Below are 121896 nucleotides of genomic sequence, written 5' to 3' on the forward strand. Positions count from 1 at the left end.
GACGCCTATACGTACGCCCGGTCTTTCGGAGTAGTTACTGCGCCGTTATTTTGGCCCCTACAAAGTACTTCGCCGGTTAAGTCCCTTAAACTACGAGGTAACTCCTGAAGGCCAAGTCTGCTCCACCCGACGCAGGACTCGCCCAGAGGTCCTACATGTAGTACGAATTAAGCCATAATATGAAAGGCATTGATTAACAGAAGTTGCACATACGATCAAGCGTAGCACCGGTCATCCTCTGACCACTGTCCTTTTAAAGCAGTTGGCCTCTATAGGCCTTTCCTGCGCATCGGGACGATGCTTCTTCGGAGGGAGCTAATGCCGCAAGCATTGCGAGAAGAAAAAGACGATCGACATATCCCAACTGCGTAGCCGCCACACCGTGAGTGTCAAGCAAAGCACCGCAAGGCGACGCTCGGCCGGTGCTGACAGGCCGGCGGCTCGTGCGCGAGAATCGGACGATTGGCACGCGACAGGAGGCCACAAAGAGGAGAACGACGTTGGAAGAAACGCCGCTCGAGAAGCGTTTTGTTGTTGCTGTTGAGTATTCAATCGGGTTTTCTTTACGGGTACAGGTTTGCCCAGAATAAATTAGTATACCTAGAAACGGCTGTTGTAAGTGTTGGTTACACTATATATATAGATATATATATATATATATTAATGTGGATGAAAAAATTAAAGTGGCGAAATGCGAAGGCTGTGGGTTCGGTTCCCACCTGCGGCAAGTTGTTTTTTCACCCACTTTAATTTGCATTAATTTATCGTTTCTTCATTTCATTTATTAGGCGCAAGTAATTTCCCCTAAGTTGAGCTTGGTGTAAGTGTTTGTTGGCTTCTTATGATATGACCAATAAAAATCGGGTCCCTCGGTTAACCCCCTCTCTTCTCGTTCATATATATATATATATATATATATATACACGCATGCATTTATGTATGTGTTTGCGTGTGTGTATACAGCGTTCCCAACAGTGTGTGTATATATATATATATATATATATATATATATATATATATATATATATATATATATACTTTAGTGATACTGGTGGATTTGTTGAAGGATGGTGGTCAGATTGTTCTAGAGACACTGGCCATCCTGTATACGCAATGCCTCATAACCTCGAGCGTACCGGAATCTTGGAAGAACGCTAACCTAATCCTAATCCTTAGGAAGGGGACGCCAAAGACTTCAAAGATTATAGACCGATCAGCTTACTGTCCGTTGCCTGCAAAGTATTTACTAAGGTAATCACAAATAGAATCGGGAACAACTTCTGTCAACCCAAATATCAGGCAGGATTCCGTAAAGGCTTCTCAACAATAGACCATATTCACACTATCAATCAAGTGATTGAGAAATGTGCAGAATATAACCAACCCTTATATATAGCTTTCATTGATTACTAGAAAGCGTTTGATTCAGTCGAAACCTCAGCAGTCATGGAGGCCTTACGGAATCAGGGTGTAGATGAGCCATATGTAAAAATACTGGAAGATAGCGGCTCGACAGCCACCGTAGTCCTCCACAAAGAAAGCAATAAAATCCCAATAAAGAAAGGCGTCAGACAGGGAGATACGATCTCTCCAATGCTATTCACAGCATGTTTACAGGAGGTATTCAGAGTCCTGGAGTGGGAAGAATTGGGGATAAAAGTTGATGGAGAATACCTTAGCAACTTCCGATTCGCTGATGGTATTGCCTTGCTTAGTAACTCAGGAGACCAATTGCAATGCATGCTCACTGACCTAGAGAGGCAAAGCAGAAGGGTGAGTCTGAAAATTAATCTGCAGAAAACTAAAGTAATGTTTAACAGTCTCGAAAGAGAACAGCAGTTTACGATAGGTAGCGAGGCACTGGAAGTAGTAAGGGAATACATCTACTTAGGGCAGGTAGTGACCACGGATCCGGATCATGAGACTGAAATAACCAGATGAATAAGAATGGGCTGGGTGCGTTTGGCAGGCAGTCTCAAATCATGAACAGCATGTTGCCACTATCCCCCAAAAGGAAAGTGTATAACAGCTGTGTGTTACCAGTACTCACATATGGGGGCAGAAACCTGGAGGATTATGAAAAGGGTTCTGCTGAAATTGAGGACGACGCAACGAGCTATGGAAAGAAGAATGATGGGTGTAACGTTAAGGGATAAGAAAAGAGCAGATTGGGTGAGACAACAAACGCGGGTAAATGACATCTTAGTTGAAATCAAGAAAAAGAAATGGGCATGGGCCGGACATGTAATGAGGAGGGAAGATAACCGATGGTCATTAAGGGTTACGGACTGGATTGCAAGGGAAGGGAAGCGTAGCAGGGGGCGGCAGAAAGTTAGGTGGGCGGATGACATTAAGACGTTTGCAGGGACAACATGGCCACAATTAGTACATGACCGGGATAGTTGGAGAAGTATGGGAGAGGCCTTTGCCCTGCAGTGGGCGTAACTAGGCTGATGATGATGATGATGGTGGTGATGATGATGATGATACTGTAGTGAACGACCAAAGGCACAGATACCAAAGGCACGGAGAAGAAGAAAGAAGAGAAGACGAAGAGAACGAGGAGTTCGAGAGGCCGGGCTACGCTACGACCACGCTACGATCATCGTCCATCTCCTGTAAATAAAACCATTTCTTCGCAACTCTTCTTAACAGTTGTGGTGGATGGTGCAGGGCAATGGCCACGTGAAGACGGAGGCTGAACGAGAAGTTCTTCGACGGAGCCGTCGCCTTGCAGGACTGCCGCCGAATCTACCGGAGTTGAATATGTCCCACTACGCAGACGAACAACGGCCGATTCCAACTGCTGCGCCGTCAAGTTCCGTTCTACAACGGAGAGATGCGCGTCCCTTCGCCGGAAGATCGGACGAAGACGTCGAGGAATGGCTCATCCATTCTCACCGGCTGAGTGCCGCCAAGTGGAACAGCGCTTCTCAGCTTTCGAACGTATCTAACGTTCTCTTCTTTCTAACGGATACTGCGTTGTTGTGGTTAGAAAATCACGAGGAAACGTTCCCAACATGGGGAAGATTTGTTTCGGAAATGAAAAAGCGATTCGGCGACTCCGCGGCGAAAAAGAAAAGGGCAGAACAGGCGCTACTGCAATTTGCGCAAGTGCCAGGCGAAACCTGCGCGACGTACATTCAGGTGGTAATAAAACTGTGTAGGATGGTGGAGTCTGGAGTGTCTGAGGAAGACAAAGTCGGGCCCATCCTGAACGAAATTGCCGAAGATGTTTAAAATTTCCTCGTCCCAAAAGACAACCTGGCTTCCGTCGCTGACATAATTTTGCACTGTCGTACTTTTGAGCAACTGAAGACGAGGCGCATCACGCCGAAGTTTTGCAGGCTAGCCAATGTGACGACATTTGCAAGCGTGGACAGCAACCTGCCCCTGGATCTTGCATGAGCGATCCGACAAATAGTTCGGGAAGAGCTCAGCCTGCACGCGCAAGTGACACATCCAGGCACTCATAGATTCCCCCTACCACCATATTTCGAGCCAAACGTGGCATCCTTCTCCCCGTATCCTGCAGCGAGGTGCGCTGAGGATTATGAACTCGCGCCCCGACAGCAGCCACGTCTCTACGACAGAGGCCCTACTTATGAAGCTCGGCCACAACGAGAGCAGCCGCGTTTTTCCCTCGAGGCCCTGTGGCTTCTGTCAGACTTATGAACGATATAACGGATTTCAGCGAGCAGCAGAGACACGTTATCCACATGACAACGAACTTTCTCGCCGCCCGCAGCAGCCTAGCGTTCGTTTCGAGGAAGATGCTGTGAACCGCGAACCTCCCGTGTGCTACAACTGCGGTTCCACAGGCCATATAGCACGCTATTGTCGCCAAGGCCGTCAGTCACGAAGGACACCACCGATGTTCTCGCCACCCAAAACCCGTGCTTCATATGACTTGCGGACGACCGATTTGCTTCCAATTGACCACTTCTCACACGAGACCAGACGCAGCGATTCGCCAGCTTCGCCAGTTTGACGCCAACAAATAACCGTCCCCCTCGCTCTCCGTCCCCTCAGCGCCATTCTTCTTCACCGCCTCCGGGAAACTAGCATCCGCTGCCAAGGAGGTGAGGTCGCCGGATGGTCTTTGCAAGAAATACCTCTGCCTGTTTTGGTGCTCAAACACAAAGTGAATGCCTTGATTGACGAAATACCGAGCATGGCGTTAGTTGATGCTGGGGCGACTGTGTCTGTGATGAGCCTCGCTTTCAAAAACTGCCTAGGTCACCAAGTTATGTTTTCTTGGAATGACGGTATTACCTTTCGAGAAGTAGGCGGCGAGTGGCTTCATCCCCTTGGTGTTTGTGCTGTGAGTGTTTTGTTGGCTGAGAAAGTTTTTGTGTCGGAATTCCTTGTTCTTTCTCGTTGTTCGCATGATGTTATTCTTGGTATCGGTTTTGTTGAACAGTGCGGCGCTTCCGTGGAGTGTGGTTGTGGCGAAATAGCATTGAACAAGCTAATTATACCAGCGCATTCCGAACAAAGCTCGCGTGGCGAAGCCGGGACACAGTCACACTCAGTGTTCTTGATGAAGTGATGGCACCATCGTGGTGCCTGACGCACGTTCGTGTTTTTGCAATTACTGTTGACATTGATTGTGTTGACCTTGTGGTTAGGCCTCTCCGCATAAAGTGTGCTAAAAAGATGCACTTGTGCCCTGCTCTGTCGTGTGCATGACGAAAGGAGTCGCCACATTGTGGGCGCTCAACTTTTCCGCCGCGCCAGTTGTTCTTCCTCGTGGTATGAAAATCGCTCTTTTCGATAAAGTCGCCTGTAGCCCGATAGCGGCACTAATTACGGAGGTCTCTACAGCTTGCTCTCCTTGCGATAATCGCCATTCTGAAAATCTAATGCTTGGCATGGGGGTCAGCAAGGCTCTCGGTACATCGGAAGGGCAAGCACTGGTACATGTCCTTGCCAGGCATGAGGCTACATTAGAATTCACCCATGGAGATGCGCCCCTTCATTTACCGTCGTCCCGCGCTCGTCACAGAATAGATACCGGCTCCGCACATCCCATCCGCCAGAAGCCCTACCGAGAGTGATCCTGCGAGTGCAAATTTATTGCAGAGCAAATTAGGGAGATGATGAACAAAGGTGTAGTTCTAGAGTCGTCTAGTCCATGGGCAGCCCCAGCAATCCTCGTCCGTAAAAAAAAAGGGCTCCTGGAGATTCTGCATGGAGAACAGACATCTAAACGCAGTGACGAAGAAGGATGTCTATCCACTACCGCGAATCGATGATGGCATTGATTGCTTAAACACTGCTTCTTACTTCTCAACACTTGATTTGCGATCGGGGTATTGGCAAATACCTATGAACCCTGCCGACAAGGAAAAACCGCTATTGTGACTCCAGGTGGCGTATTCGAATTTAATGTTATGCCTTTTGGCCTTTGCAATGCTCCTGCCACCTTCGAAAGATTCGTGGACACAATACTACATGGTCTAAAGTGGGAGATATGCATGTGTTACCTCGATTATGTTGTAATCTTTGGCCGCACGTTTCAAGAAGATAACGAACGCCTCAGCCTTGTTCTCGACGGCATCGTAAAAGCTGGACTAGTTCTAAACTAAAAAATGTCGGTTTGACGAACGTCAAACACTGCTCCTGGGACACTTCGTCGGCAAGGATGGCGTCAGACCCGATCCTCGTAAGATTGAAGCGGTGAGCTCCTTCAAGCCACCGCTATCAGCACGAGAACTTCACTCATTCATCGGCCTATGTTCGTATTTTCGTCATTTTCTCCCCGGATTGCCGACATCGTTTACCCGTTGACAAGTATTTTGCGACAAAATGCATCCTTCATTTGGACACCAAAGTGTGACGCATCATTCTGTCAACTGCAATTGATAATAACATCAGCACCACTCTTGTGTCACTTTTAACCTTCTTTCCCGACTGAAGTTCACACTGATGCTAGTGCAATTGGGATAAGAGCGATGCTTGTACAAGGTCTCAGTGCCGCAGAACATGTGGCATATGCCAGCCGTTGCCTGAGCAAATCTAAACGCAATTATACGGTTACGGAGCAGGAATGCCTCGCAGCTGTTTTCACCATACAGAGGTTTCGGTGTTATCTCTATGTTAGACCATTCAAGATTATCACCAGCCATCATTCTTTATGCTGGATAGTCGGTTTGTGTGATCCCTCTGGCCGCCTCGCACGTTGGGCGCTGCGCCTCCAGGAATACGACTTTGTGGTGTCGTACAAGAGTGGCCGTCGTCACGCTGACGCAGACTGCCTCTCTCGGATTCCTCTTGCGGCTACCGACTGCGATGCTGAGAATTTTGACGACTGCCTCGCTGCTCTTAATTCTACGTTCCCTGACGCGGCAGACTTTCAGCGACAACAACGGAGTTATGTTAACATTGATCCGCTTTTTGTCGCCGCCCGTACTTCTCAAAGCAGCGGGCGCTTTACTGTCCGTGATAAATTGCTCTACGAAACTAATTACTCCGGGTACGGAGCACGTTTTCGGCTTGTTGTCCCCATAAGTCTCCGCTACGCGCCATGCATGACGATGTGACATCCGGCCGATTCGGCTTCGTGCGAATGCTACACCGCACGCAGGAGCGCTTTTACTGGCCCAAGATGTACGAAACAACCAAGCGCTATGTCACTAGTTGTGAAACGTGCCAACGTCACAAGCGACCGACTACCGCAGCCCCGGGTCCCCTTCAGCCATTGACAGCGCCCAGTACACCGTTCGAGCAAGTAGGCATTGACCTTTTGGGTCCATTCCCGTTATCTAACAAGAACCGTTGGATAAGTGTATGCGTGGACCATCTTACACGGTATGCAGAAACTGCAGCAATACCGTCTTCCACCGCTGCTTGCGTGGCTGTCTTCCTCCTGCGTGCCGTGGTCCTTCGTCATGGCCCCCCACGTGTCATCATCAGCGACCGTGGTCGCCACTTCATGGCTGATGCTATTGAAGAGTTACTTCGTTTGTTCACTTCACAGTTCCGTCATTCCACACCGTATCATCCACACACCAATTGCCTGGTTTACTGGACAAATAGAACGCTGACCCACATGCTTGCCATGTACGTCTCCTCCAATCATAAGAGCTGGGACGACGTGCTGCCCTTCATCACTTACGCATACAACACGGCGAAACACGAGATCACGAACTATAGCCCATTTAATCTCATGTATACAAGGTTACCGCAATGCCCTCGGGACACTTTCTTACCCTTCGTTCTGCACAGTGACGATTCTGTATCGAAGACTTTGTGTGTCTCCGAAGAAGCCCGTAGAATAGCTCGTCTTCCTACTCTGGCCTCGCAAAGTCGTTCGAAATAGTGATACGACGACCATCACGTACAAGTATCGTTGGAAAGGTGACTTGGTCCTTCTTTGGACACCGCAACGCAAGCGTGGATTGTGCCAAAAGTTCTTGTCACAATATTCAGGCCCATCTGTAGTTGTGGACCGCCTGAGCGAACTCACTCACGTCATAGCTCGCCAACTGTGCAATGGTCGGCGATCAAGCAGAAATCAGCTGACTCATATTGCTCGCCTGAAGCCTTTCTACCCTGCTTGTCCATCCTGACTCGCCCCACGGGCTTCGTCTACTTCCGGGGAAATGTAACAGATACGAAAGGCACGGACAAGAAGAAAGAAGAGAAGACGAAGAGAACGAGAAGTTTGAGAGGCCGGGCAGCGCTACGATCAGGCTACGACCATCGTCCATCTCCGGTAAATAAAACCGTTTCTTCGCAACTCTTCGTAACAATCTATATATCGATCACCTCCTTTGACTCGACCTCTTATCCTCCGTGTCCCTCCTCTTTTCGCTTTTTTTCCATACGCAACTTCTTTCTACTTAGACTGTAGAGGTCTAATTGCTTTATTAAAATTGTATAATCAATGAACAATTCATTCTTTTGTTCGTTCACTACAGTGCAGATTGCTACTTGCCTGCTGAAAATTTACGTTTTGTTACACATGAATGAGTACGTTTGAGACATAAGCATATTAATGCAGCGTATCCTTTTTCGAATGTTTCGTTGGTTTTGATAACATCCTCGAAAACCTTATCTTCTTCCATTATACAAGTACATGTATGCTTACCGTACAACTACACCCCATTATATTACGTTACTTTATGTTCGATGTAAATGCTAATATATTCATCACTTGGATACACTTCTTCTTGGCTCGGTTTGAAACCGGTTCGGAAATTTCGCATTGGCAGTGGCGGGGCAAGCACAACATCTAATCCAGCGTATGCGGAATGCATGCAATGGACGGTATTCCAGCATTTTCCTCTTCAAGGAGCCTTCATCGCTGGCGCATAGACTGGGCTGGGCAGTAGGCTGGGCTAAGACTCGCTTTCCTGGGAGCGACTTAGGATTACCCTACTTTTCCTGCTTTGATTTCGCCAGGACCAACGGCGCTGGGACCGCCATCTATCCAACTGCGTTGCAACCGCGGACTTCTTACCAGTTCCATCACGGGATTGCGTTTTTCTCGGACAGCTGTTGGCACATTCGCACTCTGCGATTGGCAGTGGCATCGTAAGCACATCTTCAAATGATGCTTATGTAGAATTTTCGCAGGTCGGTGGATCTTTGTACATTATCTTGAGTACAAGGGGTGCCATTATTTTAATTACCGCTCCTGTTGCTGGCATGAGTGCCGTTGGGCGATGAACGTTGTGCTGTGAGTGTATGGCCGTTAGGCAACTGTGCACACTGAAATTGTGGGAGTTCATCGTATCCACTGGTACATTAGGTATGCCTAAAGATTGGCGTAAACTCTTTGAGGAATTCAATCGCGACATAAAGCAGGAGGCCCGAGAAATGCGTGAAACTTTGGAAAGAGACCCCAGGAAATAAATATTATGAATATATGAAGTGAAGTGAGGTTTATTTTCCCTTTCGCACAAAGGAGAAAGCCGGGGCTGAATGCTGGAATGTCTGACGAAGGCCTCGGCTCCCCTGTACAGTCTGATATCAGCTATACACAAACACATAACTGAAAATATAACACTATAAATGCAAAATCACCTGCACTTGCAAGTGTCACATGAGGCAGTTATTCAAGCATACGACAGTAAAAACGGTGTTATACAAAACCAAAACCAGAATCGATATTTCTTTGTTTCCTTTTTAAACACTTTTAATGAAACATCAAAATCAACATTTGCCAACGTTTTATTAATAGGCGGTGTTTTTGATAATTTCAGTTTTGTTTGCTGTAGTTTGTCTTCGGGACCCGGTGTATTTGTTTTCGAAAATTGTATGCGTCATTAAATAAAGCATTCTTTTGGGTGCATAATTCGTTGTCTTCACTATACTGCAGCAAACGGAAAAGCTAGACTTGGTTGGCATCAAGCAATTTGTAACTGGAAAACAACGGTGACAGAACAATCTGGTGGTCTTCCATAGCAACAATGAAAGCATGGCAAAGCTCTCTTTTGAAGTGCTAGTAGTGACTGATAGTTAGTGGTCGTAGTTGTTCCCCATACGAGAAAGCAGTAGGTTAACTTAGAAAATACAAGCTTATGATACATCTGCTAGCTGATCAAAAGGGGTACCAGATTAGCTACTTCTGCAAAGACTGCCAACACTTTTACTTATTTCAGATGCTAATTTTGATACATGTGTGCTTCATGAAAGAGTGGTGGAAGCAGACATCGAGAAATTTTATACAATCAATCTTGTGTATTATTACGTGTCCAAATTGGATGTTTACCTCATAGAAATGGAGAATACTTATTTATTTATTTATGCAATGCTGTCAATCCCGTCAGGGGTCGCAACAGAAAGCGCATTAAAAAAGTACATTGCCATACAAGCATGACAATGAAAAACGGCTCAGAAATTCACATTATTGCATGGAATATACTTATACATCAGCAGGAGTAAAAAATATACAATGAGTTTCATGCTGCAAAATTTGGGTTGGACAGATAATTCTTCCACGAAATGCCAAATAAAGGTAGTAAGAAACAAAGTGATACTGACAATAAACAAAATAATTACTTAGTTGTAAGTAGATCGCTTTCAACAAGCGTGATAAAAGCAGTTACTGATGAACTATTAACAGACCTCACGTTCAAAGCGTTCCACTCACGTATAGTCTCCTGAAAGAATGAATACCTGAAAGCGTCAGTATAGAATGCATACTCGTTTAGTGTGTGGGGTGGTTAGGACGTGTTTTCCTAATTTGAGATTTCGTTATGTATCGTGGGGTATCCATATTTATTGATTGTTTATGAGTTGGTAAATGGTTTTAAGGCGGGCTAGTATAGCTCTGTTTTGAAAGGTCAGCATCCCGGCTTGTTCCAGTAGTTCTGTTGGTTAGTCTGCTGGCCTATGTTTGTTAAAAGTGTATCTGAGTGCCTTCCTCTGAACACCTTCAAGTTTTTTAATCAGCTTGTTAGTGAGAGGAAATCAAACGACATTTGCACACTCTAGTACGGGTATGACAAATGTTTTATATGGTAGTATCTTTATGACATATAATGCTAGTCTGAGGCGTGTAATAATCAAAAATAACTGTTTTGGCGCGGTTACGTGATTTTGTGAATTTAGCATCCCATCTGAGGTGAGAGGTTAGTAATTTTCCAAATACTTGTATTCACAGACCGAAGGAAGAGGATTGCTGTTTAGTGTGTAATGAAAGAGTGATCTATGTTTCTTCCTTATTACATATAATAGAACAGATATGTCAACGTTAATAGTCATCGGCCATTCTTCGCACCAATTGGTTACTGGTCCTATGGCGTTATTTAAAGCTATATTGTCGGTGACATAGTTAATTTTCTGATACAGTACGCAGTCAACGGCAAAACATCTAATGTTGTTAAAAAAGCTAGCAGGAAGGTTGTTTATAAAAATTAGTTATAACACTGGCACTAAGACGCTTCCTTGTGGTACACCTGAGGTGACATCATCTGTTGAGGATTTCTCATTGTTAATTTCGACAAACTGAGTACGGTTAGTGAGGTAATCAATAATCTACTCTAAAATTGGGCCAGTCCCTAAAGTTAGTTCAAGCTTCCTAATAAGTTTAAGGTGTGACACAGTCGAAGGCTTTCGAAAAATCCAAGAAAATGAAATGAATTTGTTTCTGGTGATCAATAGAGGTGGTTACGTCATGCACGAGTTCAATTGGTTGAGTAATGGTGGAATGTCCCTATTGAAAGCCATGCGGGAAAGCTGTTAGAATTTGGTTATCTTTTAGATAGGCTGTTATGTGCTCTAAGATGATGTGCTCTAGTAGCTTTCATATTGTGCTGGTTAGTGAGATTGGTCTGAAGTTTGAGGAATCTGATTTGCATCCTGATTTATGCATTGGTGTTATTTTAGCTGTTTTGCATTCCTTAGGAAGGGTGCAGGATGACAGAGATTTCTTAAAGACTATTACTAAAAACTTCGCAATCCACTCAGCATATATATGTTAGAAAGTATATGTTAGAAATGTTATCAGGCCCTGGTCATTTTTTAGTGTCTAAATTTAGTAGAGGGCTTAAGACTTCAGCTTCGGTCACAGTAAGGGGTCCTAGTTGCTTGCCGGTGCAGGAGCTATTGCGAGGTGCATTTCCACCGTCTGTAGTGAGAATGGAACAAAATTAGTTATTCAGTGTGGTTGTAGTTTTTCAGCTTTCCTCCTAGGAAGGATGACTTCCATTATGTACTTTAGAATTTAAGTAACGCCAGAAGTTTTGAGGAGAATCTTTCAGGAAACTTGTTTGCGCATTCGAAAAATAGAAAGTTTTAGCTATATTAAGTTTAGAATATAAAGTTTAATGGCTAATGTTAATTTTTCAGCTGCTCCTTCTGGTGGGTGGCGTCGTTGCGTTTTTTTTTTTCAGTTGTCCGACCTTCTGTTTGGCATGAATTACAGTTCGAGTAATCCATGGATTATTCCTTCGCGTTATTTTAGTTTTGGTAGGAACGAAATTGGTAATACAATACGATAGAATATTTTTAAACCTACTCCATAGGATTTCCATATTGGTATTAGTGTCATCTGACAGTTGACGGAACAATGATAGCTCTTCAGATAATGTGCCAAGTATGTTAATGTCATCAGCTCGGCTGTAGTCAGGATATGTTATTGTTGATCTTGAAGAGGGTGTAGTGCAATGAAACGGGACAGGAGACATTAGATTGTGGTCAGACAGGCCTTCTAGTATTTCTACGTTCGCGTCAACATAAGGGAAATGATTGCTCAGGAACAATAAATCTAAAGCGTTAGGGCTATTTCCTTGTACCCGGGTAGGTTCTGTTACGATCTACGTGAGGTTGAAAGAAAGCATTATATCAAAAACAACTTCCGCGCAAGGGGAATGATGTTGCAGTGTACTCCAGTTGATGTCAGAAAGATTGAAGTGCCGTAGCAGTATTAGTCTGGTGCCCTTAGCATTACATTGCATGTAAGTACACAATGATTGAAATATGTCTGAATCAGAACAAGGGCCGAGATAAACGCATCCAACAATTATAGCGCAACTAGGAAAACCGAGTTTGCACTGATTCGCTTCCTCCCCTCAACTTCAGGCATTGTAACGAAAGGGACTTCATCTTTTGTTACCAAGCCACGCTTCCGCCACGTGTCGGTCAGTCCTTACTAACTAGAGCGTAGTACGGGGGAATTATTTCAAAATTGTTAATGTCTTTTGTTAGCCAGGTTTACGTAATGGCTAGGAAGTCCGGCTCGAAACCTACTAGTAACGATTCAAGGTGACCGAGTTGTTGACAATGCAACACGCATTTATGTTCATGAAAGTTATTTGGGACGGTGCTGGTGGCGCGGGCGTAGGGTTCGTGCTTCCATGTCCTGGTTTTGTGTTTGGTTTCAAACTCGTGTAACGGGGCACACGTCTTTTTTTACATCGTCCCAAAAATATAGCTCCCGTTTACCTTCAGTTTGTCGTAAACCAGAGAGACTTTATCGATGGAATTTTTTACTTTGGTGTGCAGTATTTCGATAAGTTTATTCTAATGTCGCGAACGCGGGGTGAAAAATCTTCAGTGATGATAAACGCAGTCCCCTTTAGTTTGTGACAATTTCACAAAATTTTCTCTTTGTCCCTGAAATCTAGCAGTGGTCGATAGCTCAATTGGTAGAGCGGTGGACTGTATATGCGTTAAAATCTAGAAGTTTCAGTATTATTGGCCTTGTTTTGTTTTCTTCCGGTCTACTTAATCTGTGGATGCGTTCGATCGCGACTTCATCCAATTGCAAGGAATCTTTGACAAACTTTTTATTCACAGAGCGCTGCAGCGATTCGTTTTCTTCACCTTCTTCATCTGACATACCATAGACTATGCGATTCGACCTTGTGGAGCAATTCTCGAGGTCGTCTAGCCTTGTTCCAAGGCTGACGCCACCTGCTGTAAATTAGTGACCTGTTCCGTACACGAGGAAAGCTTGTCTTCAAGGAAAGTTAAGCGCTCTAATTTGTTGTGGGTTGTTGCTAATCGTTCTTTTTTATTACTTTTATGTACTCTGCAATTTGTTTTTGCTGACGTGAAAGTTCCGCCCTATCGTGTCCGGGATTAGTTTCAACATCGCCGGCAAGCAATCGCCACTTTGTTATGTACACTACGTCAGACACTGTATCGAGAAACACCGCAAGGCATGGCCGCACGACAAGACAATGCTCGCTAGAACGAAAGAATTTTCCAAAACGCTTTCTTAGCTGTACGAGAAAGACAAGCAGATTATTCATCTGTTCGCAAGCCCAGCTGCCGTGCCCTTTGGGTTCTGATGCGTCGTCGACAGCTTTTATAGTCCAGTTGGCCCGCAGCGCCGCTACGCACGGCTGGAAGACTGCACTGTTGCTGCCGCTAGGAGTTGACGATGGTACGTCACTGAAGCCATCCGAAGATTACAGTATCGGAGGCGCCGTGTAACTGTCATTCTGGCGACGAAGCACATAGGCGACTCGGAAGTGCTGACACGGTTGTTGCTTTCCGGCCAATATCACCAGCAGGCTGGCCATGAACTGCACAAGGAAGACAAGCGGATTATTCGTCTGTGCGCAAGCCCAGCTGCCGTGCCTTATTAATTGGAATAGATATTACAGCTGGTATTGGATAAATTTCAGGAAAACATATATTCTAAGTTACCTAAATACTTGTTTACCATAGCCTCAGCGTGGATAATAGATTTCGTTGTAAACAATATGTTTGTGTCATCAACATATATAATTATGTCATGAGAACCTGGTAGTTTGGCAACGTCATTGATATATATTAAAATCAATATTGGTCTTAATGTAGAGGCCGGAGGGACTCCGTAGGTGACAGTCAGTCAGTTAGATGAAACGTCGTTCACCCATGCGTAATGTATCCTGTGATGTAAATAATTTTGCACCAACATAGGTGTAATACCACGTACACCATAGCAATTTACCTTATGTAAGAGAATACCGCGCAGTACGCAATCAAACGCCTTTCGGAATTCCAAGAATAGATGAAGTGTGTAGTGCTTCTGCTCTATATGTTCAAGTATTTTATCGTTAATAAAGAGTAGTGCTTGCTCTGTTGATTTTTTCTTCAGAAAATCGTACTGGGAAACCGAAATCAGGTTTTGTCTAATAAAAAAAAAGAATTCTAGCCTGGAATTGATGACTCCTTAATATACTTTAGAAAATGCTGGTAACACAGAGATTGGTGGGTAATTCGACATTTACATTTATCACCACATTTGTATATTGGACAGACCTTGGCTATCTTTAGGTCATCGGGAAACATGTGAGTGGTAAACATTAGATTAGCAAGGTAACGCAATACGTCTGATATTAAAAGTGCTACGTGATTGACGGGAACAGACCTTATATCATCATGGCCTGCAGATACATTATTTTTTTAACTTGTTAATTAAAGTAAATATCTCCTGATAGGAAGTGGGTGAAAAAAGCACAAGACTCCGTTATCCGTTGCACCAAAGGAAACTGTAGGATTCAAAGCAGTGGTGAAAGTGTTACATGATGAACGTGATGTTATTCGTGCTGGTGTTAAGGAACACGAGAGCACACATGTTCAAACTGAGCAGTACGCATAACTTTCGCCATCACTATCGCCTCTAGTCTAACCAACGAGCACGTCACAAATATTACTGACTCCCAGGCAGCTTGTCGTAGCAGCGTGAGAGGCAGAATATATTGCATCACCCACCGACTCCTCAAACAAGCGTCCCAATCCCCGGACGTTGAAATGGACTCCATGACACGACTCCCTCCTTGCCAATGAGCGTGCGCACGCTGTAGCCCGAGAAAAAGCCTCCCGAGTGCCACAAGAGACGGATGCAGCCGCATCAATGGAGCCCGTACCTTTACAACACAACGCCATACACCACAACAAATTGAAGACGACAATACCGACCTCCACACAAGACCCTCTCACGCGAAGACGCCGTAGCATGGCGACAATTACAAACCAACACAAACCAACACATACCCCTGTTTAAGCGGACTACAGGCAATACACCCTACATTATACTCATACAAATGTGCCGTTTCTAACGACTACACTTCTCTATATCACATCACATGGGCGTGCCCCAACGTGAAGGCAGCCCCACATATATCCTACCCCACACCCGAGTAGTAGAAGGCCGTGTTGACTAGCTGCGACCCTTGTAATAAGCAGCAACTGGTGCGGTGGGCCCGAGAGACAGCAAGAGTCGCAGGAGCCCAGGACTGAGGGCACCTCCCCTCACAAGCAGAAAGACACCTGCTTGTCCTTCCTTTTTTAATTAATTTTTCCTCCTCCTCCTCAGGCGATTCAATGTGTAAGTAAAGGGCTTTCTGCAGTCCCCGAACAAAGGTCTGCTAAAAATAACTAAGAAATATCCAATAGATATTGGAGCATCCCTTGTGGACAGTGAAATTGAGACCGGTCATTGTGTCCGATCCCAGGGCGGAAATCAAGCAAAGCCTATAATCGTGCAGTTGGCGCGCCTTGAAAAACCTGCCAGTTTTCTACGGAGAGCAAGAAAACAAAGAGTTACATCAGCCGATCTCGCGTTTGATTCTCATATTTCAGTATATGTTAACCAGCACTTTTGCCCAGCACTGAAACGTCTATTCGGTATGGCGAATGCCAACAGACACAATGTATTTAGAATGACATCTGCTCGTTCAATGGGAATATTTCTGCACGGAAGTATGGCAAAAATTGTCAATTTTTGCCCACTATAAAGACTTGTGTAGAATAGTTTAGTTCTTTTCTTAATATATAGTCGATTGCGCTCGCACTCAGCTTGAATTCACCCAACTCTGACCTCGCCTTCATTGACCCTCATTCTTCTGCTACACTTCTCGTCAAGGAAGACACCAATATATCTCCCTGCTCATCATTACTTGTGCCAGTCTAGCTTATAGCTCCGATGGAACGCTCTTCACGTCGTCTGACCTCTTCGTTGCCCGAAAAGCCCGTCCTCTGACGTTTGCTACGCTTGACCTCCCCACCGGTTTCAACACAATGCCCGTTTATGACCCTCTTTCATCCCCACTCAGATTGCTTCGTCACAAATGCCTTGGCCACGTCGATACCATTGTTTCTGTGCGAATTGTTTCCGTCCCCGACGAGACGTCCTCTGCGTCCGTCCTTGACCTGAGCGCACACTATGCACGTGACTCCAACGTCTACGGATGTCTTCGGCTAATTGGTCGCCGCGGATCTGACCCCTTCGCAGCGATGTCAGATTCTTACCATTCTGCAGCCCTTCCAGATTTCTCCCGACTTCGCAACAGTATCTTTTGGCCGACATCAACAGTCGAGCACCACATCGGCTACGGCTCCCACGCACTCGCTGCGCCAACATCCGTATCGCGTATCCGCGACAGAACGCCACGTCATTGTCGACCTTCACAGAGCCAACGTGTTTCTCCCGTCGGGCTTGTCACAAAGAAAGACAGTTCCATACACTTCTGCATAGATTTCTGGCACTTAAATGAGATCACTCTGAAAGGTGTCAACCACTGCCGCGCAATCGTGATTCTCTGCACTTATTACAAGCCGCTAAGTTCTTTTCATTGGACTGGCGGTCATGCTACTGGCAGGTCCAAATGGCTGAGGCCAATCGCCCAGAAACTTACTTCGTTAAAACAGATGGGCTTTATCATTTCAGCGTCATGCCCTTCAGATTTTGCTACGCACTTGCTACATTTGAAAGGATGATGGACAGCGTTTTGCGGGGCCTTAAGGGTAAGATCTGTCTGTGTGACCTTGAGGACATTGTTTTGTTCGCCAATAATTTCGCAACATACCTGCGCCACCTTCATCACGTTGTGGGTTCCTTGCCCAGCGCCGGTCCGCAGCCTAATCTCACAAATGCCGCTTTGCCGCACGCGAGTTGACAATCCACGGCCGCGTTTTCTCCATGGCTGGCTTCCGTCCGAATCCCGAGAGACTACTGGCCACCTCTGCGTTTTCTAAGCACACTACAATGAAAGAACATGTCTGTTTTATCGTCTTGTGCGCTCATTTCCTGTGCTTTGTTCGAAATTTTACATCTGCCCTATCACCCCTCATGCAAATACTTTTTGGCGCCAAAGAATTCTCATCGTGGTCCCCTGCCTGCGACCATGCGACCATGAAGCTCCTACTAAAGTCTCCTACTGAAGTACGTACGTACGAACGCAAGTGGTGTAGGCCTTACTATTGTGCTTGCACAACGTCATCCTGGCCACGCAGATTACGTCGTGGCTTCTGTGAGCCGAACGCTGACCAAGGCGGAGAGTAATTACAGTGGTACGGAAAGGGAGTGCTTGGCTATCGTCTGGGCGCTTTACATGCCTCACCCTTATTTAAACGGTCGATTTTTTGACGTAGCGACAGGCCACCATGCGCTTTGTCGAATTTGAACGACCCACCTGGCCGCCTCGCCCACTCGGCCCTGCGAATCCAGGAGTGCGACATACGCGCGGTCCTATTGTTCTAGGCGGAAGCATTCCGATGCTGATGCTCTTACCCGCTCACCACTTTCACCAGAGGTCACTCGTAAGTCCTCCTATGAGCCCACGTTGTCTACTCTTCACTGTGTCAGTATTGCTGCCGAACAACACAATGACACCTGGACTGCATCCTTTTTCCACCTTATTTCACATACCTCATCAATTCCGGCCCCTCGAAAGTTTCGGCCCCAACTTTCCCATTTGACGATCAGTGATAAGTGATACGGTACTGTAGTGTATTGTACTGTACTGACGTAACTATGCCCCAGAGTTGTAGTTGCTCGTCATGCCGAAAGCCTTGCGATCATACATATGTTACTCCTTCCACTCGTACGCCGCGTGTGGCCACGCCGGCGTTTTCAAGATGCACGAAAGATTTCGGCACCGGTACTACTTGCGGGCAATGTACACCTTCGTTCGGAAGTTGGTCTGCTCTTGCCGTGAATGTCCGCAACGCAAATCTCCACCGCACCTCAACCCGGTGAACTCCTACCCCTGCCATGTCCATCTCATCCCTTTCGTCGTGTTGGTGTCGAGCTATATGAGCCACGTCCCCTGACTACGTCCGGCAACCGGTAGATTATGATTGCCGTTGACCACTTGACACGCTATGCAAAGACTGCTGCCCCGCCAGCTGCTACAGCGCAGCAAATCGCAACTTCTAGGCGGACGAGGCCGCGCCTTCCCGTCTGAGGTCGTTGAAATATTGCTTGCTGTGTGCGCTAGTGTTTATCGCACATTCATCGCCTATCACCGGCAGACCAATGGTACGACGGAACGGTTTAATCGCACCCTTGTTGACATACTTGCTATCTACATCGCATCCGACCGCACAAATTTGCACCTAGTTGCTTTATTTGTCACCTACGCCTACAATACCACTACGCAAGCCACTACCGGTTCCTCCCAGATCATCCATCTTTTCTTTCTTTATTCATTTATTAAAGCCAAACCTTACAGCAATGCCTTAGGAGATGCGAGAGAAGGCAGTGAATCTTCTTTACGGCTGTCATTCTTCTTATCCGGTCTATACTATTCTGCCCTACCTACCGAACACAGCAGAATGTCTGCCATGCTCAGTTGCCGGCAAACAAGAGGAATAATGTCGTTATTTGGCCCGCCGCTTCGCTTCGGATGATCAGAATCGCCAAAAATCAAAAGACGATGTCCGCAACTCGGCTCCAACTTTCCTACCCGGAACCATTGTTTGACTGTCCCTATCGAACCGCACACCAGGACTCGCTTCGAAACTTCTTTCTAAATACGCGTTCTGCAGCGAACTTCTCCCGTCAACTACCTCATAGAGCCTCTCACACCGCCGTCTGACATGCGTTGTTGTAAGTGCGAAATTGTCCACGTCCAGCGGCTGAAGCCGTATCATGATTCTGCGGTCTAGTCGCCAGGATCGCTCCCTTGTCTAATGAGGCCATTGTAATGAAAAAGAATACCTGTAATTAGGCACCAGGATTGTTAACAGCATCACGTGCCGCAGAGCCTCGGGCTTTTAGACTGTGCTCGGTTTGAAGTGCTGTACCATTCACCGGTCATTCGCCGGGCAAACCTACTTCGTAACTGAATATTGTTTAACTGCGCGAACAAACAGTCCACAGAGACAGCATGGGAAAAGGACGGGCGCCGTCCTTGTCCCATGCTGTCTGTGTGGTCCGTTTGTTCGCGTAGTTAAACAAGGTTCGCTAATATGTACCAACTCTCCCAACAACAAATTCTTCTAAACTTCATCACTGAAATATAAGAAACCTACAGTCCAGCTTTGGCATTGCCACTTTGCTATAAAGATGCAGTAAGAGTCATACGCAGGCACTTCAATAGTCCTAAGATATCTAAGTGCACCTTCAACCACCGGTAAGCTTCTAGAGACGCAAATAAAGAGAGAATGCTCTTTTATATGTAAAATTAAATGATTCTGAAAAATATTCAAAAAATGTATTGTGCTTTTACGATATTTTTGGATTTCTGGACGTTATTTCACAGCGTTAAATGCGATATCTTTCCAGCAAAGGAGACTTGCGTGACTGTGAATGTGTTGCACTTCCTTTTTGTGGTAATTTTGAGGCATGGCTTCCAATCATGTTTTTCTACCACTCCAAGAATACTTCGCATCATTTTCGGCATATATTGTTGCCAAACAATATTCGCTTTTTCCGGGATTTTCTAGTCTTTAGCGCGGTGCGCCGAGCACTTCCTGGTCACGAACCTCACAGGCGTATCTACGTTACGCAGCATTGTTCCTGGCAGCAAAACATGGCGCGTCGAATTTTAAATGAAGGTATCTTAAATTAGATAACTTGAGCAGGACAAAAGACGGTTGCTGTTTGGGGACAATTTAAGCCGAAAGGGGGTAAATAATTTTACTCTATATTTCAAAGAATGAAAGCACAACCACCAAATACCGAGTACCAGCGACGCTCGATATTTGGGCAGTTGCTTTATGTAATACAAGAAACCAGTTGCAAAGGCTCTAGTACAGAACAAAATAAGTTGCATTAACATGATGCCTACGCTTCTTTTCTTGGGGGAGGGGGTGGGGAGGCGAATTTTAATGCGCTAGACCAAAGCACAACAATATGGCCAAAATATATTATTTATTGTCATCATACAACAAACTAGAAAATATAGTTTGAATGCATAGCGATGTTGATGTTGTTCGAGCCTAAAAACAAGCAAACATTATATGACATGAAAGTATGCTATATGAACGCAGAGCTACAACATTTTCACAATGAGTTTATTGTTTGTTATTATTGTTCAGAAAACATTAAGCTAGTATAAGCATGCCGGCAACAAGCACGCCAAAGTTTTGAAAGCAGTTGGAATATTTGGCCACTTGCGAAGTTTCTCCCTCAGTAGATCAACAGGCAACTACATCTTTCCATTCCTTGTTCTCTATTGGTCGAAGTTGCGCGCAAGAGTACGGAAATCTATTTACATTCCTTGGTAAAGCCCTGTCCTTCACGGCTATTTAAACGCCCATGCCAAGAAATAAGTGCTCTGTAACTGGCGATTAAAAATATTTCGCCATTATAAGTGTTTGATTCAATTTATAGTGTTGTCACATAATAATAAAAAAATGTAGAGACATTTAGTGAAATAAGAAGAAAATATGCGGAGCCTCAACACCAATAGAAAGGTCATTAGTTAATCTTAACACTTTTTGCATCAAATGATGATAGTGTTATGTACCCATATAAATCTCATTTCCATAAATGCGCCTAGAAGAATTTACATCGTCAAGCGTGCTTGGCCGGATTCATCTTTTTCAACACCTATGCATAAATTATACTGCTTAATAAAACTAGCGCCTGCAAATTTACCTATTTCATCAATTCACTAAATTTTCTTACTTCCTCGAATGCGCTTGCCTTCTCTTGACTCCCATGCTGTGAATATATTAGTCCACCAGTAATCTGCCCGTTTCATACCATGGCTTTCCCAGTTCTATTTTTTTTTCTAATATTGTCGACTAGTATGTCGACAATTTGATTTTGCTTTCTGGTCAACACCGTTGCCTTCCCGCTCCATAATGTTACGCCTCATACATTTCGTTCCGTCGCTTTTTGAGCGGTTACTAACTTGTTCCCGAGCTTGTTTGCTAAACTCCAATTTTTTGTTCCATATGTCAGCACCGGTATGGCGCAATGATTTTACAGTTTAGTTTTCAATGACAGTGGTAAGCTTCGAGTAAGCCTTTTATAATTGTCACCGTATGTGTCTTAACTCTTTTTCTTTTTCTGTAAGTTTCCTTCTCGTGATCGTGATTGCCTGTTGGCAATTAAGCCAGATAATCGTACTCTTCCTCACACTCTAGAGGCTCACTGACAATCATGAATCCTCGTTTTCTTGCCTGGATATTTAACATTGCCATTGTCTTCTGCAAATTAATCTTCAACCCTACTCTTGCACTTTCTTGGTTAAGGGGCTCAATAATTTGAGATATCCTCCGCTGTGCTGCTGAGGTATCCTCCGCTCAACCTCACTTCTAAGTCGTCACTCCTAAGTTAAATACTTCTAAGCACTCAGTGTATATACATAGGCGAAAGTGTGCCTCCTTGTCTGACCTATTTCCTGTTACGTAATTTTAGACATTTGTTGTGGACAAAATAGGTAGTTGAACCCTTCATATGTATTTCACAGGATATTCACGAATGCCTTCTGTAATTCTTAATTACGCAATGCCTTCATGAGAGCTCCTATCTCTTCCGAATGACATGTGTTTTCATAATCCATTCAAATAGTGTAGAGAAGCTCGTTGTACTCAACATATTTTTCAAATACCGAAATATTGACATGAATTTGGTCCATTGTAGAACACTTTTTTTTAGCAAGCTTGCACTTTTGGTTGACTGAAATCAAGTGAGTCAGTAATTTCGGAAATTAGGTTGGCAATAACTTTACACAATACCGAAAGGAAGCTGGTGGCATACAATTCCACACTTCATTACGGTCTCTCTTCTCACGGAACAGTATAATGTTCCCTTTCTGCCTACTTTATGTGTACCTGAAGTCATGAGCATTGGGTGCAAAGGGTTCGACGATTTTCAATATCCCCTTAAGCTTTGATAAAATCGACTGTTATTCCTCCTTTTTGTTCCACTTTTCCTTGGCACAATTTTGTAATGTCTGGTTACCCTCAGCATCCTGATTGCCACTTTTTCTAATCAAGCTACACGCGCATGGGAACCGTTATTTCATTCGTTCTCCGCTATTTCGCTATAGCATTAGAACTATTCAGGAAAGTCCTACTTTTTGCTACCCGCCGTGGTTGCTCAGTGGCTATGGTGTTGGGCTGCTCAGCACGAGGCCGCGGGATCGAATCGCGGCCACGGCGGCCGCATTTTGATGGGGGCGAAATGCGAAAACACCCGTGGTACATAGATTTAGGCAGACGATAAAGAACCCCAGGTGGTCGAAATTTCCGGAGTCCTCCACTACGGCGTGCCTCAGAATCAGAAAATGGTTCTGGCACGTAAAACCCCATAATTTAATTTCACTTTTTGCTTCGCTGTACTGTGTCTGGAGGTTCAAATAGTGCGTATCGTATGTTATCGTGGTTCTCCACTAAATTTGAATCTAGTTGTAGTCGTATTTCGGTGAGCTTCAAATGTTTCTAGCATCGGTCATTTAAGATTGAAAATCTCCTCACATTGGCATACATATCAGGTCAGTAATGCGTGTCATAAACAGCGGAAGTAGATTACTCATCATGTACGTTGTAAATTCTCTGCTACATCTGAGAACGCTGCTCGAACGTAGCAGTACATGTGAGTATGCTTTAAGGTCTGCGTCGTGATGCATTGGTTCACTCATGCTTGTCTTCCTGTCATGTTTGTGTCCTGACAGTTAGCTATCTGCCTTGTGGTGGGGGGGGAGCCTTTTTTACCTACTTTGTCGCTTTGGGTACTTCTTTCTAAAGAGGATGGGCAATCGTAGTTGTTTTATTCTAAGGAAGTGACGCAATTTTATACACAACGTTCATTTACAAAAGATTATGTGCCGAAGAACCGTTGTGGGACGGATAAGACTCCGCATAGCTGAAGGTGTAGATCATAGCTCCTGCGTCTAAAACGCTGGTAAGGGGTCTGGATCTCGGTTTTAAAACCACGGTCTGTCTTCCCGAATGACACCACAATGAATCTGAACCCGCTAGCGACCTTTCAGTAGCCGCATTGTCTATCACGATACTAGAAAAAGGAGAAGGCTGGCTGAAATGTTCCCACTTGCGCCATGCCTTATGGACGACCTTAGAGGACCAATGACGTATTTAGATCAAAGCGTGAATACTATTTTGTTCCTGTACGCTTGCCATATTTTCCAAGAAACATGCGCAGGCATGGCGGCAACACGCACTGTAAAATGCGAAGTGCAGGAGCGAATTACTGTGACCTACTTTTGACCAATGCAGCGCCACCATGGCGCAGCGCTGCATGCTGCTGGCGAGGATTCCGCATTGATGTCTCCGGGTTGCCTTAAAAACCATGTATCGGCAAGACCCAAGAGAACGTTTGTTTTCGCTTTCGCAGCAAGGTCTGAAGCAATAATTTTCTTTTTGTCCATTGCTGTTCCCCTTAGGCTAAACGCATAAAAAACATGACTAGTAAGAGAGACTTAGCTATTGATTTGTCGTAATTATGCGTATTGGGTAAAGGGCGCAACATAAGGTACCTGGACTGATGAATTTTAATGACATAACGTTGTTACTGTAAAACACAAGTGTTGTACAGAGATATTCGAATACGCGTTGCGTGGAAGCGACACATCGGGGGATTTATTTTAACACATTGGAATCAGACCTGATGGTCTGTAATGAAGAGACGAGAAGTGTTGTGGTATGAATTCAATAGCAGTCATGTTCATAGTCAAAAATTTTAGATAATATGGAGGAAGATGAACAACGGAAAGACCTACTCAGATATCCACCAAGGTAATAAGGAGAAAGCAGAAGCGCAATGCTAAAAAATGGGAAGCTTACAAGAAATTTGCGGCTAAAGTGCACAAATACGTCTACGTCGAAAGCGTGAACATCAAATGGAGCACGATGCCAAAAATAATCCAAGAACTCCCTAGTGGAATTTGTCGGTACTGCGCAAACATTCTTTCCAGTCAGTCATTTTGCACACATATGTCTATGAGCTACGCTTCTGGTCGTATGATGGGGACATTTGTTTGGTTTCTATTTTTTGCATTTTTGTTTTACATACCTTAAACGAATGGAAAGAAAGGCATCACACCATCCTACAAGTTACGCAAATGTGGCTCAATGTGTCGAGGATTATGCAATGTACTGCAATTATTGCAACGAGCTGTTGCAATTACCTTATTGGTGAAGTTAATTAGCCGGAATTATTCGTATTGAGTGAAATAATGTAAGTGTAATAAACCAGAACTATTGTTAGGTAATGGTGCATCATTTGCGCTAGGCATATAATTCTTCATTGGGCTTAAGAAATAAGCGCCTAGCAGACCTGCTTGACGGACCTGCGCAGAGACGACAGCCAGGAAGGCCACCAGGGAACCGTCAGGAATATACCGCTACCACAGCGTGTCTATCGCTCAATTCGGCAGCGGTGCTTCGAAAGATGCACACCTTTAAGGATTTCGCTTTGCCTTACAAGTGAGACATTTGTTTCACAAAAATCTGTCCTTTAGTGCTATTTGTTTTCTGCGCACTGCTGCCGAACTTAGCGCAAAGTGTTTGTAAAAGTGTTTGTGACGGCAAATAGAGTTGCAAAAAAACGCCGACGGCGATCTTGAAAAAGATGCATTGAATATAAAAGACCTACAGTAATTAGTGAGAGCATTTGACATTTTCAAGCTAGACTACAGATCAGATATGAGGGAACTGAAACACAGCGTACCATTCTGTACGGACATTTGCAATGGTGTAAAGGGCGTGGGAGATTGCATAAAACTGCACAGGAAGGAAATGCATGACAGTGTAAACCAGAATAGCGCACTCAACGCGGGAAACAAAAGGCTCGTTCAAAAGTGTGAAGAATTCGAGCAATACCAGCACCTGAATAATGTCGAAATAAAAGGAGCGCTGCCAGGAGATGATCCGGTGAACACAATGAAAAAAATTGGGGAAAGCCTGGGTGAGATTGTCGAAGAAGCCGATATTGACACGTGTAACTGGGTACGTGGCTTGCAGCAGGGTGTGCACAACATTTTTGCTCGTTGCGTGCGACGGAGCAAGCTCAATGCATTCTTGTATAAATGCAGAAAACAAAGAATAGACAGTTCAATACTTGGAACTAAGACGACCACGCCCGTTTACGTAAACGAGAACCTCACGCAAGCTAATAAGGCGCTGGTTTCAGCCGCAATCCAAAAAAAATAAAGCTGCAAACTGGAATTTTGTCTGGACAAACGGCGGGAAAATTTGGGCAAGAAAAGAAGAAGGCGTGCCCGTTATCCGTGTCACCACACCAGCAGATCTGAGTAAGATATGTGCTGATGCGGCTGCGCATTCATATTGGCATACTTTCGTGCGTAACATCTTCTGAATATTTTTGGCCCTCATTTTGTTATGGCCGAGCTAGAACATGAGATAAATTATTACACGATTGATGCGTTTAATTCTAAATTCTCTCTATCCGCTAAGAAGTTTTGCTTTCTGCATATAAATATCAGAAGCATCAGCAACAAAGCTCAGGACATTACCCACTTTCTTGGCTCCTGTACCGTGTCATTTGACGTGATAATGTTCTCAGAAACTTGGATTCACGGAAATGAAGGACCATGTCTACCTTGGCACCATTCTAAGCATTTGTGCCGTAGCGTGAGGAAGGGAGGGGCATTGCTATATATTTTAAGGACACACTTACATGCGAGAAGCTGCCTCACCTATCCGTCATGAATGATGATGTCGAATGCTTAGCCTTGCGCGTTGGCAAGATACTAACAGTAGTTGTCTATAGGCGACCCCTAGGAAAAAATAACATTTCCTTCGTTTGTATGAGACGCTGTTATGTGACAATGCTTTCAATAGGGGCACATTTGTCATTATAGGCGACATAAATATTGACCTGAAATACTCAGACCCGTACTATAGAGAATGTACGACCCTGTTGTCAACGTACGCCCGTTCGAATTACATAGATATGCCCACTATAATCACAGCACGCAGTGCTAAGGTATTAGATGTCTGCATAACGAAGCTCAGTGCACATTATATAAAATCGCGTGTTTTTTCTTCCGATATTAGTGACCATCTGCCAGTCTTTCTACTGGCTACTCGATATGAAAATAAGGCTGATGAGCAGGTAACTTTTCTACGAAACTGAAAGGATAGATCACGCGAGGTATTCGTTAACTTAGTTCACGGGAATGAATGAAGCGTTATACTAGAGCAGAGCGATGATGACATTGCACATGATATGTTTTGTCGCATGGTCTATAGCTGTTTTGACAATGCATTTCCACTCAAGTAACTCATGGAGCGTAGAAATAAAAAAATACAGAAAGCCTTGGAGAAAAGTCGTTATCAACGTAGAAAGGATAAGAATAAGTTATACCACAAATTCCTCAGTTGTCTGGATCCTGAAGGGTTTTGTAAATACGAAAAAATTCCCAAATGCTCTCAACAATGATTTAAGAAAAGCTAAAAATAATTACTACGCAGCAAAATTTGGGAACATTTACGACAACCCTAGGAAGGTGTGGGAAATGGTAAATGCATTAAAAATATAAAGAAACAGTTTGGTTATATAGAAGAAATGACTATAATTCGTAGAGCAATTTGTGATGAGTATATGGTTACCTTAATAAACGCCCATTTGATAAATGCAGGATGTTATGAAGGCCTAATGCCACTGATTGTGAGACTAATATTACAGCTATACGCATGTTAGAAAAAACAATATCCATGCAACCAACATCTCCTACCGAAGTGGGAGCGTCTATAAGGCTGCTGAAAAGTAATGTTACCCCTGGAATTAACGAAATTGCCTCTAAAGAATTAAAACAAATATATCACCTTGTTTCTGGGACAATTGCTCACACTATTCATCTCATGCTAAGAACCGGTGTCTTCCCACATAAACTTAAGATAGAACGAGTAAGAGTATTTTGAGGAGGCGGTAGAAGTAATTTATCGAATTACCCACCGTTATCTGTGCTCCCCATTTGTCGATAATCCTACAAAGTGTGATTAACCAAAGCTTGATTTCTTTTTTTTTTGAGACACACAACCTCTTGTCTAGTAGCCAATATGGATTTCAAAAGGAAAAAGAAAGATCATTTGAAGAAGCGTTGTGCAGTAATAAAGATAGCATACTTACAGACACTGACTGTAATAAGTTAACACTTGGTTTATTTCTGGACCTAAAGAAAGCATTTGACTCAGTAAAATACGATATTCTAGTGCACAAACTGTCTATATATGGTGTGCGAGGAGTTGTACTAGAACTCGATAAAACTACTTGATTTACCGCTATCAAATCGTGCAAATAATAGACGACATCATCACAGCTAAAGTTAACACAAGGAGTTCCACAGGGGTCAATATTAGGACCGTTTTATTTCTTGTTTAGATTAATGACATTGTAACTATACCCAACTGTCCTGAACTTGCTATGTATGCCAAAGATACTAACATCTTTTTTAAGTCCACGGATCTAACAGATTTAGGAAGAAGGGCCAACACCTACCTTGTGTCCCTCGCGGCCTGGCTTCGGGAAAGTAGGCTGCAGCTTAACATAGCGAAAACAACGTACATAATATTTCGCGCACTTAACAAACTACTAAGTAGGAAAATAGTTCTAGCTTTTGAATCGCAACAGATAAACAGGGTTAAGGAGCAAAAGTTTCTTGTTGTTCGTTTCCAAAAGTACCTTTCATGTAATGTACGCATTAATAATTTAGCTATCGATCTCTCCCGCTCTGTTGGATGTTTTATAAAATTGCACAATTAATACCTATCTAGCTGAAACAAAACTTATATACTTCCCTTTTCTGCTCCAGATTATCGTACCGCATAGTGGTATGGGGTACCACAACAAAAACTAACTACCACTGGCTCATTATTCTACAAAAGAAGATATTGCGCATTTATGAAAACTATCGGGGAGCATGTTATGAACTAAGCAGATTACCGATATTCGAAATAGCTAATGCTTAAAGCAAACGACGTTTATCATATTAAGCTCTAAACACTAAAGAAGTTCCTTACGATATGAGACTAACAAGAAAACGGACACTAAGCACAACGACCCATTATGGTAAACAAACAACAAGGTACCAAGTAGTAACAATCCCAAATAAGCTAGAAGATCGCATTGATTTCAGTGTGACTAGACCACGGAGTAAGACATTTAAGAGGTGAAGCTCCCGTCAGCGCGAGCGAGCGCGAGCGACCAGATAAGATCACAATTATTGTATGCGCCGACGGGGCCGTATACAGTGGCGGCGCCATGCGGCGCTGTCGTAGAAGCCGCAGCTAAAAAAAATGCAGCGCCCGGGCAGGCGGCTCCGGCGCGCTCTCAACGGCGGTAATTTCTTTCCAGGCCGCCAGGCACCGCCAGCGCGATAACGGCTCCACGGGCTTTTGACCTTTTCTGGTCGCCGCAAACAGCGGAGTTTGCACTCCTAAATGTTTCTTGCTCCGTGGACTAGACACACCTTCAAAAACTATGTCAAGGAATTGTTACCAACACAGTGTTTGAGAGAGTGATTATTGCAACATAAGTGTATTATAGCCCGCTTTTATCTTCTTCTTTTCTGTTTCACGTGCATACGTACATGTTCATGGACCTATGCTGCATTTTAGTGTACTATGGTAATTTACATGTAGAACCTGTACTTTACTGCTTGTGGACAGGGAGAGGAAAGGGGAAGAGGGGAAGAAGGGAAACATTTTATTATTTCACCCTCTGTAATAGTATACAAACTCTAACCAACTAATTTGTCAATTCTGTTCTCTGTTTAGGTGTGAACTCGTGTACAATGTGTGAAAATATGTAAGTTTATGTGTGTTCGCTCACTAGCAATCAATTACCACTAAATAACGTATAATAAAAGCGTATTTTGAGCGTACAAGGGCCCCTATCAGGCCCTTGTACTTTTGCCCCTGCACCTTGCTTGAAATTGTACTCAAGATGAAATAAACATTCATTCATTCATATACACAAATATACATAAATGGCCTTAGGTAATCTTCATTACGCTAATCATTCCTAAGTTACTTCATCAAGGTAACGTTTATAAATGAAATGATGCCTAATCGTTCATCAGTACGTAAGAAATCGTGATTAGGCCCATTACCGTTACCGTAGTTGCTCTTCATTACACTACAGAATTTGCCATAAATGGTTTTAATTTCCGTAACTATTCCTAATGGTCCTCCATTATTCGCCATTACGTCTAAGTAATTTCCAATTAAGTAAGCTGCACTAGGCTTCCTTACGCTTCATTAGTTTTATAGAGTGCAATCTAGGACTAAACACTTTCATCGAAATTACTCTTATCAGTCTCTCATTAGCCTTCATTACTACAACCATCTCTTAAATGCTCACTGTTATAGTCGTAAGTGTTAGTGGCAGTAAGCAACGTAGTCCTTATTCATTTTCACTTACTGCCATAGGACCCCATGTGTAGCTACGGAGTGCATCGTGTCATGTTTTACATACAAATTGGCGGATTCATAGATTTCTGAGGGATGTAGCCTTCGAATGGCTGACCCAACTAAAAGATGGCAATTACATGCCAGGCAAATAAAAGAATAGACAACTCCGAGTCATAAAACACGCGCCTCCATCCCACCACCTAGAAGTTAACGAACAGCGAAGCTTGTCTGGACGTTAGACAACTGCCACCACCATAACTGCCATTAGGTGTTATACAAGCGTTACCACCACACCGGAATTTCGTCACGCGCGCACGCACGTTTCCGGAAGTGCAACAAGCATCCTCATTGTGATAAGCCATCCGCTAAGTTCAAGTGATTTATTGAACTAAATTTTAGTTTATAAATGCGCCATTGAAGGCGTATAGGTACGACTTATGCAAAATCTGCAGACCTGACAGCTTGGCATTGTAATATGAACATGTGCGAAAACAATTCTATTAGGCGGAAACTGAAAGACAATGGCCTTTTCCAGCTGCTGTTTGACGTCCGTGCCCATTCTTGTAGACTGACCGCCTGGCACAATTACGGTATCTTACTGATTGAATTACGCAAACGAAAATGTTTCAAGAAATTTGTAAATTACGACTTTCACACTAGGTACAGACATGATAGAATCGGATTGGAATTTGCACATACGAGAAAACCTTATTTTGTAACCTGGAAACTATAACGGAAAAAAAAATTTCCAGCTGCCGTGGCGGTACTGTTGTTGGACAGTGCCATATTGTCGATTACGGTCGCAGCACACAATGGGCGACAGATGCAATGAGCAGGGCACACACGTATCGAAGACAGATACAATCTTTACGCACTCATGCACGTATGCATACGTGCAGCATGCATCCTCACTCCTGTAGGCTCTTCGCGCAGTGGAAGTGTGTTATTGAATTATCGAACTTCGCTAAGGAAACTGTGTCATAAATTTTCTATAATGAGACTTACACATGAGATACAGACACGATTGCATCGGATTACAGTTCGAATACATGGAAAAAAACATAATTCTGTTACTCGGGAGCTCAAACACAGACCCCTTTTCCAGCTGCTATTCTTGGGTGAGCACACAAGGAAAAATTTCGACAAATTAGAGGCTAACAGCCTTGCTGTAAAAAAGATGTTTGGTACCAAGTCGGTAAATTGAATACTAAGCATGGAAACATAATGACGTATTGGTTTAGAAATTCAGGAATAAGAAAATGACTATCCACAAATAATTGGCCATCTGTCGACATAAGCATGCTACTGCTAACGCATTTGTGCAAATATTGCAGGGAAGTAATTCGCAGAGTAGTAATTACTGATCGCATAGGTCTCTGCAAAGTAGAGAGATTGAGCTTTTATGAAGACAAAAAATTGAGGAGGGAGGTGCATGTAGTACGCAAGACCCCGCAAGGTGTACAAAAGACGTCATTAAGTAAAGCAGGCTAGACGAGTATATTTCGGAGCACTATTTCCAACCACATGCCACAAAAAAAAAGAAAATTGGTGTCGTTGTCATTGTGATAGTCCATTTTCATGTCAGGCTGCTTTTAAATTCTACGACTCGCGTCGTCATTTTCTGCAGATACTTCTTGCCTTCGTGCTTTGCCGACGACCTCTTGTTGCACCTGGAGGAGGCTCGAGATGCCAGAATGGCAGGACAACGGTTCCACACCCTTCGCGCTGGCACTCTTTTACTCGTTAGTTTGATCGCGATTATGCGGATGGTGCTGGAGAGCACATGTCACAGTCACCGCTGTAAATGTTCTGGCAGGCAGTCATGCAAGTGCAGCGGTAACAAGGTACAACGGGCAGCTGTTGCACACTGGCGTTTCGCAAGTCCAATCAATCGCCGTTCCGCCGGCTTAATTCAGAGAGCGATTGCGAGGCAGCAGTGCATCGCCGCAATTACTTGGAATCCAGACACAGCAAACGCCGCTTTGTGGAGTACACTTATCAGGTCGGTACGCTACGTTTTTCAAGCGCAATGAAGTCCCAACTATTTCCGTAGCTGTCATCATTACTTATCTGCATTCAAATACAGTTTTCCCTTATTTAAGGGTAGTGTATTTCCTTTAATTCGTATGGTCCTACAAGAAAAAACAGTATTCCAACTTTATGAGAGGTCGTACCCAAGATGAAGCAGAACAGAAGTTCTGAAGGACAATGAAGTGCTGCAATTTAGAAGGGGATGGGGCAGCAACGAAGATATTTGCTGTGTGATTTACGCCAATGAGTGTTTTCCTTACGGCGGTTCATAAAAGCTGAGAAGCAGGCCGAGCAGTACACTGGGATAACTGCTGTGTTCGTTTATATGTGAAACGCTTGCAACAATGCAAGCATGAGGAGCCAGCGCCTATGTTGCCTGTTGTTTTTTCTCATAATTTGTAGGCTTTCTTTAGGGCGCAGAAATGGGGGATTACATAAAAGTAGGCATACTAAATCAGCTGTGCTGGGTGTGTGCTGGAACGCTACGCGACATCTTTATGAGCAGTTCTGCCACAAAGTTAATGGTTTCTAATCTAATTAATGTTGTATAACTGGGGAAATACAACAAATAAAGAAATAGTGTCTTGCTCCACACAATCTCCAACATGCATTTTGCTCTAATCATCCCATAGTGCTTTAGTTAGTCATAAACCTTTGCGAAATTTACCTTTGACACCCCGTAAATTATAAGTGACGACCACACCCGTTCTATAACTTGTACATTCTCGCCTTGTGTGAATTGACCTTTGTAACTGCAATTAGAAAGGGAAAAATATGCTGAATGGTCTATCGTTGCCATAATAGCCACATAAAATTTCAAGCTACGATTGGTAAATCACACGAGAGAAATACTGAAGTACAAAAAGATTTGTACAATATTGTTACAGTGACAAAAGAGAACAAGGTCGCCGACGTCGAAAACGACGAGGTGACGACAACCTTTCGAAATCCTCGGCTGCTGTCTATATACACCCTGTAAATACACCATGTAAATATTTTTATACCTGTGACATTTTGGTGGACGTGCGGGGTATGCGTATTCGCCACGGAGCTCCACAGCGGACGTCTCACCCAGCCTGCGACCATGCTTCCAGTGGAAGGCGCCGCATCTGCAGCAGCAACGCCAACAGCACATACCCAGTACGTTGCTATACCTCAGCCGCAAGACCCCGGCAAGTTCGGCGGCCTTGATGGTGTTAACGTGGAAGAATGGTTGAGGATATATGAGCGCATCAGCAAGGTGAGCAGGTGGTATCCGACCATAATGCTGGCCGTTGTCGTCTTCTACCTCGACGGAACACCGCGAACGTGGTTTTATACACACAAGGAATATCTAACCAGCTGGGACTTGTTCAAAGAGAAGCTGTCCGACATTTTGGTAGTCCGACCGGTCGACAACAAGCTGCGAGGCAACAACTTGCCACGCGTGTCCAAACTGCTCCCGAGTCGTATGTCTCCTACATTCATGACGTCCTAGACCTCTGTCATAAAATCGACACGTCCATGCCAGAGGCGGACAAGGCTGGACATATAATCAAAGGGATTGCGGACGACGCGTTCAACCTTCTGGTCTTCAGAAACTTATCGACTGTCGACGCCATCATAAAGTAATGCCGCCGTTTCGAGCAGGCGAAGAGTCGCCGCATATACAATCATTTTACACGGCTTCCAAATGCTGCAGCGACCTCTTCCTGTACCGACCCCACCAAACAATCTAGCTCGCCACTATCAAGGTGAAAACGTGACCCGAATTGTACGCCGCGAACTCGAAGCAGCGTTTCCTGCCTCGCCTCAACAGACGTCTTGGAACAACACTGCTGAGACAATATCGCTGATCCAGTCCGTCGTTCTCTAGGAAATCGCTAATATGGGTCTTCCCGACGCCTGCTCCTTGAATCGTCCTGACACCCGACCTGCTCCTAGGGCGCGGTCCTATCGTAGTCCACCTCACAGTGTCCGTTATCCCTACGCTAACAGGAATCCCTCGGACTGGCGTACACTTGGCGACAGGCCGATCTGTTTCTGCTGCGGCCGATCAGTCACGTTTCCCATGACAGCATGATTGGCCGTCCCCTGCTCGAAACACCTTCAGGAATTCTAGTTCGCCCCGAAGTCCCTCATCCCGTCGCTTCTACGACGCTTCCGACGCTGCTACCTCCACTCGCCGCTACGCTCGCTCGCCGTCGCCACAACGTCGCCAGTTGCCGGTTGCCATCGGCGGTTGACGGCCCGCTGAGCGGGCTGGCTGGCACTACACGCCGCTTGTACTCGTCTGTTGTAATCGCAGGAATCTCAACGGCACGCTTACAATCGCCGCCATCGTGACACCTATTTTTCACCAGGCTCTCTCGTTCTACTTTGGTCCCCTTGCCTCCGAGTGGGGCTCTACGAGAAACTCCTTCCGTGCTACAAAGGCGCTTACCGTGTTCTACGTCAAGTGACCAATGTCACTTACGAGATAATCCCCGAGACCTCCGTCATGCCACCCAGTTCTACATCACCTGACGTCGTACATGTGTCTCGGCTTAAGCCTTACTATGCCTTCACCGGCGGCCCCATCTGAAGCACCGGGACAGTGCTTTTTCTGCCAGGGGTCGTGGTACGGTGGCAAAAGAGAACAAGGTCGTCGACGTCGAAGACGACGAGGTGGCAACAACCTCTCGGGATCCTTGGCTGATGTCCATATACACCCTGTAAATACACCGTATAAATAGTTTCATACATGTGACAATACAATGGGAAACAATTGTCGTCAGTCTATTTGCAACAACATAGTTCATCATCATCATTATCATCATCAACATTATCATCCAGTTTTATGGGCACTGCAGGACAAAGGCCTCTCCCTGCGGTCTCCAATTACCCCTGTCCTGCGCCAACCGATTCCAACTAGCTCATGCGAATTTGCTAATGTCATCGCTACACCTAGTCTTCTGTCGTCGTAGATTGCGTTTCCCTTCTCTTGGCACCCATTCTGTAACACTAATGGTCCAACGGTTATCTAACCGGTGCATTACATGACCTGCGCAGCTCCATTTTTTTTATCTTGATTTCAATTAGAAGATCGTCTATACGCCTTTACTCTCTGATCCAAACCGCTCTTTCTGTCTCTTAACGTTATGCCTAGCAATCTTCGTTAACTCTTCGGTCCTGAACTTGTTTTCAAGCTTCTTTGTCAGTCTACAAGTCCCCGCCCCGTATGTCAGCTCTGGTAAAATGCACCTATTTTACACCGTCCTTTGCCATGATAATGGTAAGCTTTCAGTCAGGAGCTGCCGATGTCTGCCGTATGCAATCCAACCCATTTGTATTCTGTGAATTTCCTTCTTATGATCCCTGTGATTAACTGACCTAGGCTAACGTACTCCTTCACATACTCTAGAGGCCGACTGGCGATCCTGAACTCTTGTTGCTTTGCCCGGTTATTTATTATTATCTTTGTCTACTGCATATTATTCTTCAACCCCATTATACACTCCCTCTGTTAAAGTCCTCCATCATTTGTTGTAACTCATCTGCATAGTTGCTGAATTGAACAATGTCATCGGCAAACGGAAGGTTGCTGAGATATTCGCCGTCGAACTTTACTCCTAAGCCTTCCCAGTTTATTACCTTCAATAGTTCTTCCAAGCACGCAGTGAATAACATTGCAGAGATTGTGTCTCCCTGTCTGACCCCTTTCTTTACATGGTGTCTTCCTGCTTTTTTGTGTAGAGTTAAGGTAGCTGTAGAACCGCTGTTGGTATTTTCCAAGGTATTTACGCAAGCGTTCTGTACTCCTTGATTACGTAATGTCACTATGATTGTTGGTATCACTATACTTAATCAAATGCCTTTTCCTAATCTATGCAAGCCAAATACGGAGGCTCGTTGTACACTGTCGATTTCTCGATAAACTGATTAACGACAGGGATGTGATCCATTGTAGAGTATCTCTTCTTGAAGCCAGCCTGTTCCCTTGGCTGACTATACTCCAGTGTTTACCTTATTCTATTGGAGAATATTTTGGTATATATTTTATATTATACTGGGGAATAAGCATATGGACCGATAATTTTTCAATTCTTTAACGTCTCCCTTTTTGTGAATTAGTGTAATGTTTGCATTCTTCCAGTTTTTCTGGGACCCTTGCAGCCGACAGACACTTCGCATAGGGGCCGCCAGTTTCTCTAGCATTATGTCTCCTTCACCTTTGATTAAATTAACTCTTATTCTATCTTCTCCTGCCGCTCTTCCAATTTTAATGTCTTGCAAGGCCCTTACCTCATATCTATTTATAGAAGGAGTGGAGCAGACGCGCATCGCATGGGCTGGTGCTTTTATCGCGGGTTCTTGCGGTTAACCATAACCAAACTTCACGATTTTGTGTCATTGAACCCAACAAGGCAATCGGCATCGAAAGTTGCCAGAATTACCGCGGTGAGTGGATTTGTTTACCTTTGCACACCGTGCAAAGAGCACCTCGACATATTGGAACCCCGTTCTCCGAACGCCGCACGCGCCCCAGGAGCGGGCCTGCGTGGCCTCGCGAGCACCGAGAATGGCAGGGGAAATGAACGGCAGTGCTCACGAAATTAAATTATAGAACAATAGCCAAGACTCCACAGCGGCCCAAAGCAACATGGAATTCGATGAGAACAGCGGCAAGACGCTGAGTCAAGCTGGCCCATGGTTCCAAGCAATCAAGGCAAGAAAAAACAAGAAGCCGCCGAACGAGGACCGCATACAAGAGGCAGGGAAGCAAGGAAACCCCCGGAACCAGCAAGGAGGACTGAGTGCGAGGAGCAACCCGAGAGTGGAAGCAAGCATGCAAGCCAACAGCAACCACCAACGGCAGCAAGATCAGGGAAGCCGAACCAACGGCAAGCCGCCGCCGCTGCCAGAGATTGATTACAAGGTGGTATACCGACCAGGAACCGACATGAAGCTGTCCAGCTGGCCGGACGAGATCACCGAAGGACTTGCAAGGGCGAGTGGTTCCCCTTTCAAAGAATTTTGCACGAACGTAACCATGCAAACGCAGTGGAAGCAGAACCTGGTAATTGCCAGCACCGCAGACGAGGACTACGCACTGAAGCTCGGTTCCATCAGCGGCATCGAACTTGGGGCGGCCACATACGAGATGACGATGTACATCAAACCGCTCCCAGGAACAGTACGTGGAGTAGTGCACGGTACCACTGCGTGTACGACGGAGAAACGACTTGGGGAACTACTGGCAGCCAACAACTGTAGCATCCTGCATGCGAGGATGCTGGGCAAATCCACCTGAGCAGTTATCACCTTCAAAGGTCCGCACATCCCTTTCTATGTGTAGGTGGCCGACTCGTACACACGTTGCCGCCCATACCGCAGATCGGTACAGTATTGCAAGGCCTGCGGAGAAATCGGCACCGGCAGGACATATGCCCAACCGAGACAAACATATCTGCAACCGGTGCGGGGTGCAGAGCCCACAAGCAGACCATGATTGCCAGTTGCAGTGCGAACTATGCGGTCTACCTCACGAGGCGCGAAACAAGGAGTGCGAGAAAAGGCTCAAGCCAAGACCCCCACCCCTGTACGTGAGGGGGAGAAGTGAATCAAGAGGCCGACAACCATCTATAACAAGGGAGACAAGTTCAAGCTCCTCGGAATATGAAACAAGTAAGCCACAGCAAGAACAGCAGAAGATCATCTGGGCGGAAGTGATAGCCAGTTCCAAGTCGACAACCGACCCATTTCCCTCACTGCCGACACAAGAGGGAAATTCGAGATACGAGGAAACCATCTCCTCCCTCAGAAAGCAAAACGACGACCTGATGAAGCGGAATGAAGTGCTCAGGAAGCGTCTAGAAGAGCAAGAAGGAAGTCAGGAGGAACGGGACAGAAAAGCTCAGGCCAGGCAACAAGCCCTGGAGAGGAAGCTCCAACATCTAATTGACCAATTGCAAAAACAGCAGAAAAGGACAACACCAACGCCGCCGAGGGAACATACTCCCCGATAGTGGACCTAGAATCGGGAGTAGAGTATAAGGTGAACAAGGCCCGAACCGAAGACAAGGCTGAACTGGCTTAGGTCGTCGACACCATAAACAAATCTTTGGCAGCCACGCGTCCAAGCAGCCGTACAAACGCTCCGCCAGGAGATCACCCAGATGGGCAACTAGCTCAGCCAACGCATATCCATCCTAGAAAGGGACAAAGAGCAGGCAAAGAAAAAGCCAAAATACTCCATCAGACAAGCCCAGATGAGCGAGACTCTGGGAAGCCAAGATGGCGAATAAGATAGCAACGAAGAAAGAAGCGACCGAAACCCTCAAAATTTGGCAGTGGAATTGCAGAGGAATAAATCGGAAACGGCAAAATTTACTTCACCTAAGCACCATACACCAACCTGACGTCATCGCGTTACAGTAAACAAATAATATTACGATGCGCGGCTACGAAACACGCATTGCCCAACGACGGACCCGGACCACCGTCCTCATCAAGAAGCATTACACGACGCAGAAGCACCAAATCAACCACAGAATCGAACACACTCTGATTGAGCTGGTTCCTCACAAGAAAACCCTGCAGACCCTCTACATCCTGAATGTGCACTGTCCTCCCCGTGACACACTAACGGACTTGGACAAGTTCCTGAGGGAAGTGAAGAAAGTCAGCAACGGTCAAAAACTTCTCGTGGTGGGTGATGTTAACGCTCCACACGTGGCTTGGGGCTACCCATCAACCAACAAGAACGGTATAGACGTGCACAACGCGGCACAACCCCACTAGCCGACGTTGTGGACCGATCCTCTAATACCAACTAGAATCGGCAACATTGTCTCCAGAGGCACCAGCCCAGACCTGACCTTCTCCACTGGCTTAAGGCAAGTCGAGTGGTCAAGACTGGACGAGACTCTGGGCAGCGGCCATCATATCATCCAGACCGAAATCATGCACCACAAAACCCCCGTGAGATTAGGTCAGGCCAAAATTACGGACTGGCCTGCTTCCCGGAAAGATGAACACCCCAGAAGCCTAGAGGACATCGAGGAGTGGACGAAGAACGTGATAGACTTGATTACCAAGTACACAAAGACCATCCAACTCACTCACCGCGGACAATCCCGAAGTCGACCCACACCTACTTCACCTCTGGGAGGCCAGGTGGGGACTTTTGAAAAGATGGAAGAAGCAGAAGAGAAACCGCAAACTCAAGATCCGCATTGACGCAGTCTCGCGGCAGACGGAGGAGTATGCTGAAAAACACGGACGTCAGAACTGGAATCAAGTGTGCGACCAGTTACAGGGAACGCTCAGACACCGAAAGACCTCGGTCATTCTAAGGACCCTTCTGGCTAAGACGGAATCAAAAACTTTCACGGGGCAACACATATAAAGACTTATACACAACTTTGAGGAAACCGAAGAAGAAGTGCTCGAAGCCATCACCGGGAAATACATCGGGGACGAGCAACAACGGAAGACGCAACCAGTCATTCACCCGGAGTACGAGGGGGAACCCAATCCGGATTTAGACCAACCTTTCACCAAGTCGGAGATCCTGGCAGCCTTAAGAAATCTCACAAGAAACACGATGCCCGGCAGGGATAAAATTAACAACAAGACCCTCCGTAACCTGGATGACGGGGCGACGGAGAGTTTACTAAATTATATCAATGAAAGCTGGGAGACCGGCAGCATACCGGCTTCCTTGAAGCACGCGGACGTAACGATGATCCCGAAACCCGGCAAGCCCATCAACCTACAGAACCTGCGTCCGATCTCTCTCATGTCATGCGCGGGAAAACTCTTCGAGCACACGGTCCACAATCCTCTCTCGCCCTACCTGGAAGAAGGTGGGCACCTGCCGAACACTATGTTCGGTTTTCGGCCTAGCCTCTCCACCCAGGACATTCTTAAAGAAGAGGTCATCGACGGCCTCAGCACATGCCACAAGAGTGCCATCCTGGGCCTCGACGTGAAGGGATCCTGCGACGACGTCTCACACGAAGCAGTGCTAAACAGTCTACAACATACCAACTGCGGACGGCGGACATACAACTACGTCCGGGACTTTCTGACGGGTAGAACGCCGACCATAGGCCTCGGGAACCTCAGGACGGAGAAGTTCAGTATACCGCAGATAGAAACCCCCCAGGGGTCGGTGATCTCGCCGTTGCTGTTCAATATACCGATGAGAGGATGGCCGAACCTCTTGAAAAACATCAGGGGTATCCGTCACGCAATGTATGCAGACGACCTGACCATGTGGACATGCACGGGATTGGTGGGCGAACAACAAGACGCCCTGCAGGAAGCCATCGACCGGACCGAGCATTATCTACACAGCTGCGGTCTTTCATGCGCGCTGGAAAAGTCGGAGCTCCTGATCCTCAAAAAGAGGACAAGAGGGCGGCCTCCGCCGGAGACGCATGACCCAACGTTGACACTACATGGAGTCAACATATCCAAGGTGGACACGCTCTGCATTTTGGGCCTCGCTTTCCACAAGGACGGTGCCGGTCTCGCCGCCATCAAAAAACTGCAAGCGACAGTTACCCAAGTCGCGCACTGGTGCGAAGAGTGACAAACAAGAAACACAGCCTGAAACAGCAGGACACAATCAGATTACTACAAGCCCTGATAATCAGCAGAGTCACTTACGGCACCCCGTACCTGGGTCTCAAGAACAGCGAGAGGGACAAATTGAACACACTAATACGAAAGACCTAGAAGATGGCACTGGGGCTTCCATCGACAACGTCGACGGAGAAGCTACTCAGCCTGGGCATACCCAATACTTGGGAGGAACTAGTACAGGCCCACAAGACAAGCCATATAGAGCAACTCTAGCTCACCAGAACGGGTAGGGACACGGTAATGAGGCTTTGGCTACCCAGTCGTATATGAGTCCGCAAAAGAGCGGGTTCCTCTACCCCTGAGGGAGAAGATCACGGTGGGCCAGCATCCCGAGAAACATGCACCCTGAATTCCACAGAGAAAGGAGGCGAGCGAGAGTGAAAGCTCTACGTAATGCCTTCGAAGGACCAAAACAAGGATATGTCCGATATACCGACGCGGCAAAGTACAAGAGCAGAGCGGCCCACGCTATCAGCGTGATCAACGGCCAAGGACAAGAAGTAGCAGCGGCCTCGGTAAGCACTCCGGACATCGACTGCGCGGAAGAAACGGCGATAGCCCTGGCGGCCACTACGGGCCAGCGAGAGGAAGATCGAATCAAAATCATCACCGACTCACAAACAGCATGTAGAAATTACCAAAAGGGCCGCATTTCCAAACAAGCCCTGAGCATCCTTGAAAAACGATACAATTTTCCAGAGCTGTACATTGTCTGGGCCACCGCACACGAGTTCCTGGCGTGTAATGTAGCGGCTAATGCCGCTGCCCGAGATCACATTCTCCGGCTATCCCACCAGGTTCACGAGCACCGGTAGACCAACAAGATAGCGCCCCGAAAAGATACGCTACGCTGTTTTCCTGAGCCACTACCGACTGGGTAGGAGGATCAATCCACCCCCGCATCCCAAGCTGACAAGAGAAGAGGCGGTTATGTTCCGAAAACTACAGACCGGCACATTCCCGCATGGCACCCTGCTACACGCCATGTATCCTACGAGCTATACTCACAAATGCGCCTTCTGCTCTACGCCCAATACCCTCTACCACATGGTATGGGAATTTCAACAAAACCCATCGACACCGGCCATCACCGGACCAACCGTCGAGCAGTGGCAGACCCAGCTGACAAGCTTGACCCCTGAAGACCAGCATCGCCTGGTGAGCAAGGCCAAGCTATTGGCTCAGGCCCCCGGCATCCTGGACTGGGGACGCCGCACACTTCGGACGATTTTACCGTCGGCTCATTTCTGCTAATAAATTTTATTTCTCCTCTTCCTCTGTATCCTGCTCATTGGTTTTTCTAATTGAGGTATCGTGACTCCTCTGGGTGCTTTGGTGGTGAATATAGAATTCTTCCGCTACATTTGCTATATATTAGAGAATGCTGATGATATTGCCCTGCTTATCTTTCAGTGCATGCATCTTGGTTTGTCCTACGCTGTTTTTTTCTCACTGATTTCAGGCGGCGTCCATTATTTACGGTTTCTTCACTCTCTTTCACGTTATAGCTTCGAAGATAACTTATTTGCACGTTGTTGATCAGTTTTGACGGTTCCGAGAATTCTACGTTGTTTCTTGTGTTGGGCCCTTTCATTTTTTGTCAATTCTTTATTATGTCCTTTGTTACTTGGGAAAGCTTGCCTACTGGTTGCCCTGGTTCCTTGCCTCCCACAGCAATTGCTGCCTCTGAAGCAAACCTCGTAACGGTTTCATTCATTAGCTCTATGTCATCATCATCTCTCGGTTCTAAGACTGTGTATTTCTTTGCAAGTACCAGCTTGAATTTGTCTGCTTCTACCCTTAGTGCCACTAGGTTGACCTGTTTCTTTTTGACCAATTTTGCTCTTAGTCTCTTCAAATTGGGGTGAATCCTAGCCCTCACTAACCTATGATCACTGCACTTTACTCTACCTATCACTTCTACATGCTGCACTATAATGGGATTAGCAGAAAATATTAAGTCAATTTCATTTCTTGTTTCACCATTAGGGCACTTCAAGGTCCACTTTCTGTTGCTACGCTTCCTGATAAAGGTGTTCGTTATTCTAAGGTGCTAAATTATTCTGAATCTACCAGCATCTCCCCTCTTGCATTCTTGGAACTGAGGCCGTAGTTGCCAATTGCTTGTTCACCAGCCTGTTTTTTCCCCACTTTTGCGTTGAAGTCACCCATTACTAAATTATACTTAGTTTGCACTTCACTCATCTCTAATTCAACATCTTCGTAAAACCGATCTACTTCCTCATCATCGTGACTGCATGTTGGAGCGTAGGCTTGTACTACTTTTATTCTATACCTCCTATAAGCTTTAGTACGACTACTGCTACCCTCTCATTAACACTGCAGAATTCGTCAATGTTGCCCGCTATGTCCTTATGGAATAGGAATCCTACCCCGTGTTGCTTTATACCTAGGAGACCTCTATACCAGAGAACATGTCCGTTATTCAGCAATGTATGAGCATCACCTGTTCTAATCTCACTAAGGCCGATGATATCCCAAACAATGTCTGATAATTCCTCAAAGAGTCCTGCTAAGCTAGCCTCACTCGAGAGGGTTGGGCTGGTAAACGTGTTGCAAGGGTCAGTTTCCATCGGCGGCCTGTCCGGACCATAGTTACAGCCTGAAAATCGTGATAAAGAGAAAATTGTAGGTGAGTTCCAAGCCAATTTAAGAGTAGCAGGACAGTCATTAGGCTAACGTCGCAGTGTAATGAAGCCGTGACTGAGCCACGGGCGGCGTATTTTATAATATGAGAAAGTGAACATGCCATAGAGACAGCTATCTTTCACATCGCAGAATGGCTTTGAGGCTCACGTAAGATGTTTCGTGCTATCGCTCGCGTTGGGGTACCTGCAAATCATTGGTGTTTTTGTGCGTAGCTAGAAAGCACATGCGAGTTCACGAAAAGAAAATTCTCGCAGCAACAGCATAAAGACGAAATATCAGTACTGGTACGTGTGGCTCTTACGAGCAATATGCTTTAGAAGCTATTCTGGTGCAGTACAGATCAGTGAAGGAGGCATTGGCGATAAAATTGAGTCAAGTAAACATTTTGTGCGGGAAACCGGTCTTGCTTGCTTTTTCCTGAAAGAAGCTTTTGTCTCTGGTATGCCTGCCCGTCTTCTTTATGGAGGGCTGCATTCAGGGAGTTGCGACTGCCCCTTAAGCAAAATTATACATCACTTAAGAAAATATAATTAGCTCCATTTCTTCCCTCATCATATGTACCCAGCACATATGGTGCTTGGCTATGCTAGTTTCTATGTCTAAGCAATGCATAATAGATAATTATGATTGATAACAATGTGATCACAAAGTCGAAGCCAATCTTGACACTAAGGTGGAAAATCAGCATGCAGCATTTGACTGATCGGCCACCCACGAAATCCTCAATTTGAGAGAGAGAATATTTACATGTATTATGGTGACGCATCCTCCTCGTAAGTGTAGCCTTTAGTGTAGGGCCCCATTCAGTCTCACCACTCTGTGTACCCACTGCGTCAGCCTTCTGCGGGTCTGAGCTGGTTAGCGCAGCCACTCTGTAGAAATGTGGGGGTGAAGACATGAGGGGAGTAGTGAGGAGAGTGGGGGTATTTCCTGGAGCAGCGACACGACTGGTGTGTTTTTGGCGGATATCGTGTGGGCGTAAAAGGTTAGTCAGCGCTAGTATTCGTCTCAATTTGAAGCGGGAAAGAGTAAAATTGGTCAGAAAGAAACTGGCCATCCTAGATGCAGTAAGGGTAAAGGCACACCAATTAAGCTTGGTACGTGTAAAATAATATACAGCGTTAGAACAGAGAGATGAAGATGACATAGAGGCAATGAATCAAACCATAACTATGCTGGCTTCAGAAGGAGCAATTACATGGGCAGGCAAGGCACCAATACAACCAGTAGGTAAGCTGTCCCAAGTAACTAAGGACCTAATAAACAAATGACAAATAATGAAAGTGTCCAACTGAAGAGATCAGATAGAATTCATGCAACTGTCAAAACTGATAAACAAGGAGAAAGAAAAGGATATTCGAAAATATAACGTTAGGCAGACTGAGGAAGCAGTAAAGAAATGGACGCAGCAGGAAATCAGTGAGAATAAAAAAAGATAAAATTTGAGAGATAAGGAGGGTAATATCATCAGCAATTTTGAAGGTGTTGTAAACGCAGCGGTAGAATTCTATACTGATCTTTACAGTACTCAGAGCAGCCATGATACTTCCATTCGAATAAGTCATGAACAGGTTACAGAGGTTCTTCGAATAACTATAGATCTAGTTAGAAGGGCCGTGCAAGGCCTGAAACGGAGAAAAGCTGCAGGCGATCATACAATAAGAGTCGATTTAATAAAAGATAAAGGAGACATCATGCTTGAAAAGCTTGCGACCCTTTATACCAAAGGTCTCCGACTCCAAGGACCACAGACAACTGGAATAATGCCAACTCTGTACGAATCCACAGAAAGGGAAACGTTAAACAATTGAAAACTTATTGACACATCAGCCTATTTCGAGTATTGTTTAAATTATTCCCCAAGATAAGTTCCAATAGAATAAGGGCAACACTTCACTTCGGTCAAGCAAGAGAACAGGCCGGCTTCAGGAAGGCATACTCTACAATTAATCATATCCATGTAATCAATCATTGAATCGAGAAATCTGCAGAACACAATGAAGCTCTCTATATGGCTTTCATATGTTGCGAAAATGCATTTGATTTAATAGAAATATCAGAAGTCATCGAGGCGTTGCGTAACCAAGGAGTACAGGATCCACCGGAAATATCCTGGAAAATATCTCCAGATTCCGTAGCTACCTTGATTGTCCACAAGAAAAGTAAGAAGATACCTATAAACTAAATGGTCCGACAAGTAGACACAATCACTCCAATGCTACTTACTGCATGCTTGGAAGGAGTATTCAAGCTAATAAACAGGGAAGACTTAGGAGTGAGAATCAATGGTGAATATAACAGCAACCTTCGGTTTGTGTATGATATTGTCCTGTTCAGGAATATATTGGACGAATTACAACAAATTATTAAGGTTCTTAACAGAGAGAGCGTAACATTAATGCTAGAGAATATATGATGAAGACAAACATAACGGTCAACAGCCTGGCAAGGAAACATGAGTTCAGCATCGCCAATCAGTCTCTAGAGTCAGTGAAAAGATACGTTTACTTAGATCAATTGCTCACAGAGAAGCCTTTCATGAGAAGGAAACTTACAGAATAAAAATGGGTTGGAGCGCGTACGGCAGACACTGTCAGTTTCTTACTGTAAACTTACCACTATCACTGAAAAGGAAAGTGTAGGAAAGTGTACACTGAATGCATTCTACCTGTGCTTAAATATAGGGGAAAAACTTGGAGATTGCCAAAGAAGTTCGAGAAAAAGGAAAGGACCACGCTAAGGGTGACGGAACTCAGAAGGTTAGGCGTAATGTTAAGAGACAGGAAGAGAGCGGTGTGGATCAGAGAGAAAGCGGGAATAGCCGATTTCCTAACTGACATTAAGGTAAAAAAATGAAGCTGGGCAGGCCATGGAATGCGTAAGTAAGTTCGATTACAGATGGACCATTAGGGTAACATAATGGGTGCCAAGATAAGGCAAGCGCAGTGGAGGATGGTAGAAGGCTAGGTGAGGTGGTAAAATTAGGAAATTCCTCGGCGCAAGTTGGAATCCGTTGGTGCAGGACAGAGGTAATTGGAGATCTTAGGGAGAGGCCTCCGTCATGCAATGGACTTCAAATAAGCTGATGATGATGATTACGATGGTGTCAGTATTCGTTTTGCCAATACCCTGTAGGTGGTCGATGAATTTGTGGCCACTGCGCTCTGTTCATGTGGTGCTGGTATGGTTGATGCTTGCATGATGCGCAGCGTGATTGCACCCTCCTCTACCATTCCACTGGACAAGGCTTAAATCCTCAGAGTACCTCTGTTACCTAATACGGCTAGACACATAACACCTCTCTTTGGGTTCCGGGACACGTTGATGTACAGGAGCGGTTTTAGCGACGTTCCGTTGAGAAAGAGTCAAGCCAAGACTTCTTCTCTCGCCCTTCTTCAATCTTTGCCATGGCGGTGGTGCATATTCAGGAAAACTGGGGCTAGCGGAACTTTTTGTTCTACGTTAAGCGGAGTAGACGTGTGTTCTACTCAATGAGGTTTCAGTGCTGTTGAGTATCTCAGTATAGATACAACGAGGCATGCCTTCTTTGGGCTTTGGAGGAACAGAGTTTGGTTAATGTGGTCTTGCACTATTTCGCTGATGGTTTTGTGCATCCGGAGTTGTAGAAGAAACAGCATGGGTGCATTACTAGGTAGGCCTTGCACTACCTTTACTGCCGTGCTAAAGGGGATGTTCATCTAGTTCGTCTGCTGATAGAGAGTTTAGTACGAGTCGTTGCACATATTTTTTCTCGAGTCCATGTCACCGGTTTCAAATTAAATTTATCAAGTGTTACTTGAGCGCTTTATTGGCGCAGTAGGCTCAGTGAATGCGTGGTTGTGCTACTGTATAGTATTTGTACCGCTAATACGCGAAGTCTGTATACCTTTCCAATGTGGTTGCCATTCCGAAGCAAGCTGATGTTTGATATCTGGCCTGTCCTACGTTTTTTTAACACAAGGAGTCCCTGCTTCTCAACTGTGCTAGTGCGTCTTTCGGCTGGGGCGTACTCTTGCACTTTGTTTACAGCTTCCTGTAGTGTCTCCTGAACTGCGCTGTCCGACCATGTATTCACCCAGATTGTAAAATAATTAGTATACAGGAAGCTTTGTACGTTTGGAAGTTTTTCTAGGAGTGGGGGTATATTTGAGGCGGTCACTTTGAACAAGGTTCGTAAGGGAAAATAACCTTGTGGAATGCTCGGCTAAAGGTGGATGAGCGCTGGGGAACACTAACTAGTACATTAGAAGGCACACAGGACGCACAAGCACCTATGCATCTTACACGCCTTCCTTTGTTCTGGGATTTTCGTGCGCTCAACTTCAATTTGTCAAGGTGTCCCACCAATCCCATATCGCCACTGTTGCCTCTCGAATGCGCCTCTTTAGTAATGTTTTCTATCTTACCGAGTCTCGCGTAGGTCTATGATTACCTTATGGTGGGATCATAATATTCTGATGTATTTGTAGATTAGTTTTATGCAAATAATTAACTCGCCACTCTGATGAATAAAGTTGTCTTTGTCTCTGCAATGGAAGCAAGCATGGATGCTTAAAATTGAATGATATAGGACATTGTCGAGACCCCCTTTCAGGTTGGGCGTCTAATGTTCTCCAGTCTCAGCAGTTCTGATGTGATCCACAACATCGTCCTTAAGTTGTAGCTGTTTGCTTTGTGTAGACAGACTTGACTTACAACCTAATAGGGCACTGAAGAACAATCCGGTAGCCTCGAGCTGATGGTTCAGCCGCCTAGGAACTGCTTGTTTGAAGGCTGAAATTTTCGGGGCTAAGTGGCTTGCCTGGCTTTGGAATTAACGTGATGTCCGCATCTCCGCATTGGTAAGGAAGGGATCCGTTCTTCGAAGGTTCGTTGCCATTTACAGTCAGTTCTCATGGCCTTCTATCAAGGTTGCGCATTAGTGTGCAATCGATGCCGTCTACTTCGGGCCTCGTTTTCAGTGTTACGCTATGTAGGGATGCCCTTACTTATGTGTCTGTAATATCGTCGCCCAAGGGCGTGTTTTCCTCATGTGCGTACTCATCCGCCAGGGGCCTGTAGCTATGTATCTTTCTTGCAGTGTTCGGAGAAAGAAATCGTGATTTTTTTGTGCGGAGAATAGTGCGAATGGTGTTGGTTGTGTGCGCTTTGGTGTGCGTGAGGTTGAAGTGTAGGAGGGAGCACTGCTCGACGGTACATGGCGTGCCGTTGTGTGGTCGTACAGGTTGTACCCTTTTGCTTAATGAATGTGTTGGCGTATTTTTCCGCTGCTGCGGTGATCCATGCGGTATTTTCGTTTTCAGCCTGCTGTTGGGGCGCTGACTTGAATATTTTTCATTTATTTAGGCTAGCTATACATTCCTTGATCCTCCAAATTCCAACACTGGCAAGCAGCAATATACAATACGCAATAAAAATTAATCTACCTTTCGATTGGCGTCTTTATGACGCCTGACTGGGCCTCGCAACCAATCAAAACATGCGGCACTACAGACAATATACAGTGTATGCGGAGTCATACAGCGTCATATACTATAAGGCTTGCGTAACTTGCACCAAGAACAGGATGCAAAAAGTTGTAAGTACTCTGCTAGATGTACGCCCAAAGAATAATAAACTAGAAATTACAAAATCAGTTTATGGAGAAAACACACAATAATAATAAAACATTTCGAACGCACGCTCAGGTTTTGAACAGTTCGAACGCAGTTCATTCTCCGAAAAAAAAACATCCAACCTACCGTTTGAACAAGAACAATACTTTAGATGTTAATACGATGTTAAATAATTGTTGGCCAGCATTCCAAAGCTTAGGTATCTGGTAATTTATCAACTGGCACCCACTAGATGTCTTATCCATTTTTCTAAGGTATCCTACACCTCTTAAAGTATACAAACAGCCTGCACGGCGAGAAGACGCAAGAATGGCTGTTCCATTTAAGTTAATACCATTTTACATACTGTTTGCAAGATTTTGGAGAGTTAGCTCAATTTGAAGAGGATACCAAACTTTTTGAAGAAGGGTAATGTGCGCTCAAAGCTGAAGAGATTTCCAGTAAACCATATTGCGTTTTTCTGTAGCACACTAGCCTGTTTAAATGCCTCTTTTGTTTGTAACACCAGAAACTAGACTGCAATAGTGCGGCCTAATCAATGCATATTTCATGCCTGAAGCAGATTTCTATGTTATACCTTAATTTGTTTAGAATATCCAAAGTCTTTAATATTTCCTAGCACAATATCCTACCAACACCAAAGGAGTTGTTCGAAACAAGATCTATTTCTTCCTCGTAAAAGCCTGATTTTACTTCAGTGTTAATAGTTTTATTATTGCGATTAGCATTTTTTGCTTACTTCAGGTGTTTTGAACCTTTCTATCTTTATCTATCCAGCCTATCCAACCTACACAGTGACACAATCAGTCGACAAGCTTGGGTCACTAGCTAAGTACTTACGATCGTGATTACGTCCTGGTCGTTTCATGGTCGCCATTCTAGCATTGTCACCTGATTTTGCTCGTGCCATCGTCACCATGTCTTGTACTCTGACCCAGAGGGCGAAGTGGTCCAATAGCTCTGTCCACTAGGTATGTGCTCGTGGCGATGATGTCGTCGCAGTCGGTGCGAAATCTTCATTCAAGCTTCGCCAGTCGCCTGTCGTCAGGATGCCGTTCTCAAGCCTTCTACGCTGGCCCAGGGGGAGTTTGAACCACAATGCATATGCTCATGGTCGTGATACTGTCGTGGTTTTGCAGCAACGTCGTCAATCCAGCACGGCCAATCGCTTCGCATCATGCAGTCATCGTCACCCCATCGTCGTCAAGCAGGCTTCGCGCACACGAAGCCTGTATGATGAATTCACGTCGTCATATGATTATCTTCATACCATTGTCACGTCATCGTCGTCATTGTCGTCCACATATAGTCATCGCCTTGCATTCAACGTCCTGCCGTGGCCGTGATCCCGTCGACATTCTAACTTTGTCATGCCGTCATGGTGCAAGCTGTTGTCTTCATGTCGTCGTCGTCACGCTGCCCTTTTATCATTGTAACACTTCAGTAATATCAACCCATTGTCATCATGCCATTGTCCATATACTGCCTTCCTAATTCCATCGACGTCAATCCTTCATCATCATTCTTTCGAAGATATGATGTCAATAGCCAATAGCTATAATTCCGCCTTTGTCACGCCATCATCATGGAGGCGTAGTCTTCAGACAGTCTCCATCATGCATGCGTTGTCATACCGCCGACGCCATGTGATCCTTGTCGTATCATCATCGTCATTGCGACTTAATAATCTTGCCTTCGCCGGCATCCCATTGTCCAAGAGAACGGACTGATGCGCTAGTTCGTACTACAGAAATAGAGGCAAAGCGCAAAATAGCACGTAGGACAACAGAAGGGAACGAGGCACAGTGCTGTTTCTTCGATCCCTTCTGCTGTCCTACGTGCTATATTGCGATTTCCCTTGAGTTATACCATTGTGCTGAGAAATGACCATTTAAGGAACTGCAAGAATTTGTGCAAACAACAACGGCATAGGCCCTGCGAAGCCTTTACGGGCCAGCCCATACACGGCAATAGCTGCGGCCTGCTCAAATACCTTCGTGATGAGGACAGCACCAGGTCCAGCCAGAGACGATTCCTCGCACGAGCCATCGACTTCGTCACCGACTCTACCCCGGACGAGTTGATTGTCGACAGGCTCAAAGACAAGTACCCGCCAGTCGCGGATAGCTCTGCCCCCGCGCAAGTTCCCCTACTACGCGGGCTGTGAGATATCGGAGTTCCTTCTTCAACAGCGAATCCGCCCCTTGCCTGGATGACATCACTAAGAGGATGCTCAAGAATCTCGATGATGAGTCAATTGACTTCCCCACCGAAAGGATTAATGAACTCTGCCGCAGTGGACTGCTCCTTACACAAGTGAAGACGGCCTCCATGGTCCTCGTCCCCAAACCTGGCAAAGCACCAGCAATAAACAATCAAAACCAATTTAGCTGACGTCCTGTGTCGGGGAGGTCGCAGAGAATGCCTTGCGTAAACGGCTCAACGTGCACGTCGACACCAATGACATGAACAGCCACAATATGATTGGTTTCAGATTCGGTCCCTCGACACAGGACGCCATGAAGCTGATAAAGCATCAAATCACCGACCGGAGTACAGAAGATACCGGAGCCATCCTTGGATTAGACCTGCAGAAAGACTTCGACAATATCTCACATGGTTTTATTCTACAGTCTATTGCCGGCCTGGGGCTCGTGAAGAGGGTCTACGCCTTCATCCGATCCTTCCTTAGCCAGATAACTGCCAAGCTCAAGGTCGAAGTACACCTCTCGCAAGAGATCACCTTCAGGGCTCAGTCATCTCGCCAACATTATTCAACATTACAATGATCGGGCTTTCCAAGCAGTTCGAGAAGATTCCAGGAATCAAACACGCCATCTACGCAGACGACATCACCATTGGTGTGTTGGCGTGATCAACGCGAAGTTGAGGCCGCCATGCAGAGCCATCGATGCGACCGAGCGCGTCATTCGTCCTATTGGGCTCAGATGTTCTCAACCCAAGTATGAATTACTTCTCTAAAAGAAAAGATCTAGAGGTGGCGTCCATCGTGATTGGAAACCGGTGTCCGAAAGTGAAATACGGATTTTCACTAGTTACGGGTCCCCAGTGCCCGGAGTGGACTCGCTCTGAATATTGGGGATGTGTATCGAATCTAACGGCGTCAATGGAACCGCACTAAGAAAGATCACCGCCGAGGCGGAGGGTGCTCTCGGCCTCATTCGGAGGATTGCCAACAAGCACCGGTGAATAACAGAATGCAATGTCATCCGCATTATGCATGCTTTTCTGCTCTGCCACTTGTCGTACTCGGCGGCCATGCATAATTGTCATTAGTTCAGAGCAACATTCATTTGCTCTAGATGGTGCATACATGAAATAGGAAGGAACCGCGCCAATTAAGAGTCATGGTCTTAGTTGACGCTGTTCCATCCTATTTCAAACATAATTGTCATATTGCAGAGAGAAACAATCTCAATTCCCTCATAAGAAACATCTTTAACCACTCCCTCGTCTTACCTCCAAGCCAGAGAGCACAACACGCTGTGAAGCGCGTGTTGTGGTCGTGATAGCTGCCCGTGGTAGCTGGTCAAGCTATCCGGCACCCCCGCGGGCTACAAGATATTCTACGAGATGGGCCTCAGCCCTATCGACCAGTGCCCGACGCCATGCAGATTCCCAGCGACATCAGGTCTCAATTGCACACCGTGCACATTCCCCGCAATAGGCTGCCCGCAGATAACGATGGCAGACGTTGGGCCAGGGGTAGGGCTCTACTGGAGCATGACCGTTGCAACGAAATTGAGGCAAGTGATGTTCGCCGTCTCCATCGTCCACTCTAATTACAGGCTCCCTTACTGCGCTAAACTACGCACTTCGAAGCCGATACTAGCCGAACAGGTTGTGATCGCGCGTGCTGTGCTCGATGTCAGCAGGGAGGCAATATATAACGATTCAAACGCAGCCATTAAGGCCTATCAAAGCGGAATTATCTCCCCTCACGCCGTCCGAATCCTCCAAAGTGCCAAAACTATCTCTCTCCATTCTCTCACTTGGTTTCCCGCTCACTTGGGGTCGACCGAGGGCTCTCCCTCTAACCTTAACGAGGGCGTACACCAGGCCGGGAGAGGACTCACTGACCGCGCCTCCTCCGCAGTCCCCCTTCCCCGCGAGGAACCATGGCTCGCATTAAATGTGATCACCATATACAGCTAGCTATCTCTCAAGACGGGTATTCTCCATCCCGCACTCTGCCTTATGATGCGCGCGGGCGGTGACCCTTCGAGTTTTCGAACCTTGCGGTTCTTCATTCAATATACCCTGAAAGGTATCAAAGTGCGTACTGCCTTGCCTGTGGAGTAACAACATTGGATCATCTGTTGTGGGAGTGTGAAGCCATCGGCTCCTTCAGCAATGATGGGTGGGCTGCGCTTTTGGGCAGCCCCGAACTCAACGACCAAACCCTCGACAGCCAGACTGCCCGCGACCGGGTCGTCAAGCTCGACTTGGCTGTTCCTACATGGGACTAGCCGGGTGGCGCGGGGTCTCCCCTGTCTCTTCTCTGAACCAAATAAAGTTCTTTCGCTCACTCATTCACCAGTTAAAGAATGGTCATCTCTTCATCTTTCGTGCAGTTTTCCCCATATTGCGTTTGTCTTTACAATGGCGTCATTAGTTCCTTCTCCATGCATTGTCGTTAGTGCGTCGATGTCACGGAGTCGGCGTCATGGCGCCATGCTCATATACTATTATGACAAGCGAGTGCAATAGCAACATAGGAAGGCGCCGGATTGTGCCCCAATGTGTCGAAAGGAACGGAAGTCTCAGATTCAAAAATACAGATGTTAAGCTAGACTTCAGAAATAATGTGTCTAGCTACATTGCTCCCACCTCTTATCGCATTACCAGCGATCGTAATCATGAAATGAGTTAAAGGGTAATTGAACATCAGTGGTATTAGCTTTACCGCTTAATATAAATGTAATGTACAAGGCTGTTCCAAAAATAAATTTTGTCATTTTTTGAAACAGAATATTGTATACCAGGTGATACATACAATCGCAACAAGAATTCACGCCCGTTGCAGGTTCAAGGACTGAAAAACCAGCACAGGAGGAGGAAGGTCGCATGCGCAGAGCGTCGAAAAAGAGAGAGCAGCAGTCGACTGGTGTGGCCGAGGCTATTCGAGTGCAGATTACGATAGCAGACAGACCTGTGCTGACAACTGAGTCGCTAATGGAATTGCATGCTGTTATTTGGAATAAATGGGCATGTGAGATTAGTCTGCCGCTCATCCATCAACGCCTACAGATCGGTTATTGTGGATAGGTCATGTCTCAGGCCTTGCATCGCACGGAACTGAGTTATTACCAGGGTGGATTCTTCAAACTATCTGCACGCTACGATAAATGTCTCAATGTCAGTGGGAACTACGTGGAAAAATAGGCCAAGGTGCATAGCTCATTATGCCATGGCGTATTTTTTGCAATAACTTTTCCGTGTAAAAATAAAAGATAACACTTACTTTAGGAACGTCCCTCGTAGTTTGTTTTTGTCGGCATCATCATCATCATCTTCTTCTTCATCAACCTGGTTACGCCCACTGCAGGGCAAAGGCCTCTCCCATACTTCTCCAAGAGCCCCGGTCGTGTGTTAACTGTATTCATGTCGTCCCTGCAAACTTCTTAATCTCATCCTACCACCTAACTTTCTGCCGCCCCCTGCTACGCTTCCCTTCCCTTGGTATCCCGTCCGTAACCCTTAATGACCATCGGTTATCTTCCTTCCTCATTACATGTTCTGCCCATGCCCCCCCCCCCAATTCTTTTTCTTGATTTCAACTAAGATGTCATTACCTCGCGTTTGTTCCCTAACCCAATCTGCTCTTTTCTTATCCCTTAACGTTACACCCATCATTCTTCTTTCCATAGGTTGTTGCGTCGTCGTCAATTTAAGTAGAACCCTTTTCGTAAGCCTCCAGGATTCTGCCCCGTAGGTGAGTACTAGTAAGACACAACTATTATACACTGTCCTCTTGAGGGATAATGGCAACCTGCTGTTCGTGATCTCAGAATGCCTGCCAAACGAACCCCAGCCCATTCTTAGTCTTCTGATTATTTCCGTCTCACGATCTGGATCCGCCGTCACTACCTGCCCTAAGTAGCTGTAGTCCCTTACCACTTCCAGTGACTCGCTACATATTCTAAATTGCTGTTCTCTTCCGAGACTGTTAAACATAACTTTAGTTTTCTGCAGATTATTTTTGAGGCCCACTCTTCTGAGTTGCCTCTCCAGGTCAGTGAGCATGCATTGGAATTGGTCTCCTTAGTTACTAAGCAAGGCAATATCATCAGCGAATCGCAAGTTGATAAGGTAATCTCCATTAAATTTTATCCCCAATTCTTCCCAACTCAGGTCTCTGCCTACCTCCTGTAAACACGCGGTGAATAGCACTGGAGAGATCGCATCTCCCTGCATGACGCCTTTCTTTATTGGGGTTTTGTTGCTTTCTTTATGAAGGACTACGGTGGCTGTGGAGCCGCTATATATATCTTTCAGTATTTTTACATCCGGCTCGTCTACACCCTGATTCCGTGAGGCCTCCATGACTGCTGAGGTTTGGACAGAATCAAACGCTTTCTCGTAATCAATGAAAGCTATATATAAGGGTTAGTTATATTCCGCACATTTCTCTATCACATGATTGATAGTGTGAATGTGGTCTATTGTTGAGTAGCCTTTACGGAATTCGGCCTGGTCCTTTGCTTGACAGAAGTCTAAGGGGTTCCTGATTCTATTTGCGATTACCTTAATAAATAATTTGTAGGCAACTGACTGTAAGCTAATCGGTCTATATTTTTTCATATCTTTGGCCTCCCCTTTCTTATACATTAGGAAGATTTTAACGTTCTTCAATGATTCCGGTACGCTCGAGGTCATGAGGCATTGCGTATACAGGGTGGCCAGTTTCTATAGGACAATCTGCCCACCATCCTTCAACAAATCTACTGTTACCTGATCCTCCCCAGCTGCCTTCCCCATTTAGATTGTTCCCAAGGCTTTCTTTTCTTCTCCCGGCGTTACCTTTGGGATTTCGAATTCCTCTAGACTATTACTCTTCCATTATCGTCGTGGGTGCCACTGGTACTGTAAAGATATCTATAGAACTCCTCAGCCACTTGAACTATCTCATCCATATTAGTAATGATGTTGCCGGCTTAGTCTCTTAACGCATACATCTGATTCTTGCCAATTCCTAGTTTCTTCGTCACGGATTTTAGACTTTCTCTGTTCCTCTGTGTTCCATTCTATCCATATTATACTTCCTTATGTCAGCTGTCTTGCGCTTGTTGATTAACTTCGAAAGTTCTGCCAGTTCTATTCTAGCTGTAGGGTTAGAGACTTTCATACATTGGTGTTTCTTGATCAGATCTTTCATCTCCTGCGATAGCTTTCTGGAATCCTGTCTAAGGGAGTTGCCACCGACTTCTATTGCACACTTCTTAATGATGGCCACAAGATTATCGTTCATTGCTTCAACACTAAGGTCCTCTTCCTGAGTTAAAACCTGTTCTGTAGCTTGAACTGGAATTCCTCTATTTTTCCTCTTACCACTAACTCATTGATCGGCTTCTTATGTACGAGTTTCGTCCGTTCGCTCTTCAGGTCTAGGCTAATTCCAGTTCTTACCATCTTATGGGGACTTCAGCGCACCTTGCCGAGCACGTCCGCATCTTGTCTACACCTTGAGAGGATTCAGTTTTAAATGTTTTGAAGATATGCATGAGGATAGCGCTTGGACGTCAGGTTGTTGAGGTCAAGGTTATTAAAAAAATTGTTAGCGTTGTTGCCATCGAGAACATATGAGTTGTCTCGGGTATGAGAACAAAATCATTTTGTAAACAAGTAAAAGGCAGGGACCCCCGATCCACCCACGCGGCATTGCATAATTTACTATTTCGAGTCTTGAAGGGGCGTTTCCGATACCGACATACTGGAGCCTATTGCATAAATAGCTTCTGATTATTTCTAGTGCACTTCTCGCACGCCGTATATTTCCAATTCTTCGAATATCATGGCTGATGGAGTCAAACGCTTTTTTGAAAAAAGAAAATTATTCCAACAGTGTACACCTTATCTTTATTGTTCTCAGTTATTTCTTCTTTAATAAATAAGGAAACCTTTTGTACGGATTCATTATTTTGAAGCCCATAGTTTGGTTAACTATGACTTGCTTTTTAATAAGAACCTGCGTTAGTTTAATATTTAAGATATATATCTTACAAACCATGGGTAAAATATAGATGACCCGGTACTTTCAAAGAAAATTCTTGCTGCCCCATTTGTATGCAACGCAAACACGTGCAATTTTCATTTTATCATAAAACACGCCATCAAGCAGGAAGCAGTTGCAAATGTGAGCAAACGGTACACGCAGCAGAGCGACGGTCCTTTGAAAGGACGTACTCCTATATGATCAAAGCCATTCGCACAAGCGTCCTTTAGCTTTCTTAAAAAGATTCAATGTCATGTGGTGTAGTAGAATAGTAATAGGCAGACTGTTGGGGGCAGTCTTGGAACGGCACTGTATGAGGAAACAAAAGTGTGTCGTGAACAAAGTAAACAAACAGGCGCTGTGGACGTCTTTACACGCTTGTCTGTAGAATATCTTTCGATGTACGCACGTAACTTGGCATTTTTAACGTGTTTTCTAATGTCCGCGTAGGTGCTCGTTTTCTCAGTTTAGGACGGAAGCTCAAAAGCACTGTATCCCCTCCCGAAATATAATATTGGAGCGGCCTTTGCTGAAGCCGTTGCGATGGTATTGCTGTGGTGCGTGGCCTGCGTCGTGCTGACAGTCTTGGCTCTCGCGACGTTTGTGAAGATATACAGCCTGGTCACAGTGGGCAAGTGCAGATCAACGCGGGACATGTCGGGAAAGACGGTGATCATCACTGGAGCTAACAGGGGTAAGACTATTGCCTGTTTCGTCATCAAGTATTGGTGATTCTCGAACGAGAATTTTTGACTAGAGTAGAATGGTTGATCTGTAGCCTAAACTGAATGACTGAGGGTTTCTAGCGCATTGAAGTACACGTTTTGTGAAAGACATTCTGACGGCAGGCTCCACTTTAAGAAAGGGGATGTTGTAGGCTGTAGGCTGATCTGGACTTGTGAGACAAGCCGGCAACTGCTCCGACCGAGCATCTCCTTCTAGAAAAGTTCGGCGCTGTTCAGGTAACGCGAGACGGGTGAACAAGACGACGTGCACAGCGAGGCGGCACAGGACGCGAGCCCGTCTCGCCCAATACCTCCCGACACAACACCCGACACGGCGCCCGACACAACGACCCGAAATGAATCTGTCAATGATTATCGATTAGTGCACAAGACAACAAACCATAAAAACCTCAGGAGAAGTCGGGTCACCTTCTTCCAAGATATCCGTAATTTTATCCTCTGGGGTTGGCCGAGAGCATTCCATGTGATTTTCTCAGAATTCCAGGAAAGCGGGTCCTTTCAATTTCTTTACCGCTTTTGTCAAGTGTAAGATAGGTATTCAGCCTTTTCTGTATTGATACACCCTTAAAAGCACTTTATTACAAGGCATTACATCAGCGATTTGACATTAGAGGCATATGTCCCATCGGGAAAGGGGGATGGCTTCAGTTTAATGTAAGAATTACAAAACAATTGTCCCCCCAAAGCAAAAAAGTTTGTCACTGTTTGTCACTGAGCTAATATATTTCCAAATACATAACAGCAAATATACAGCGCGCGCGTGCTGTCTGATATACGCTATTTAAATGGCGTTAAAAATGACAATACGCGGCGGCGCCACTTGCCATAATTATTTGATTAGTGTAATCCACTAAAGTGTAATCAATTCAGAAATATTGAAACTTTGTTGCTGTTGACCTTTAAAGTCGTGTGCGGCACTTACTAGTGTATATTCAGCTAAGTGCTATGAGGCGAAGCCAACGTGCGAATCGAAGCATTGCAGGAATTGGCGTCAAGACCTAAATTTGAACATATTTGTTATTACATTAAAAGTAAGTTCTAATAAAGCGTTCGTACCCATAAATTATTCTCTGTGACACCGACTTATCGCTTGATTGGTTTATTTATTTCCTGAGTTAAAAGTAGCACCTAAACAATATCTAAAAGGGCACATTCATCTTTTTTGTAATCTGATCTGCAACAGTCTCGTGCACAATTATTTTAGGGTATAGTAGGCTCTAGTGACAGTTTTATCACAGTAACTAAAGGTTTCATTCGGGAACATTTTTAAATTAAACTGAAGAAACAGCATAATTTGATCATTTTTCACATGCTATGCTAAAACGTATTTCAATCAAAGAAAAATGTCTCTGTATTGCGAGAATAAAACTTTTCTAACGACACCCGAAACACCCATTTTCAGTATTGCTAGTTCTCGACTCATGTGACCCCTGTGGGTCCAAGACGTGGTTTTTATTCTTATTTCAGGAATATACAGTCAATGTTTATGCTAAGTATTTTTAAATTGTGATTTTGCGTGCGTCAACGTTGGCAAAGTAGGCGTGAAGTGAGTGTTATACGCCTTCAGTAGCGAGCTATATTAATGGCGACCGACAAGAAAGCGCAAGTACACAAAAATTCGGCTAACTACGGGCCTATTAAGTTGTCGGTTGCCTGGAAATACCTGTTCTCTTCAGAGGCAAATATTCTTGCTCGGCTAATACTATCACTGGCATTGTGTGGCGTAGTTTCGGGCAATTTTCACTAACACTGGTGCATGCACTAGTCCAGAAAGGTGGTGATGCTAAGCTGTTGCGGGGCAAGTTATCGGCACTCTGCCGCGTCTTCGTGGTCGCGCATAAGCCACTATGTTGGGCAGGACGGACAATTAGGCACGCTGTAACTCTTTGCTAACCACAGAAGGAGAGTGCTCCTAGTCGCAGCATCTGAGGCGCAGGAAGTAAAAGCGAAGCAAGCTCAATCCTATCCTGGAAAGTTCCTCGGTCATTTGGAACGGCGTGCAACACTGGTGTTAAAGCTCATTTACAGTAGATTGGTGTCGCACTCTAGGTGTAAGGAAAGAAAATGAATTTGGGAAGCCTCTAAAAGATATATGTTTGGCATAACAGGCGCCACTACGGTCGAATTCATAACGCTTCTCGTTCGCAAGTGTTCGTCACGATTCACCAGCTGCCGTCTCCAATAATGTGTGCAGCATGCGGATTGATTGCAGTTTCCTCTTACGTTAAGCGCTATTCATGAATTCGAGCTCTAGGATGAGTGCTATAGTTATAGTTCTTTTGCTCGAAGTACGGTAGAGAGCGTCGCAATGCGATAGCGTATGAGCGCAGCCACGTGGTTTTGTTTCATGTTTCGCGGGCTTTCTTTTAATACCGGAAAAAAACCACCACGCAGCATGCGCGTTTCCAAAAAGAACAAAAAAATGCATCGGTTGTATGTGAGTCTCCTCTACAAAGTAACGAAATGTACTTGCCCTTTGGTGAATAATAACTAATCTGCATATTCATCTTAATTAATTACCTACCTCGGCAGAATATAAAAGAGATACTGTAAGGAGCGCCACATCATTGTTAACCATATGAAATTAGTAGCATTCAGCTGCCGCTAGCGACTTTTTTATAACCTTGCTTCATGTTACGTGAAACACCCTGTATTATGTTTCGCTTTATTAGCGGAAACCCACTCGCACCGCGTAGCTAAGTTCAGGCGCTGTACGCAGAATTGTGCACGTCGATGTGAATGTCCGGCCCCCGTGTTAAAACGCAGGAATCGGCAAGGAGACAGCCCGTGAGCTTTGCAGGCGCAACGCGCGGGTCATCCTGGCCTGCCGGGACGTGGCCAAGGCAGGCGCGGCGGCCGACGAGATCGCGCGCGACACCGGCGTGCGACCTGAGTGCATGAATCTGGACCTGTGCTCCTTCCACTCCATCAGGCAGTTCGCGCAACAAGTGGTCAAGCAGGAAGAGCGCCTGGATGTCCTTATTAACAACGCCGGCATTTTGGGTATGTATACAAACTGCTCGACGAAAGCGCTGTTTCCGTGTTTCGGGTTTCCCCTTAATAATTCCGTAGTGTCATGAATTTATCTAGAGAACTCAATAATTCAGGAACGAAATTAGATTGAGGAAACGATCAGTAGGGGCCTGATTTGAAGTCGTATATTGCTTTTGGAAGAAAGTACAAGCCCAGATAATTTACAGAAAGAAAAAGGTAGAAATGCGTAGAATGCCTGCAGACCGCCGAAGGAAACGAAGTGGTTAATCTAATGCATACATGCGACTCCATGATAGCGAAAGTTTCTTTCCTCCTTGCTGAAATTGTTCGATGTAAACATTAAAAAAATATATTTGTATTTTAATGTTCTTAATTTTATTTTTATTTTTCTTTTGTTTTTTTTCTGTCCCTGTCACTACATTACAGCACTGAATGTTGCCCATGCTACCACCACCTAGTTTTTTATTAAAACACTGTATTAAACGCTGCTGACAAACACAAACTTTGTATGATGTAGCCTCCTACTGTTGCCACAATTGCACTAACCTCAATTTGTTTGCTATTTAGGAGGTCCCCCGACAGCGTTTACTTCGGGACCTCCGACTGTACAATTATACTTCACCTGCTTTTGTATTGTACTTGTGATGAAAATATATTAAGTTCTCCATCATGACCTCTATTTAGTTCTTCGCTCCTTCTTGAACCAATACTCTTACCTTAGTCGGTTATCTGAAGTTCATTTTATAGGGAACCTGTCTATGGCTAGTATGTCGGTTTTTCTTCGGGGCGTAGCATCGACAGAGTACTAACATGATCTGTGGCTTATATTCCAATATGCAGTGGTTTATACCACTGCATATTGCATACCACTCCATAGAGCCTACAGGCACTAAGCAAAGTGAAGCAAATACTACGCACAGCATTTAGAATGATGCATATAAAATACAAAACAACCGCTCTTCAAATAAAGAAGAAGCTCAAGACAAGCATCCGAACCACGTAACCGATGATAAGGCGCTCCTGTGCCTACGTCCAATGTGAAACACGGAGCGCTCCGCACATCCGTTTCCCGGTAAAGATTACAGCTGCGCTTGCTACCGCTGTGATGACAGCTTGACTGTAGCATACAAAGTAGGTAGTGATGTAAGGAACTTTTGTAAGTAAAAGAAGAACCCGCGCAGCAACTGACACATGTTCTGTAACTGCTATGGGAAGGCCGTGTAGGGGGAACCAGCGCTCGATAGATGGCGCGTCTAAAAGAGTGCGTTGCACGCCGCCCTGGCGACGAAACGCGGCATATTCCAGCCTCCCGACCAGACGAGACACACGTGCGCGGTCGTATTATATTTCGTATGTTTCCGTTTACGCGCCGCTTCAAGTGGACAGTTTTCGTAAAGAAGCTAGTGCCATCAAGTGAAGAAATGACGAAAGAAGCTTTTTAAGCTTCATATATTTTTCACAGTGTGCCGCGGCGAGTTTGTGTGTTTCTTTAACGGTTGCGCATAGCTTCCTCGCAAATCTAGCAGCTATATATATATATACGGCTCCGGTCGTGCTGCAGTATGGTTTCGGAAGTATTAGTTGCCCTGAAGACATTCCATATTTCTCTGGCTAGACATAAAACATTCTAATGTTACTTCGCTACAGCAGTCAATGGAGAAGGAAGCTCTATCGCATCAGCTGACTCGCGCAAGCAAAGGCTCGAGTGCTCCGCTGCTGGATCCGTAACAACGCTGGCTACATTTAGCATTAATAACATAAATTTAGCGGATGCATCTCAGCGCCGAGTCCTCATCCGCATGCGCATTTTTAAAGACACATAGGCAGCTTAGTCGCGCGTGCGCCGGCGGTGCGCGCACAAAACTCGTATTACAAGGCAGCTTCCCTCCCACATAATTCTTGGCAATGAATGGATAATATATACCTTTCGTATCTTTCGCTTGGTGCGGTGGCGTTGGAAGGGGCTTGGCGGTGGTATCACGAAGGAAAAATGGTTCGTAAATATGCCGGATTGTGCAGGCTATTGCTCATTTTGCTTCCGACGAAATGCCGACTGCAGATTCTGCTGTTTGGTACTGTCTGCCACGGTTTACCGTCTTAACTATCGAATAAACCAAGCACACACGCGAAATTCGATTAGGAACCAGCCCGACGCCGCTTGACCGGGCGACAAGACGGGAACTTACTCCGCTCGCCTGGATGCTTGGATCCAATGCCGCCTCTATTCTTGTTCGTAGGGTTTAGATGGAAAGACGCAGAAGGATGCATCCTCCCTCATCCCGACGTAGTTGTGGCACTTGTATACGCAACAGTATTGTCGGCGTCCTTTGTTTTCCTTCGACTTTCAGGGTACTCAACGCCACTACCAGTAGCAATTTTCGTCCGCGGGAGCGGGTGCATTGTGCGCGTTCTGACCGCCAGGTCGGCGCTGCAGGCGTCATGAAAACTCCAGCGCTGGTTCCCCATAGTGAGGACTCCTGAAGGGCATCATGCATGCGAGGTGCGGCGAATTTTTCTTCTCTCTGGTCTACTCTTCTTAGGCGCATGGATTAGGGTCGCAAGCCAAGTCGCAGGCGGTCCAAACTGCTTAGGTTAATAATTAGGTAAAGTACATGTGAATGTCGTCACGTGAATAATTTCAACCTATGTCGCAATGGGTGATTGTTCTATTTGTCGTTTACAGCTTTGATGTCCAACCACCTTCACACAGTGGATTGGAGACCATTCTTTTTCCTGCTCCGCTGATTAGGTAGCCGACTTCTTTATCTCTCTGAAGCTGACTTCTTCAATTCTCAGTTGCTGCCGTCTTTGTTCTTGCCTCTTGTGCGGCGCGTTTATTTGGGCACATACCTCATGGCACATACCTTTTCCTGGGAAGTGGCCAACAATGTTCACATACCGAGTGGTACATAACACGTTGCACATAGCCAGCTACACTATTCCCGCATAAAGGCAGCGGTCCAAGTTCTATATCGGCAAGAGAGCAGCCAATAACTGCCACAGTGGCTAAATGCTTGCTGAAATATTACATGACATGGATATTTTGAGTGTTGTACCTATTTTATAACATGGGTAGCAGTGGTAAACCATGGCAAAAAAAAGAGCGGCGACAAGAATTCTATAAGTTGATGTCGCTTGCTAATTTTATTGAGATAGCAATTACATGGCCACTCAAAGCGAAGCTTTGCCGTCATCGTCCGAGTAGCCGTGAGGTTCAGCACACATTTTAGCATATCTATGCTATATGCGATGTCATTCTATATAGTATAGGACATGTGTGCGTTATATGCCGTACTATTATATAATTAAAATTGCCAATAGCAGGTCTCATATTCTTAAGAAAAATTTTCATTAGGGTATTGAGAATGTCAGCCCCGAAACAAATGTGATCTATCAAAACACCGACAGCCGCATGCCTTTTATTATATATCCTCTACGACTTTAACCTTTATCCCTATCTCTCTCTCTCTTTCAGTCTAATATTAAAAGTGCGAAACAATAACAGAGCTCAAGCCTGAGGATGATGTATATTAATGGCACGGCTGAGAACAACCACCACAATCGGCCTCGAAAAGAGGTTTGAGCGATACACGATACGGAAAAGTGGTAAAGTCCACCAGAAAGGCGTTACATAATAAAGATATGTGAAGGTGTGCGATAATATGACTCAAACAGAGGACCCCTAGCACAGAAGCAGGTATTTGTATAGTCAGCTAATGTTTACTTCACTTCAGACTGCCACTACAGCTACAAGTCTTACAGTTCGTGCAATATTCTAAAATATTGCTATTGCATTTGTTGATTCGGCCTCATGGTAAAACATTAACGTTTTACGGCATAAATAAAGACGTGAATGCAAAAAGAGATATGAGTATTGATTCACGGGTGCATACAGAGCAACCTTCTGTCAAGATGAAAACCTACTTAGTAAAGGTAGCGCTTAGACATCTTATTCAATTTCTCTGACAGCACACTTGAATATTATTTGTTCTTATGTAACCTCCTGCCGCCGATTCTTTGCTATCCCCTTCAGTGGACACGTTCCATAGATTCCGACCATCATCATGCACGCAAGTAGAAATACTGATATTTATAATGGGAAATATTCTTATTGGAGGCAGCCCCGTCTTTTGTGACCCCAGAGAAGGACTCTATAACAGGATAATAGAGATATGTTTAACTGAGTTTACAACTGCATTTTCATAACATGCTTTTTATCTAATGCCGGGCACAACTTTTGTAGATTTGAGGTCTCACTTGTAATAGGGCAAAAGTCTACTCTAGTGCGGTGTAGACCTCCTCTAGGTAATGCCAGGGCACTGTAGCCATTTTTCATATAAGGATACCATTTAATACGAAAACGTTTTGCGAATTCCCTGCGTTTAGTCTGTCTGTCTGTCTGTCTGTCTGTCTGTCTGTCTGTCTGTCTGTCTGTCTGTCTGTCTGTCTGTCTGTCTGTCTGTCTGTCTGTCTGTCTGTCTGTCTGTCTGTCTGTCTGTCTGTCTGTCTGTCTGTCTGTCTGTCTGTCTGTCTGTCTGTCTGTCTGTCTATCTATCTATCTATCTATCTATCTATCTATCTATCTATCTATCTATCTATCTATCTATCTATCTATCTATCTATCTATCTATCTATCTATCTATCTATCTATCTATCTATTTATGTATAATTGTATGTATGAAGCCACCTATGTAGAGATGTCATCGTGGTTGTTTCTTCAACCGGAAATATCTAATTAGACATGGAGTGACAATACATGCACGCATACATAACACAAATGAAGTGTCATGGAATCAGTAACAAAATATATTGGCCATGGCATACCATGTCATGAAATAAATTATATAACTGACATAATACCGTCGTGTTCGCTTCTTTACCTCAATATATATCATGATACGGATGAAATGCGTGCATGCCCTGACGAGGACGGGATAACCTGATATGTATGTCATGACGTGAATGACCTGGATCTCATTATGTAGCATGTGCATCGTGGCTAAAATTTGAAGAACTACAAGCATATCTGATGTCATGGGATGAATGCCATCACATGCTTGTTATGGTAAGAACGTCATGACACAAGTGGCATAAATTACGTGATGCCGTCGGGATAGTTTTTTTACCGCTATGAATTATCTTTACTATTACAATGTAACACTCAAAGGAGTTACAACCTAAAGCACTTTATTTCAGAACAATTAGAAGAGGAACTAACTATGGAATGGAAGCGGTTGAGCTAACAAAATGCACGCTTACCAAATATTGACCCTCTATAACTAACTATAATGAAACACTAAACTTATCTTGTTCTTTTAGAAAGCCCTCGTGGTCATTCTTTCATGACCGTCTCTCATGAGTTCACTGTTTTTTCTTTCGTTTTTTTTTCTCCGGCCGTGTTGTGTCGTTACCATTGTGCGTATAAAAATTTAATGATATTCCTTTACGTGCCAAAACCACGAACTGATTATGAGGCATACCACAGCAAGGGACTCCGGAATAATTTGGACCACCTCGGGTATATTAATCATCATCATCATCAGCCTGGTTGCGGCCACTACAGGGCAAAGGCCTCTCCCATAATTCTCCAAGTACCCCGGTCATGAAATCGTTGTGGCCATGTTGTCCCTGCAAACTTCTTATTCTCATCCGCATACGTAAATTTCTGCCGCTCCCTGCTACGTTTCCCTTCCCTTGGAATCAAGTCCGTAACCCTTAATGACCATCGGTTATCTTCCCTCCGCATTACATGTCCTGCCCATGCCCATTTAGTTTTCTTGATTTCACTTAAGATGTCATTAACTCGCGCTTGTTCCCTCACCCAATCTGCTCTTTTCTTATCAATCAACGTTACACCTAACATTCGTCTTTCCGTAGCTCGTTGCGTATTCCTCGATTTAAGTAGAACCCTTTTCGTAAGCCTCCAGGTTTCTGCCCCATACGTGAGTACTGGTAAGACACAGCTGTTATACACTTTTCTCTTGAGGGATAATGGCATCCTGCTATTCATGATCTGAGAATGCGTGCCAAACGCACCCCAACCCACTCTTATTCCTCTGATAATTTCACTCTCATGATTCGAATCGGCGGTCGCTACTTGTCCTAAGTAGATATATTGCCACTTCCAGTGACTCGCTACCTATCGTAAACTGCTGTTCTCTTCCGGGACTGTTAAACATTACTTTAGTTTTCTGCAGATTAATTTTTACACCCACCCTTCGGTTTTGCCTCTCCAGGTCAGTGATCATGGATTGCAGTTGGTCCCCTGAGTTACTAAGCAAGGCAATATCATGAGCGAATCGCAAGTTACCAAGGTATTCTCCATTAACTCTTATCCCCAATTCTTCCCAATCCAGGTCTCTGAATAACTCCTGTAAACACGCTGTGAATAGCATTGGAGAGATAGTATCTCCCTTCGTGACGCCTTTCTTTATTGGGATTTTGTTGCTTTCGTTATGTAGCACTACGCTGGCTGTGGAGCCGCTATAGATATCTTTCAGTATTTTTACATACGGCTCGTCTACACCCTGATTCCGTAATGCCCCCATGCCTGCTGAGGTTTCGACTCAGTCAAACGCTTGTTCGTCATCTATGAAAGCTATATATAAGGATTGCTTATATTCCGGAAATTTCTCTATCACCTGATTGATAGTGTGAATATGATCTATTGTTGAGTAGCCTTTACGGAATCCTGCCTGGTCTTTTGGTTTATGGAAGTCTAAGGTGTTCCTGATTCTATTTGCAATTACCTTGGTAAGTACTTTGTAGGAAACGGACAATAGGCTGATCAGTCTATAATTTTTCATGTGTTTGGCGTACCATTTCTTGTGGATTAGGATTATGTTAGCGTTCTTCCAAGATTCGGGTACGCTCGAAGTCATGGGTTATTGCGTATACAGGGTGGGCAGTTTTTCTAGAACAATCTGCCCACCATCCTTCAACAAATATGCTGTTACCTGATCCTCCCCCGCTGTATTCCCCCATTGCATAGCCCCCAAGTCTTTCTTTACTTCTTCCGCCTTTACTTGTGGGATTTCAAATTCCTCTCAACTATTCTGTCTTCCGTTATCGTCGTGGGTGCCACTGGTACTGTATAAATCTCTATAGAACTCCTCAGCCTTTTGAACTATCTCATCCATACTAGTAATCACATTGCCGGTTTTGTCTCTTAACGCATACATCTGATTCTTGACTATTCCTAGTTTAATGTACACCGAAGTCTAAGTGCATGAGTGTATTCGCTTTCCGCCCTCATCGAAATGCGCTCACCATGGCCGGATCTGATCCCGTCAACTCGTGCTTAGCGGTCCAACACTATAGCCACTAAGACAACACGGTGGGTAAAGCTGTGCGCAATAATAGACGGTTTTAGTACTGCGCCATGGCGATACGTATGCAGCACGCATGTGCTTTGCGGTACGTAAGAGCGGGTGTCGCCTAAGTAAGCGGGCGAGCGTTAGACACCGGGTGCGTCGGAGCACATTGGCCGCGTCCGCCAGTACGTCGAACCGTCGGTGGAACTAGACGCTGTGGATCTCGATAATATAAAGTAAGGTGTCGGCGCGTTCCTGCTTCGTGGAACTATGTTTAGGCCTTTAAGAGACTCTACTTTAATACGGATGAAATACACCAATCATACTGAGAAAAATAAATGTAGAGTACTTGCTTTTTGAGGCTGGCACGGTCATTTGCGACGAGCTGCGCCAATAGCAGGTCGAGTCTTTCGCGCAAACAGCACTCACAGAACACTTTCTCAAAAACAAAGTTCCTATTATTGCTATGCATTCCCACCGTGCAGGATACCGGAATGGCTTCTGCGCGTTTACTTCACGCAGCAAAGCGAAGTCGTAGGCCATTGAAAAGTACAGCTTTCCGCTGGTCACCTTTGACGGTGCCATTTTGGGAAACTATATTGTCTCACGCTCTCCCGAACAAAGAAGAACCACGAGAGCAGCACACAAGGCTCCCTATGTACGCACGCAAGAATCGGATGCGTGCGTACGCAGCGGCACCGTACGCATCACGTACCGTTCGTGTTGTGTTCTAGAAATGCGTACATTGCAGCATGTCTCGATTTTACGTACTCAACGCTGGGTACGCTCCGTACGCAGTACTGAAACTGTCTATCACTTAACGTTGTTCTGGTATTTCTATGAACAAATATATTACACAACCCCCACAGTGATTGCGTATATCGTTAAGAGCATTCCTTGCGATACCTATCTTGTATCTCGTCCTTCTTATGATGAATTCAAACATTGCATTTTTTTCACGCAGTGAATTACCCCATGTTTCATTGATCACCATGTTAAACTCATTACCACTAACACATTCCCTGTATGACCTTCCGGTGAATGTACATCTCGTATTAGAAAGCCTACACAATGTTGTGTGCTGTAATATGTTTTCTACAGTGCTGTTATTGTACAAGTTCTGGTATTTTGCCTCTGCTTGTGGTAGCAACCTATTCATGTGAGTCGTATCGTCATCCATCCACCTTGGCACCTTCACAGTCCCGTATTTATGTATTGGCAAAAAAGCATTGTCATAGAATTTTCTATCAAACCGAACGCGCATCGCGTTACGTGGATTAGAAGTCGAGTTTAGTCTGCTCAATTTCATTTTCCTCTATCCTTTTCTCATTTTACCGCTGGCCTCATTTGAGTTCGTTCAACTCATTGCTTTACGTGAGATGAGCGTGACAGTGTGGCCTCATTCTATAATAATAGCTTGAGCGCGTTATTGTAGTTTCATGGTTCAGTATTAAAGCGAAGTTTTTTCTTTGTTTTTGTTTTTTGGAAGCCTTGCGGATTAGGCGCGGCTGCTGTCTGTTGCTGGGTAAACCGGTACCTCTGTGGATAAATTTTGGTTGGAAGTTTTTACAGTGGGTCCCAGCTAATATTAGCCATAGCTTAACTATATGCAGATGAAATCTAAGGGGACGAAACTAAATGCGTGTTGCTGTCTATTGTATCGAGTGCGTCACAAATTTTTTTCTTCTGCTTACTTTCACAATTAGTCAAGAATTAGTAGCCCACTTCTGAAGCAACGAAGTTAGGCAAAAATTAGAATTAGGTAGTTGTAGAGCGCTTTCAAAAAACATCCGATTAACAGTCTCTAACTATCTATTGGGTATTGAGGTTTTTTCGCTTACTGCCAGATTCCCACACACAGACAGACAGACAGACAAGATACCTTAATCGGTCCTAAGGGACTACGTTGTCGTAGTCACGGGCCACACCCGCTCCGGAGGCAGAAGACCGTGATCTTCAGCCCTGTGGCAGGCCCTTTGGACAGCCCGAAGCGGGACTTGAAGGTCATCGCTCTTGACGGCTTCCTCCAAGTGTTCTTGCCTGTTGAAAGGCGAGTGGCACAACGCAGAACATTGCCACAGCATGTGGTTCAAGGTGGACCGTTCTTCGACGCAGTCTGCGCAGCGGGGATCCACACCTGTAATGTAGTGGCTCAGCCTTGAGCGAGACGGAAAGGAGCGCGTCTGCAGCATTCTCAGCACCGAGACCTGGGGTCTGCCTAGCTTCGGATGAGGAGCCGGAAACTGCCTGCGTCCCAGCTGGTAGTGAGCAGTTATCTCGTGGAAAGTAAGCAGCGGGTCCGTGGTTCGGTCAATCCCCTGCGAAGCCGGGCCCCTCGGACCGGCGCGGTTGATGACACCTCGCGCCTGGTCGTGGGCCAGCTCATTCGGGTTGATCGAGGCGGGGGAGACATTCCGGTCTATGTGATCCGGGAACCAAGTGATGACGTGAAGGGCCGTGCCTGTCTTGCGGGTCCTCAGCACTGCCGCAGCCTCGGCCGAGACCGAGCCGGCGAGAAAGGCTATCGCTGCCGACCCGGAGTCCGTGAAGATCTGCGTGCGCCCTGGTTCCCACAGAGCCAGCGCCACTGCGACTTGCTCTGCGACGGACGCCGTCGAGCGTTGGATAGACGCCGCATTCAGGATCTTGCGCTGGGGGTCCACCACCATGGCCACGTAGGAGTTTGATCAGGGATACCGCACCGCGTCGACAAAGGACGCGAGCTCTGGGTTCTGCAGGGCAGTCTTGATGAGTGCTCGGGCTCTGGTGGCGAGCTGTGCCTCGTTATGTTGTGGATGAACGTTCCTCGGGAAGGGCGAGACTCGAAAGGCGTCCCTTTAACCCTCGAAGTGCCGGACTGGGCACGACTCCTCCGCCATGCCTGCCAGACCCACCATCTCGAGTATTCGACGGCCAGCCTTGGTGGTAGAGAGGCGAACAATCTGTACCATTTTCTGTGCTTCGACCACTTCGCTCAGGGTGTTGTGGACACCGAGTTGCATCAACTTCTCCGTGCTGGTCGTCACGGGGATGCTGAGGACTCGTTTAATGCTCTTTCTCATGAGTGCGTCGATCTTGTTCTCCTCCAACCGCGACCAGCTTAGCGCAGAAGCCACGTAGTTGATATGGCTCATGAGGAAGGCGTGGTACATCCTTATGAGGTTGGCTTCGCTGATCCCCCCTTCCTGCTCGTCACTCGCGAAACGAGTCTGAGCATGTTCTCCGTCTTCGTGCTTAGGCGCGCGATCCTTTGCGCGTTGCTACCCTTTGCATTGAGGACCAGTCCGAGCACCCTGAGAGAATCCACCCTCTGGATGCGCTGGCCCGTCTTCGTTCTGAGTTCGATCGGTACTTGGTCGAGCGTCGTGTCGAACTTGCGGGCTTTTCTGTCGGGCCGATACAGCAAGCGTTCAGACTTGGTCGGCGAGAGGACCAGTCCCATGCCCTCGAGGAATTCCTCCGTGCCGTGCAGGGCCTCTTGCAGGGCCCGCTCCACCGCTGCGTCCGACCCACCGCCGCACCAGACAGTGATGTCATCCGCGTAGAGAGCCTGATTCAGATTGACGGCCAGGATTCGGCCGAGTCGGACTGATAGGTCTCTCATAGCGATGTTGAAGAGAAGTGGAGATCACACCACACCCTGCGGCGTGCCACAGGCTCCCAGCGTGTATCCGTCCGACTTGATCTGGTCCAACTTGATCGTGGCCTTGCGATCTCTTAGGAAAGAGCTCATGTACGCGTGAAAGCGTTCGCCAAGGTTCAGTCTCGTCACAGATTCGAGGAGGTGCTTGCGCTTGACCGTGTCGAAGGCCTTGGCGATGTCTAGCGCCAAGATGCCTCGCACGTCTCTCGTGATCACGTCGACTATCTGCCTCTTCATCAGTAGCATGGCCTCTTGAGTGGATAGCGAGGGTCTGAAGACGACCATATTCGGTTGGAGGAGGTCTCGTTCCTCATTCCCTCACACACAAAAAAATACCAGGCGATATGCCCGCTTACGCATCCTGAGTACAGAGCTCTCAAGCGTATCTCGTACAAACGAACATAGCGTCTAGGGTGGTGTGCTGCCAATTAATAAGCGACATGGCAGTGACGCAGGCGTTGTCTGTGCGATTTATGCCACCGCTGTGCTTCCCTCGCGGCGGTTTATCGTAGCAATAAGCAGGCGCAGCGGCAGCCGCCCGAATAAATGCTATGTTCGTTTGTACGCGGAGCGCTTGGGTGCGCCGAATTCAGGGTGCGCAAGCGCACATCTCACGTGGTATCTTTTTTTATTCCACGGGCACTTGCAGTAAGCAGAAAAACCCTGATTCTTAATAGACGCAAAGTTACAAACTCTCTAATCGGACGTTTTGCAGAGCACTCTACAGCATTTCAATTCGAATTTTTTGTCTGAATTCATTGCTCCCAATGTTGGATAATTAACTTTGACTAATTATGCAATTAGCAGAATAAGAAAATTGTGTGACATAATTCATACGATAGACCGCAACATGCATTTCGTCGCGTAATTTTAGAGTATATAGGCACATCTTGGAGCTCGGGATAAATTTTGCGGGGATGCCCAGTATATAAAGATGAGTAGCCCAACTTGGTGACTGCCTCAACGCCTCATCAAGTAATATACATCGAGGGCTAGATTAAAGCTATCTTCCAAAGGCAAATTATTAAATTTTGGACCTTCTAAACGAAAACTCCAGTACACATACATACATACATACATACATACATACATACATACATACATACATACATACATACATACATACATATATTGCCAGTGCCCTTACCAAAAGCACTGCGAATAGGGTCACCTTTTTTCCTGTAACACAGCAGGAAGTCTCTAGATAAATACTGGAGGCATACGGTGGGCTCGATGATGTTACTAAACACACCCATCTTCCCAATAAACGACCGCATTATTCTCCAAAAATTTTTTATTTAGTTGATTTTTGTTGATTCAGTCATTCTGTTTGCGTCACTTGTTATGTGCCTATTTTCTGCCGATTCTGTTGTATGGAGTCGTGCGATTATGGCACAGGTGGTTCAGAATCCTGTACTGTAGTAATATATGCGTCCCATTTATTTGCGCGTAGATATTCCATCATGATTTATCCCTCGACAGTCGCCGCCTGTCGCCTTCGTCCCCGTGGTGTTTTTATGCGTCCACGTTTCACAGTCAAACAAACTTGTTTTCATTTCGGCGTGCATTGTGTGCGTTGTGACGGACGAACCTCAAAATTGCATCACATTAAATTTGCTACCTTCAAACGGAATGAATACAAGCATTGCAAAAAGTTGTAGCTGCATTTGCATTCATTTGCTCATCTGCAAAAATTTCATGCCATTTATTACACATTGCACGGCAAAAAAATTGGCTTCAAATGAATTCTGCCATGCGCCTTCAATATGCACGACGTCATAGCCTCAGCAAAGCCGCTGAGAGTTAGTACTTCAGATTTCCACCCGGTAGATCAGCAATTCCATTACACTTTTCTGTGCGGGATTTTTTTCGGTAATCTATGTGCTCACAATGCGCATGCATAGGTATGCCTGAGACGGACAAGTGCTTGAGCGGCGGACATAAGAATGACTAGGGCGTGAGCCGATACAGCTATCGCTGCAAAAGAGATAATAAAATATTATATTAAAATACGCAATCAAAAAACCACTTGTTAATATAAGCAACGAACCGCCTACAGAAACGGAAGAAAAGTTGCCACAGCATCCATCCTTCAGAGAGTATTGATGACCTTAGTGTGATTAGGAAGGTATATTATAATTGACGCGCAGCTGGTGGTAGAGTTCATGTGATACGTACCTAGGGACACAGGTTGGCCCAAACGAGGTTTATTGAAGAGTGGCACAAAGCCAGTGGCATATACTCCGTGACCCAAGTTCACGTCGAACAGATTCATTAAGGGATGAAAATCCTAGCGTTACTCATCCAGTGACTCATGTAGGCCGAAAGAAGGATAATTGAGGAGTGGCACATACCCAATGTTCCTTACCCAGTGATTCAAGTTGCTCCGATGGTTGCTTTTGTACCGCATTCCCTCAATACTGCACACCGATGTTCTACCCACTTGACCGTGGACTAGCTAGCGACTCAATTGTCGGGAAAGAGGCTAGCTGTGGACATGCATCCATGGACCCACAGCGCAAACGGCGTGAAATTCGCAAACAATGGAAATCGTATTGCAATTTGCGCTCATTCATCATTTGAAGATGATAAACGTCGCGAATGCTGTTACTAATGTCCTGTATGATATGGTGCGATTGGTAATGATAAGTTTAATGGTTACAATGGTTGTGTAGGTGTTTATTGTATCTCCATGCCGTATTTTTATGTCATCCCTGAATGACGAATACGTAAGGGCATATAAACATACACAAAAATTGTCAATCTCGCTGTCAACGATAACGAGCTATCTATCAACATGCGATCTATCCAGCGGCTTCGCTTGACTTAGAGGTGTTTTTTGCAGACGGATGTCTACGGTTTTGTTATGTATTTAGGCCTGCTTACCCCCTGCTTCACCTTGGCCTATCTATTATGGGACAGTAGCAAGGAATTAGCACTTCGAATACCACGTGCGCAGCGCTTTTCTATTTGGGCATCTACTCAGTGGTCCGTACACATTTACCCAAGTTGTCTACTATGCTAGACACCATACTGCCACGTGCGTTTATTTCAGCTTCTAGCGACGCGAGCTACGCAGCTCGCGTCGCAGCGACGCGAGCTGCGTCGCTTGACGCGTTTCAATCATGCACACGAAGCGTATAAATACGGGACCACCGCCTGGGCTGGCTAAGTCCGACGAACGCCCCAGACGCGCTTGCTGCTTTCGCCGTCACCGCGTTATTCGCTTGATTTCGGGCACAAGTTCGCCCATTAAACTCTCTTTAAGTCTACCGCCGACGCAGTGTCCCTTTCTGTCTGCCTGCGTGCCAGGTAGCTCACAGTCACCTACGTGACATTTTTGGTGGAGGTGCTTATGCTTCGGACACCCCCTCAAAGTTGTGACACCAGCCCAAGTGCATCTGGAGCCGGCGACGCGGAAGACAGCTCCAGAGAAGACAAAAAGGAGGAAACCCGGAGCAGCCGCCGACTACAAGTACTGCCGGCTGAATTGGGACCACTACCTGCCCCTGGTCGCCGTGTGAACCACCGCTCGACGTCACCAATGCAAGCCGCCACCACACCTGCGCCGCTCGTCGTCCAACAGCCGCGAGTACCTCCGCTTTTTAGCGGCTCCACTTGCGAAGATGTGCAAGATTGGCTGGAACGTTACGAAAGAGTTGCAACCTTCAACAAGTGGTCTGACGAAGACAAACTTCGGAACGTCTTCTTCTCTCTCTAAGACTCTGCTAGAACCTGGTACGAGAACCAGGAGCTGTTCCTGACAACGTGGGAGGCTTTCAAAAGGCACTTATCTGCAACTTTCGCAAGTATTCTACGCAAAGAACGAGCTGAGGCCTTGCTTCAAACTCGCCAGCAGCATCCAAACGAATCCGTAACCGTCTTTGCGGAAGAAATGCAAAAGCTCTTCCGCCATGCGGACGCCAACATGACTGAAGACAAGAAGCTTCAGTACCTTATGAGAGCCGTCAAGGAGCAACTTTTCGTCGCTCTCATTCGAAACCCGCCGAGGACCGTCGCCGAATGGATTAGCGAAGTGGCCACTATCGAGAAGACGCTCGAGCTTCGCGCAAAGAAATACGACCGCAACTTACGCGCTCCTCCGTCAGACTGCGACGACTCCCGAAGTGCCTCCGCAGTGGCCCTTCGAGATACCATCCGTGCCATCGTGCGCGACGAGCTGCGCAAGTTGCTACCGGGTGCGCAACCTCTGCAAATATCCTCGCTCGCCGACGTTGTAAGGGACGAGGTCCAGCAAGCGCTGGGCACACTCGATTCTACCGAGACGGCACCAGCCCTATCGCCACCTTCCCAGGAGCCACGCGTTTCAACTTACATCGCCGCTCTGCAAAGCCAAGCGAGGCCAACCAGCTGGCGGCGGGAAACGTACGCGCCACCTCAACGCAGCCAAGCCTACCCGCCACCGCCGCGCCCGCAGCAGGCCGCCCGCTCAAACACGTTCCGGCAAATCACCACGAGGAAGACTCACATCTGGAGAACCCCAGATCGACGACCGCTTTGTTTTCACTGTGGTGAAGCCGGCCACCTCCTACGAGAGTGCCCCTACCGTCAGGTGGGCCTCCGCGGGTACAACATCGACGCCCCGCGACCCCTTCCTGGCCAACGGCCTCGAGAAATCGAAGCCTATCTTCGAGCGACCGAAAATGCCGCCCCACGTCGCTTCAGGTCCCCGTCACCCTACCCACGCCGTTCGTCTTCGCCGTACCAAGGGTACGCGAGGGAGAGGTCACCGAGCCCTCGTAGGGGAAACTAAAGCCAGCGGCGTCAGGAGGTGACGCCGCTCTCGAGCGAAGACCGAAAAACCCTCCTACAACCACGACGCATTCCGCCGCCTCGACGCATTCCGACGCCTCGTTGCATTCCGACAACATGACGCGACCCGACGCAGCGACGCCACAAAACACGAAGCCGCGACCCGACACCACAAATTCGATGACGCGGCTGAAGGCCACAACAGCCCCTTGCAACGAGGCTTCCACCCGACGCAGCCGCGACCGTGCGAAGCGACAGACCGCACAGTCGGTGACCGATCGACATCGAACGCGAACACCAAGTGCCGACTTACAAGTTACCGTAGATGGACATCCAGTGGTTGCACTCGTCGACACCGGGGCCGACTACTCCGTCGTTAGTGGACGATTTTTGTCACAACTAAAGAAAGTCAAAACCGCATGGGAAGGTCCTCAAATACGCACAGCAAGAGGCCACCTCATAACCCCGACGGGACGATGCACTGCGCGAGTGGCTGTTCACGGTCACACCTACCCTGTGAACTTCATCATCCTACAGCGCTGCTCTCGCGACGTAATCCTCGGGATGGACTTCCTGAACGAAAACGGTGCGGTGATTGACCTGCAGACGAAAACCATAACACTGACGACAAAACGGTCAGAAAGAATGCAAAGCAATCATTATCATCGCGCCGCGTTCACCATCCTCGACGATCAAGTGAGCCTCCCGCCAAATGCTGGCGTCATGGCACTCGTTGAAACAGACGCGTCCTCAAGCGGCGATGCGATTGTCGAAGCGAACTTGCAGCTGCTTCTGGATCGCCAAATTTGCGTCGCACGCGGTGTCGTCCACCTGCGTGAAGGCAGAGCGGCTGTGCTATAACCAATTTCAGCACCGAACACAAGCACCTCAACAGGGGTACGACGGTCGCTTTCTTGGAAGAGTTCGCCGAAATAAGCGACGCATTAGCGCTCTCCGAGTCGTCCCATGAAGCGTCGTCGACTGTGGCTGATGAGGTGAACTTCGACATTAACCCCGCCCTGCCTCAACAAAAGCAAGAAAAGCTACGTCGCCTTCTTCTGCGATATTCCGAATGTTTTTCTAAGTCGTCGAGGATCCGGCAAACGCACATAGCGAAGCATCGCATTATAACCGATGAATCGACTCGTCCCGTCCACCGAAGTCCCTACCGCGTTTCAGCGCGAGAACGTGAAACAATCAAGACACAAGTTGAAGAAATGCTTCGCTACGACGTCATTCAGCCGTCCAAGAGCCCGTGGTCTTCACCCGTGGTGCTCGTAAAGAAGAAAGACGGTACCCTACGATTTTGCGTCGATTATAGGCGTCTCAACAGCGTCACGAAAAAAGACGTCTACCCGCTTCCGAGAATCGACGACACGTTAGATCGACTGTGCGGTGCCAAGTATTTTTCGTCCATGGACCTCCGGAGCGGCTACTGGCAGATTGAGATCGATGAGAGGGACCGTGAGAAGACTGCCTTCATCACGCCGGACGGTCTTTACGAATTTAAAGTCATGCCATTCGGACTATGCTCAGCGCCGGCGACATTTCAGCGTGTCATGGACACCGTGTTGTCTGGGCTGAAATGGCAGATATGCCTCGTATATCTCGACGACGTAGTCGTTTTCGCATCCACCTTCGACGAGCACGTTAATAGGCTGGAGACCGTGCTCGAGGCAATTAGGGTGTCGGGACTCACTCTGAAACCAGAGAAATGTCGTTTCGCCTACGAAGAGCTCCTGTTCCTCGGTCACGTAGTTAATCGCGAAGGCGTGCGTCCGGACCCCAAAAAGACGGCAGCCATCGAAAGTTTCCCGATACCCAGTGAAAAGAAAGCTGTCCGTAGATTTTTGGGGCTCTGTGCGTATTACAGGCGTTTTGTCCGAGATTTCTCCCGAATCGCAGAGCCTCTCACTCGCCTTACGAAAGCCGACGCGCAGTTCACATGGAAGAAGCCCCAAGAAGACGCTTTTCGCGAACTTCAACGACGCTTGCAGTCACCGCCAGTACTCGGCCATTTCGACGAGAGCGCTGCCACCGAGATCCACATGGATGCAAGCGGCATAGGACTCGGTGCTGTGTTGATTCAAAAGAAGAACGGCCTGGAGCGAGCCATCGCCTACGCGAGCAGATCACTGTCGAAAGCCGAATTGAACTATTCGACGACCGAAAAGGAATGCCTCGCTGTCGTTTGGGCGGTCACAAAATTTCGGCCGTATCTTTACGGGAAGCACTTCAAGGTCGTCAGTGACCACCACGCTCTGTGCTGGCTCGCTAACCTGGAAGACCCGTCAGGTCGCCTCGCTCGTTGGAGCCTGCGACTACAGGAGTTCGACGTCACCATCGTGTATAAGTCAGGCCGAAAGCACACTGACGCCGACTGCCTTTCGAGAGCCCCTGTTGAATCCGCCCCGACCTGCGACGATGACGACGATGCCTTCCTTGGGCCCATAAGCTCTAACACCTTCGCACAAGATCAACGTGCCGATCCTGATTTACGCTGTGTGGTTCAATATCTCGAAGGGAAGACCGATTCAGTGCCAAAAGCATTCAGACGCGCGCTTTCGTCGCTATGCCTGCGCGACAATGTGCTTGTGAAAAAGAACTTCACGCCGTACAAAGCGGCATATCTACTCGTCGTGCCGGTCAAGCTAAGGCAAGAGATTTTAGAAGCGTCTCACGATGAGCCGACAGCAGGGCATCTGGGATTCACTCGAATTCTCAGAAAAATTCAAGAAAAATACTACTGGCCGGGCCTGAACGCAGACGTCGCACGCTACGTGAAAACCTGACGAGATTGCCAACGTCGGAAAACACCGCCTACAACGCCAGCCGGCCTCCTGCAACCAATCGAGCCGCCATTGAAACCATTCCAGCAGATAGGCATGGATCTGCTTGGCCCCTTCCCTACATCCACTTGCGGGAACAGGTGGATAGTGGTAGCAACGGACTATCTTACGCGCTATGCCGAGACAGCAGCGTTAGCATCGGGAAATGCAATCGAGGTCGCCAGATTCTTCATAAAGAACATCGTTCTCCGTCATGGTGCACCCGAGGTCCTTATTATGGACAGAGGTACGCCATTCACAGCTGAACTTACGCAACAGATTCTGCACTTGAGCCACACGAGCCATCGGCGCACTACAGCGTACCGCCCGCAGACAAACGGCCTTACGGAGCGTTTAAATAAAACCCTCGCCGACATGCTCGCCATGTATGTCGACGTCGGGCACAAGACTTGGGACGAAGTCCTTCCATACGTGACGTTCGCCTACAACACCGCGCCACAGGAGACAACGCAGATGACGCCATTCGAGCTTGTCTTCGGTCGCCAAGTCGCCACAATGCTTGATGCGATGTTGCCTCACGTTGAAGACGACAACATCCATGCAGACGTTGCCAGCTTCCTTCAACGTGCCGAGGAAGCTCGCCAGCTAGCCCGAATGCGTATTAAAGAGCAGCAAAACGTCGACGCCCGACTCTACAACCTACGACGACGAGACCAAGAGTACGCACTTGGTGACCGCGTTATGGTGTGGACACCGGTTCGTCGCCGCGGACTTAGTGAGAAGCTCCTGCGCCGTTACTTCGGGCCCTACAAGGTAACTCGGCGACTTGGACCGCTGGTGTACGAGGTTGTGCCCGATGGAGTGACGCAGTCACAGCGACGGCGCGCACGACCTGAGATGGTGCACGTCGCGCGCCTCAAGAAGTTTTTTGAACGTTAGCGGACTAACAGACATTCATTTTTTTTTCGTTATCCGTGGTCGACTGCATGCTTACAAGTTTGTTTTCTTTAGCATCGGGGCGATGCTTTCTCACGGGGGGGGGGGGGGGGTAATGCCACGTGCGTTTATTTCAGCTTCTAGCGACGCGAGCTGCGTCGCTTGACGCGTTTCGATCATGCACGCGAAGCGTATAAATACGGGACCACCGCCTGGGCTGGCTAAGTCCGATGCACGCCCCAGACGCGCTTGCTGCTTTCGCCGTCACCGCGTTATTCGCTTGATTTCGGGCACAAGTTCGCCCATTAAACTCTCTTTAAGTCTACCGCCGACGCAGTGTCCGTTTCTGTCTGCCTGCGTGCCAGGTAGCTCACAGTCACCTACGTGACAATACATCAGCAAGCTGTAAATTCGGGAGGGGGCACATTGTTCCATTTGGTCTGCTCGGGAAGACAGCAGCCTTGACATACTTGGTGGCCTAAGCTAGAAGGCAATATGGGTCACTGAGCATGTGATAGAGGTTACATAGAAAATGACAAGCTGTAAGGTGACTGAATTTTCCAAAGAAAGCTACGGAAAAAGGTTCCATCGAAAAATAATGATTTTTTTCAGCACAGCAGTCAAGTGGTTTAAAGTGCTTTTACTCATTTCTTGAAAACAGGCAAACATCAGAAGGAAAGCAGCATCCCGCGAAAGCACAAACAAAGAGTTCCGAAGAAAGCTGATTATAAGTTCTTGACAAAAATAAGTTATGTGTCTGGAAAATTGTTCGAGAATCTATTTCATATGAATCGATAGTATGTTATTGATTATTTGAAAAAATTTTCAGCCAATCACTTTTAGCGAGGACGTCAGGTGTCACTCATGAGTGCGCACACGTGGATTAGGGATGCATGGTTTTCCTTAATACGCCTGTCACGAAATATAATGTAATGTACAAGGAATTACATTTGTTTGTGATGTCAGTTCTTTGCTGTCACACGCGAAAAAAGTTGTTTCATCTTTTCTGAATGATATTTTAAAACTAATGAGTTCAAGTGAGCGAGTTAATAAGTTCAATGAATCCATACTCGCTCAGTTCTTGGAGGTTCTAACGTTCTAATCGATCATGCATTGTCTAATCTTTTGAATCCACCCGATGCAGGAGTACTTGAAAGTGACATTACTGACCATTTCCCCCTTTTTCTGCGCACTACATCTGCACATTGTCCCTATTCCAATTCTTATACCAAACTTGTTTTTCATAAAAAATTGTTCTCAGCAGCTGTATGCCATATCGCGTCATTGCAAGCCCGCCTATCGCATCACGAAGTGCGCATGCACCTACTGATTCGTACAGAATGAAAGCAGCCACGCTATCTTCAATAAACCATTCCATTGCTTGCACCTACTGCGTCTGTTGTTGTTACTCGCGCTACAGCAGTGGCGACGAAGATGGGATTTCATGTGAGCATGGTCAGCTACTGACAGGATTGAATGATGGCATCTCGTCCACCGGTTTTCGACGAGAAGGTGAGCTGCCGGACACGTACAGGCTATGGCTGGAAGCTTGATTTGAGGGCAATGAAATTACCGAAACGACCAAACTCCGAGCTCTGCTGGTGTCTTCATTGAACGATAATGTCATGCACATGTTGCAAGGATGCCTTCCAACCGTGTCGGTTAACAGCCAGACTTACGATGAAGTCGTTGAATACCTCGAGGAACATTACAATCCTGAAGTTAATGAAATAGCGGCGAGTTTCTCGTTCTTCATGCGCGAAGAAAGGGACGGAGAGACCGTTCGGGAATACATAGCCGACCTTCGGAGACTGGCGGAAAGTTGCAACTTCGGCAACTCGCTGCACCGTAGGCTGCCAGGCCGCATAGTATGCGGAATCAGGGACGATGACGCACGACGCTGCCTATTAACGCGGAAGAAGCTAACTTTTGAGGAAGCAGAAGAATTCGCCATAGCTTCAGAGAAGGCGCTAGGCGACGTTCGTGACATGCGAGAAGCAGACCCAGTGACTACGGGAACCAGCATCAATGTTGTACAGTCGCAGCGAGGACGACGACCCTGGACGAAGTGGAACACTACAAAGAACAACCATTCATGTCAGCGTTGCGGCGGCCCCCACGCAACACATGTGCCGTCATCGAAACACCAAGTGCCACCATCGCGGCAGGAAAGGTCATCTGGAGAAGGTTTGCAGCAGTGGCTGCCCTCGAGAGCGCGGTGCCTTTGCTGTCGAGGAAATGGAAGGTGCTCTTGTCGCTCACACCTCCGCCGACAGAGCTACATTCAAACCTCCCGAGGAAGAGTTGACATGGCAGGGCCGGAAATTACGAATGATTCTCGACACGGGTTGTCCGGTCAGCGTCATACCGAAGAACATATTTAAGAAACATCGCAAAGGGTGGCCGGCACTGGAGAAACCGCCGCTCCGCTTAACATGCTTCCTCGGGCCATTGCCAGTTGTAGGCGAGATAACCATGAGGTTTCAGTCTGGATCGACTGTTGTGACCAGCACGCTAATCTTGGTGGCATGTAACGGACGACTGCTCTACGGCCGGAACACGATAGAGCCCTTCCGTAAGGCGGGTGTGTCCTTCTAGGACACTAGAACCACCTCAAGTGTAAATGTTCTTCGTAATAACAAGACGACGCCTCTGCTCGATGAATTTTCGGATCTTTTCGAGAACAAGCTTGGCTGTTGCAAGGGCCCCCTTGTGCCATTACACCTCAAAGAAGGAGCCCGCCCACGTTTCTGTAAGGCTCGTACAGTGCCTTATGCCAGGCGCTCCAAATTTTAGGCCAAGATCGACCGTTTTGTGCAAGACGGAGTGCTTTCGCCGATAAGCATTTCAGATTGGGCAATACCGGTGGTTCTGGCAGCAAAAAAGAACGGCGATATACGATTGTGCGGCGACTTCAAGTTAACAGTGTCTCACTTGGAACAGTATCCCCTACCCAAAGTTTAAGACATATTTACGGCGCTTTCGGGAGGAGAAGTCTTCAGCACTCTGGACCTACGCAACGCTTACAATCAGCTGCCGCGGGACGACGAAGCTAGAAAGACGGTGGTACTCAACACACGACGGGGCCTTTACTGCTACAATCGCCTAGCATTTGGAATCGCTTCAGGCCCCGCCTTGTTCCAGCGACGCATGGAATCGATTTTGCAAGGTTTGCCGAATGTTCAAGTGTACCTCGACGACATCATTGTGGCGGAAAACGAAAACGACACATCGTTACTGCAGCAGGTGTTTCAGCGGCTTCGTGAACGCAACCTGAAGTTGAACAAAGCCAAGTGCCGCTTTAGGGAAGCCCAAGTGTCGTTTCTGGGGCACCGCATCGATGCCAAAGGTCTTCATCCTCTGCAAGATAATGTCTAGGCGGTACTGGCCGCCCCGAAGCCAGTATCGGTAAGCCAGCTGAAATAGTTCTTGGGCTTGGTTACTTATTATGCTAAATTCTTGCCCAACTTGCAACAACGCTGGCTCCCTTATATCGCTTGCTGGCAAAAAGGGTGTTGCGGCAATGGGACCGTCCCAGAAGAGCACATTTAGAGATGCAAAGAGTGCCTTAGGCAACGCTAAATTTCTGGTCCACTATGACCCGCGAAAACCCCTTCGACTGGAATGCGATGCCTCATCGGTAGGCTTGGGTGCAGTGCTGTCCCACCGTATCAAATGCGAAGACTATCCGATTGCTTTTCGCTCTAGAACCACTAGAACCTTGACGCCGGCGGAGCGAAATTACTCGCAACTGGAAAAGGAAGCGCTCGCGCTAGTTTTCGGTGTGACAAGGTTCAGAGACTATCTTTTCGGCAAACGGAAGCTGTTGACAGGGCTTTTCCATCCCGAGAAACCAATTCCGCAGATGGCGGTCAGGATACAGCGTTGGGCGCTATTTTTATCAGCGTATCAGGATGACATAGAATTCCGGAAAGGACCATTACACGCGAATGCCGATGCTTTGAGCCGTTTGTCGCTGCCGGAGCAAGGGCACTCTGGTGAAGATGATTCTGTCGAATATGTGCTACATGCGCAAGCTTTGCCATAGTTTTCTCTTAGCGCAGAGCACTTGGCAGAGAGCCCGAGTGAGGACATGCTCCTCCGACAGGTGAAGACATGGATCCTTTCTGGTTGGCCAAACCAGCTGGGACCGGAGCAACAGTACCTTCAGCCGTACTTCACCCTCAGATACGAACTCACTGTGAGTAAATGGCTAATATACTGGGGTCATCGCGTAGTTTTGCCCGAGACCATGCGGGCACTTATTCTGAGAGAACTTCACAACACCCACCCAGGCACGACTGGAATGAAGCGCCTCGCCCGTACGAAGTTTTGGTGCCCCGGATTAGACCACGACATAGACAAGCCGGTACAAAGCTGCCAGCAATGCGTGCAATGTTGCCCATGCCAGCGGCACAGGTCCCTTGAAGCTAGCCGAAAACAAACAAACGTTGGTCTCGCCTGCATATCGACTATACAGGGCCAGTGGAAGGTCATGATCTTGGTGGTATTAGAAGCTGAAACGAAATGAATAGAGGCAGTACCTCTTAAAACAGCAAGTGCAGAAACTGCAGTCGAAGTACTGCGAGGGATCTTCGCGTGTTTTGGTCTGCCCAATACAGTCGTATCCGACAATGGGCCACAATTCAGCAGTTCAGTGACTGAAAGATTTTTCAAAGATAACCATGTGTGTCATGTTACTTCCGCTCCATACAATCCGCGGTCAAATGGATTGGCGGAGCCTGCAGTGCGCACCATTAAGGAAGGTATCAAGAAAAATAAGGATGGAAGTCTGCTCAGTCGTATTTCCAAGTTCTTGCTACGCTACAGGGCAACACCGACTCGAGATCGCAAGTCGTAGGTGGAGATGTTGCTGGGTTTTCAACCCAGGACCCGCCTAAGCGCACATTTTCCAGAGGAAGAGGTGGCACGGGATCCCACGTTAAGCAGACCCCCGGCACCGTTGCCACAAGTCTTCTCACCGGGAGCGTCTGTTTGGTCGCGGCAGCATAATCAGGCTTGCCAGAGATGGTTACCCGGCATGGTAACGTCAACAAGAGGCAGGCGTATGGTCACAGTGGACACCGCAGGAGGGGTGCAGCGCCGTCACGTAGACCAAGTGCTGCCACGACTCGCAGCGGATGAAGTAAAGGAAGCATTCTACGCAACTCGACCCGCAGACAACCAAGTCAGAGAGTAATGCTCCGATGCTCATTCTAAACCTAATAAGACTAATTTAGATGTACCACAAGGATCCATATTGGGCCCGTTACACTTTTCACTTTATAATAATGATCTACCTAACAGCCTCACATCTTCTAAATGTATACTATATGCCGATGATACAACAATTACGATTTCTGGCGAATGTCTCTCAACGGTAATAACCAAGCTTAATAGTGATCTTTATAACTTGTTAGAATGGTGCATAATGAATAGGCTTGCTATTAATCCTACTAAAGCTAAATTTATTTCATTCTGATCCCAAAATAAATCATCACTGAAGTTCAGTGTTTGACGGAAGCCCGTCTGGTCGGGATGAAACATGGTTAAAAGGTTAACAAAAACCCGGGGCACTTCGCCGACCAAATAAAGATTTAAAAGAAAAGACGTTTCGGCTCCCACACGGGAGCTTTGTTCACAGGTAAAATAAACAAAAGTGCTCGAGCAGCTCGCTTAAATAGTCTAGAACACGTGACGCAGACAGCGCGCATACACTGACGGCAGATTGCCATCGCTCCTGTTCAGAGTGTGTGGCGTAGTCTGGATCATGAGGGACTCAAGATAAAGGCGTCGAGATAGCCCTTTTTCCCTGGCAAGGACACGTGCCTTCCCCCAGTCGACTGCGTGGCCACCTGAAGTGGCATGCTCAGCCAAGGCACTGGATTTCACATTTTCTTTTTTGACGTCATAATTGTGCTGTTTAAGACGCCTTTCAAAGTCACCAGTTTCGCCAATGTACACGTAGTCTCAATCCGCGCACGGGACAACGTACACAACACCTGGGAATTTCTCTTTTGGTAATTTGTCCTTAACATTGACGAGTGATTGCCGTAGTTTCTTGTTTGGAATGTGTGCCACTTGAACATTGTATGAACGCAGAATACGGCACGTGTCCTTGCCAGGGAAGAAGGGCTATCTCGACGCCTTTATCTTGAGTCCCTCATGATCCAGACTACGCCACACACTCTGAACAGGAGCGATGGCAATCTGCCGTCAGTGTATGCGCGCTGCCTGCGTCACGTGTTCTAGACTATTTAAGCGAGCTGCTCGAGCACTTTTGTTTATTTTACCTGTGAACAAGGCTCCCGTGTGGGAGCCGAAACGTCTTTTCTTTTAAATCTTTATTTGGTCGGCGAAGTGCCCCGGGTTTTTGTTAACCTTTTAACCATAAATCATCACTATGCATTCCGCCCATTTCCATTGGCGATCATTTATTACCAGCAAGTGATGAATGCACGTACTTAGGTGTTATTATTGACTGTAACCTAAAATGTCATCGCCATATAACGCATAATAAAAAGAAGTTATCACATGGAATACGCATTCTATTCAGGGCGCGTCCATTTTTTCACGACCTGTGTTGCTCTCTATTTCGCGTTTGTACACTCTCACATTAACTACTACATAACCTCCAGGGGTAACACGTACACTACTCACCTAAAGCCGATAAAAGCAATCCAAAACCAGACAATTTGAATAATCCCGTCGAATTCACACACCGCCAATGCTAAACAGTTACTACAAGCAAATAACATTCTAGACGTTGCAGTCCTTGTCAAGTACAACCTTGCCACATTTCTTTTCAAGCTAATAAACGACAAAATATTATTATTGCTAATTCCTATATCATCTCTAAGAAACACTAACTCAACTCGTTTTGCGCTGCATAATAACTTCATTTTGCCCAAAGTGCACACTAATTATGTGAAATAGACAGTTCACTTTGCAGCCTTATCATCATGGAATACATTACCATTTGTCATAAAACTCCTAAAACCCCATCCATTTCGTGATGAACTGAAAAACTTTCTGTTATGTGATATGTAACTCGCACTATGCGCTGTATAATCCGATTTTGGTTTTAGACCTGCCGTTCTTATGTACTCGAACATATAATAAATTTTTTTCTTAATTTTTTGTCTTCCTCTTTTACTTTAGTTTTATCTAGCTTCGCAATATTGCTTACTGCCGTTATATTGTCTATTAATTACTTCATCTACTTAGATTTGTGTCTCATTATTTATTATACTGGAATTATACCAATTCAGCTATTGTTGCTTGCAAAATGAACTTTTATGTTAACCATGAGCAGGAGGTCCCAATTCAGGTTTAACTATGCGACCTCCTTCTGTATAGCTCAATCTGTATATTATTTCTTTGTAATATAGAAAATTGATTGATTGATTGAATGAATGGACTCAATCGTATCCGATTTCCGAACGACTGCGCAGCCTCGGCACCAGAGACGTTAAATGAAGTTCTAACTAATAATATTTTCTTATCTTCGTAATAAAGTAATAGCCATTTAATTACTTTAACGGTAAGTGTCAGTTCACTGACGAAAAAGTCCACAACATTTCCTTAGCAAACTAGGTACGTTCATGTCAGGGGCTGGACGCCGGTGTCATTCATGTTTGTTTAGCCACGGCAGTTTGTTTTCCCCGTGTGAGAGCAAGCGGAGAAATTTGAGTAATGTAATTCGACGAAAATAAAATTGTATTTGACGTTTGACGGTTATATAAGTGCTTTATTTTGTTTTATTAGAGTTTATTATTTTATTATTATTTTTATTAGAGTTTTAGAATTTTGGCTTCCGAGGTCACCAATCCGAGGACGCCTAATCCGAGGTCACCTAAGCACTTCTTATTAGCGGTGAACGCGAAGGCATACATGTCGAATTAAACAGCGCCGAACGGTCCTTTGAATTTCGCGCTGGGACTAATGTACCATTGTGGTACAAGCTGCCCGAGCAAGCAAAGCAGCGGCAGCCTGCAGTGGTAGCGACGCAAGCCACCCAAGCGCTGACGCTTATCGGGTGGCACGTCACGGCGATGCACTCTCCCCTTATGCGACACCTGGCGAGATAGCGAAGCAGCAGGTGCCCCCTTCGCGCGCTCTGCAATGAGTGCTAGATACCATATCTCTGCACTTCGATCTACGGTGTCATTCTCCTTGCCCGACTGTCATATAACCTAACGGGAATGCCCCTGAGTTTGCCGCGGTGACTTTGACGTCACTGCTTTCGTCCCGCCGGGCTTGACGTCGATAAATTTCGGTCTAAGTAGAATGACACCATAAAACAGAGTGCGCAAGCCTCCTATCTAGGAGGCGTTGACTCCCCTCCGTAGGAGCCCTCATGCCCAAGAATAAAGCGAGTGTGACGTGGCAACGCTAAAACGCTAGAACGTTATCTAGTGAGGCGAGTCTACCAGTGCTTTTGGAGGAATTAGAGGGCAGTAAATGGGATAGAATAGGGCTCAGTGAAGTTAAAACGCGGGCGCGTCTTGTGCTACCGGGGCTTAGCGGAGAGACGAGAACTAGGTGTCCGATTCCTGATGAATAAGAATATAGCTGGTAACATACAGAAAGTCTATAGCATTAACGAGAGGGTGACAGGTCTTGCTGCGAAACTTAATAAGAGGTACAAAATGAATGTTGTACAGGTCTACGCACCTACATCCAGTCATGATGACCAGGAAGTCGAAAGCTTCTATGAAGACGTGGAATCGGCGATGGGTAGAGTGAAAAGAATATACACTATACTGATGGGCGACCTAAATTCCAAGGTAGGCCAGAAGCAGGCTGGAGACAAGTCAGTGGGGGAATATGGCATAGGCTCTTGGAATAGCAGGGGAGAGTTATTATTAGTTTGCAGAACAGAATAATATGCGGATAATGAATACCTTCTTCCGCAAGCGGGATAACCGAAAGTGGACGAGGAGGAACCCGAATGTCGAGACTAGAAATGAAATAGACCTCGTACTTGGCGCTAACCCTGGTATCACACAAGATGTGGCTGTGCTCGGCAAGGTGTGCTACAGTGACCATAGGATGGTAAGAATTTGAATTAGCCTAGACCTGAGGAGGGAACGGAAGAAACTGGCACATAAGAAGCCGATCAATGAGTTAGCGGTAAGAGGGAAAATAAAGGAATTCCCGATCAACCTACACAACAGGTATTCGGCTTCAACTCAGGAAGAGGACCTTAGTGCTGAAGCAATGAACGACAATCTTGTGGGCATCATTAAGGAGCTAATCAACAAGCGTAAGACAGGTGACATAAGGAAGTATAATATCCATAGAATTGAACATCCTCTTAGGAACAGAGGAAGTCTAAAAGCAGTGAAGAAGAAGCTAGGAATCGGCAAGACTCAGGTGTGTGCGTTAAGAGACAAAGCCGGCAATATCATTACTAATATGGATGAGGTAGTTCAAGTGCTTGAGGAGTTCTATAGAGATTTTTGCAGTACCAGTTGCACCCACGACGATAATGGAAGAGAGAATAGTCTAGAGGAATTCGAAATCCCACAGGTAACGCCGGAAGAAGTAAAGAAAGCCTTGGGAGCTATGCAAAGGGGGAATGCAGCTGGGGAAGATCAGGTAACAGCATATTTGTTGAAGGGTGGTGGGCAGATTGTTCGAGAGAAACTGGCCACCTTGTATACGCAATGCCTCATGACCTCGAGCGTACCGCATTCTTGGAAGAACGCTAACATAATCGAAATCCATAAGAAAGGGGACGCCAAAGACTTTAAAAATTATATACCGATCAGCTTACTGTCAGTTGCCTACAAACTATTTACTAAGGTAATCGCAAATAGAATCGGGAACACCTTAGACGTCTGTCAAGCAAAGCACCAGGCAGGATTCCGTAAAGGCTACTCAACAATAGACCATACTCACACTACCATTAAGGTGATCGAGAAATGTGCGGAATATAACCAATCCTTACATATAGCTTTCATTGATTACGAGGAAGCGTTTGAGTCTGTCGAAACCTCAGCAGTCATGGAGGCATTATGGAATCAGGGTCTAGACCAGACGTATGTAAAAATACTGAAAGATATGTGCAGCGGCTCCACAGCCACCGTATTCCTCCATAAAGAAAGCAACAAAATCGCAATAAAGAAAGGCGTCAGGCAGGGAGATACAATCTCTCCAATGCTATTCACAGTGTCTTTACAGGAGGTATTCAGAGACATGAAGTGGGGATAAAAGGTACTGCAGAATACCTTAGTAACTTGCGATTCGCTGATGATATTGCCGTGCTTAGTAACTCAGGAGACCAATTGCAATGCACGCTCACTGACCTGGAAAGGCAAAGCAGAAGGGTGGGTCTAAAAATTAATCAGCAGAAAACTAAAATAATGTTTAACAGTCTCAGAAGAGTAGAGCAGTTTACGATAGGTAGCGAGGCACTGGAAGTGGTAGGGGAATACATCTCACTTACGACAGGTAGTGACCGCCGATCCGGATCATGAGGCTGAAATAATCAGAAGAATGGGCTGGGGTGCATTTGTCATTCTCAGATCATGAACGGCAGGTTGCCATTATGCCTCAAGAGAAAGTGTATAATAGCTGCGTCTTACCAGTACTCACATACGGCGCAGAAACCAAGTCTTATGACAAGGGTTCTATTTAAGTTGAGGACGACGGAAGGAGCTATGGAAAGAAGAGTGATGGGTGTAACGTTAAGAGATAGGAAATGAGCAGATTGGGTGAGGGAACAAATGCGAGCTAATGACATCTTAGTTGAAATCAAGAAAAAGAAATGAGTGGGGCATGGGCAGGACATGTAATGAGGAGACAAGATAACCGATGGCCATTAAGTGTTACGGACTGGATTTCAAGGGAAGGGAAGTGTAGCAGGGGGCGGCAGAATGTTAGGTGGATGGATGAGATTAAGAAGTTTCCAGGGACGACATGGCCACAATTAGTACATGACCGGGGTTGTTGAAGTATGGGAGAGGCCTTTGTCCTGCAGTGGGCGTAACCAGGCTGATGATGATGATGTTGCTGATGCTGCTGCTGATGATGATGACGTGGCAACGGTGCGATGCTCTCTCCCCTCACGCAAGAACTGGTGCACTGCAGGGCAGCAGGTGCCCCTTTTACCCACTCTGCTCCACCAGAGCGCAGGTAGTAAAGGTGGCATCGCAGCAAATGGCAATGTGAGTTTAGGTGCCGCGTCCCTGCAACATATGATAGAATCCAGGTTTTTTATCTCAACTAACCGTTTGATGCTTTCGCATAGACAAAAAAGTCGCAGTTTCGCCCCGCATGGCGAAGGATTGCTAAGGATAGTAGATTTGTCGGCCATATAAAGTTGGAAGCATTCGCTCATTAACTGGATTACCAAGCATGCTGCCAGCGTGCATAAGTCAGGATGAACACGTCACACTCGATGAGCGGGGACACTCGTTGTCAAACCGCTGGTGTGAGAAATCGCAGCAGCAGCTTGGAGTGATGTCAACTTCGAGTAATCTGTCGATTCAACGAAAGAGCGGCGAGTACACAGCGCGCACAAAGGTATGAGCCGTCGCAGGTCCCTTTCAAGAAAGAGCGTGCGCAGCTGCACCCGGTCGTACAAAGCACGCACTTGTTGGCGGAGTTGAAGCCGCGCTTTGCCTCCCCATTTGCCTCCATATACGGCGCGTCAGATTGAGCGCGTATATGGAGGATCATTTGCGCGTGCCAGACTGAGCCGCGATTGACGGTTTCCCTGACGTGCTTTCTTCTCCGAACATGCAGCAAATGACGCGCGGTGACAGTGTTATTACCCTCGGACTTCACAGGGAACATCACAGCGACGGCGACGGTAACGCCGATGGCAAAAATGCGCTTGGAGAGTCCATACAATATTAGTCTCAATAAACGCATTAAATAATGCCCTTATTTGAAGATAACAAAATGTATCAACATGCATTCGCATCGGCTTTTTTATAAAAGTCAGTAAGAGACTCCGAGCTGGAGAACTATAGTACACTCCAAGCATTTTGGTAGGAAGTTGGTTACAGCGCATGGCAAGTTTTAAGCTTGGGTTTTGTAATAAAAAAATAATTACGCAATTTCTATTCCTGTCATTTTTACCGTGTGACCTCAACAGCACACCATCGTTCTTATGCGCTGATTCAATGCATGTGCAGTAGCATAGTTACTAGGGCTAGCAAGACTAAAGGAAAAAAATTTGGGACAGGACCGAGCAGTTTCTCCTGTCCCAACTGTATTTTCCGTTATTCTTGCTAGCGCTAGGAACTATGTCAAAGCAAATGCATCAACACCAAATAGCTCAACTTTCTGCATTGATTACTCGTGCTAAGTTAGACTTCGCACTTTCCAGATCAGTCACATAACGAACTGTGTTTATTATTCTCACTGAGTGGTTGAAAGCCTTTATTGGGCCAGCCGTAAAAATAGGAACCCTTCGCTGTCAAACAATGCAATGAAAGGTCATGCAGATTCAACGCACACGGTAGAATATATGGGAATCGAAGGGATATATAGATTATCTACAACTAACGGCGATGCTTAATACTTTGTCTACTTCCTTTTCATCCTGAAGTTTAACGTGCCAAAACCACGGATTGATTATGAGGCACGCCGTAGTGGGGGACTATGGTATAATTTTGTCAATCTGGTGATCTTTAACTTGCCCCCAAAGCACCGGAGAAGAACACTTTTGCATTTTGCCCCCTCCCTCTAAATGCAGCCCCGCAGCCGCGATTTCATACCGCGACCGCCGTCTTTATTTGCGCAACACTAATGCTGCTAAGCAACCCCGGCAGGTGTTTGTTTACTTTTATGCTGGAATGCTTATAATTATGCACAGCAAATTACACAACCTTGTTATCACGTACGTTTTTATCTATGCGCGACTTCGTTCAAAAGTTAGGCTGTAATACGAACTGGACATCAGTTGTATGCACAGCCTGAGACGTGTCTCAAGGAAGAATGAGATGTATGCTGCTTGTTGAAGAAAGAGTGGCGACAGCAAATGTGTGTACAAATAAGTGTGGCACGTACTAACAACATGTAGAGACTAGCACCGGTTCTTTCGCAGCGAGGGAACCACTCTCAAATCCGCAAGCTCTATCATCACGCAGTTAAAACTTCAGTGCTAATGGCTCAGTTAACATATAGTTAAAATACTGAAATGTGACAACAAATAGCAAAACTATTTACAGGAATAACCGTTACCAAATACATCGTACACTTTATATAAGCGTTTAATAATTTTTTATTAAAGGTTAGCTGTAACAGCGGCATAAATATAAATTAAAAATAAAAGAAACATTCAAATACACCATCGCGGAAAAAAAGAATAATACGCGAGAACGAGAAGTGTCGTCGGCGAGCTGACGTATTCATAGGCCATTATTACCACAAATGGTTGGACTACCACAGCCATTCAAAGCCTAGGCAGGGTTTAAATTGCATAAAAGGAAGTTCAGTATATAATATGGTGCATGTACTGAGGTCAGCATATGGCATATTGTGCAGCCCCGTTGGGAAGAAGGGAGACGGAAGATGGATTTGAAGTTACATTCCAGTCCAATTACTTGGGTCATTTCTTGCTGACAAATCTCCTTCTCGGTAAGTACACAAGTAACCAACTTTTTTTTTCTTCGATAAGTGAAATGTTAGCCTAAGTAACGCTCATGAATAAAGTCCATGGCCATTTTAGTTAGTTGCATTCCTTTGTTTACAGTGACCAAAATTGACTGTTCATATCAAACATCGTCAAATGGAAACTCATATCGCATTCATGCCTTCCAAGGTCTCCTCAAGAAGAGCTCGCCCTGCCGTATCATCAACGTAGGCTCCATTGCTCATTGGTTCGGAACGTTTAATGCTGACGTCAACTTCAAAAAATACAGTCAAAACCACGTATACACCAGCACCAAGCTGTACATGACGCTGTTCACAATGGAACTGGCACGAAGACTCGCTGGCACTGGTAAGAATACAAAAGCACTCAACAAAGGCACTTATTTTGCATGCTTGACTCTATACACCAGATTGTTCATAGCGTCGTAGCACAAGTGTCTGCTGCTCCGCTATATTGACAGCAGGTGCTGCCTTTTGATCAGGACTGCTGGAGAGAAAACACCTGCAGTTGCGGTGCGTGTTCACATATTGCTGTGTCTTTAGACGTGCTCTTGTCGCATGTGCTCAGCGCCATGCACAAAGGTTATTTGTGGGGGCGGCACTGTGCCGTCTTTGACTGCACCAATATGCAGCGAAGAGGGAAGCTGCTCATCCAATAGGCCTGCGAGCAACGTGTACGCAGACACACGAAGCTTTTTTTTTCCGTGGGGTATATTCGCAGCACAAGGTTCCGTGCGGCACCTGGAAAACGACAATATATAATAATGGCTTTAAAGGGACACTAAAGACAAATACTAAGCCGACGCAGACTGTTTAAATAGCATTCTAGAGACCTCTCAATGCTTGTTTTCTGCCAAGAAAGTACTTAGCTTACGAGAAAATTGCATCTGAAGGGTACGAATAACTTTCTTTTTCGAAATTGAAATCTCCCGCCGCCCAATTGGGGGAGCGGTGACGTTGCATAAGCCATCACCGCCATTTGCTGCCGACGGTGAGTAAACCAGCGCCCGACAGACGCCGGTACCGGTACCGACCCAAGACAGAGCGGTGGATTCGCCGCTGTAGGTCTTTTTTTTTATCAAGTGGCGTAGACTGTTTGGGTATCCCGCGACATCACATAGAGGTTGAATTCTCTGCTTCTTGCAGTTTGTGCGAGTTTCGTGAGCCAGCAAAACCAGCGCAGCACTGCGCGATAACGTTACAACTGAAATGCTAAAGCGTGGGCCGTGCAGAGTCGAGCGAAAACGAAACCTTTCGGCCGCGCCCATCAATGAGTTGTTCTTTTTTTGTGTGAAAATGAAATGTAACTGGACAAGTATAATTTTATTTCATCTTATGATACAATACATAGATGTTTTCTGCAACCGATAGTTGAGTACTAGTGATATAATTGAACTGAGGAGTGTTTTCGTAATCGGACATGTGCTTGAATGTCCCGTGGGATTTTCTAACCAAGTCCCGCATTTAGCTGAATTTCTCGAATATTAAGGCTCTGTTAGCGATTATATTGCCTGCTTAGAGATTGTAACAGAGAAAGGGGGGGATAGTTGGTGGGCGATATTAGAATGCATAACGTAACTGCGATAACGAATATGTGCGCGCTTGTCCAGTGTGTTTTCTTCTTCGTCAGTTGTCATTTGCGCGGTTACATTAAGCATTCTAATATCCTTAGAGATTCTCGGAGACTAATCTATCACTTTAGCTTGACTTAGTATTTCCCTTTAGTGTCTCTTTTAAATAAAAGAGCTTCCGTGCCGCGCTAGCTTGCTATCGGGGGCATTAGTTTTCATGTAAGCTATGCTATAGTTTGCGACGTGCTTTCCCGCGCAGCAGGCCTGCGATAATATCATAACAGGGCCATCCACCATCGTTGCTTAGTGGCTATTCACTGCTAAGCTCGAGGTCGTGGGATCGAATCCCGGCCGCGGCGGGCGCATTTCGATGTGGACCACATGCGAAAACACCGGTGTACTTAGATTTAGGTGCACGTTATTCAGCCCCAGGTTGTCCGGATTTCCGGAGTCCCCCACTACGGCTTGCCTCATAATCAGATCTCTTATTACCCCTGACAAGCGCTAGCTGATTCAAAATTACGCCTGAAAATTTTCTAATTTCTTCACCCCTCCAAGTTTTCAGCCGTTCTCGACTTCGCGTTCCTTCGCTTGGCACCCATTCTCTAACACTAATAGACCAGGTAACTACCTCGCGCAATAAATCGCTGCCCAGCTTAATTTTCTCTTCAAATGTATACTAAAATGTATCCGTTCTGTCTTAGCCACACCCCTTTCTTCATGTCTTTTAATGGTACGCCTAACATTTCTTGTCCTATCGCTCTTTGCGTGGTCCATAACCTGGGAATAAATATTCTTGTGCAACTTTCGAAATAACAGGCACATCAGCTATGAGTTTTTTTTTTCTTCTTTAAGCCATCCCATGCCTTTTGCTGATACGATATGAATCCGAAAAAAATGCTCTTCTTAATTTTTCTGTAATTTACTCCATGCTATCAGAACTAGCGTTTGCAGTTTCGGCTCTCATATTTGTGTTGGCCAAGGGCGCTACAACGTAAAACTATTCCAAACTTTTACATTCTGATTCTGCTATCAGCCCTCTGCGATTGGTCAGAAACTTTTTGGACCACCCCCACTTCACCTGTCTGTCACGCGACGTCACGAAAACCGCTATAGCTCCCCATCTGATATGAAGTGCACACACTGATTATGCATAAATGGTCCGAACAAAAGAAAAAATTGTTATTTCCTATTCGACGCGTTTTTGCGATTAGCCCTCGGCTATTGGTCAAGAGTTTTCGGGCTGCGCACACTTCAGCTACTTGTCACGCGACCTCGCAAAACTACCAAACTCAACGCGTCACCGTGACGTGTACGCGTTAAAGATGCAATAATATGCTGAACAAAACTGAATTTACTTCTGAATAGCCGCACCCCGTTCCGAAAGGAAGAAAAGATGTCTGCTGCCGATCGCTCAGACACTGGCTACTCCCACCTGCCGGATAGCATCAGTTAATTTGCGTGTAATAAAACTTTTTGCGTGGCCGTGAAACGTTTCCCAACAATTTCGGCACGTTTACAACCTTGTTCTGCCAACTATTTTTTGCTGAGGATCCATTTTAGCATGATTCTTAAGCTTCCGTTCCATGCCACCACGATTGTCGACGAGCCACCGCAAGCTAAGGGAAAGAGGAACAATGGCAGACGCCAGCACCACCTTCTCTATCCGATTATCTATGTTCAGTGCAGTGGATCGGTCCCAAAGAATCCCTCTCCACTTTAGTGCGCTCCTCGCCTCTTGTGAACCAATTAGATAAGACAAGACGCTCAGTGTAGATATGCTATTCGTTTTTCAGGCAAACAATAGTGACCTCCAACGAACGAGGAGAGCGTTTGATTGGTCTGTTGAGACAACCCTGCGGGTGAACGCCGGACGCTTGCGTAGGCGGTTATGCAAATTTGACGTTATAGATGGGAATAAAAACATATTTGAATAGTTTTGCGTTACAGGGCCCCAAGTCGTGCTCGCACATCCTCTAGATAGGTGAAGTGGAAAATTACAAAACGCTGTCAACCTTTTCGCCAGGGCATGTGATAAATTGGTCCCGTTAAATTAAAAAGAACAAAAAGAAACAGCGTAGAATACTCGAAACCTACGAAACGAGAGAAAATAATTTATTCCGCACACGCACCGCCTATCGCGTGGGCTGAAAGTTTCCGACAGATTTTATGACGTGCGCGCAACCTCGATCGAGAGGTTATAAATTTTCGGAACTGCATGGAACAGCGCAAAATTGCCGCCACTCTCCCAAAGGCGCCGAACACGTACTGTGCATGAAAGCACGTTGCCTAATGACTTCAACGTAGAAAAGAGCTGTGTATAGAAAGAAGGCCTTCCCAAGCGTGAAAATATATGGGAGACAAACTCATCGGTGCATTTGAACCAGCCGAAGGTCACACCCAATTCATCAACTCTATTCACACAACCATTTTTCCCTATATAAGACATTGACCTGACCTGTTAACGTTTGCAAGTAGATGAGGTCGACAGAGGCGGTGAACATAGACCTAATAGAAGCGACGAAAACGTACCACCACTAAAACTCCAACATGCGAGCCTACTGTCAGCAGTTCGAACCACGATTAGCAATTGCCGCAGCAGACGACACTGCTCAGTTTAGTACTCAGCACCCCCTTGCGCTAGTTCGTCTCCCTACTATAGCCCTCTTGTGCAGCTGGCCGTCTCTGATATCCCTTATAAAAATGAACCATGAGTTTCTGTAGAGGGCTTTATGTGTTCCTAATGTGACATCGGACATTCATAAGAAATGCATCGTCAAATGTTTTTTGTCATCACAACTACATCAGAGACTCAAATGACAATGCACCTTGTGATTTCTGATGAGAGGAGTGTACAGCTTTGTGTTATTGCTAATGTCAAAGTACATCGTATATGAATGTGTACGATGCGCAGTCGTGAAAAATTTTTTGTAATGCGATAGCACTAAATGGCTCATGAGGCGGGAAATCCGGAATTGTCGGCGTGAGCACTCAATGTACAAAGAGGTTACAAACTCTCAACCTTTCATGGGAGTCGAACCCACTACCTTTGGAGGTAATCAAGGCTGCGAAGCCACGACCTTTGGTGTTGATTAAGGCACCGTTAATTGATACAGTTACTGAAGATATAGTTAATTATTGCACTTGAACTCGCGTACGACTCAGTAGAAATCGGAGCCTGTTAATTATATGTTAATTAGGGCGCAGTTAATTATTATGTTGTTAATTAAGACACTCGTACCCACGACCGTTGGTGTTAATGAAGGCCATGTTTATTAAGGCGCAGTTAAGATACAGTTATTTGAGGCAATTGAACCCACGACCTTTGTTAATGAAGACAAAGCTAATTATGCCACAGTTAATTACGACCTAGGAATTAAGTCCCTCGAATTAAGTCATTGTGTGGGTATCGCACCCATCACCTTTGTTGTTAATGAAGGCGATGCTAATTAAGGTAATGACAATTAATATATAGTCAATTAAGACACTCGAACACTCAAGGAAAGTTAAGATACAGTTATTTGAGGCACTCGAACCCACAACCTTTCTTAATGAAGACGGTGCTAATTATTGCACACCTAATTAAGATCTAGCAACTAAGTCACTCGCACCCACTACCTTGGGTGGGAATCGAACCCACGACCTTTTGTTAATGAAGGCGATGTTAATTAATGTACCGTTATTTATCATAGTCAGTTAAGGCCCTCGAACCCACACCATTTGTTGTTACAGGTTATGTAAATAAGGCATATTTAATTACTATATAGTTAATGAAAGCACTCGAACCCATGATCTCGCGTGGCAATCGTGCCCACGAACTCTGTCGTTAATGAAGGCGATGCTAATTAATGTACATTTAATTAAGATATAGTTGAAAGCACTCGGACCCATGACTATTGGTGTTAACGAAGACTATGTTAATTAAGGTGCCGTTAATTAGGATATAGTTAATTAGGACACTCGGACCCTTGGCCTTTGGTGGGAGTGGTTCCGATTCATCGTAGGGGCAGTCTAAGAGAAAAATGAAGAAAATTACATAACACAGCGTGAGCGCCCAGTACTCTGGAAACGCTTATGATTTATCAAGGCTAGGCACAAAACAGCGACATCATTTTCTTTTCTTTTTAAAGAGCACTGTAATTTCGTGTCACCCCGTTATCACATTTGGTAAACAGTGCAAACCTATAGTGTATGCCTTATTCTGAGCGGTTTGATTTCTCGGATGTGTTACTTGTCTTTAAGTAGCAAACCGACAATTGTGCAGATTGACATGATCATGACATGAAAAACTGCACGTAAGCGGCAGTGTCTATTTGCTGGAACGCACTGTAGTACTTGGTTGCAAGCATATCGTACGCCAGCGCACATTTCTGGCATATACCACATAGGACAAATGCACGTGGCCGAGATATGTGGGTTTTTCGAGGAATCTTCGTGGGTAGCACGATCAACACAGAAGGCACTAGCGACAGGAGCGCAACTCGCGCATATTAAACACACTAACACGAAAACAAGATACTGGCGACAGGAGTGTAAGCTGCGCCACACGAGCAGATTTGATGCTTTCCGTCTGACACTGTTGCAACGGGCACTGAAACATCGCACACTGCACATGTGTCCCTCGGAGATCGCGTCAACGATGTCTGGGGCTATACAGTTGATGTTAACGACAGCAGGAAGTTATTTAAATTGAAGTGATGGCGCAGGTAACACAGGGAGCAGCGAAATGCGTAATTCACGGGTTTTAACAGAGGTAACCGAAGTGCAAATCGTTCGAATAGCGTCACAGCAATGGCTTTCTATAGGAATAACATTTTGATATCTCGAAGGCCATGATTTTGCTAGCTGCAGATAGCAGAAGCAATTCATATTGAAAATGCGTTATAGAATTTCTTTCTATGCTAAGCTATCGCTTACAATATAGGCTTATCTGCGGTTCTGTTAGTCTTGCAACAGCTATGCGGTAATAGGCAACCGCACAAATCCTCAGATTACACTGGCTGAGGCATTGGCTGGCCCCAGCCGACCTGTTGGTGGCGCCACCCACCACCCCGTTTCCAATCCAATCCAATCCAATTAGCCTGTCGCTCTGTTTACGAGTCAGTCAGGCGTGCGAGCTGCAACGATGTGCTTGTTTGATCGTGTGTTTTTTGTTTGCTGTAACGAAATCTGACTTAGTTCGCATGCGCATAAGTGCCACAGACAGCTTGTGCCTCGCTGCAAACTCGCGTGTGCGTGGCGTGCCAGTCAAATGTGGACCAACGATGTTCACTTTGTCTCTGGTTGTCGTGGAAAGTTGGGTGGATGTCGCAGAGAAATAATGCATATTGTTAGCGTACCACTGCTCGTCCACTATGCACCGCCTGTCAGCTGGGAGTAACATCAAAGCATTGGCAACTTGGAGGGCGCTTTTCGACCGCGTCGTGCCATTCAAAAGGTGAGTAACCGTGCTTGCTAACTACGCACGTGTTGTGCGTGCTTCTCGTGTGGGCATAGGGTGCGTTGCGAACGTAGGAAAGAGAACTCCCAGGACAACAGTGAAACCTATGCCGATGCTTGCTGGGTGTCTGAGTTTAGTTGCACGAATTTATTGCCATAATGCGGAATTTAAAATCTTGATAAGCTTTTTCTTCTCATGAGAAAAATTACGTTCGGAAATAATCGAGTTCCTCATGCGCACTTGTGCGTGCACTCCCGCTTTTCTGCTGAAGTGGCATGATAACGACTCATCTACCTCTTGACTGATTCTTACTGCAATGACGTTTCCTCGCTTACAAAAGATTCGACGTTGTAGATAATCTCTGCTTACAAGGTTTTCGCTTTACGAGCATTATTAGGGGAAAAATGTAAGCAATCACAGCGTGCTACTGGTACAGGTTTGTTTTGAAGGGGTGTTGCCATAACTTTGACGTAACTAAACATTACAAGGGATAGTTACTTAAAGTCATGAAAGAAACTCTAGAATTGTTATGCAAACAAACATTCATGTAATGCGCTGTTGCTGCTGCGTGTGAAATTTTGCCTTGTTGAAGAAGTCCCTGTTATCGTGACATTCATCAGCGACTTCGACTTTGTGCCCTTTGGCCACCCTGCACCAGTGCAGGCATTGTTTTCGTGACTGTTTTTACGTGCTCCTTGCATGTGTCCACGATGTGACAGTCTTATTGTGCCACAGCTATAAGTTAACACAGAATTCTCTTTGTAGTGGTGAAGTCGTGACCCACAACAGTATCCACATGACCCGTGGCCATGGCTGCAGCAGCACGGCGTGTAATCTGGATGGACATGTCAGGTATGCTTTAAGTGTACATGTTCACAAAAGTAGTATCTCGGTATCAAGTTTGGATAAGTGTATCGACATATTACTTATAGCGTCTTGCTAAATAGGCTAAATATTTATGCAACTTTATTCCACTTGCTGCTTATTTGTGTTTGCAGAGATTGTGCCCACGTTACCTTGTTCTGCTAAAGGTACACCTCACATGTCCTGACGCTTAGTATTTTTCTCGCGTCAATCGCTTGGCTATAAGTCCATTTTATTTTTGCTTATTACACAGTATGTTTCTTTGTTATTTTGGTTTTATTTGTTTGGAACTGTTTCCTATGCTGTAGCATATATTTCCCTAGTTTCCTTTCCGCTTATGACACACACATCTGCTGTTTTTGTCCATGTAAGGATTGAAGTGTAGTGTGCCATATATGTCACAGGTCTAAGCACGCAGTGCGCATAGCATTGTTTAACAGTGATATGTACAATTACGTCTGTCTTGTTCTCAGAATAACTGCCACTGCAAATACATATTTCATGAACTCGAATTTCTTGAAATGAAATAGGAAGGCCAGAATTCATTGTGCTAGAGTTACTTAAGTAGTGAGGTGTTTTTAGGTATGCTTTCTAATCTCTCACTTTCTTCACATTCTTTTCTTTGCAAGCTGCCCCTATTGATGCCGTTAGGCATTGTAGCAGTTGTGAGTTTGTCAGCTGCAGCAATGTCACAGCTAGTTTGCACACACTACAGGATGCCAACAGATACCCATCACTGTTTTTGTGCATTCCTGAGAACCAGCTGTGTCCACTCAGCGAAAGTTGTAGTGTCCACTTGAATTTGCCAATCAGTTCATGTAACTTTTCAGGAGGAAATTCACGCAGCGAGGTAAGGGAGACCATGCAACATGACCTTGGATAACAACTGACTGTTTAAGTTGATGGAAGGATTATCAAAAATAGCACTGGATGTGCGCTTGTTTTGTGCACCAGTAAATTTGAGAGCGATGGCAGAAGTTGTAATACAAAGGCATAAAATCATGATAAACGGTGTTTCAATAAAAAGAAGTAAGTAAATTGGCACAGAGTAATATCTATCCCTGTAATCTACAAATGATGGCTTTCTTAATGCATTGATAATGAATGAATGAATGAATTTATTTCTCCTGTTTACAACAGAAAGGAAGCACAAGCTAAAGGCCATGTGGCCCGAGGAAGGCTTCTGCTCCTACCGCAATTCGGCACGCAGGCCGTAGGCAGCAACATGTATCGTACATACACGCATACTGAAACCAACTGGGTAGTCGCGAGACAATAGTGTTTTCTTGAAACAAAACATGTATACAAGAAATATGAGAAACCAACAGGATAATCAAAGTACGATGCATTTTGTTTGAGAGCAACCACAACCAGAAAACAAAGGAAACGAAAGACTGACAATTTACAGTGTGGTTCTAATCAGACAAACTCAATATCGTTCAGGATGAGAAAATTTTTGAATGATTTCTTCGAATATTCTATCATTTCATCCTCAAAATCACGTAGGCGATCTAGTAGTGAAGGCGCCTGGTAACCGACTAGTTGTTTTCCGTAAGTGGTTCTTATTTTTGGTGTTCTCATGTTATGTTGTCGAAGGCTCTAATGCGGATTGGTGGGTACATTCAAGATGTACTGCGATTTGTTTTGTTTAATATATTGCAGCAACCTGTAATAATGCACCTGGTTTGCCTTTAACAAAAAATGTTTCATAAAATATGGTGTGGTTCTAAAGTTTTGTACAGCGCCTTAGTATACCTCGAATTTGCGTAGGACTCTTTTTTATAGCACTATCAATTTATTATAATTTTTTTTGCGAAGTAGTGCCCCAAATTAAAATGCAGTAGGTTAATCTAGAATAACAGAGTGCGTAGTATAAAGAACTTTTTAACCATAGAGGAACCAGAATACTCAGTCCGTATAAGCAACCAACGGTTCTGATTAGTTCGATAGCAAGTTTGTCGATGTGTATGTTCCAGGCCAAATCCTCTTGGAACCATATTCCTAGAACTTTTTGACATTTTACCTGTTCTATCAGCCCATCTTCAAAACGAATAGCCGCATTGCAGTTACGTGGTTTATTAGTAGGCGCAAATATCATATATTTTGTTTTGGGGGAATTCATTTGTAGCTTATTATGTTGTAACCAGCAAGAGAGTTGCTTCAGGTAATTGTTAACTTTTGATTCGAGCATTATTATAGTAGCAGCTTTAAAGAATATGTTAGTATCATCTGGATACATAACTAATTCGGGAGAGTCGGGGATGTCACACAGATCAAAAATATATATTATAAATAGAAGAGGTCCAAGTATTTATCCTTGTGAAACACTCGTTAGGATTTCTGCGTAAGATGAAACATCATTATTTATACTGACATATTGATAGCGATTGGTTAAGTAATGTCGTAAAAGTTCCAATACGACACCTCGTACACCGCACTGTTCCAATTTGCTAATTAATAATCTGTGGCATACGGAATCAAAGGGGGCTGGCTCACTCTTATTGTTATTTATGTGGTGTGCCTGACTGATTTCTCTTGCCAATTTTCAGCCATGGGTGAAAACAGATAAACAATCATAATCGGGCCTGAAGCCCCATTGCGGATATGTGTGGCCAAGTCGAACGACCATACTGGTCTTTTGAGTGAAATATGGTGATCTCATTGGTACATATTTAGGCACCAGCCAGTCTGCGCTATGTACATTTGACCACATGTGAAAGGACTACAGTACAGTGCCTCTGACACGCACTGGACAAATTTGGTGCTACCTTTAACCAAGCAAGCCTCGCTTGCCTCCTTGCCTTTCTCAATTCAATTTTCAATTCAATCAGTTCATGTAACTTTTCAGGACAAAATTTACGCAGCGAGGGAAGGTAGACCATACAACATGACTGTTGTGCATGTGCTACCTAATTTATTTTTGCTGAAAATATATGTGTATAGCAGTCCACAAGTGAATTGACAAAGGCACCGAGGCATTGGAGGCTTGCTTAGAGAAAGATACGCAAAATTTGTCTCATATCTGTCAGGAGTAGTGTAGGCTATTCTTTTGATCACGTGCACATTTGGTCCAATGTACATCGGGCACGCTGACTAGCCAGTGCCTCAGCATGCGCCTAGGAAAGCACCATAATTCACTCAAAGGACTAGTGTACTCGTCCCATTTGACCATGCTTTGACACAACAAGCTGTGCACTGGATTTAGATCGTTTATCTGTTTCGTTAGCCTATGGCAACCGGTTGATACAACAAAATCAGTCAGGAATACCTTATCCGAAAATGGGTCGTGTGTCAGTCAACGCTTATTATGATTGCATGACAAAGAGGAATACTCTCTAATGACGTGGGATAGCAACCACCATGCTTATTTATTAAATTCCTTTTATGCAAGCTTGTTTATTATGCTTCTGCGCATTTGTTTTTCAGCTTGTGCCCTCCTTCTGAAAGCAGCGCTCGGGTGTAAACGATAGAAAACACCAGACATGGTGTGGTGTTTTTCTGGAATAGGATATATGCCATCATACAGGAGGCCAACACAGGCACGACATAGTAGGCTTGGAATGTATGAGAACTGTGCCGGTAGCTGATGCAAATATTCTGTAGCGACTGGCAATTGGATGTCTCGGGGATGAATGGGTTGCCCGTACACAAACACTCCTACGCTCATTTCCATGCCAAGTAATTAGTGAGATTTTCTAATTCACACTAGCAATCCACAAACACTGCTGTCCTTTGTCAAGTGGAAACCGATATAGCTGAAGTAGTTCACAACATGTACACACGCCACAGCTGATCCACGTTGCACATTTGTACAGCCGAGAGCAATTTCTGCCTACTGTAGTTACTGCTGCACCCAAAGGCCACACAGTGGTTCCTCAACAACTTTGTGTGAACCGACACCACGTAAATTTTTCGCAGAACTAGCTATAACATCTCCAGATCGTTCTGCAGCAAGTGATACAGCGTGTATTTCTGTGGTTGATTGCCAAGTTTTATTAATATTCTATCCTTTCTACCATGCAGGGCACAGGTGCACTCATTTCATGATGACGACACTCCACCTCAAGAAGAGCCTCTCCTCAATGATAAGTAGCGAGATTGAATGAAAAGAAAGTATCACATCCGTAACCAGACTCATACTGTGTTTTCTTTTCTTTTAACCTCCTTGTGCATTTAAGGAAGCATTGATATGCCCAATAAATGTTTTTGTTAAATTTCTTTCGTTGAGTAATGTCTAAGATGTAGCATATGTAGCGCCCGTGTACATGTTGTCAAAAGCGCTGCATCTACGCTGCACATACATACATGTATACAGGCTGCATATGTCAAGCACCAAAGACAGTCACGCACATGTAACATATTTAAATAAGGTCTGACTGCCATTGGGACACATGAGAAAATGTTACCACACGTGGTGGCCAATTTTATCATAGGAGTGCTATGAGCACCAGTAGTGTAAATGTGTAAGCTCATTAGGGATTTATTAGGAAGACATGAGAAAATCACAAGAAAACGGTTTTGGAGCACACATTAGGAAGACATTTCATGCTCACAAGAAAAACACTCATCAAGAATTTTACAGAAAGACGGTGGCCAATATGTTTTAGTATGACATTAAGAATACATCGGAAAATTCCAATGAAACTCATCAGAAAGTCCAATGGCTGTGATGTGAAATCTCATCATACTTTCATGTGAAACTCATCTCATATTTTTTAAGGGGTAAATACGTAATATGTGAACGAATGGTTTCAGTTTATGGTTGCTTCATTCCTATGGTTGCGAAAACACCGATGTACGGAAATTTTTGTGAACGTTAGAAAAGCTAAAAGCAAGGACGCTCCAGAAAACGTTAGAGAATAATTATGCTCAACAAATTAAATCCCCATGTATTCCGCGGTGAAGTTTACACCTTACTTTCCATTTACATCGAAAATCGTCAACAAGCCGTAGTTATCAATAAGATTATATCATCACTTCAATATTTACTGACCGGGGTTCCACAAGGATTCGTTTTAGGGCCCATGTTATTTTCGGTATACTTGAATGATTTGCCGAAAGTGCTAAGTTGCTCTAATATTGCAATGTATGCATTGCGATCATAGTTACGGCTGACAACCATGAGCATCAAGAAGCAAAGACAAACAATGAATTGAAAAAATTCAAGCTGGTTTTTCAGCAACAAGGTAACGATTAATTCAAGCAAAACCAAATATATGGTATTTAGCTCACGAGCAAAATTCATTGACAACTACCAAATTAACATTTCCATTAACGACCACTCACACGAACGAACACTCATTTAGGTATCTTGGTGTCATTCTAGATGAACATATTCACTGGAAAAATCAGATTAGCGCCGTCTGCTCAAAGTTGGCTTCTAGCTGTTATGCCTTATTACAGGCCCGCGATTGCTTTAACACACATAAATTACGTACCTTTTGTTTTGACCTTATAACCACTCATTTAACATTTTGTGTAGAATCATGGGGTTTGACATACAACAATTACCTTGATCTTGTGCGGCGATTACAAAATGGGCTGTCCGAATTATAACACAAAGCAAGTATACTGAACCAAGTAAAGCAATTCTCCAGCTATTAAATATCATTCCTTTTGACCTTTTGCGGTCTTTAAAGATAGCGGTGTGTGTAAACAACATTGTAATATATAATGAACCTATCAATGACTTCCTGTTTCGCTCTCGTTCTCGACTCGCAAGAAACCTCACACATAGTAACTTTAATCTGCCACCGAATAATAACATCTACAGTGAAGATTGGTGTAGTTTTCAGGAGCCACGGTTTCGAATTCTTTACCCCCAGAAATAAAAGTCGAGCGAAACAAATGAAACGTTAGGAACATACGCTATGAGCCTTACTTGATCTATGTGACAGTCGTTTTCGGTTTATGTTTGTTGTACCGTGTAGTTCATGACAGATCTTTTTTCATTCTGCTGTAAAATGGATATTATTTAATTTTCTCCTCATTGTATGCTGTACTTTATTCTTCCGCCGTGATTTTGGGCTTTTCATTTTACAGAACTGCTTTGTCATTGCCATCGTGTATTTTTGTTTTTGAACCCCACACTATCATCTGGCTATAGGTTCAGTCAGCGTTTTGATAATTTGTATGGCTAAACTAGTAATAAAATGAAAATGAATTAATGAGTGAATGAGACTCCGATATTTTATGCGCTATAACAACGTTCTGAAAAAGTAGAATCATTCGTCAATATGCCGACCATATATAGGAAATAGTATTATAACTTTTTAAGTTTCACCAGTGGCACATCTAGTACGCAAAAATATCAGACGCACTGGGTAGTTCAGTGGTTTTCATTATTGCGTTTCGTATGTAGAACTAAACTTTATTTTCGAAGGACACGAACCCAGCGTGGTTGCTTAGTGGCTACGGTGTTTGGCTGCCAAGAATGAGGTCCCGGCATCAAATCCCGGCCACGGCGGCCGCATTCAGATGACGGCGAAATGCTAAACACCACTCAGCTTAGATTTGGATACCCTATAGAACCCCTGGTGCTGCAAATTGTTCCAAAGTCTCCCACTGCAGCATTCCTCAGTCAAGTCGTGTTTTTGCCGAATAAAGCGCTATAATTTACCATAAGATAAGAAGTATTTGCGCAAGAAGTATCCGTAATGAGTATCCCTGTATGTTAATGGTTGACACTCTTTATATATTAGGTGCGTACAACAGCTATGCTGCTCTATCGCGCTTCACTTTGGACAGGCAGCACCTGTTCGCTGCGCCGCCGTGAAGTTCACGTATACTCATTAGCTCATACACAGCTGGCGCAAAAGCGGCTATTTGAAGACGGCCATATACCCAGGGACACATAGCAAGTTTCGTTTCAAAGATTTTCGCTGAACAGCTGCGCAGTATCTAGTGGCACATACTGTGTTAGATACCACGAGGTTCCGGATTGCACAACTTTTTGGGGCGGAAAGCTGGATAGCTGGATAGGTTGGACGAAAGGTGGGCTGATAGTGCCATCAATGTTGTTCGCACTTAACAGGTTTACCGTTTCTCGTGCAGGTGTGACGGCGAATTGCTTGCATCCAGGATTTGTTAAGTCGGATTTTGCGCACCAAGCTACCGACTTCTACGGAAGGACAGTTGACTTCGTCATTCGTTTTTTTGGCAAGGTCAGATTTTTTTATGTACGCAAGCTTGCTCTTACACATTTAGGAATTTCCAATTGTTGAGTAGCATTTAATGCGTGCTGGAGCGTGATAAACTCTTTCCGAAAGAATTTGGACCCCGTAAAATTTAGTGGAAAAGAAAGATGGAAGGTTATTCCTTTAATTCATGAAAACTGTCCGGTTGGTTTTACGTCTCTAAAATCTACCGTTTTGAATACCACGTATTTTATTCATTTTTGGTATTTGTAAGTTTTGCGTGCAATCTGATCTGCTTTAAAATATTCTGGCGTTTCACTCGGCTATACTACGATCTGGTTTGGTAAGCCACACGAGAGGACTCATATTCTGCGCCACCTTAAACGCATCTCCTATCTCTCGGCTGCTATTATTCTTAGGAATCTATCATGCTACAACTCACTTGTGCGTACGAGATTTACTACGTGTAGAAAGAAAAATGATCATCTTGCAATTTTTGTCATTAATTACCGCATCATAGATAGCTGCAACTGAGGATTTTCAAAGAAGGATTCAGCAGCACAAGAACGATGCCAGGAAAGGAAATGCAAGTTTGGACGCCTCGGTGGATAATCAGATGATTACTAACCAGATCATCGATTAGACGGCTGCGAGTATAACCGCGACAGAGACGTGGTTATCTTCAAGACTAACCTCATTCTGTTGTCATATTCGAAGTACTAGAAATGCGATTAACCGAACACAGGGTAATCTCCCCGAGATGTACATGCGCACGTTGCGCCAACAAACACATGAATAATAGCCCCCTTTTGCGCTCATCTTCATCGTGAACTAGAAAACCGCTGGAATCTCGAAATATCACTATAAGTTTTACTTCTGTTTTGAACCTTAGGCCAGCGCCGGTTTATTTAACAATGTGTCACCTTCGCCTAACGAGTTTCCGTCGAACTTTAGACTATAATTCTCTCCTGAGCCACGTCATCAGCATGTCGGGAGTCATTCCTGACTGACTGACTAGTATGAGAACTGACTTAATGACTAGAACTTGACTTACTGACTAGGATGAGAAAAGAAAGAAATCCTACACAAAAAGACCAAAATAATCCTTGTAATGTACACTTAGGGGCACGCTATAAAAATTATTGTAACATTCTGAATAACTTGCTAAAGAAGTCTAAACGACACTATTACGAAAATCAATTTACAAAACACAAGAACAATCCCAAAAGACATTGGCGACTTAATGCATTCATGAACCTACCTAAGTCCCGTAATACTACTCATAAAACAGACTACAACAATGACATCCATACTGACTCTTGTAGCATAGCAGATAGTTTCAATGACTACTTATATAATATATACATCAGTCGTCATATGACTACTGCTTATCCCATTTATCGCTGAAGTCACTCTTTTTTTCTCTTTCCCGTAACTGCAGAAGAGGTATGGTCCACGATATTAACTCTAAAGAATGCTAGCACTGGATTAGATAACATTGCTGCATTCGATCTAAAACTTTTGCACCGCTTATTTCTGATACACTTAGTATTATAATTAATGATATTTTTAAATGGTAGTATTTTTCCGATTTCGCTTAAAAGGACTAAGACTATTCCTGTACATAAGAAAGGTGATAAAGCGGAGGTGTTTAACTATCGTCCTACTTCTATTCTATCGTCGATTAGTAAAGTTGTTAAGAAGTTATTTTGGAAGCCCCTAAATAACTACTTAAACACATTCAATTTGTTTCAATCTTCTCAATTTTGTTTTCGCGCTGGCGGTTCGACTAAATTGGCTTTAATATCCCTAACGGACTATATTCGGCACTCGATTGATACGGGTAACTTCGTTGGTTCGGTGTTACTGGACTTCACTAAAGCTTTTGATACAATTAATCATAACATTCTTTTTACTAAGCTAGAAGCCCTTGGAATTACCGGTCCAGTACTAGACCTTCTATAATGTTACCTACATAATAGAGAACACACAGTTTTCTTTTTCAGGTGCTTATTCTGATACTAAAGTTATTAACAAAGGTGTACCACAAGGCTCCCCCCCCCCCAATATTGGGTCCCTTACTTTTCTCTAATTGTGTTATTGATTTACCCACGTGTCTTATGTCGGCACATTGTGTACTATACGCAGACGATACTACTATCTCGATGCGTGACAAATCTTTAACTACCTTAATTCTTAAACTAAACAATGAGCCTTGTTCAACTGTATGGTCATATATTGTTGCCTGGTGTTCGTGCAATCATTTAATTATCAATCCTTCAAAAACTCAATTTGTCATTTGTCGTTCTAGCCACAGAATACTACCTGGCTTGCCTGAGATAACTCTAGATGGTCATCACGTTCCCGTCTCTGGCTGTGTATCATTTCTGGGCATCAAATTAGATTCTACCCTTAAATTTTTTCAACACGTTGCCTTCATTAAGCAAAAGTGTGCCTTCATTATTGGGTCATTAATCCAGTCAAGAACACATTTCTCGTAAGAAGCATTATTAGAATTATAGTTTGCCTTCAGTCACAGTCACATTAATTACGGTATTGTTTCCTGGGGAAATACATATAGCTGTCATAACTCGTGTATTAGGCATTTACAAAACGAAGCAATACGCATTATCACTAACAGTGGGTTTTTCACGAGTGCTACTCTACTACTTAGTGAAAATAATATCCTCGTTGTAACCAACTTCTTCAACTATCATCTAATAATTATGTTTTATCAATTACTCACTAAACAGCTCTCATACCAATTCATCGATTCCAGCCACCTCATCAATAACAATAATACGAGGCTTACGCGTAACTCCAATTTTCTACTACTTCTTGTTCATTCTAACTACGGAAAAATTACATCATCATTCGCTGCTATACAACTGTGGAATGGTTTACCCGTCAGCATTAAATCTTCATCCTTTCATACATTTGGTCATTACGTTAAGCTGTTTTATATGTGTAACTAAGTTTATGTCATTCATTACACTGCTTGACATAATTGTTACAGCGCAAACACATGCAACCACAAAGTATGAAGTACGGGACACAGCGGGACACAGCGCTTGTGTCCCGTCCTTCATACTTTGTGGTTGCATGTGTTTGCGCTGTAAAAATTTTTATGTCAAGTATGCACCAACTCGCCCAGAAAGAAGTTTTAATCATTACCTTCATTTGTCAATTGTGTGTATTGAGTTTCTTTTTGTTTTGCGCTATAGGATTGTATACATTCAATTTGTTTTCATTGATCTTATTTTTGTATGTTGTATTTTCGCGATTTCGTGTGTTTCTTTTAGTTAGCTTGCTCTTCTTTTATACAACTCTACATTGTTATTATTAACCAAGGGTCCCGTTGCAGTCTTTAAGTTACGGACCCTTGTCTGTATATCGTCTCTTACCAATTTATTCTACTTAAAGAATAATAAACTGAACTGAACTGAAAACAGCAGTCATTGCAAACTTTCCGCAGCCCGTGGAACAGAAGACAGCCCACCAGTTTCTTAGTCTGTGACCCTAATATATAGGTGGTTTGCCAAGAATTCCTTTCGCATCGCCGCACCTCTGACTTTTGTTACTAAATGCGACGTCCAAGTTAAGTGGAAAACATGGCTTTTCGAAGCATTTGAGGAATTAACACCTGCAGACAACACTAGTACTCGCCTACTTCGACGAGGGCGCCGACACCAAAATCGACACCGAAGCAAGGAGTGTTCGGCGCGGTCTTCATGGAGAGAAATCCCCGATTTTAAAGGGGTCATTTCTTGCGCTAGTAAGTCGATGTCGTAGGCGCGGTGTAATTATTGAACGACGAAAAACGAATGTCTTCACCCTTAGATATGTGGGAGTCTGTTCGATGTCGTAAGCGAGCATCACGCCCTATGTTGGTTGGCCAATATAAAGAACGCTTCAGGACGCAGAACACGGCACAACATCCGAATGCAAGAACTCGAAATCACTGTTATATTAAAATACGAACGAAAACACTCCGATGCTGACTGGCTGTATCGCGTCCCATTTAACCCGCCCCCGCAAGACGTCCAGGATGACGACCCTTTGCTAGGTACAGTAAGCATGGTCAACTTCGCCGAAAAGTATCAAGTACACTGGACCTAAGAAGCCTTGTGTACTTCGAAGGGAACGTGGACTTTGTCCCAAGGATATTTAAGTGCGGATTCTCTTCGTTGATGTTGCAAAACTACGCCCTTCTAAAGAAAAACGTATTGCCAGTCCGCACCAACTACCTTTTGTTTGTGCCTTCAGAACTGCGGCTGCATGTTCTCTACGCCTCTCATGATGACCAAATGGTAAGAAATCTCAGATTTTTCCACACGTTCGCGAGGATTCAGGAGAAGTATTACTTGCCACGCTTGAAGGCTGAAGTCGCCCATTACATCGAGACGTGCCTAAACTTCTAGCGACGCAAGATACGAGCGACAAGGCAAGCAGGATTGGTACATCCGATCGAGCCTCCTTGTCGATTGTTTGAACTAATCGGGATAAACTTACTAGGGCCCTTTCCTACGGGACAGTAAAAAAGATGGATCGGCCTGGCCACCGACTACTGTATCCACTTCGCAAGTCCTACCCAGAGGCACTATGCCGGAAGTAGCGAAATTCTTCGGCAAAATCATCCTGTTACAACATGGCGTGGCTGTAGTTCTCTTTACCGAGAGAGGAACGACTTTCACAGCTGAAGTTAATCCATCCTGCAATATAGCCGGACAGGTCACCGGAGGACCCCTCAAACCAGATGAATTGTCGAAACAAACGTATTAACAAGGCGCTTGCAGACACGTTAACGATGTAGGTCGTCGTCGAGCAGAAGACGTAGTACGCGGTCTTTTCATACTTAACATTCGTATATAACACGGTAGTAGAAGAAACAATGCCGATGTTTCAGTTCAAGTTTGTTTAAGCAAGGAACACAAGTACACTCTCGACGCCATGCTGCCGCACGTTGCCAACCAAGAGTATCTAGACATCGCTGCCTATCTACCAAGCGCTGAAGATGCAGGACAACTGGCCCGCCTGCGCATAAAGAGCCAGAAAAGAGCCGACAGCAGACACTACAATATTCGACGGCGCTGCTTGCAATAGCAGTATGACGACCATGTTTTTGTATCGACCCCCATAGTTCAACAAAGATTTATTGAGGAACTTTTGCGATGCTATTTCGGACCCCGCAAGATCATCCGACCTGAGGTGGTACCAGACAGCATTGCGGAATCACAGCAGTGCCGCGCATGGGCTGTAGTCACCCAAGTGGCGCATATTAAACTTTTATGAGCACGGTGACGAACTTCGGGACTTTGGCTCTTTGTGTGTATTCTTAACTACATATTTATGTTTTCTTTCTTTCTTTCTCTCTCTATTTCTCTTGTTTCCCGACTCCAGACGGTGTTTTTTAAGAAGGGGGCACTGGCAATTGTACGGATTTACATTTCTCCGGTGGCCACTTTTCACCGGCTAACAAATACTAAACGATATCGCTCGGCAGAGGACGCGCCTGCATGTATCGCAATGTTCGCGCATGTTATCTATTGTTGTATACTTTGTCTATTGTCATAGTACCTTTAGTAATCTGACTGCATGCACGACACGTATTGGGCAACATTTCCTGGAAGACATGCGGACACCAGTGATTACGCTGGAATCTTCTACGACTCATGTATGAATGCAGACGTGCTTGACCCATTGATGAGATTTCGAAGATCGCTACTGTGCTGGCCGCTATCGTCATGGTTTGAGTCTGATATTGCTATGTGGGCACACGTTGCCCCAATAAATAGTTTTGTGATTGACAGCTTTCGCTACCCTGCTCTTCTCCGTCACTAAAACGTAACAATATTCTCGGACAGTTAGCCATGTTATCTACTTGTTTGCGCCACTAGGTATGTGCTCGGAGACGTGAAGCAGTGGTAGTCATCAGTTTGTGATCATTTCTCTGTGCCATCTAAATGTTGTCGCATCGTCTGTGACGCCATTTCTGTCATGTAATTGGTGTCATTCCATTTTCTTCACACCCCGTCGTAAGGCTGTCATCGCAACAAGGTCATCATTTGAGAATCGCTATCTAATGTCATGATAACGTCGACGTCATACTGCTTCAGCCTTTCACTGACGTCATAAATTATTCGTGATTCCGTCGTAATCTTGTTGTCGCCAATGAACCGTGCCTATGCCACTGATATAGAGGCATCATGATTTTCACGTCATACAGTCCTCGTCATTCATTCTAAGACATACCGCAGTCGTCATGCTATGATCGTCGTACAATCGTCATCACCGCATCATTGTCACAGATTCCTAGTCAACCAATTGACTTCATGTCATCGTTGTTACATCATCTGCATTGTTTTAGAATAGTCATATCCCGTCGTTATGCCACCATCATCATAATAAATTGGTCTTTCGAACGAATGTCCTTCTTTCTTCATTTAAATGCAATAAGGCATCGTCGTCGTACCATCATTTTCTTGCCGTCACAGACTTGGTTGGCCTGGGCAAGCAAAGTGTCACAGCAAAGCGGAATGTTCCCGAAAACATAGGATGTCAGATATAGCCGACAAAATCTAAATATGAAAATGACCACTACGGATTCTGAACAAAGTTTTCTTGTGGAGTATAGTCTGTCGCTGCATTGCTGGAATGCGAATCGCATTACCGCGAGTGTCATCATCATATGAATTCTCGCAGAGTTTCACAGCGGAGCTGTTCTACACTATATTCTGGTGGTTTGTGCGCATAAGCAACAAAATAGCGGACTCCAGAGAGCTAAAATTGCTAAAGCATGAAACAGAAGCGCATCGCCGTATGCACCAGCTGTGTTTAATCGCGAGAAGTGTCAACACGCATTGCAATAAAAAATATTGTAGTAAAAAGAAAACCGGAATAGGACACTGTTTAGGATGGATTGTGGTTGGACTTCTCGGACTCTATAGGCAAACTATGTAGCCCTATTTCATTTCCCTTCCACCCATGCATTGGGTAGGCGATCGTGCGGTGAGTACTGCGGAAGAACAGCGCGCCTACGAAGGCTACCGTCGTGAACAGAAGCGCGGTTTGCGCGATGATGGCGAGCGGCGCGTAAGGGGGACGAAGACAGTGCCGAAAACGCCAAGCTTTTGCACCTTTGGATTCATCACCCCTGCCGACTCCGCTCCCATCTTAATTGTGGATGACTCCAACCAAATCGCGTCTCTGCCAGACGGAAAGTGGTTCGTGGCGTTTCTCTTGGAAAGGTTTGGAAATCATGATTACACAAACATCAGTGTGCACAGGGCGAGCCATTGGTCGTGTACTGACCAAACATTGAGCAACAACATTTCCAGTGTTGCCACGGAGGCACGCGCCATTTATCATAGCAGTCATAAAGCGATAGTCACATTGCTGACCAAATAAAAGATACAAAAACAGAATAAAATGAGGTTAAGAAGAAAAGAAATATAACAGCATTGAGCGTACAATTTATTGAAAAAAAAAATGTAAAAAACGACATAAGTGTGGTGCACGTCTTCGGTTTTCAATAAACATAATCATTATCAACGCATTTATCGCCATATATAAGCTGCGCTGGTCCTCCCCTTTCAAAGAGTTGAGTGCCTTGATTTTTTTTTCTGTGTTCATGATGGTCAAAAAAAGAGCGATGGTGGATCGTTTGGTAGGTAGTGTCCCATTGTTTTAGAGAGCAACTCTTAGGCACCCAATCCTGCTTTGAGCATCGGCGTCCCTCGGTGTCCTCGGCGTAACCAAGCAAACAAGCAAGGGAACGATGAAAGAGCGAACACGGAGCGCATCAAAAATTACAAGACGGCGATAACGAAGAGACGACGAGGAGAAAAGGGGAGGAAGAATTTATGGCGAAATTGGGAGAAGAAAATCGTATTGCCGCGCAAGCCTTGCCCTGCGGCCATGATCGCTACGGCATGGCGCCAGAGCAGCGCGCCATCGTTTGTTTACCGGCGACCACGTCCGTCGATACCACATATGGAAACAAAGCACTGAATGAGCGGAGGTCTGTATGCGGGGCCTGCTGTGGATCGCGCCGACGCGTCACACATGCACTCCCTCTCGCGATCTCTCGGTTAGAGTGGCAGTAGATGTATATAATCGTTACGCAAAAATGCTTTTTATTGCTTTTCCTTAGCGTTCTTTTTTTTCGCTTCGGGATTTATAAGACTGTATACGCTGGTTTTGTACACCAACAACAAATTCAAACATTTGAAAGACAAACGGTCCCTCCTATGTACCTGATAATGCTCCTTATGCGGCATCAATAACACTGCGATGGAATGACCCTGCCGTTCAGTGAATACGACGCAAAAGGATGTGAATAAACAGATAAGGTAATATTTGTCATGCCATTCGTATTTCATAGGTGCTGCGAGAGCCATCTGAAAATAAGAAATCGCTTTTGTTCACGGTCAGAATAGGACATGAAGTTGATATTCAAAGCAGAAATTAAATGTCACCGACGTACTACTTCAATTGGTTAGTCATATGATATTTGTGTACAATTTGTGATAATTGTGTACAGTGTTCATCCATAAGTTATATGTGAATTGCTGCCTGTTCTGCTTCTGCAAAATTCTTAGGGCTTCAAATACGAAATGATGTATATAACATTTGTGATCAGTTAAAAATGCACAATATGCCTATTACGCACTTTTCTTAGGTCGTGATATTTGGAAAGTTGGACGTAGTACGTCGTCGTGGATTGCTTGAAAAGATACTTCCAGCGACGCACACTCCATATATGCACTACTTCTTTACACAAATGAATAAAATCGCAATTCGAACAACTTGGGACTGATATGTACCACACAGTGCGTCCTGGAGAACAAACCATGTTGGGAAGTATAGTGTTATGCATATTTAGATATATGTCGCTTACAATTAACAAGTGTTTCGACCGAGTCAACTGTCAACAGTCTCACGTATGGTAAGCCAGCTCTTCTTAAGCTCAGTGATGTCCTAGCGGCTACGGTGTCCTAGCGACATCGGCTAAGCGGAATGTCGGGGGAGCAAATCGCGGCCGTGGCGGGCGCATTTCCAGTGTAGTCAAATGCAAAAATGCCCATGTCCCGCGCATTAGGTGCACGGCAAAGGCCCACTGGTGGTCGAAATCAATCCGGGGTCGTACACTACGACGTGCCTCATAACCAAATCCTGGTTATGGTGCCTAAAAGCCCAAAATTCAGTTAAATAGATTTGCTCAGAGTCGCTGCTTATGCGCTCATAAGGTAACGCAAGCACGATGCTGCGAGGTCAATGCAATTGTCCTTTTTTCTGTTTCCATTGCCCCACCGTACTCTGTTTTTTGCCTGGTCCCTTTCGACTTGCTCTTTGAGTGTCCACACGCTAGCCCTTGATCGAATGATGGTAGAGCTCTCGATCTTTCAATAAATTGTTTGTTAATTCTGCATGGTATAACAAAAAGATGAGACCGGTGAATTGGGCATTTGGTTGGTTGCATGAGGGCTCTCCTACTTGCTCTTTGTAGAAAGAGCAGATATTAACAGGACACGTGTACTTGTTCACCGCAGAGCATCAGGGACGGCGCGCAGACATCTCTGCATCTGGCCGTTTCGGAGGACGTGGAAGGAGCCAGCGGCAAAATGTTCTCCGACTGCAAGCCGTCGTTTGCGCCTGGAAAACTGCAAGATGCCGAAGCCTTATGGGATATCTCGCAGAGAATGGTGGGCCTCAGCTGAAGGCCAACTAATTCGGGTGTGAAGTGCTTGAACAAAGAAGTTATGCAGCCATTGCAGACAAACACGCATGCATGGTATATTCCGGCGCCATAAACCAACTATGGTAGGTATTGGTGATGCGACATGTACCACAGCTGTTGCCTCTGATGTTGACTGTACAGGCTGACAAAGCCTCTCATCTCTACACATAGACACCCCGCTGACATTCACAACTATCACGGTTAGCAGCACAGTTGTAATTTTAGTAAACAAGGTAAGAAAGTCCGTTTAGCTTGACTATACGATTATGGCCAAACCTTTGCAAGCGCTACTTGCGGTACCAAGCCCTCTACTATAACCTGCATGAATTCAAACATGGAAATTCGGGGACTTTCGTTTGAACTCAGCCGGAAGCATATAAATTGAGAGGCGTCTGTCGTCTGCTGCCAATTTTGGTGAGAGTGGGATCTTCGGTGAGCGTGGAATTTCGGCGTGGCCATTGACCCAGTGGTGTCACGGTGCGGCCGCATGCATCTAGGTCAACAGTTCCTTTTTTTTTCAAGCAATCATGATCCGAAATTTCATGCTTCCTAAGTTCCTCACAGTGCTTTCCTACGTTACGGAAATACTTTTCTGAGCTCAAGCGACAATACAACGCCACAGTGCTGTTCAGTTGGCGTCATCGGTGTTCTGGTACTCGGTGCATGGTAACATGAATTCCAAACCAACAGCACTCTGCATGTGTTCTGCCGAAGGGTGCACGCGTACATACAAACGCACTCTTAAGCTAACTTACACACACAAGCACGAGACATATATATATATATATATATATATATATATATATATATATATATATATATATAGTGAAGTACACGCGCGTATGAAGCGGTTTATTTAATAAACCGCGTCATACGCGTGTCTACTTCACTGTGAATATGTACTCAGGCCCAGAACTGCTTTTTTTCTGGTATATATATATATATATAGTCACATCGGTAATGCGGGAAGAAGAGGACGATAATGGCGGCCTTGCAGGCGACAAAGCAGAGTGTAGTATGTTTGCTGCTCTACGCTCGTTGGCTCAGCCATTAAAAGCTATCTGTAAATAGACGCACACTTCTTCCTTCCCGTAACATCATTGGTGGACGTGCGGGGTGATCACTCTGGCATGTTTTCCGGGATCGACAACGTTGACGTCGATGACTGGTTGCAGAATTACGAACGGATCAGCGCACACAACAGGTGGGATAACGCGCTTATGCTAGCCAATATAATATTCTACCTCAAGAAAACAGCAGGGGTCTGGTTCAAAACACACGAAGAAGAGATTACGAGTTCGGACCAGTGCAAACAGAAGCTTAGAGATTTGTTCGGCAAGCCCGTCCGCCGCCAACGTGCCGCGAAGAAAGAGCTTGGGACCCGTCTACAGACGTCCACTGAATCTTACGTTACGTATATCCAGGACTTCCTCGCTCTTTACCGCAAAGTGGATAACAATATGGCAGAGGCAGACAAGGTCAGCCACGTTTTAAAAGGCATCGCGGACGACGCATTTAACCTGCTTGTATGCAAGAACATAACGGTCAATGAGATGATTAACGAATGTCGCCGCGGTGAAGACGCGGAGAGTCGCCGCACAGTTGAACAGTTTACGTGTCTATCTAATACCGCAGCTTCATCGACGTGCGAAGACATTTTTACACCACGTTAGCCCACCTCCTGCGACAACATCAAACGTATCGTTCGGCGAGAAATCGAAGCAGCGTCTCCTGCCACGCCTGTCACGCATTGCTGTGACCATTCCCGGCCGCTTGTGTCTCTCATTCAGTCGGTAATTCGCCAAGAACTTGCCAATGTGGGTCTTCCGTCCATCTACTCCACCAGCCGTCCTGACTTTGCTTCCTCTGCTGCCTCTGCCCCTGTTCACCGGAGCCAATACGGTCCATGTCCAAGCTATCGCGTCCCGGCCGAATGGCGCATACATGACGATACACCCATCTGCTTTTACTGTGGACGTGCGGGCCACATCTCTCGCCACTGTCGAAGTTACTGGCCAGCCCACTCCACCAATCTTTTACGCCTACCGCCGCTCCCCACTGAATCCCCGCCCGCCATCACTCTCCACTGAGGTTGAAGACGCACCTGACAACGCTCGAGCCACCGCGACCAGCCGATCGCCATCACCACATAGTGGCCGCTCCCGTTCGCCCCAGCTGCGTCGCTCTCCATCCCCAGCTTACCGTCGCCGCTCTCCGACGGGAAACTAATTGGGGCAGCTCCTGGAGGTGACGCTGCTCTAGAACGCCGGCCTGAATTCCCTCTGCTGACCCTGCCTACTAATCGGAGCCTTCTGGACGTGGACGTGGCTGGTTTGCCCGTTACAGCACTCATCGACACTGGAGCCCAAATTTCCATCATGAGTGCGGAGCTTCGAACGCGCTTGAAAAAAGTACTTACCCCTGCTCCGACTCGACTGCTCCAGGTCACCGAAGGTAAAAACTCCGACTGTGCTTGGAATGTGTACTGCTCGTGTCTGTCGCCGGTCGCCACACGTCCGTTTTGTTTAGTGTGCTTGAACGTTGCCCTCACAACGTGGTCCTCGGACTTGACTTTTTGTCCCACATTCTTCTCTGATTGACTGTTCCGCCGGTATTGTACAACTTGACCTACCCCTACCCGTTCTCATTGACCTTCCTGCTCAAGCTCCAGCTCAGCTTTGTTCCGCGGATTTTATACGCCTGCCATCGTTGCAGCAACCTTCATCCCTGTTTTAGCCAGCCCACCTGTACCTGACGGAGACTATGTCCTTACTCCCGTGACTTCAGTCCTGCGTTCACACAATGTCTCCTTTCCTTCCCGCACACCATCGTTTCTGTTGCGGACAGCAAGTCATCTCTTCCCATCCTAAATTTCGGACAGTGCCGACAAGTACTTCGTCGAGGCATGTCTCTTGCCACATTGCCACCGACGCGCGAGTGTCACATTTTCGCTCTATTTGTTGCGCTGTCTTCAACCAGTGTTCATTCTGCGCCTTCTGCATCAGGCCCGACTGACGACTTTGCAAAGATGATTGCACCGGACCTTTCAACCCAACAAGCCGCAGGACGCCGTGGCCTCCTCGAGTCCTACTCCGACATTTTCGACCTCAACGATCGCCCTTTGTGTCAAACTGTGGTCGTGAAGCATCGTATAA

At 45.5% G+C, this 121896-nt stretch overlaps 1 protein-coding gene across 1 annotated transcript; it reads left to right on the plus strand.

The window, feature by feature from the left end:
• Positions 1 to 57640: 57640 nt before the first annotated feature.
• Positions 57641 to 118721, plus strand: LOC142591561 (retinol dehydrogenase 13-like). The gene is made up of 6 exons (XM_075703873.1): positions 57641 to 57880; positions 60699 to 60935; positions 93884 to 93976; positions 94161 to 94340; positions 108920 to 109029; positions 118554 to 118721. Exons 1-6 carry the CDS (start codon positions 57730 to 57732, stop codon positions 118719 to 118721), a joined length of 939 nt encoding a protein of 312 aa, XP_075559988.1. The 5' UTR covers positions 57641 to 57729.
• The last annotated feature ends 3175 nt before the right edge of the window (positions 118722 to 121896 follow it).

This window comes from Dermacentor variabilis, chromosome 8 (genome assembly GCF_050947875.1).
Source record: "Dermacentor variabilis isolate Ectoservices chromosome 8, ASM5094787v1, whole genome shotgun sequence".
Taxonomy (NCBI): Eukaryota; Metazoa; Arthropoda; class Arachnida; order Ixodida; family Ixodidae; genus Dermacentor; species Dermacentor variabilis.

What these genes read in the sequence shown, in the direction of transcription:
- LOC142591561 (XM_075703873.1), top strand. Translation starts at nt 57,730, where the DNA reads ATGGTATTGCTGTGGTGCGTGGCCTGCGTCGTGCTGACAGTCTTGGCT. An exon ending in CATCACTGGAGCTAACAGGG is followed by an intron (nt 57,881 to 60,698) that starts GTAAGACTATTG and finishes GTTAAAACGCAG; the next exon opens with GAATCGGCAAGGAGACAGCC. An exon ending in GCTGACAAATCTCCTTCTCG is followed by an intron (nt 93,977 to 94,160) that starts GTAAGTACACAA and finishes ATGCCTTCCAAG; the next exon opens with GTCTCCTCAAGAAGAGCTCG.